Genomic DNA, 141,220 nt, shown 5'->3' with positions numbered 1-141,220 from the left:
CCCATAATGAGCGAGGGAAAAGGGGGTAAAAGTTGAAAATGATCCTTATTGTACAGCTTTCTGTCTCTGAGCCACATGCATACCACCTGGCCCTCATTGCTCCAGGTGCAGACAGAATGTACTGGCTCTGTTTCCTTATTCACTAAATGTGCTTGTTGACTTAGAGAGTTTGGAGAGTGTTGTAGGGGAGTAGAGAGCAGCTCATCTGTCCAGTTAGAAATATTTTGTTCTAAAAATGTTTTGAGAACATTACCATGCAATGTTCTAATAATGTTTTTAGCGGGTAGTTTTATTTTTGTTCACAGAATGTTCTCTTAAAAGATGGCATGACATTCTCTAAAACACTCATAATCATAACAGTTTTAGAACACATCCCCTTGTAAAGTTCTTGTAAAGTTTTGTTTCCCAAAATGTCCCAAAAATCCCATGCCTTCGACTGCCACCTGATCCTCTCCCTTACTGGGGGGAAGCCCGGCCACCAGGTGCTCGCATACCGGGCGACGTGACGGTTCTCGATTTAATTTTTCTCATAAGGGTTTTTGAACTACTCTTAGTCTGACCTGTCGCCTAGGACCTGTTTGCCTTGGGAGACCCTACCAGGGGCATATATCCCTGGACAAAATAGCTCCTAGGGTCGTTCGGGTACTCAAACCCCTCCACTACATTAAGGTGGCAGTTCAAGGAGAGGATCCTCAAAGTTAGTTTTGATAATAAGTCACATTACAAGATATCCTCATAACATTTTACAAACGTTAATTTGATAATGTTCCTCCTCTGTTATTATGGAACATTGTGCTGATATTTCAGCCCGTTCTCATCCCAAGGCGTCATACACAATGCTCATATATATATACATAATTAAATCACAAAATCACTAGCTCTTTGGCATGAGGATCAGTACTGACAACATACTATCCTAAGGGCTGTAATTAATATATATATGGGGCAGAAGGCGCCTCCTAGTGGTCCAACCCTAACCCTACCCCAGACCTAAACCTACCCATACTGTGCGTGTTATATTGTACATTCCCAAAACATCCTCAAAATATTACAGTTATAATGTTTTATCTTAGTTTACATTAAAGGAACATTATTTGAAATGAGAAAACATCCTTAAAACATTATTTGAACATTACATTCAAATGTTGTCTTTAAAACATTAACCAAACTTTTAGGGAATGTTATCCAGAGTTCTGAGAACGTTCCCTGCAAGCGAAGTGGCGTGACTCAGTGACATAATGCACCGTGGCTGCACCTCTCAGTGTTCCACCGAGCTAAATAAATAAAGGCTAAAGCTCAAACATTATACGTGCTTCACAGATTCCCTCTGGATGATTTGTAAATGAAACCAGTTTATGTGTCATCAAATAAAATCAGATACAGATTTACACATTAAACATATTACATATCCTGTATATGTGTGCATACACACACACATAAGCTACAAAATTATAATGCTATAAACGATATGTCTTTGTACATCATTTTGTATTATTTTTATTTAATATAAAATATTATTCTTATATCAAATAATATATTATATTATATTATTTGAAATGTGATTTTTGTTTATTATTTTTTGTATTTATTTTATTTGTATTTGTTTTATAATATAGCAAACTATAATAATTATGTGTGTGTGCGAATGTATGGTGTGTATGTTTACAAAAAAATATTGGTTTACATTTTTTGAATGTTATCTGAAACAGGACACCTAGTAGCCACCAAATTGCAGTGCACAATGACTGATAAAGGAGTGGGATTCTTGATATCCATTCCTCTTTTGTGTGATACCTGATGAATCAGGAGAAAGAGCCTGAGAATGGCTGACTGGACATCTGTGAAGTTAACAACATTATGTCCCACATCCCCATCCCTTAATCTATGTAAAGATGCTATCTTCAGCATTAATAGACAACTGATTATACAGGTTTGTGACCAATATAATAGGTATTGGGTCGTACTACTACTCAAGAAGAAAATGATGAGACTGAGATACTTCTTAATCAAGAAAATTAGTGAGAACTGCTGTGATGTCTATTTTGATCTGATCCTTTCCTGGTGAAGTTGACATCATAGCGCCACCATGTGGTTTGGTTTCATCAGGATATGGCCTAAATAATTAATAAAATGTTGGTAAATTAAGAGCTAATATTTACAAGGAATGTAAGAGGTCCCATTTACTGGAAGATGGAAAACAAATAAAAAGACAAAGTTACACATATTCAGATTTTAGTAAAAATATTTATTACCCTAAACATTAACTTTACATGCATAGTGAGACATGAAGTATCTTAATACATCAAAATAAATAAATAAATGAAAAAAGCTACAAAATAAAATAATACTAAAACATTAATTGTATGCCATTTGAGGCTCAGTTTTTACACATTAAGAGTGTTCATTTAATTCACATGCTGAAATCAAATTTGTCCGGTGAACCCAGTGGCAGCATTTAATAATAAATGATGGGCTACTATAAATACTGCAAAAGTAAGTGCAAAAATTGAGTAAACGAAGATTTTCATTTTCAAAAGGAAATCCTAAAGACTGGATGTTAAATCACTAGCTGTTTGGCATTAGGATCAGTACTGACAACATACTATCCTAAGGGCTGTAATATGCTGCAGTGACAGATGTTTTGCCAATCGTGTCTTTCTGTATCGAGTTAGTTCTGGATTTAGATGAGGATAAAAATAAATGTAGAAAGCATTCTAAGAACTGGACTCACCAGTAAGGGGCAGTAAGACTCCAAGATGACACTGCCATTGAACGGTTTTGTGACAAGAGTTTGCTAAATTTCACTACCATTATTTGTTTTTGTACAGTACAGAGAATCCTATTGCAGTAGTCTTGATGTTTAAAAAAATGTGTTTATTAGCAATAGCGTGTAGTGTGTACTGGTAAATAGAACGTCTAAAAAAAATTTTTTTAAACAAATATTATGTTCTGTCTCGAAATATATTACTTTAAGTCAGTTATTATTTCCAAACCTTTAAAAACAGATGCAAAACACCCCATGCATGGAAGACATGGCAACGTGGTCTTCTGTCTCTTAGACAATACGCAACTTTCATGCATTATTAAAATACAGTATTAATAATAAATATTATTTGGTGAACATCATTTGCAATATTCAGCCAGTATATACAAAAAGAAAATGCTTCTTGGCAAAGTAATACTGCCTTCGTAATTCAAAATCTCAGTGCAAAAGGATAAAATGATAAAATACAGCTTAATGTGAGTACAAAATATATTCACCTGTAAGAAGTATGACATTCACAGTAAAAAAAAAAAAAAGATTTACCACACAAAGGTCAGGTGAATAACACGTTCTTGAAAAAGATCATACAAACAAGCAGTTCTCCGATAACAAAACCAAACATGTTGACAGTGAAGAGGGAAAAAAAACTATATGCAAATAATATAAATTCAGACATCAACAATGCATAAAAACCTGCCAAGAAATCATGTAAATGTCAATTTTGAATATGCCATTAGCAAATATGCATCAATGTTTTGGTTGTGGCACTTGCCCAAAATAGTCTGCTTTCAAAAATACTGTAATGGCCTAACTTTAACTAGGTCAAAGAGCCTTAGATTGGATAAAATCATTTCATTAACAAAAAACAAATAAATAATTAAATACAACAACATACCAGCAGAATAAATAAATTATCATGCAAATAATAGAGAATCATTCATAATCAGATTTTCTATCTCTAAGAGAATATTCCCTAGTAACTCACAGACAAATCACCAGGAGAAAATGAATAAAACCAACTTGATTCCTAATTGGCAGCTAATATGAAGACACGTGACTGCTATATTTGCAAAAACAAACAGTATATGTCACAAAAACAATGTGTGCTCCTTTGAATTCAGATTGTGATTATGAACATTAGATACACAATAAATCTTTGGTCCAGTTGCTTATTATTACTGTAGCTGTCAAACATGCTGATAAAATTCTGATGTTCATTTCATAAATCAAACATTTTAAGCAAACTTTCAGTTTCGTGAACTGCATATGGTTTTCTTAATTGTGTCAACAGGGATTTATAAGTCATGCTGAAATGACAATGTAATCATAATTACATTCAGGTCATCAGGTTTTAATTTGTTGTACGGACATCACGCTGCAATTTTACAGTTAGGCCGATTTTTGTTGTGAATTTGAGTGAACCTAAAGCTCCTTGGAAGATGAAGGCCACGTATTCCTGACACAAAGATGGAGATGTATCTTCAAGGTATTAGTAGAAATCTGCATATATCTGTGCAGTCCAAACCCAATCACATCCTGCATACCACAAGGAATGACGCATACTTGGGTGACGTGAACAAAGTCAGTCATTCTCGGGGGACATGAGTTGAACTGGAATGCATGCTGACATGTCAAAGGAAGAGGACACTTAACAAAAAAAAGGACGCACACTTAAATCACTGCAAACACACACCAACAGCAGGAGCTTTAGAAGTACAAGTAGTAGGTCCAGTAGAGGAGGTTGATGAAGATGAAGGAGAGGGGGAAGGACAGCCGTGAGTAGTTGTCGATGTAATGCGGGTTCTCCACTTTGCAGCAGTTCAGACAGCGTATGATGCGGCGTGTCGTCGACATGCACTTGGTGCAGCGGTTCTCTGGCTGCGAGTTGATCTCCTCCTTACTCTCACTGGGGGTGGGGTTGCTGGTGCTGCCCATCCGGGACAGCATCTCCTCTCGTTTACGGGCCCGCAAAGCGCGGCTGCCGATGGAATTGACGATGCCGTTCATCTCGTCCTCGCGCTCCTGCATTTCCTGGCCATACTGGTGCAACAGTGAGACATAAATGTGTTAGATTTATTGTCCTGACTATAGCAAGGTGAAGATGATCTTATTCATGGCCATTATGGTATCGTTACTTGTATGGTATCCTACCATATATGCATTGGCAGCATTCGGCTGGTGTAACGTGCAGAAATGGGCAACTGCATATTCAATCAGTGCGCCAAAGATGAAGCTGAAGCAGATGCCCAGATACACATCGATGGCTTTAATGAAGCAGTTGGCATTGGGTAGAGAGGTACGGGCGCCCATCATTAAGGTGGTCATTGTCAAGACTGTGGTCACTCCTATGAGTTAATGCCAAAAGGTTCTGAGTTATAAAACATTAGGGAATCCTATAAACTGTCAAAGTCATTTGGTAAAATCCTGTGTAAAGGTGAAAGAAAGAGGTTTGTAGCTCCTCGCATTGCTAAATCTTTAGTTGCCTTGACAAGAACGTTAAAATTCAATAGATTTTCTGTTACTCATCAAATGAATTTAAGTTACCTTCTTAAGTTTTTTAGTTGTTAGTTGAGTTTACTTAAATTACTTAGGTTGACTTTTTTTTAGATTAGATTAAAGGGATAGTTCACCCAAAAATGAAAATTCTGTCAGTATTTACTCACCCTCATGTTGTTCCAGCCATGTAAGACGTTCATTTTCGGAACACAAATTAAGATATTTTTGATGAAATCTGAGAGCTGGATCACTCCTGCATACTAGTCCATAGGCTTTTTGAGGAATTGAAACTTGCCGGCCTCGAAAAGTTGTTAAAATATTGTTAAAATAGTCCAAGTGACTACAGTTTATCAAACGACGAGAAAACTTTTTGTGCGCAAAAAACAAAAATAACGACTTTATTTCAACTATTCATTTACTTCTCTCTCTGCCTCGAGTCAGGTTACTAGTTTAATAACGTAAGCTTCTGTTATTGTACGTCACACGCATCACACACATGACCAGCGTCGGCCAATAGTAAGCCTACGTGTGACGTAGCTCTACGTTATCACTGTATGTTAACTGACTAGAGGCTCATAGAGAAGTGAATAGTTGAAATAAAGTCATTATTTTTGTTTGTTTTTGCGCACAAAAAGTATTTTCGTCGCTTGATAAAGTTAAGATTGAGCCACTGAAGTAACTTGGACTATTTTAACGATGTCTTTAATAACTTTATGAGGCCGGCAAGTTTCAATTCCTCAAGAAGCCTATGGACTAGCATGCAGGAGTGATCCAGCTCTCAGATTTCATAAAAAATATCTTAATTTGTGTTCCGAAGATGAACGGAGGTCTACAGGGTTGGAACAACATGAGGGTGAGTAAATACTGACAGAATTTTCATTTTTGGGTGAACTAACCCTTTAAGAACACTTTTTTTACAGTGTATAATGCAATAATGTCTCCTTACTAGGGTTCCCTGAGAGTGGAACAGGGCACTGCATCATGGCTTGACACTATGGGAACGCTTCACATGAGCCAATGTCTGAAGCATCTGAAAAAAAGTCCTTTTTGGGCACAATAAAGCACTGGCTGTAAAACCATGAATTTCTCTCTGGGACGGGTACTTTCTCTATGGCCCCTTTCAACCAGGAGAGATTGTAAATCCTGATTGAAAAATACTTTTTCCTGATTCTTGACATAGGCCTACCACTGTTGCTGCTACACCATTGAACTGTAACCCACTGTAAGCTTTTCTTACGGTATTCAGTACCCACTGAGAGACATTTGGCAGTAGCTGCCACACTGTCAGAAAGTCTGACAGAGTGATCATTTTTTTCGATGGAAATGGCCTGTCTGGTGCCTTCAAAATCAAAACTGGCAGGGACCAACCGAGCAGGCTTAATGGAAAGATGGCTTATTACTAAAGATGGAGCGAATGGCCCGTTGGGATCCTCCACCACCCCCAAAACACTGTTAATGGTGGGGCTATGCCTGCAGAGGTTCCCAAAGGAAGGTCAGGCACACAATATTTCGGTGTCCACTGACCTCCTTAGGAGGGGTTCCCCTCAGGTGCCAGGGCTCACAACAGTCAGGAGTCTGTCATGAAAGAGATGACAGACCTAAGTTCCTGTCTCTCCCTGATAGATGTGTCTAAGTGCAATTCCCGGTTGCTCTGCATTTGTTGGGGCGGTGGGGGGTGTCATTTTGCTCATGCCTCCTTTCGCTGGACAGTTTCTTGGCCTCCTGGTACCTGTCGATGATGTCATTAACCACATTGCTGAACAGGCCAGAATGTGAAATTGGGGCATCCAAAAGGAAAGCTTTTTCTTTCTTTTATCCCTGTGAGCAGCAGGGAGGTTGCCATAGGTCAGATGTTAACCTTTTCACATGCAAGTATAAAATGTTCTAGCTGACCCCCCAGCGTGAGTTTTTTAGGGCGTATCACCTTATTATTTCTATGACGCTTGCCATGTGACACACCGCAGCCACAATTGTGCTGTATGACAGATGTATAGCTTTCATTTAGTTTTTCATTTCTCATTCAAAATATTCACAAACTTTAAACTATATCATGAACAATCTGATATTCCTATTCTCAAATATGTGTAAGTTAAAGTGTTTTGTTGTTTAAAAGCCTATAATGATCATGAAAGTTGATTAGTTCAAGTTACTGAATACTGAAGAGGTATTGATATATCTTGATCTTATGTTAATTTGGAAATGATTGCTTTCCGTTCTTACCTATGCAGATGCGAGCAGGTACAGAAGACTGACTGATCCAAAATGAGACCCAGGACAGGACCACCAAAGCACTGGAAGGAACATACGTCTCCAGAATGAAATATAAGATGCTCCGCTTGAGTTTGAAGTGGAAGATCAACTTTGGGTAGTTACCTGTTACATTATTAGTAAATAAAAGAGAAAGTAAAAACATCAATACAGCATGTAAACTTTTCAAAATATCAGTGTGTGTGTGTGTGTACATACCAGTCTCGTAAACGGCTTCAGATTCAGAGGTGTAGTGGTCCTCAAGGGTGTACTGAGCCAGATGTAAATGATCAAGGCCGCTAACTGACTGGTTTCCCCGTGTCCAATAGAAAACAACATCTTTCACGTTATATCCCCCTGAGGAGAATATATAAATCGAAGAGCCAATTATCACCACACAATAAATAATTCCAAAGCTGAGAGCTACTATATTTACATCAAACACGTATAGAGCAGTAAGAAAGCATTTGATTATCTCTGATTTGAAGTGTGTTAGTATTTTAGCACTCCCGGTTCCCTCGCTCTAAACTCTATGGGATTTTTGAATGGGTTTTTGCTAAATCGTCTGAAAAAAGGACTGTGGTGAACAAAGCCTCTAAATATTTGAGGTATGACATAGAGCACATAGTTATAACCAGCTTGTGATTTTTTTTAATCTTTATCTGCTTATGTTTTTAAAAACTTTATATTGGCTTCAAAATGAATACATTTTGGATTAACTTGAAAAGATTATCTTGATAGACAAAACGTCTAAGGGTCACATCTCTTTGTTAAACACAGATCTTATTTTTTGCGATTTTCCAAAAGTCTATGGGGAAAATGCATAGATTTTTGATCGAGGGAACCCATGCGCCGCTAGCTTCCGAGTTGTCCTACAAAGTGACGTCATCACTTCGGCACTCTATAGTGTAAATCATGTCTTAAACATCTACAAATTAAACAGCTCTGTTCATTGTTGCAATACATAATCTACACCTCAAGATGGCACTGTGTCATGCAAAGTTTAGTGTGCAAGAGGGTTTAAAAAATAACTTTGTATTTTATCTAAAGAAAAAAAAAAACATTGTGAAATAAGTTGCCCTGATTCCATATATTAAAAAAATAAATAAAAATTAGGCATAGAGTAGGCTAGCTGTCACATTGTGTTGCTAATTTCAAGTCACCATGAAATCTAAATGGACCGTTCTTTTATTGTATAATATTGCAGTATTTATTATAAATTATTTATCTGTGCATTTCTTTAATTCCTTGGCTGCCCTCATAATCTTTTATCAAAATAACTTTCCCCTCCCTCCTGGAGCTACATCTTATCTCTGCTCTGATGATGTGTTTACTGTTGCGAGGCGAGGGCAGGACGACCTGTCACTCACATCACAGCAATAGCAAACCACAACGATTCAATCATCCAGTCAATTCCAGATGGACAAAATCAAGTCAAGCCCGACATTATTTCTCGTTCAAGAAGCCATTTCACTCTGACACACATCACAACAGGGAAGAAAAGACTAATGAAACTTTGGTTTGGTAATAGTCTGTGGCCCATTTATCTCCTGTTACATATTGTGTGAGTAACCATTCTGGACCTAAATGTTTGGTTAAATCAATTCAGAATATGTCTATTTTTGTCTCAGTATGGAGCATTAAAAAAACCTCATGCCAAATCAGCAGTCTTGGGTGAGTGAGCATATGGAAGATCGTGTATGCAGATTAATTTTTTACAACTTAAGGAACATTTATGGTGTGTATACCTGGAGCATCTATCATTAGTGACATTAATATTTCACAAGAGTTTCACAAATTTAAAAAGGCTTGAAACATGCATGTGTCTTAAAGGGTTAGATACTCTTATGCATGCCACACAGCATAAATCACAAGCACTCTGCAGAGCAGATTAAAGAAGAGACTAGAGGCACTCTAAAAGATCAACTCATAAAATTCACTAATTAGGTCTCATTCACCAACAAATGTGTTATTTTAAATTTTATATAACCATTTTCAAAAATAATAGAAAGAAATGTTTCTTGATCACCAAATCAGAAATTATTTCTGAAGGATCATGTGGAGCTAAAGACTGGGGTAATGATGCTGACAATTCAGCTTTGCTATCGCAAGAATAAATGAGGCTTCAAAATATATTAAAATAATTAATTACAAATGTAATAGTGATTGTAAAAAAAGACTTGCTGACATAATAAACATTACTCGCATATAAAATGTGTAAAGATTCTAAATATACAGTAGTGTAGAAATAAAAATGTAATATAACCCAACCCTATAATGAGTCTTTCTTATTTCGGAATAAAAATGATGCGTTCATTAAAGTATGGTGCATTTATCTGGTTACATTTATATGAACCTTTTACATTGTAAACACCTACACAATTACTAGTGAACCAAACCCACTGAGTTATTTCTACAATATTTGGCAATGGTTTCAAGAGAAATAGAGAATTATTTGAGGCCTACAGCTTTCAAGTTGAAGCATGCACGTCTGCCTGTCCATGGGGTATTTGGTTAGGTCCATACTGCAGGCCACTGTGGTGGTAATTCTAGAGAAACAGGGAGGTAAAAAAAAGAGAGTAACATACATGTTGTTACTTATATAACACTGGGAATCAGCTCACTGTCCGTGGACGCTACTTTCAAGCTTAATTTTTGATGCCAGCTGCCCATCTGTGCAAAGGCTCCCTGGCACCACGTCTATTTTCACCCTGTTTTCCACTATTGTGAACTCTTTCACTAACCCATATTTATCCCGACCTCTTTCTAGTTGTCTTCTGATGCCCCATTCCCTCTATCAACCCTCCAGTCAGTCCATCAACAGTAAGCCCATTCCTCAACACTCATAAGACCCCAGTATAGCATCTGAATGAAGACCAGATACAGTGAATGACACCTCACTACCTCAGGGCGTACAGCACAGTTCCGTTGGGAAATATCCGGATCAGTCTGTTTTCGACAGTGATGTCATGCAGGAAGGATTTCTTGGAATCCACAATGAATGTGTCAGGGACCCACAGGAGCTCCACAAGTCTCCCATCCAGACTCAAGCTCTTATTGCCATCAAAACACAAGCGTTCATCTGTCCAGCGCTGACGAAGAAAGATGGTGGCTGTGTAATCCTGGAGGGGTTGAACAGATTCTTAATTCAGCGATGATGTGCACCACAAGCTTAGGTTTACATCATACACTCAGCTCTTATACAACTCTGTCCAAAGATCAAAGGGGCCAATGATGTGACTTTTTTTTTTTTTGATCTATTGAGATTTAAAAAGAAAAACCACATTAAAATGCAGTTCATACAGATAGTGAATTGAACACATCTCAAAGTCAACTATTCAAAATGTATATTATATTATATTATAATGATGAAAAGGGAAAGTTGGTTCTTGCGAATAAAGAAAAGAAAATCAACATTCATGACAACACTGAAAACAATTTTTGTGAAGATGTGTTCTTTTTAAAGCATAATGGAAATATGGGTTACACTATGTTAATGTGAAGCAGTTACATTGTCCTGATACTCAAATAAGTACTGAATAATATTAATTAACTACATGTAGCCTACTTACTAAAAAGTTAGGGTTTGGTTTAGGGTTAGTTACTTGTAATTATGCATAATTTGTTAATACTATAGTAAGTACATGTTATGTCACCTTAAAATCGAGTATAACAATATTGTGTTTACGTGTATCAGTTTCAATATTTTATTTACAGTGTTAAAACATATATACATGAATGAATAATTCAAAATAAGATACATATTCAAAAATATATTTCATGCTGAGTTTTATTAAGTTTCTTTTTTATGATAAATGCATTTTAAAAATATGAACGGAACATGATTAATAAAATGACATTTCTAAGAACTTGACACTTGCATTATGAACTAGTTTTTCTACTTTTCATCACCTCACATGTATTTGTTATTGAACATATATGCTTTTATATTAGTTATGCTTTGAGGAAAACATTTACAGACACACGTTTATAATATCAGTTTACAATATAATGTTATAATACGAGTTCTTTCATGACAACTCTCAGAATGCTTGATATGGTAATGGATATATATGACAAAGTTAATATGTGTGGTCTAAGTGCAACTAGCAACCGAACCGCTAGATGCCGCAAAAAAAATCACATACTGCACCTTTAAAGACCTATAGCTTGTGCATCAGGAGTTCATGACAATACTTATTGTCTTAGTAATTTAGGAATATATTTGTATGTTTGTGGTTTATAAGATTATCCTACCATGTTGATTTCTGATATAGTGTCTATGCTGGCGATATCCAGACTCATGCCTACAGTAACAGGGCCATCTGAAGAAGAAGAAAAAAGACACACACACACTGCATTTAGTACAGAGTCACTGCTAACAGAGGAAGACAGAAGAAAAAGGGCTCTTAATTTACATGCGTTACAGGAGTGGACTGCATCAACTCAAGCCTGGAGCGTTTTCCACCGAATTTAATTTAGTTTTAATTGCAGTTGTTGATGGTGATAGGACTTTAGAGAAGATAAAATCCACTTATGCAATATAATAGTTTGTGTAAGTGTAAATGTAAAAGCTTTGTACGTCGTACTGTCAAAGAATGGCCTAAGGTATTTGTTGTATCCCTTCATCAGTTTCTGAATGGTGGGAGGCAAAATCTCCTCCGAGCTGGCGACAGAGCAATCCATGATCCTGTAAAAGCAGCAGAACACAAAACACACATTAGGCACTGCGTTACCCCACAAGTCAATGCAGAAAAACAGAAAAGCAATGTTGCTTCCACCGAGCCAAGGCATGTTGTGATCATGTGGACTTCAATTGCCAATAACTTATGACCTAGATTTCAGATTATGTGTATTTTTAGGTTTCATCTGTTCTCTCATTAAAGCACTGCTGCCGACTGTGGCGCGTGCCATTTCAACATCCTCAGTGATGGTAGAAGCGACTGTGTTCTCTCCCACAGAGCGAAGTCTCAGTTTCAACAGCGATAAGGACCCGTGAGCTTCAGATATTATTCAGCTTCAGGGTAACAACCCCACAGAGCACAGTAGCAAATGTAGGAAATACTTCAAGACATGTCTGAAAAAAATCCTGCTTGGTTGGCACTACACAATATACTCATAAATATTCTACAATGGAGAGAAACAACAAGTAGCCTACAGTGGGCCAAGCACAGCATGGGGACAGACATACACATGGATTTTGACATGCTTCTCAATGCGGCAAATCTCAAGCGCCTCTTCTGCTCTCTCAGACATCGCCCTAGCCAATATTTTTCCTCTTTACGTATAGATACATACAGTGAGGTCCAACGGTCTCAGAACCCGTTACCAAATCTAGTTTATACCAGAAAATGAACAAAGTTTAGTGATCTTAAAATAATTAGAACACAAAATAATGACGTAAAATGAAATTTGAGAAATTGATCGTGTGACTCTTTGTAACATTTTCAAATCATACTGGATCACACATAATCATCAGTCAAGTGCAGCTGTCATTTCAGTAAAAGATGGACAAATAAAATACTGAGACATTCTGAAATTCGTGTTCATTTTGCACCCACACTGTAAAAAAGTATTGTTGGTTTAACTTAAAAAAAATTAGTAACCTGGTTGCCTTAAAATTTTAAGTTCATTGAAATGGAAACATTTAGTTAATACAATAAGTAGATTGATTTAATCACCAGAAACTCAAAATATTATGTTATCTGAACTACATAAATTATCTAAGTTGATTTGACAAAAGAAAAAATGTTGTGATTACAAATCATGATTTTTTTTTCACAGTGTATACATTACTGTTTAAAAGTTTGGTGTAAGTATTTCTATTCAGCAACACTGGATTAAAAATTATCAAAGTTGACAACAAATATATTTATAATAAATATTTCTATTTAAAATAAAGGCTGTTCTTGTGAACTTTCCATTCAACAAACAAACAAATAAACAAGATAGAAAAATGTATCATGTTTCCACAAAAATAATAAGCAGCACAACTGTTTTCAACATTGACAAGAAAGGATTATTGAGCAAATCAGCATATTAGATATTATATTAAAATGGGGGAAAATATTCAGTAACACTTTACAATAGGGGTGCACACTAATACACATTAATTTATGTTTAACTAATGCACAGATAGTCATGAGTTAATATATGACTAATGAGTCACATTAGTGCACCCGTGTTGTAAAGTGTTACCAATATTCTATTGTATTGTAATGGTATTTCACAATTTCACAGTTTACTGTATTTTTGATCAAATAAAGGTAGCCTTGGTGATCATAAATGTCTTTTAAAGATTAAATTATCTTACTGACTTTTAATTGGTATAATTTGTCACACAAATGAGGAAAACTTTTGGACCTCAATTCAATTTAAACATTGTCTAATTAATAAAAAAAAAAATCAGGAACAACTAAATAAGCAACAATCATCTGAAACTATCATTCACTTGTATTCATGTCAGTATGAGGCATTTTTGTCCAGTTTTGATTGTCACCCATAATTTGTACAGAATTATGCATGCTAAAGTGCGTACTCTTAGCTGAAGAAGAAAGACAGAGCTCGCCTGGGAAAGATCAAAAGAGAGGAATTGAGACATATGGTGAGAGAGAGAGTGTGTGAGAGAGTTTGGAAGACAGACGGAGAGCTTTAGGTCACTGATTTGATGTCTCTATTATTACTCTCCTTAAACTGTTAACAAGAAATTAAATAAAACAAAAATAAAAATGGAAGCGAACCAGGCAGGTCATCGCATTTATATTAGCCCCTATATAAACACATGGAAGAACTGTTCAAAGCATTCTTCACCTCTCAGACACATCTCATTACATTCTGCTAGCTATTTTCACTGGTAAGTGTTTCAGAACATTTGTTTTTAAGTAGCTCCACTATGCGAAGTCTGTCTCTACATGCCACCCATTGTGTTGAAGTGTGCTATTTCACCTTATCCATAATAAGCAGAGACAAGTAAAAGTTAGCCATTTGTAGTTTGTTTTTTTCCCCCTGAAAACGTGTCTATGTGGTTTTAGCAAAACATTGCTCTGTTTATTTGAGCATCCCTACACTGTGACTCGACAGCCAGTGACGTGACTTTGCTGATGGGGTATTCAAACAGTCTGACCTATGAAAAGGGTTCAATATTTTTGGTAATTATGTTTGGTGACACCAGTGGCACAGAAATTACACACTTCAGCTTTAATCGACTATCCTAGTCAAAAAATCAGGATGGCGTCGTTACCTTCAGAGGCTCAATAATCCTATAACTAAAGAACAATTTAGTATTCTGTCATGCCAGGAAAACAAGTAGGTCAAATAAGAAATAGCCATATAATCAAAGCAATGCCATTTGTGTTGTTTTATCTTATCATGCATACAAACGAAACAAACATTTTCTAATTGGAATTGAATAAAACTAAAAAGAGTGAGCATGTGCCAAACTTATGCCAATTTATGATTATACGTTTTTAGTGTTAAATGGCAACCGTCTGCTTGCTGCCCCCTTCAGGCTGAAGTCCAGTCATGTGTGAAGGGATGCTGGTTTAGTGGTCTGTGAATGCTGGGTAGGCAGTTATTATCTGCTAATTGTGATAGTTGAAAAGCATCATTCCCTTACAGGCTAACACCATATATTCTTTTGTTACATGCTTTGACATGCTCGTGTTGAGCTCACTCAAAACTATAACTGTCAGAGTGTGACAACTGCTCTTGAATGCTCTGAAAAGCTTGAATGAGTACGGGGAGTGGCTTCCAATCCAAATCTCACTCACCAATGTGCATTGGCTTGTTTTGTTACCACTCAAAGGTGATTCTCCCCTGAGGCGAGATCGCATTGCATCACATAACGTCGAAAATGACTCACTGATACGGAACTATATGTTAAAATTACATGATGATAATAAAACCACACTTAACTTTTCTTCTTAATGACCCCAACACCAAAGACAAAAGCAGATTAGTCTGCCTAAGATTTATTTCCATTTTTTCATGTAAATTTCGGAACCAAAACTAAATCCAGCCCACGTCTCTGGTGTTTAGTCTGATTGACGTGTTGTGTATGGAGGAAGAGTTCTACGTCCGCAGGACTGTCTCCCCTACTGTTTCTGCTTTGGTCCACAGAGACACTTTCTCAAGCTTGTATCAACTCCATCTCCCCGTCTACACACATCAGTGGTTATTTGAGATATGAGCCCCAATTCTTTCTTTGGGAGACCTTGTCCATCATTGAAATAAAACTTAACTTTTCATTAAAACTGATAGGAAAAATATTAGATCAGCAATAAACCGATTAAAAAAAAAAAGAAAAAAAAAGTAAGCCTGCAATGTGCCAGGCATTTGTTTATTGATACTAATGAGTTGAGAGTGATGATGATGACCTAATTATTTTCATAAATCTGTGCCCTCTTGAAACCACCATTGTGATCCCCTCCAGTGGTTTGGATTTGGTCCGGTGTGTCAAAGAAATGATTCTTTACTGTACTGAGGGGTTCATACATTAAATATTGCTTTTAAAATAGAGCGCTGTGTCTCTCATCAACAAAACAGTCATAAAGTATATTTATGTTTCAGATCTCTGGCAACTCACCTATAAAATAAAACTTTAATCATGGGGAGTTTTCATTAAAAAGACTTTTAAAATGGTCAAATTATAAATATTTTTTCTCTGAGGTCCACTTATAATGTTAGTAATGTTTTGATACCAAAAACTTATTTGAGTTTTTCATGCCCATTTCAATAAAACAGGCCATATCCTAAGCTCTAACTCTCTAACAATGTTTCCATGTGTGCTTACTTTAAGCGACTTTGGGTTTGTTCTTCATAGCCATTTACAAATTTGCACAGCAGTGGCAATTGCATGATATGGGTTTATTTCCAAAATAAACAAGGGTGCTCAAGAGAAAAAGAGAGAGACATATTGATTGGATTTGGTTGACCATTTATACTGTTGAAGACTGCAGCTTTAAGGTCAGTTCAAGTTTTGAGTTCTGAAAGTTACAGTATGATTTCACAGTACCTCGAGCTCTTTTACCTCAAGAGATCAAGTAACATATTTATGACGTATGACCCCTTTAAACACTATTGGTTCTGAATTGACCTCATTTAGACCAGCAGTATAAGATTTCAACAAACAAAAAACGTTAAGGCCATTTGCGAGACTAAGCCTTCAATAGAACATCCTATCTTCATGTGCTAAGCACTAAGAACCCAAAGAGGAGGTATTGCTCTTGTTTTTGTGGTTTAGTCTGTTATGTGATAGAAGCTGAATTCCAAGCCAAAGTATATGTACACCCACTAAATTCTCCCATCTTGCCAGGAAGAGAGACTGGAGATTGGAGAGGAAAGGAGGACAGGAAGGGGGTGGGTAAAAGCAGATGGTGAGGTGAATTGATGTTGGCACGCTTCTTCAACATCCCCCTTTGATCTTTTGTGGAGTCGTCCTGACCAGCAAGGTCCTATACATCTTCCCATCAAATTTCAAAGGTCATGCCAGAATACCAGCATCGATGATGAGATGCATATCTCATTAAATGGAATCTGCCTGAACTTTCATTGAACATGGCTGAGTGACGGCAGTTCCAGTAAATCAATGTCTTGTTTCTACACTGTCACTAATCGTGTTAGCATTGCAGCTACTTCACTGCTGCATTGAAAGATAAGCTCAAACAGGCTAAACAGAGAGGAGACAAGATACGAGGGCTGGTATTTCCATCTGTAACCCGTACATTGACTCCGACGGTCTCATTCAGGCTTACCCAAAAGTCTACATGGATTAGCTATAATTCCATCCTTCCTTTAGCTACACCTTTCACCAAGCCCACATAATCTGGTGTGAATGGATACTTAAGGCATATAGTCTTTTATTTGCTGCCAAAAGAGTGAAACCTAAATTATACCGGCTTGTCATCACCCGTGAGAACTTGTTGACAAAAATGGGTTTTCCGCCTCGGCTTTCCTGGGAGCGTCGAGAAATGCCATGTTTATCAACTTTACAAAGTTACTACTGAAGTTAATGCACATCCTATTCTCTAGTTTTTGAGAAACAAATAAATTAAGGGGGAACAACACAAAAGCAATAAACACTGTACACCCCAGTCATATTCAGCTTGCCACATCACAATAATGAGAAAAGCGAGTTTGAAAAAAGCCACCAGGAGTTTCTTACCTGCTGATGAAAAGGAGGAGGAGCAAAGACCCCACAAAGCTACACAAATGCATGGCTGCTTGAGAGTTACGCGTCCAACTGAGAAATGAGAGATAACAAAATGGAGAGATTATCTAGAGATTCAACAGATTTGTACACAGAGATTAAGCATTACTGACAAATTTTGCAGTTAGCATAAGTGCTCAACATTTTAGCTTGATGAGCCAGGCAAGACTTCTCAATCCTACTTAAGTGTGTTTAGAGACTGTTAACAAAATATACCCCTTACTCAAGTTTTGACTTAAGCTATAAGGCAATACCATTAAAAAAGGTTTCAAAATGCTATCAACAATATACATCACAGCATACTTTGAGAAAAAAAAAGACCAGCTAACCAATTGAGATATACAGTGGGGAGAACAAGTATTTGAAACACCGTCGATTTAGCATGTTTTCCCACTTACAAAGCATGTAGAAGTCTGTAAATTTTATCATAGGTACTCTTTAACTGCGAGTGACAGAATCTAAATCAAAATCTAGAAAATCACGTTGCATGATTTTTAATTAATTTGCATTTTATTGCATGACATAAGTATTTGATACATCAGAAAAGCAGAGCTTAATATTTAGTACAGAATCCTTTGTTTGCAATTACAGAGATCATCCATTTCCTATATTTCCTGATCTGGAGAGGGTCTGTATGGAGGAGTGCGCCAAAATCCCTGCTGCAGTGTCTGCAAACCTGGGGCCTCATTTATAAACCTTGCGTACGCACAAAAGAAGGCGTACGCCGCTCTCTACGCAATAGTTGGTATTTATAAAAAGCAAACTTGACGGTAAAATGTGCGGTCCTTCATGCAAAGCTCTGACCCAGGCGTACGCACAAAAACAGGTGAAATGAGAAATGGCGACACCGTCGGCAGTTGGACAAAACACGTGAAAGTGTGTGAAACTGTAGACGGTTGTGTAAAATAAATGGCAATACTGCCTCTTATAAATAACATGAAGACTTCACAAAGCAAGTCTTACAATTAACAGCCTACACGAACACCCGTTTGATCGATCTGTAACAGAAATGCAAATTAACACATATTTCCAAAAAGAAAGTGAAATATGTTCTGCAATAATATTGACATATACAATTCATCCTCATTAATAAGATGGTAAACAGAATGAAATAATGTACACAATATTCTCGCCAATAGGCCTATGTCCGTCTAACGGAGCAGATATAGCAATTAGATAGTCAGTCAGATAGATAGATAATTAGGGATATATATAGATAGATCGATAAATAGATAGATGTATTATTTGTCCACTGGGGAAAGTTGTTTCCATCGTAAAAATATCTTCATCAGCTATGGAATCATGGTGTTCATGCATATGCCTTTAGTTTGTTTTATTTTTGATAAAATAGGCTAACGTATGACGTATGTCTCAACCATTCAGAAAGCTGCAAGAAATTACATTTGCGCTGAACTATTTCCCATTTAGATTATAACCAACATCCGTAGCTTGTCAGCAAAAGTGTGTGAAACTCTATGTAGTATGAACTCCAGGCAGCTAGGTGGCAATGTGAAGCACTGCCACACTTCAACACCAAGTCTGCGCGCCTGCGTACAACCTTCACTGTCTAGCAGACTTTTGCGTTTTTACCCTTTAGATGGGAACACAATGGTGGAGTGTTTTTAAGATTTCCACTCTGGAGGGTGGTTTTTAAGCCCCAAAAACACTGTCGCCGTGTAAACGAAAGGCACATCCAATAAAATATTTTTACGTTTTCACCTGTGAGCATTCTCGTGTAAACAGGGCCTGAGTGTGTGGACAGGTGTACAGGTCCAAACAGGCGCAGTTAATAATGAGTGGAGAACAGGAGGACTGCTTAAAGAGAAACTGACAGGTCTGTGAGAGCCGTAATTCTTACTGGTTGGTAGGTGATCAAATATTTAGGTCGAATTAAAATTACAAATCCTACAATGTGATTTTCTGTATTTTTGTTTTAGATTCCGTCACTCACAGTTGAAGAGTAGCCTGATAAAAATGACAGACTTCTACATGCTTTTATAGGGGGGAAACCTGCAAAATCAGAAGTGTGTCAAATACTTGTTCTGCCCACTGTATATGGAAAAATGTTGTGAAAATAGCTAATTTAAACCATTTCCTATACTTGATGCCAATAATACAGTCCCGACTTTGTGTGATCAAACATCAAAATATTTCATTCAAATTCATAAACGTAGCCTACATCATAATATGACCCACTGCGCACTTACATTTAAAGCCGGGCAATCAAATGCATTTCCCAAACGCCTGATTATGATTTGTGAAACTTTCATACAGTTTGTCCTGTGAAATCCTTAACCTCAGATCTGTCTCTTTAAATTTGACCCTTGAAAAGATGCATTCTGATGCATATAATCCCAGAACACATAATGAAATAATCTCTCACAAATGTCTTTGAGAACAGATTTACTGATGGTGACATTAAAGTAGATAGATAAGGTTCTTATTTTCAGGGAATTATGTAAAACCACTTAAGCTATATGACCACCAACTACTACGTAAAGACAACAAGATACAACAGTATAAGCAGTATTTAGGTTTTAAAATGATTCTCAATTCCCTCATTCTTGATACTTTCCAGTTGGCTCTGAGCCGTTCTGCCTTGTAAATACAATAGTTAATCTAGCACTGTATTTAATAGATACTTTTTATCTTCTCAATGTCTATTTTAAGCCTTGATGGCAAAAAATTGTCTGTGATCCTTTGCTCAGTCTTCCAGCACCATTGCAATCTGTGTGCAGCTGCGACGATAAGTTTGAGACAACAGACGTCTGCCCTGCAGCATTTGTCCATACACATACAATGTGCAGGAAGATGTAAAAATGCTTCAATTTGAATTGCACGGATAGTGCTTCAAAGTACTTAAAGCGGGCATTGTGTCATGTTGACATGGTTGTCATGTTGACGTGGCCAAACAAACACAAAACTGTCATATTGTTAACATGAAAAAGGAAAATCTGTTCTTGACCTAGATTAATATATTCTTTTTTTACACAGATCAACACAAGCAAATAAAACACAAAAACTGAAATGTAATACTCTTCTATTCTGCCTGTCAGTGCTTTTGAATCCTGATTGCTCCACATACTGCAACTCATCAGAACATTTGATTTCATTATTTATAATTTTAACACCCTGTCTCTTTTCTATTCATCTGCTCTTCATGATGATTTGTGATAGAGGTGGGTAGCAGAATAAGTACCACTGTACAAACGTACCAAAATAGGTTTTCTGTAACAAATTTTGAAAGGTAAAAAAAACTGGGTTCCACACAACTGAAATACACTAATTTTATGCACAGATGAAAGAAAATCATACAGGGTTGGAACATCATGAGGGTGAATAAATAATGATAGAATTATTTTTAAGTGAACTAGCCCTTTCATTTTTGTAAGCACAAGTCATCAAAAGTTGACATATCCTTACAAGAAGAAAATGTTGATGTCTCCAGGCTTATTTGTACCCGCATACATGAAACATGCAGCATTCCCCCAGCTCCCCACTGCAAAAGCTGTTCTGTCTAATTCCTATACCGTCGTGGTTTGTGACTCAGTGTCTGCTTGAAGGATCCTGGTCTTAAGACTGAGATGTAACTCATTTAGAGTGACAGATGACATCTTCAATGAGGTCTGGACCGTGATAGGGAAGACTCTGCGGGAAGGTTACACTGGACTTGTTTAATCATCTTACCAGGAAACCCAAAAAGCCTGAAGCTGGGAATGCTTTGGTGGTTATGGGTATAGACCATTTTGCAAGATGGAAACAACACTGGTCCAGAAGCACTTCCTGTTTCAGTTTTTTAACACTACATAAAAGCTGGGATAAAATACAACCAACAGAAAATATAAAACTGAATCAAAAAGTTAAACAAACATCTTTAAGATGCTTTCTTTACATGTAAAATAAAGAAAACAGTTACAAACTGAAACAGGAAGCGTTTCTGGACCAACGTTGTTTACATCTTGCAAAATGGTCTATTGGATCGCCATTGCTACAGATATACTGGTCAGTCCTTTTGACTTTCTCATGTAATACCATTAAAAAAAAAAATTCTCGTGCTCACCCAGCCCGGTCTCATCCCAAGGCGTCATATACTGACGCTTTTGACATTTCCTCAACGAACATGCCAACCTTTAGCGTCAATATGAGACACAGATATATATGGGCCAGAAGGCCAATATATATACCCCACACCTAAACCTACCCATAACCGAAGCGTGTTATATTGATGCTAAAGAGTGCCATGTGCGTTGGATGTAGACGAAATGTCAAAAGCGTCACTATATGACCCTTGGGATGAGAATGCGTAGGCTCAGCAAGAAGACTGCATTTTTTGATCCAAAAAATACTGTAAAACATGTAAAATGTATTCCTGTGATGGTTCAGTATCATTACCCCAGACTTCAGTGTCATGTGATCCTAATGCTGATTTGGTGCGAAACATTTCCTAATATTATCAATGTTGAAAATGGTTGTGCTGCTTAATAATTTTATGGAAACTGTGGTCATTTTTGTAGGATTATTTGATGAATAGAATGTTTTCTAAAAAAAAAAATTATTTGAAATAAAAATATTTCGACATAAAAAAATAAATCATTTTTGATCAATTTAATGTGTCCTTGCTGAATAAAAGTATCTTTTTTTATCATTATTAAAAAAAATCATACTGGTCCCAAACCTTTCAACGCTGGAATAATTAATGTGTCCTTGCTGAATAAAAGTATCTTTTTTTTATTATTAAAAAAATCATACTGATCCCAAACCTTTCAACGCTGGAATAATTAAAAGACTTAACAGCTGTCTGACATTGCTAAGCTACATCCATCTAAAAAGCAAAGAGCCTCAGCTATTTTTCTTTATTGCACACCTTCTTGCTATATTGACTTCAAACACCAGATATCTCAGCGAGAATCTAGGTCAGTGAATGACTGAGTTCTATCTTTTGCAACGGCAGGGTCCAATTACTGTTCTTTGACAAACTGAAAAATATCTTCAGAGAACCTTCTGAATTAATCATGAAAGCAAAACATGAGCATTACGTGAAGCATTTTATTTTTTAAAGCCTTTCTTGGCCATTTAATTTACTAAAAATACATATTTCTTTTTTGCTGTTCATTTGTGTGCATGATGTAGCAGGGAAAACATCTCATCTTTCCACTTAGAATATTGTAAATAATAAAATATGAATGTGGAAGAGAGAGAGTTTGTGCACACTGCACAGGGTAAATGTGATCATCCTGCCTTTAATAGAGATTATCTGGCCATCTCATGGCACCCAAAATAAACCGCTTTCAACACAACTGATCATTTACCAGCTAAAAGAGCTCATGAGAAATGCTGATTTGAAAACCAATGGAGAGCTTAGCCTTAAGCCATCAGCTAATCACAAGATAGAAATCTGGACAGTTTCTCATAGGTTTTCAGGCCACAGTCTATTGTAATGTGTGACAAAAGACACCAATAAGCTATTATGTCACTTGAGGACGTAAGAATAATCTCAATTCAAGGGCCTTAACTTAGTAAACATCATAAAAGTAATCCCAAAATTAAAAGTAGTAAAACATCATAAAAGTAATCCTTGTGACTCTAGTGGTTTAACCTCAATTTATCTTGTGCAAAACATAAATTACCATTTTGTTTACAAAATATTACGCTCCAACGAACATTTACACAACAAAGTCTGCTCTTGCATCAACACAGCACTCTTGCGTCGTCTTGCTGTAATGAATGTAAATTAGAGATTAATATTTTGTAAATAAAGTGGCATATATTATGTTGTTGTTGGGGTTTTTTGCACAAATAGGCTACTCTTAATAAAACTAAGGTTAAACAACTGGCGTCACATGAATTATTTTACTGATGTCTTTACTACCTTTCTGGGCCTTGAAATTGGTAGTTATGTATAGGCTGTCAATGGAGGGACAGAAAGTTCTCAGATTTAATTAAAAAGATCTTCAGTTGTTTTCCGAAGATCAATAAATGTCTTTTTGGGTGAACTAACCCTTTAACTCTATGCCATCTTTAACCCGTTCAGATACAATATCCATCCCAACGCACATCACTTTGACGCTAAGTCAATTTACGAGTGCCATTTCACATGATTTTTACTAAAATACATTAAACTAAGGAAATGAAGCATGGTGGTCTAAACAGGGCATAAAAATGTGACATATTTAATAAATTATGAACCATGATGATATTTTACTTTAATATTCATTGTATTGTTGAACAGTATGTCTAAATGCAAGCAAAAGACAAGATATAGGCTAGATCTAATTTCACTTATAAAACTCTGACACATTAAAGGCAATCTTCACCAAAACAGAGTAAGATTATCTTCAGACCATCCAGTCAAATGTTATTTTTCTATTCAACACTGTTTGCATGCACTGACATTTCACTTTTTGTACCAATAAATTGTATCATAGGCTACTCCAAATATCATATCCACTATAGTAAATTTTACAAAAAAAAATGATATTAAATTAAAACATAAATTTGAGAAAGATGCTATTTCCTTAGGCTGAAACGTGTAATGTGTAACATTACCATGAACTTTTAGTGATAACCACTTGTGCCTGCATTTAGAGTAGAAATAAATCGTGGTCATTTTTTTTTTTTTTTTTTTTTTTTTTTTTTTTTGTGTCGCTACAACTTCCTTAAGGTTTAAATTTGACGATCTGTCACAGTGGGAAGTCGTTATAAATAAAAACACAATAGGCTATGCACATTCGACATGTGGGACTATTCCCCATTAATTATTTAAACGCATTTTATATTTTACAGTAACACAAATAGTCCTCTATTAGAAAAGCGGTTTTAAAACTGTTTACTGTCTTCTAATCTTACACTATTAATCCACAAGCAAATGATTTAAACAACAAACATGATTGCGACTTTTTTTAAGAGTAGCTAAAGTATAGCCAACACATCCATCACACAGTCCCGACTTTATGTTATCAAACATCGAAATACTTCATTCAAATTCATAAACGTAGCCTAGCCTACATCATAACTCACTGCGTACTTACATTTAAAGCCGGGCAGTCATTTGTATTTCCCAAACGCTTATCGAATCACTCGTCCACATATGTTGTATCGGTTGTAAGTCCGAGCCATTTAGTTCTCTGAAAGGAAAGACGTGACTTTAAGCGGGTTTCAAGGCGCTGGAATCCGTCAGTGATGCTCAACTACTTCACAGCAGTCAGTCTAAACTACTGGTTGCATAGACACATTCTGCGCTGAGTGCAGTGTGTGTGTGCACATAGAAGAAGAGCCTATCAGTGACAGACTGACGATTCAGTGGTGATTGGAGGGAACAGGAAATGACATCTCACATGTTTGGAATTACATTGAATGAAAGTGGCATGCAATTATCACACAGGCACACTCTCATCATATTCTACTAATCTCTAGGCTATTTTAGCCTGTGCCATGCAGACAAACCCTGTCTGTCATTGCTTTCTTTATATGTCATGTCACTTTGACCAGGTTATTCCTTTCAAGGCATGAAATTCTATTTCCACATGTTCGTCCACTTCTGGCAAGTAAGAAATGTTTGACATTGCATCATACAGATTATGCCGTAGCACTCCATACAATAAATGCGGCATCAACTGCAGAAACGCATTCGCTTCTTCTAGCGGGGTGTTGTTAAGACTGGATTCTGCAATTTCGGGGAAAGCTCCAGTTCCAGCACCCACGGAACTGGCAGGTCTTTGTAATAAACCCGCTTACTGCTGTTCTCCAACCTTCAACTGCCAACAGGCACGGATCTGATTGCAAGAGATTTCCTTTTGAAACTGATGGATGTCTTCACGGCATATTTCAGAGTTGGAAATGTATACAGATCATTGTACTTTTGGCTGCAGGCTGTTGAAGTTAGTTAACTATAAAAATAAAATCTCAGAACTTATTTGTTGAAAACAGTGATGACTCTGATCTATCTTCATCAAGCACGTGCAAGTGCGCTAAAGCTAATTGACTGCATGCGCATCAGCATGTTGCCTGTCAGATCAAACATTTCACCAGATACATTCAAATAGGATCCTCCCACATTGCTGCAGAATAAAAATTGTGTCAGGGTAAAAATTGCATGCCAAACACTGTTCCTGTCCAAAAAGTTCTCTGCTCACTCATGCAACTACAAGCATTGAAGGCTTCCCGCAACACTCCCACTCAAGACATTTAAATATGTCCTTTAGTGTAGCAGAGACTTGTGAACCCATGAAGGATTTAAGTCAATTTTTCAAAACAAAGCGTGACTTGAGACAAAATGTATGCTACATTAAACTAGACGAGACATTAAAGGGTTAATTCACCCAAAAATGAAAATTCTGTCAGTAATTACTCACCTTTATGTTGTTCCAATCCTGTAAGACTTTCGTTCATCTTCGGAACACGAATTAAGATATTTTTTATAAAATCTGAGAGCTGGATCACTCCTCCATAGGCTTCTTAAGGGATTGAAACTGGCCGGCCCAAAAGTTATGAAAGACATCGTTAAAACAGTCAGAGTTACTACAGTGGCTGAATCTTAAGTTTAGCAAGCGACGAGAATACTTTTTGTGCGCAAAAAAAAAAAAAAAAAAAAAATAACGACTTTATTCAACTATTCATTTTCTTCTCTGTGGACTGTGAGATTTCACGTAGTGAAACTGCACACAAAAAGTATTCTCGTCGCTTGATGAACTTAAGGTTGAGCCACTGTAGTCACTCTGACTATTTTAACGATGTCTTTCATAATTTACTAAAAGGTTTTTAACCCTTTTGTTTTTAAATATAATTTGCTATGTAGTGATCTTTAATTTGGAGTAAACAGATGGAGTGAATTTGTCCTTTGTTTACAGGTATAGGCCCCAGGAACAAGTTAAATCCAGGCACATGATAATTGTAAACTGATATTTCCTACTGACACACTACAGCAAATTTAGCAGTGATTTTGCATTAACTATATATTTTTAAGGGTTTCTTGAAATAACCTACAGCAAATCCATTATAATCTGCCACGGATTTGAACATGTCCAAATAATTTTTCCAACATTACCACATATTTGTTTCTTGGTTGGACGTGCTGTTTACAAGAAAACAATGAAAAGGCTTTAAAAAAAAAAAAAAAACTCATATACAGCACTTTCCAGAGAAAAGCAAGCTGTCAAGTGGATGCTTACAGCCAAATTCAAACCTATAAATATGACTAAGACATGTACTGAATGTTTTATTTAAATGCCTCATGCATTGCTGCCTGATGTCAGGCTACACACTGTGCCTTTTTTAAGTGTAAATTGGTTGCAAGTTGTCCACTGGGACAGTTCCTCATTTTGTTTGATAAATCTTTAATTGTAGGATGTCATGCCTTATGTTAAGTTGAAGCTGGGCCTATAATTATAACTAATTATAGTAAGCATGAATAATTGATTTCACATTTTTTTTACAATTATACAAAACATGTAATTATACACAACTGTTGTTGCAGTGATTTCACTTGAATTGCACACACTTTTTTTAAATAATTCAGCTGAATAAAAAGTTAAAGGGTATGACGTACCCATTTTAAATTGTCAAAATTATTCAGATTGTTTGCCTTGTGCAAGAGCTGATGTGATGGGACAATAATTGAAAAAAACGATGAGCCAAAGTAAAAGAAGTGGGGAAAGGGGGGAAATTCGATTACTGTAATAGCAAAAGGAAACTGAGGCAACAACTGTATGAATTATTAACTGTCCCTGGTTGAGACCCGTCAAGAAGAAAGTGAAAGAGATGAGGGAGAGAAATGGTGTTTAAGCTCATCTCAGGCTTGCTAACATTGCTCTGTCGACACATGCAACACACTCTATTGCCAACATCTTGGCAAGACCAGTCTCTAACATAGTAAGCTCATAGGCAGCTTAAAGGTAATCTGTCAGGCACTTAAAAATCTAATGCCACCCACTCTCGTCCCAGCAGCTTCATGGAACGATGCACTTGATGGCATCATTCTCTTGACAAAATGTCTGCGGCATCCCTGTTGCTGTTTGTCTGCTTGAACCACACAGGGCAGTTCCCTTCATTGTGGGGGACAGGAGTTCTTGTGTATGTTGAAGTTGTAGAGCCTGATGCCCGTGGATGATCGGATAGACTGCGGAGCACGAGAGCACCATATGGTAAAGCCTCAAGCCCAGTTCTGACATGTATAGGACTCTGGATTACATAAGGATGTGACAAAGCGAGTGCCCTCAGTTGGGCCTCAGGAATATGAATCAGGAGAGGGCATGAGGTTTCAGGAGAATCTGGTGCAAGCATGCTGTTGACTGGCAGCCGTGCCCACTGCCACCACAGCGCCCGATGACAGCATGCAATATGCACAAGCCCTGTCTCATTCTCTGGCCAGTTCCCTGGGGGGATGAGCTTATGAAACGATTTATATACAACGCTACACTGGTTCCACAAATACTTCACAACAACAAACTTACTTTAAAGGGAAATTGATGTGATAGGTTGTCAGGATCAATGCTTGGAAACATTTCTCCTCATTCTGTCATTAAATGGGTAAGAACAATGTCTCAAAAAGCAGGAGGGGAGGGGGATGTGTATAGCTCCAGCATAAAACCAGCCCACAGTAACAGACACGAAAGCTCGATGACAGGTGACATCAATTACTAACTAAAAAGCAGATAACGGGATGCCCTCCGACTGCCTCTTACAACAACATGGTTTTGGAATGATCCAATAACGTCAATAAAAATCAACCATTTCCTCTTCTATATTTCCCTTTCTTCAGTCTTTAACAGATCAACCTAATCTATACACCATTCAATTTCACACTAAAGTGGTCATTGCACTGGGGCCAAGCAATAGCAAGCTGAAATACTCTAGAATATTCAAAAATACTTGCAACACAATAGCAATGTTAAAAACAAAAGAAAAATCACAGGCCATAGGCTCTGTAAAGAGCAAACAAAACATAATCAGGGGATTTGACTTCACTTTTTAAGTTAACTCTCTGTCTGTCAAGATTTTTGATCAGGTTTAAGAAACATCCTAAACAAATGCTGCACACTGGGAAAAACAACATCATTGGTAAAGCAAGTTCTATATAATTTAATACAATATTTAATTTGAGTCATATTTTGATTGAAATTTATTTTATTTGAAGGCATGGCTACTTTTGTATAACTGTCAATAGAGAAGACAGTGGTAAAAGTATCTATACCAGCATGCATGGGCTAACTGGCCTTTACTAACCAGCCAAAACTTGACCCCTTATGGTTTTCTGATATATCTTTGGAATAATACCTTAAGAGAATGAACACTTTCAGGCCCGATTTCTCATAGGCAGATTTACCTTTAGCTTGGCCCATTAACTTTTTAAGTCCTGGGTTGAGTTTAGCCTGTTCCAAGCCTTTAAATTAGCTAAAGAAAAGTCATCACATTCAGTTCAGTGGTTTCCACAGAGCTAACAGGCCCTAATTTATTCTAAACTGTTTAGTCAGCATTCTCTCCCTTACACTTCCTCTGTGATAACCTGAGTTTAATGCTAAAGGGCAATGATTGCTTTCACAACCTCTCATGGTGTAGTGGTGCATTTCTTGATGATGATTTCACAGCACAGTGCATTTTCTTCTGAGAGAGATGAAGTTTACAGCAGCCACAGGGTGAGATGTATCCAGTCTCACATCTACTATATCATCACTTTTCACACTTCTTATTGCAGCAGACATCCCGATGGACCCAAGAGCAGAGGTTTGTAAGAGCTGAAGTGTGTAATTTTTTCGACGTTAAAATATTTTCTTCTATCTCGGCTTAATAGGCAGAGGCAGCTATAAGTAAGCCATTTGTAGGTTGTTATGTCCGAAAAGTCTGTGTAAATAATGTGTCTCTGTGGCTTTATGTAATGGCATTCCACTGGAGGCAAGGAGTAGAGAACCCAAGAGAAGAACCCACGGGCCTGTACCATGATGGCAGTTGAACAAACTCAGGGTTACAGGATTAGTTTGACAAAACCATTTGATTTTGCATTTGATTTACTAAAAAAAAATAAGTGAATAATTTGCCACCCGATTTCTGAACACCACTGAACTATATACTGTTGTAATCAAAAGTATTTAACCCCCATTGCAAATCAGGTTTATTGGCAACATTTACAAACTTTCAGCCATTTCCAATGAACAAATAAAAAAAAAGTAATTGAAATAGCTCAACACAACAAATATTTCAAGTGGTTTCCCCAAATTCAACTGTAAACTAAACTTTTAATGACTTCTGTAGTCTCAAAATTATTGACCTCCCAGACCGGATGTAACTAATCAAAGGCTTCATAAGTTTCACCAGGTGTGCTTGAGCTAGAACACATGCTATATAATATCTGAACTGTCCTGGGGTGCGTTTCCCAAAAGCATCATTAGCCAACTGTGTTTGCAAGTTCATTATCAGCATAGTTCAATGAGTCAGTTTTTTCCGAAAACCATGTTCTAACGAACATTCGCAAACAGCACCGCAAAGTTGTGTGTTGGAACACAGCTCTCGACCTGTAGAAGCATAGCTTGTAGTTTTCTTGACATGTTGTCACGGTACAAACAGGAAGGGAGAACTCAAGTGCAAAACAAGGAGGATTTATTAACAAAAACAAAACAAACACAAATCAAAAACCCACAAGGGGGGAAAACACAATAAATGAACATGAAACCAACATAGACTCTGACCATAAGAACATCAACAAGGAACTGGGATGACGTATGACAACGAACCGACAAAGACTGCATAGAAGAGGAGACTTAAAAAGGGAACAAATCAAGAGGGGACAGGTGGAACAACTCAAACACTAATCAGGTAACGAGGGGGAGGGATCAACAATCACAACAGCACATGGCACAACATGACAAACACCCATGTGCAACACAAGACAGGACAGGCATGTGACATAACCCCCTCCCTACGGAGCGGCTACCAGACGCTCCATCAGGCTAGGGCGGGGCAGGAAGGAAACATCAGGGCGGAATGGAAGGGACTGATCGGAGGGACTAAAGGGATAGACCAGGGAGGGACGGGAGGGATAGACCAGGGAGGGACGGGAGGGACATCGGGCGGCCAGGGCGAAACAGAGAGTCTATAGGGCGGTGAGGGAGAAACACAGAGTCCATCGGGTGGCCAGGGCGGTGAAGACCCCTCGGGCGGCCAGGGCGGTGAAGACCCCTCGGGCGGCCAGGGCGGAGCAGATCTTTCAGGCGGCCAGGGCGGAGAAGATCCCTTGGGCGGCCAGGGCGGAGAAGATCTTTCGGGCGGCCAGGGCGGTGAAGACCCCTCGGGCGGCCAGGGCGGTGAAGACCCCTCGGGCGGCCAGGGTGGTGAAGACCCCTCGGGCGGCCAGGGCGGAGAAGACCCCTCGGGCGGCCAGGGCGGAGAAGATCCCTCGGGCGGCCAGGGCGGAGAAGATCCCTCGGGCGGCCAGGGCAGAGAAGATCTTTCGGGTGGCCAGGGCGGTGAAAACCCCTCGGGTGGCCAGGGCGGTGAAGACCCCTCGGGTGGCCAGGGCGGTGAAGGCCCCTCGGGCGGCCAGGGCGGAGCAGATCTCTCGGGTGGCCAGGGTGGTGAAGACCCCTCGGGCGGCCAGGGCGGTGAAGACCCCTCGGGCGGCCAGGGCGGAGCAGATCTCTCGGGCGGCCAGGGTGGTGAAGACCCCTCGGGCGGCCAGGGCGGTGAAGACCCCTCGGGCGGCCAGGGCGGAGCAGATCTTTCGGGCGGCCCGGGCCGTGCAGACCCCTCGGGCGGCCAGGGCGGTGAAGCCCTCTCAGGAACAGACACCGGCTCGAGAACAGACACCGGCTCGGGAACAGACACCGGCTCGGGAACAGACACCGGCTCGGGAACAGACACCGGCTCGGGAACAGACACTAGAACGGAAACAGTCACAAAGACAGACACAAACACAGACACAAACACTTGGTCCGGAACCGACATGAGCTCCGGCTCAGGAACCGGCACCGGCTCAGGGACAGGCATCGGCTCAGGGACAGGCACCGGCTCAGGGACCGGCTCAGGGACAGGCACCGGCTCAAGCACCGGCTCAGGGACAGGCACCGGCTCAGGGACAGGCACCGGCTCAGGGACCGGCATCGACTCAGGGACGGGCTCAGGGACGGGCTCCGGCTCAGGGACAAGCACCGGCTCAGGGACAGGCACCGGCTCAGGGACAGGCACCGGCTCAGGGACAGGCACCGGCTCAGGGACAGGCACTCGCTCAGGGACAGGCACCGGCTCAGGCATAGGTCTCTCCAACGTCTCAATCAGATGCTCCAGATAGTCCCAGCTCAGGGATACAGACGGGACCTGATCAGTCTTTCGTCGGGCAGACGGGACGTGAACAGTCTCTCGCTGGACAGACGGGACGTGAACAGTCTCTCTCTGGACAGACGGGACGTGAACAGTCTCTCTCTGGGCAGACGGGACGTGGACAGTCTCTCGCTGGACAGACGGGACGTGAACAGTCTCTCTCTGGGCAGACGGGACGTGAACAGTCTCTCTCTGGGCAGACGGGACGTGAACAGTCTCTCGCTGGGCAGACGGGACGTGAACAGTCTCTCGCTGGGCAGACGGGACGTGAACAGTCTCTCGCTGGGCAGACTGGACGCGGGCAGTCTCTCGCTGGGCAGGCGGGCATTTCCTCCTTCTCCGTCCATGACGGCGAGAAGCTGGTCCAAAACTGCCCTCCACCGGTCCAGGATCGAAGGGGGGCCAGGATGGAGGGTGATGTTGACCCTCCTCTCGACCACCTCCTCCTCCTTTACAACCTCCCCGGGTCCCATGAAAAATTACCTGGCGGGTCCCCCGAAAATCTCTCCTGTGACCTCCTCGGGTCTCAGAAACCCTGGCCAAGTGCTCCGACTCCTCCCTTTGATGAGCCATCAAAGCGAGAGCCTGGAAAATGTTCATTCTTCCAGACTCCTTACAGGGCAGAGTCCTTCCGTCACAGCTGGAAGGAGAAAATTGGGTAGATCCAAATTTGGAAATGATGTAATCCGGGCAATCCAAGTCATCGTCGTCCATATAAGTGTCCTCCATATTCCTCCAGCCAAAACCCTCCATGCTGCTGAGTTCTCAAAGGGTCGGTTCGTTCTGTCACGGTACAAACAGGAAGGGAGAACTCAAGTGCAAAACAAGGAGGATTTATTAACAAAAACAAAACAAACACAAATCAAAAACCCACAAGGGGGGAAAACACAATAAATGAACATGAAACCAACATAGACTCTGACCATAAGAACATCAACAAGGAACTGGGATGACGTATGACAACGAACCGACAAAGACTGCATAGAAGAGGAGACTTAAAAAGGGAACAAATCAAGAGGGGACAGGTGGAACAACTCAAACACTAATCAGGTAACGAGGGGGAGGGATCAACAATCACAACAGCACATGGCACAACATGACAAACACCCATGTGCAACACAAGACAGGACAGGCATGTGACACATGTAGACTTAGTAATAGTACAACCTGTGTTTTTTATTTAGAATACATACAAATTTAATTTACGTCGTTTAGTTTGTCGGGAGATTTAATGCACAGTTTTTGAAGAGTGTGAATGTGCGAACGTGCTCTACTATGTAAGAACGAGCCTTTGATTGAATCTGGGGGGGGGGAGCAAAATAAATGAGAAAAATGAGAAATTGTCCTCAGATGCCTTGTTTGTGATTTATATCAAAATATCTAGCGTTAATTTGATCTCAAACAGTTTCATTAAAAGTAGTGTAAGACTGGAAAAACTGTAACTCTTAAATCAGTAACTCTTAAAAATCACACAAGAATTTATATGGTTTTAATGTGAATTATTAAGGATTGTTTAGTATCATTTTAAAGGTCTCAGGGTGACTGGTACAAATGTCTCATTCCCAAAGAAGTAAAACAAAATGTAATAAGGTTCGTAAGAATATAGAAATATCTTGCACACAGAAGGGTGTGTCTTTGAGTTAACACCTTCTTATCCTTTGTCTGAATACAAATTACAACTAAGCAAATGGTTCTGACTATAAAGAAATGCAACTGAGAGCTCAAGGCTGTTGTATGTATTCAGATGAGCTCATGAGTGGAGAGTAACGTGACTCTCAGCTCACGTAGCCACATGTTGGGTAAAATGATGTTCTTCTTTGTTCTAGAACAGTTGATGGTTTGCATTGATCATCTTTCAATTGATTATGGAATTGTAATAATACATTTACCTGACATAATAAATTGTTATATTTGATTATTCCAACAGACTTTGACTTTATTTTCATTACAGCTGAAATAGTCAAACATTAACGTCTATTTAATGATGCACAGATATCATTGATAAACCTTTTTCATTTTATTGGAGTCAGATGAAACGAGTTAATACATACAAAAAAATGTTTTGCATTTAATTAAAAATCACTTTGCCATGGGAAAGACGGAACACGCGCGGGACCTTCGCCTCTAATCGAACGCCGCCTTTGGATCGATTTAGTAGGTCTTACAATAGTTACTACTCCAACACCTACATGACGTCATAAACTGTGGTTGTGACAGTATGGTTTCGGGAAACAGTTGCGACTAGCAAGTTGATTTCTTCAACGATGGATTGCTATGGTACTGAAGCAGAGAGTTTCGTCGCTGTACAGGAGACGCACCCCAGGTTTGTTGAGAGACAAATTTGACTGCATGTTAGAAATATGGCTAAGTCAAAAGAATGGTCCAAAAGGTTAAGAGAAGGTATCTTCAACCACAAACAAGTGACAGGATACAAAAAGATAGACTACTGACCCAAAAGTACAAGAAAAGTCTGCTCCAATTTGCCCAAATCATATAAATGTTTTGGGATTCTGTTCTGTGGAGCGTTAAAAAAGTAACTTTTCATCCCTATGGATTAGAGACAGTCTGAAGGAAGGAGAATCAAGCATTTGCTGAAAAGAACACTGCCTACAGTTATGCGTGGTGGGGGCTCAGTGACGCTTTGCATCCTCTGGCATTAACAACCTGCAGCGTGTGGAAGGCAAGATGGATTCATTGAAGTATCAAGAAATTCAGGAGAAAACGTCAGTGAGGAAGCTGAAGCATGGGCCTTCCAACAGGACAATGATCCCAAGCACACCTCAAATTCCACCAAAGCTTGGTTGCAGAAGAAGTCCTAGAAGATTCTACAGTGATCATCACAGTCACCACAGCATCACAGCACGCAAACCCAACAATATTACTGAACTAGAGGCCATTGCTCATGGGCTAAGATTTCACGGAAAGGCTGCCAGAAGCTATCTCGTTTTTTTCATCTTGTTAACCCTGTTGGTGTTTGTTGGGGCATTGCCTTTAATAAAATAATCTTCTCAACAATTACATGTCTAATAAGACCATCAGTGCAATAGCGTGCACTGGCATCCATCCAAGCCTCTTGATTTAATTTCAAACAGATTTATGCATATGCACAGAATTTTTATGGGAGGGAGGCTCACTGAACTGGTATAACATCTCTGTTATATCAGCTTGGCAAATCATAAATTCAGACATTCACTAATGCTTTTAGCAGTATTTATGAGTAAATTAGTGTAATTGGATTAGTTTGTTATCGTTTAGAAAAAACAGACACTTCGAATTGTTCGAGTCAATTTAGCTTTGATAGATGAATATAATTTTTATGGACATGTAATGAATGAGCAGGAGGTTTGTTCTAGATTTATGGCTGACATGCTCACAATTAAATGTACGCATTAAGCCTTGTGCAGTTACACTGTTCAAGATTGTCTGTGGAAATGCAGAAGACGTACCACATTACAGTATAGTGTTCAATAGCCATGTTTCCCTCTGACCCTCTAGTAAAACTAAAACTACTGTTGACCAGATTTTTAAATGTATTAAAGCGGTGCGTAAATATGAACCACACCACACTCGAAAAGCATTAGTGAAATGTCATAGATGTAATATTACCGTCTCAACACCAGAGGTCATAATCACTGAACTATTGAGATTTGGAGTAATGACTGGTTTAATAATCTCAACCTGTTCCCAATTACGTGTTATTTGTAAATGCTTCATGTAGTTTGCTTTCTACGGTAGAACATTTTCTGTTAGTTCTCGTCATTTTCATTAAATCCTCAGGCTATTTTTTCCTCTTACAATCTCAGTGGAGAACTTCAGACCTTTTCTCCTGATAAAGACTAATGGGTTTAGACAGGGTCAATGATAGGCTTCTACTCCCACCTCATAAGCTGATTCCTCATGCTGTCTGTTCCTACCATCTAAGGGTTTTCATCTCAAACCATGGGCCACATTGCAGTGAAGAGGATGTCTCATTAGTTTGGATAATCCACATACATTAAATGACTGGGTCTGTGCCAGTTCAGAACTGTGTTGATGACATGCTGTAATCTGAATAAATCTGTATTGTAATTTTGCCAAAAGCTTTAAAAATGTGTCATGAAAATGTTTTTCTCAACCTTCATGAAACCATTCTATTTGTGTAGTAACAATTCTGCAGATGCGGGGCCGCTGTGTTTCACATTATAGCCTACACACTCAATCGCACTATCAAAAAAGACAGCAACCGCTTATTAGTTCTGAAGTTAAAGTGAACCATGTGGGACAGGTTTGGTCATTTGCACCATGTGACCATGCAGCATGTTGGCTTATGAACGAGTTGAGCGTATATAAAGCGGCACCAGAGAGGCGTGAGAGGCCATTCCATCCCTGAGGGCTCAGCGTTTTGACTCGAAGCCATGAATCTCTCTCTGTCGCCTCCGCCTCCCACTCCTGTTCTACATTTTCATTTTCACTTTCACACAAACACACAAAATAAACAGACAGGGCATACTAAAAATCTGAGTATACTCACACTATATCAGCTCATTTACATCCTGATTTCCTGCATGACAAGATGTGCCACCGTAATTTTTAATCAAAATAGGCTTGTTTGAGATGAGCAAAATCTGTGCAGAACCGATCACCGGAGATCGGCACGAGATGTATGCCGGTTAGAAATGTGTCCGGGTGCGGTGTGTCACATAGTAAGGTTGCTTCTGAAATGGAAGGCTGTGTCCTAAGGCTACATTGGATTTCTCGGCGCTGTTAAAGCCCATCTCAATATTGATTTCGGACAGTCCAATTGTAGGCTATCCTTCGCATCCTTAAATAACCCACAATCCTTCCTTTACACGGAAAAGAACCGATGGAAACGAGTCGGCACTGAGCTTGTCTGAGTTCATTTTATGAATGTAAATTAATCTCTTAAAGGGACTATGTGTAGGAATTGCTGCCATCTAGCAGTGAAAATGTATTTTGCATTCAAACAAATTGTGCTATCCAGCGACTCGCTTTTTCAAATGCTTTTTCAAATGCTTTTTCAAATGTATCAAAAAGCTGTGACAGGATTAGCACTTCGTCGAGTGTTCCTTCGGGTGAACAGGTTTGTTATTTCAAACAAACAGCAACTTGACACAACAATGTTACAGTATGAAGTAGCCTACTGACTGTGAAAAACATGAACTATTGTAATAAGTAGTTAAGCCTTTTTTATTCGTTATATTTTATGAAGTAGTCTACATGAATTAGTTATCATCATCAGCTTTTAACTATGTTTATCTGTCTAAAGTACACAACCAAACAATGAAAAAAAATCTTGTAATCAAGACTTAAAACTCAAGATCTTAAGAATTAAGATCTTGTAACATTGACTTACCTGTCAAGAAGAAAGTAGGCCTTCAGCGTCTCTTTTGAAATCTTTCTCCTGCATTAGCTCATCTAAAGCTATTCTGACACTAACTTTTTTTTTTTTTGTAATCTCCGGTCACGTTTCCTTTTACGATCTATTTTTGGACTTTTCTGACGACGAGGATTTGTAATAGCTTTTAAACTTGCAGGGCAGTGAGCCTCCACTTCAGCTGCTTTCAGTCACGTCATGCTGGCTCTGAACGAAAACGCGTTGTGGAAACGCGTTGTTTATGTCGGTCTCTCTGCTAGTTGAAATAGTTTTTTCAAGATGGCGGATCTACATGGAAGCCTCCGTGGACTTGGGACCTACTGTCCCTATATAAAGATAATAAATTATTTGTTTATGAGGATAAGTCACATCATTTGCAGAGGTATTTGTACACCATTGAGGACATATTTATGAATACAAATATTGATTTTAAATAAAAAGTTACTTAAAAAGTTACACATAGTCCCTAACACTCTTTTTTTTTTTTTTTTTTTTTTGACAGCGCTGGTTGTCAATTTCATGAGACTGCAGCAATAGCAAACCACAACAATCCAACAATAAAAAATAATTCCAGGTGGAAAAAATCAAGCCACGCCCTACATTTGTTGTTCTAAAAGCTGTTTCACTCGGATAAACGTCATATTGGGGCGAAAAGACATCTCTTCCAACAAAACATCTCTTCCCACAATTATGTCACAATCATGTTCATTTAGACCGCATCTACGTTTGTCTTTGATTCTAATCTGTGAATTATTTATCACAGAAGCCTACTTTGAAATTGTCAGATGTAAAATGCTGTTGCAGTCTCTCTTTTTTTAGAATGTGCCGGATATACACTCGAGGATCGCCTTTCAGCCAAAATAAATAAAGAAATGAAAATGGTAACTGCAACTGAATCTCATTATGGGCATGGTGAGTTATTGAGCAAGCCTATTTGAGCAGCAGGGGGTGAAATGCTTTGATTTCATGGTTCAGTGACTCATGATGCATCCATTATAGGCTACGGCAGGAGTCAGTGTGTGGTTATTAAAATTGAAAATGTTGTGCTTTGTGTGTAAACGTGTAATGGCTTATTGTGGCATAATACATGTCTGACGTGTAATTTTTTGTTCAATTTCGTGAAAACAGGGCGATGCCCGGTGCAACTATGACGTGCTGCAGAAAGCGGAAACTAATGCAGATTGCAGGCACTGTGTGTGATGTAACAGTGCACTCTAGTGGACTTAGAAGGACATTCACACAACCTTTAATTAAATTTCTAACACATTACCTACCCATTATTAATGTTACTATTAAAATGTGTTATTAATGTTACCACTGTTGAATAAAAAGGAATGATTCAGCTGGGTGTTGTTGAGATGTCCCACGAAAAACTACTATGCTTTATGTACTCAAAGCCTTCAACAAAAAAAAAATCAACAATCATTATTAGTTGACTTAATAAAAAGAATATAAAAATAATAATCATCATCGAAAAGTATAGTAACCGTAAATATTAAGCAATAATTTGATTAAACTTTTTTATAAAGCACATTGAAGCAAACATTTAATGACATATATTAGCCAAACCAAAATTAAACAGTTATAATGAATGTTGCCTTAAAAAAATGTGACATAAAAGCAAAAAATAGAATTAAATGAATACAAAAAAAACAAAACAATTCTAGTGACACTTTGACCCGTCCCTTCATTTACTGTATTTAGTTTTTACTAATGTTAAATTTGTAGGTGATTTACACAGACTTGATGCTGCTATCTTCTAGCTCTTGGTGTCATGTGCTTTATAGAGCACGTTTATGAAGTCAATCTGATTTTAATCAAATGTTTTCAATTTTTTTGAGGGAGGGTTGTTCATGCTCATAATAGTAATGGGGAAAAAATCATAACCTCTTTGGTCTCAGGAAATCCAATCAGATTTACTGCAAAAACATATAATACTACATTAAATCATATAAAACATTCTAAATGAACCATGGCTTTCCACAACAGCTTCTATATTAGAAGAGACATGCATCATTTTAAATAAAAACTGAATGGTAGAATTTGCAATTATGTAAGGACGAGCAGGAAGATGAACAGACATATGAAGTTATCTTTCCATCCCAGACTAATTTACTTGGCCAGCACACTTTGATGGATTAGCTTTGATCCCACTGGTGTTTGTTGTTCTCTCACCCTTTGGTCTGCCATTTGTACTGACTTTCAGATACCACAAACAAATTGCCAAATCACCGATGCCAGGTCAGGAGACATACTGAAATGTCATCCTTGCCTTTAGATGTACGCGCCTTACGTCTATTTTTAAATGCTTATTTACTTATGAATTGTTTTTGAAGCCAAGATCTTTTGACTTCTTCAATGATGATGGTGTTGATATGCACCATCCCCACCACAGGCTCACGTCGACATTCATTCACAGATCTCTGCATGCCGATGCTGATTCACGTCCCAGCTAACCTCATTACAAGTCCTGCTTGTTTCTCCACAGGATTCTCATCCCATTTATTTGTACATTTTTAAAGTCCACAATTTGGAGCTAATTATCTCACAGTGGAATGGCAAGATTGTGGATGAGAAGATTTTTAAATCCTAGAAAAAGCCAACAGAGGATTGAATAGATTAAATAAAAACACCAGCTATGTAAATTATAATTCCCTTTGAAGCAGAGAATGGATTAATTAACAAGTAAATCGTCTAAAAAAAAACAGTAACAATGCTGGTGTCAAGATGCATTCATTTCTTATCACATCATCATCATATCACACATCATCTTGTCACGTCATCCATTCAGGTCACATTTCAACACGTACTGTCATTATTGGACTAATTGGCCTATTCTCACCATGTGTCTCTTTTTTTTTTAAGTTATGATGAGGGGGTAATTGAATTGACAGCAAACAATGTCATCCGTGACTTCCTCAGAAAAGTTCAATGACAAGTTAAAAAGGGAAATTTACATGAGTTAGGCCTAGGCCTACTCCTCATTTATCTGCCTATTAGAATAATTTTTAACTGATTCTTCTACGATTCAACGTGTTCACAACAACGAACGTCAAAATGATCCTCATTGCATGGATCTGTGAAAACGATGTAGCCATGCATGCTAGGCTAGCTGTTATAATTGGCGAGGATTTCTTATTAAAGAAAAAGTATGTGCCTATAAGGTTCTTGGCTTGCACACTGAAGTCTGAAATTCTCGTCCGAAATTTTCGCACGTTAAAAATAAATACGACCTCGCGTAATGTCAATCACGCTTGTAGCCTCTCCGAAACTTCCGGAATTGGATCGGGTTCGATTTTCTGCGTTTTTCGTATCCGTATAGTTTGAATTGTGTTGAATGGTGTTTTGACAATTCAGACCTGAATCACTAATTCGAAAGAATGTATACAAAAATTTCGGAGTCTGCAAGGCCTTTACACAAAGACAATAATGGTATTGTATAATGGTATTATAATGGGACATGATAAACTAAAATGTATTGTTTGTTCAGAAGTGGGTGTAGTAAAGGAGATACCCATGTGCAAAAAAAATAATGACCATGATATTTTTTGTTAACTTCTCAGCTTAAGTGAATAATTATTTAACCTTTACATTATTGTTGAACCAATGGTGTTACGTAATATATAAACTACACAATAGCAAGAGCTGAACTGTTGCTTCATTTATTCAATTTCCACCAGCATGGACCTGTTTATTACTGATAGTTTTGTGTGTTATCAAGTTAAGCCGACTAAGACTAAAGTTTCAGGTCGATTTATGCCCAATTTACCCCTACTGACATTCAGAGAAAAAACTTGCTAGGGACAGGACTGGGCTTGCTAGATCTATTTTTTTGGCAAATACAAAGGCCTTTTCACACCATAAGTGAAATGAATACGCTGAAGGACATGCAAAGTCACACCTGAACAGCAGAGGGTGCAGTTCAAAATATTATTGCAAATATTACTGGATCATCAGAGAGCTTTCCACATTAGTCACCACAAAATCAAAATGGACAATTCTCATATTTATGGGATATTGCAGCATTTGTTATAAATTAAATATCTGTGCAAATATTGTTTTTTTAAATTCATGTGGCCTCATAATCTTTAAAATAAATAAATAAATAACTCAGTCCATGCTATGGGAATGTTTAGCGTGAATCTTGATTGGCTACTGCAGTCAGGTAACGTCAAAGCCACGCCGGCTGATTATAAAAGGGCGCCTAGAGAAGACGTCATCAGCTTCTTTATCTTCAAGAAGCCATGTGTTTGTGTGGGTGTGAATATCTCTCTGTGTCAGGAATTAGAAAATAATTAAACTATGACAATTTTAGGGATGTGTTGCACCATGTGTGAGATTTATTACACCAAATGACACGCATGCGATCGGAGCACGCTCAGTCAGCCCTCGAGGGGCTGGCTGTCCTCTCTTTGATCGCTTCACAGTGAGGAAGCTTCGATCCCACCTGGCTCTCTTATTAGGGGGATGGGTGCCAGGCGTCTACATCCTGCTGCTCAGGTCCCGATGTTGGCAAGATTGTGGAGTTCGCAGTTGGAGTTGGCTGAGGACCTTGAGATGGGTTTATCCCTTTCTCAAGCCTCGCTCGCGAGCTCTGATGCTCTTAGGCCAGACCAGGAAGCTCGCTCTTCCGACTCTTCTGGTCCGGCAGAGAGCATGTTATTGGCCTGCTCTAGTTCTGAGGAAATAGGAATCTCTACCGGGTTCCCTCTTTTCAGGACCAGCATCCTCTTGGAAAGCTTCTGTTTTGCCCTCAAAGCCCTGTTAGTTTATATCATGGCTTCTAGGCAAGGCATACATGATGATGCGCCAGGCAGGTGGTGCCGTCCACTGTGAAGGTTTAAGGTTTCCTATCTGGCACCCCATGTGACTGGCAGTACACAAGAGGAGATTGGGCAATACCTCTACTGGAGTCCCATGGAGAAATTGGAGAAAGGGATGGGTCTTTGCTCTGCCATGGGTGCACATCTTTATCTGTTGCTCCCACTGAATGGTGGAGGTTGACTGTCAGTGGGGTTGTTGGTCTGCGATAGAGAGTGGAAGGTGCAGAAGCTGCTTTAGGCACTCCATTCTTAGTACTCTCGTACCAGACTTTGCAAAAGCAAATTCAGTTCAGAGGATGTTTTCTTTGGATAAAGCGGCATTTGAGGGAGCATACTGTAGCTCTTAATGCTAAAAACGTTTGGGTCCCTTTGGTGAGATTGCCACTCACTGCTGCCTCCCTAACTTGCTCTGCCCTGGGACAGTTATACAGTTAAGTATTAAGGGTATTGAGCTGTGGACCTCGGACCTTGGTCATTAGATGCAATATCTGGCAATGTTCTGGCTATGGCTTAGTTCACTGGGGATTTCACAGCACAGTGGGCAGGCATTTGTTCAGTATGGTGCAGTGGGTATTGTTGTTCCCATAGCATCGACTGATGAAGCAATGTAGAGTTCCACTTCAAAAGTGAATGTCTAGGTTTCGTATGTAACCCTGAGAAAGGGACTGTGACGATGTGTCATGTTGCCATACTTCAGGCATGCCTGCACTGCTTCCTTCAGACTTTTGAAGTGTCTTCTCTGCACACAAGTGACTCACATGTGTCATCTGACTATAAAAGGGCACCTAGAGAAGATGCTATCACCTTCAAAAGTCTTCTCTTGGTGCCATTTTATAGTCATACGACGCATACGAGTCACCTGACTGCAGTAGCCAATCAAGACTGGCATGTCACACATGCTCAAGCTGAGCATTCCCATAGCGTCGATTAACAATGCAGCGTCTCGTTCCCCTTCTCAGGTAACTGAGTTTACATACGCAACCTACACGCTCTGATTGGTCTATAGCAATGCTGTACATCAGTCCACTCATCTGTGTCACTGAAACTGGTTCTTCTTTTAAATTTATTGTATAATACCGTACAAACATTTAGTAAAAATTACCACCATTTAATATACTGTTATATTGTGCATTAATATGCAAATTGGACTGGAATATTTTTTTTTTTTTTTGCTCTGAGTGAGCGTTTTATTTAATTTAATTTTTTTTAAAGATCCCATTTTGTTTATATATCAATTTAAATTGAAAACAAATTTCGGTGCATATTTAGCTATATTGGATTACTGTATGTTGCTGTTGGCTTCTATGAAAATGAAAAAAAAAATCAAAACAAAATCAAATCTAAATTCATAAAGCGACCCCTAAATGGGAACCCCTGGGGACAGAACCTTTTAAGGTTCAATAGAAAAGTATTCTAAGATATACTATAAATCGAAGATAACGTCAGACTATGGAGTGCTGCAAGGATCGGTGTTAGGCACTCTGCTATTCTCAATATAGGCTATATGCTGCCACTTCGTAATGCTATAAGAAAACCTGGAATTGGTTATGCTGACGACACTCAATTATATATTTTATCACGACCAGATGAAAACACTAACTTGACTAAATTGACTGAGTGTCTTAAAGATAAAAAATGCTGGAAGACGTGTAATTTCCTGCTTTTAAATTCAGATAAAACTGAGGTATTACTTATTGGTCCAAAAAACTACCCACAAAACCTCTTACAATCCAACTTTAATTTAGGCTAGAAGGATGTCCTGTTACTTTATTCACTACATGATCATATAACACCAATCATCTCTTATACCTATTTTACCTAGGTTACCTATTAAGTTCTGTATCAATTACAAAGTATTACTACAGTCTGACCTATAAAGCCCTAAATGGTTTAGCTCCTTAATGGACCTTTAATTTGAGGCTTCTGGTCATTCCTAGGATATCTAAGTCTACTAAAGGAGGGCGTTCTCACATTTAGCTCCTAAACTCTGGAGCAGCCTTGCTGGTATTGTTCAAGGCTCAGACTCGCTGGCCCAGTTTAAAACTATTAAAGACGCATCTCTCTAGCCAAGCATTCACAAAATGAGATCAGATCGAATGTATTAATATTATAAACAGCAGCTATGCTAATTATTTTCCATCAGACTTCAGGTGCCCCAACACCTGCAATGAGACTAAACGCCTGTGAAGACACGACTCAACGCCGGCGATATGTTATGCCCTAAATTAATACATGATTAACTAACTATACATTTCTGAAATTCACTTTCTGTGAAGTTGCTTTGAGACAATATGATTTGTGAAAGGCACTATACAAATACATTTTAATTGAATTAAACAAACATTTGTAATTTTGCAATTTAGTGATAAAAGAAATATAGTATGGAAAAATACACATTGATACCATTCCACTCTCATCTAATGATAGAGAAAACTGCAGAAAGTAATTAATTTCAAGTAATTCCTAGGTCACCTCATTGCTGTTTGTGTAAATAATCATGTTGGCCTCATGACCAAGCTAAGCCTGTTCTTATCACATTGCTTTGGAGATTTCCTATTAGTAGTGCTCCACCAAAAAGTTCAGCATGCCTGATGAATACTATCCGCAGAATACCTCATGCAGCACAGGTTTCTATAGCAAGCAATCCTGAAATTTACCAATCGGATGCCTTTATAGAAAAATACAGGCTTTGAAAATGAACATAGAAATTAGACAAAGACCTATACAATTCGACATTCAGAGCAAGAAATTATGTTAAACCAAAACTAACAAAAGGTGAACAAAGATTTTTTTTTTTCAAGAGTATGCATGTCAAATCATATATGCACAGTTTCCAACATTCACATTTATGTGATTTTCATGATGTTGTGCCAAATATAACAAGATCACAGGGTCACCACTCAGCTGTGACCGAGCAAAGATTTCATTACACACAATTAAAGCAATTAAAGAATAATTTCATGCTTGTAAAATTAGAATCTGCAGTTATAATGAAAAAAATACACACTTCTCATGTTATTGCACATAAAAAAACTAGGTTGATATCATTATTCTGATGGTTTGCGTTAATTTTTAACACACACATACACACAAAAAAAACAAATGACATGTTAGGTTACCTGAAGAAACTGACATGCATGTCCTGGATGTATATGTCATTTATAACAATGTATATGTTAGGGCATGATGCATTCACATGAGCTATTTTAATGGCTAGGTACACAGAGAGACTCAAAAGAGCTGAAAAAAGTCATCCTTTAAACCCATCTACTTTAATCTTAAGGCTTTTGTAGTTGTCATTGATCGCACAGAATTGTAGGAATTAAATGTGTAAATGTGCTTTTCATCTGCTGTGCTGTTAGATCTAGTGTCTATATCCACCATTAAAATGAATTTGAAAGCATTGAGGTTGTAATTGTTAAAATTATTCAATTTAGTTTAAATCAACTTTTAAATGACCTTCCTCATTTAACCATAAGCTCTGAAAACACTGTCTTTGTTGCAGATTTAGTTCTTAACATCCATAGAACCTTTCCATTCCTCAAAAGGTTCTTTATTGTGGAAAGTTTCTTTAGATATTTAAAATGTTCTTCACACCAAGAAAAAAATGGTTCCTTTAACCGCTGACAGGTTATTTGGTGAAGCAAAAATTGCTCTTCTGTGGCATTGTTGTGAAAAAAAAAAACCTTTTGGACCCTTTTGGAGTGCTTGAAAAATTCATGATGCAAAAAGCCTTGAAAATGTTGTCAAACATGCCAGGCTGAAATTGTTTACCTCATGACTTTTCACTTTATGTGTGAGATCCGGCATGGTGATATTCTTCTTTTGTACTGTGATTGGTGCCTCTCGCTACCTAGGGTGTAACAAACAAACCATGGCCAGAAGAAATTGAATTCAGATGTTTTTTACCAGGGCAATATTTAAAGAGTGCTTCTGAGCTTAAGGGAACCTCATAACTCAGTTCAGATTCTTTGTTATTTCAGGTTCTCTGTGTGATGTAATAAACACACTGGATTTGCTATATACAATTTTGATATAATGTGCCTCTGTGTATCATCAGTAGCGTGATCACTCTGGAAACGTATTGCAGGTTGATTTATTATGTATATGTTCGACAATGCTGACATGTTTTAAAAATAAGAAACGTGTTCAAGACATTCACAAATAAATACATAAGTAAAACATTCATTGGCATGCCACAGACAAACATCATTATCAATATTCATTTTGGACAGAAACCGTGATGAAACACCAAACATTATAGACCAATAAGACATTGAGACTGTTCACTCATACTCAAAACCACTCATATTTCAAATTATACACTATAGGCTTCTAAATAAATACAATTTATAATAAAAATATTTGCTTCCTTAAACCTCTCAAAACAAGACTGCAAAATGCAACAACAGACAAGGATCTAATTTCATGAGATGGGAACATTAATTGCATGGTTTATTACTGTATTGCAAATCAGATACGCTGTCAAACCTGTTCACTAAATTAATTATGATATCAGTTATATTCTGAGTCCCTTCCAGGAGCAGGATTGGACACCCCAATGCCAGGGAGAGCAGCAACCTTTGTATCGGCAGAATGTCAGAGACAATCAAAAACAGCAGAATTTAATTCTGCTGTTCGTCTATTTCTTTTACTTCCAGATTTTTGCCTGAGCTCGTGTCATAAAAGTGCTGAGACCCCTGCATTCTGCGCATGCAGTGCTTTTATTATTATTACTATGTTCCAGTGCCATGTCTTGTCATGTCTTCAGTTTATATTGTTAAACCGATCACTTTGTCTTCTGATTTTTGAACCAAACTCTTTTAAGTCGACTATTAATGATTATTAAATGAGAGTCTGAATATAGTCTAAATTTTAATATAAAATCTACATAAGCAACTCTGAAACTGAAAGTTATTGCAATATTATTGTCTTTCATTACGATTGCCATAAAAGAAAACACGACATCTGCACTGACACTAGTGTGCAATCAGCAATATAGTGAGAGGAGAGAATGCACAGATATGAAAAACTATTAGCCTTTGCTCAGAGGACTTTACAGAAATGTATTGCCTGCCTCCTTCATGTTAGGTAATAATGCGATACTGACAAGAACAGATATGCCAAGACTGCAAATCGCCACAACATAAATAAAAAATACGAACAACAACAAAGAACATATGAAAACACAAACCATACATTCTAACATATGCAGGATTTATGCTTTAGTTAGACAACAGGTTAGACTACTATACATGAATATGGGTATACATTTATTCCGTCGGACTAGTCCTTCTCTACAAAGGACATCCTTGACTATCTGATAAAGGGAGCTGGTTTGAACCTCCATTCCCACTCTGCTCCGGCTCTTCCTCTTCATCCTTACACTTCTTCAAGCTGCACGTGGACATGGGCACACGAACCGCAATGGTGGACATCTCTCCAAGGTGACTGTCACCTGTGGCAGTGATGGGCCCTCTGTCTGATGTCTGGTTCAGATTGGTGGAATCCAGATTGCTGACATTTCCTCTAAACATCTGGATCAGACACTTCCTGAACTGAGAGAAAAAGCATTCCGCGGTTTATATTATTCCGTGGATTGTGACTGTACAGTAATTTTGCTATTAATAATGCTCGTTATGAACTGAAGACACAAAAGAAAAGCTTTAAATAATGTTTTCTGTCTCTGTGACACCATGTAGAGATTTGTTTTCAGCAGTTAGCCCTTTGTACAACATCTGCATTGAAACAAGGAAAAGGTCATTAAGCAAGATGTATTCTATGTAAAACAAGGACATTTTGGCCTTAATTAAAGGAGATAAGGTCATGGGAAGTAAATATATTCATTTCCTCGAGGTTTTGGTTGGACTGGATGAAAATGAGGTACCCTGGGTAATTATAATACCAGCTACTGTCTGTCTCAGATACATTTGTAATGCAGAGAGCCACTACAGTGGGGATACATTTACAGAACAATACAAACAGAACATACTAAGACAAACTGGAAAGTCATAGAACGCTTTACCTGCTTATAACAATACTTTTACAGTGTAGTTGTAATGTAATTTTTCTTTTAAATGTATCTCTTGAAACGGATGTGTGTTTATGTATGTATGTATGTATGTATGTATGTATGTATATATATATATATATATATATACTGTATATAAAACTGCAAGATGTATTATCCCTTTTAAAAATGGGACGTGTGTAAAAGGACAGAACATTCTGTTCTTCTCAGAAATAGATAAGTTTGGTTGCACCAAGAGCAAAACATGTATTTATTTGTTTTTGAAATGTGTTTTTCGTGTGGGTATACATAGATGAGAAATGTTAAAATAAAGGGAACTGAGAAACTGTGTACGTTCAAGGGACCTTAGTCTGAAGAGGGGGTACATTTTGGAGGATGATCTTTTTGTATAAGGTCTGTAAAATGAGAAGATCTTCGCCTTTCTCATATCAGACTCTGTCTGTTTGTGAACTGCCTTTCTTGCAAGAAATAAATACGTTTACTTATGACTTTCGAGATCTTCATTTGTTCTTTAATTGTTATTCAAGATGTAGGTACAAAATTTCCACAACATAGTCTAAAATAATGTTCATTTATAAATAATATTTTGTAAATTTCATTTAAAAGGGGCTATAGCTTTTGTAATAATTTCATGTATTACTCGCTTTTGTATTGTCAATGTGTGAAGAGCGTGAATCAAAACTTAAAAAAAAAAAAAACAATACCTTCACTATACTAGGTTGAAAGCCTGTAGATTGATTTTTATGCAAAGGACTAGGGACATTTCCCCAGGAAAATCAAAAGGATGTGATGTTTACGTGCGTTCCCGAGAGCCTCTCTTCCGTTCTTTGACACATTAAGCGAATGCTTATACAATGTCAGGATAATGTCAAAAAAGCCATTCTGAACTGCGATGTCAAAGTGTCATGCAAAGTAAAGGGATTAATAATTAGGGATTAATTTATAGTCTTACATAGCCAGATTTATATTCTAGTTTCAAATATACTTCAAAATCGAACAACATGTCGACATGATGGTGGTGGAAACATATCTACAAAATAAAATATACTGTATGATCAATAAGTTGACAACATTGTCAAAATATCATCAAAATAAGTTAAGAATAGTTGTACAAGATTAAACTATTTGTTTAAGTCAGTTTAATGTCATTTTAAGTTGAAATGATTTAAACATCCAAGTTAAAAATTGAAGGCAGCAACTTTTTTTACAGTGTACATATTAATCTAAATGACGCTTTCAGCATGTGTCCGTCCGTATGGGCTTTTCACTAACAGTATATCTCTGAAACCGCAACTTCCTTTTACTCCTCCTAAGCAAAGAATGAAAAATAACTATGCTGTGACATGAGTATATATTGGGGCCTTGAATCGCATCCAATCTCCTGTATGTTATGCGCACAAGTGCATGTTTTATGAACAAACACAAACAGCAGTATATTCATAAATTAACATTAAAGGATTAATCAATTCTGAAAAAGTGTTGTTCATTTTCAAAGGCGCCCAATGCACTAATAAACATATATTCTATAAATGTAGCCATATTAGTGTTACCAGAACAATTGAAATGAAAAAAGAAAATTAAATCTAGCAGCAAATGTTCTAGTTCAGATCTCTCAAATAGATGATCCATTTCAGAAAAGACTTTTGCATCCTCATTGAATACGCCATATAACAGCAAACTTTCACAAGGGCCCTTGTGATACAATGCAGCATTACCAATGCTATATAGGTAAAGTAACCGCCACTATTCTTAATCTCAAGTGTTTGTTCTCGTCTCTCTATAATGTAGTCTGTCTCTCTCTCACACATCAGAGAAATTTGCGACCCTGGCTGTGACCCTTGCACTGAATTTATTCTGGGAACAGCTGGGAAGGAACTGGGTTAGTTCTGGAAGATGTGCACAGCTCAAGGGGTCCAGCAGCCTCTGCTCCAAACCACCTGGGACCCACATCCTAGGGGTGGTCATCAGAGTCACATTTTGCAAAAGATCATTGCTTCATTCTTCACATCAAACGACACACTACAGGGATACAGAGGAGAACTGTTTCCTCTACAACCATGTTCAAAAAAGAATGGGATATCAAGGAGCAACAGTGCAGACTATCACTTATTACGCATGACTCCACTGAGAATGCAGAATATCATTCAATTGGAAATAGTCAGAGGTTTAAACCAGCCAACATTAGAGATATGATACATTTTTCATTGGGTATACATGGACCACTCTACCTCTGTGGATTTGAACTTTTAAAAATGTAATTTTTTTTTTTGAAGTAAGAAAAAACTGAATCTCCTCAACCAAAACTGTCAAGAGTAAAGAGCATCAGATGTCTGCCATCTGTCCCTGACATATAATGAAGGGGGGGAAAGTTTAGCAGTTCAGACCTCATGCTCATTCTTTGACTTTTATTGAAAAGAAAACTGAATTCCGACAGGATAGCTAATAAACGTAAACCACAACATTCCCATAGGGCTATTATATGATTCATTGCCTTTGCTTTTCTTCTTTTATTGATCGATGGCATAAAACACCAGAAATCAATTTTTAATATATAAAATATTAAATCCTCTTCGTTTTTTCTCAGCACGACACCCTAAACTCAGAAGTATTATTTTTATAAGACATGTAGGTGCTCAGAAAATCCCAGATAAGGATGATAAATGGCAAAGATGTACCTGCTTATTCATGAAGACATAGATGATGGGATTGTATACAGCTGCAGTCTTTGAGAAGAAGGCCGGTATTGAGCCCAGGCGAGGATCAATATAAATTGTGGGACAGGCTGTGACAATGATTGAAAATGCTGCATAAGGCGTCCATCCAACCATGAACGCAACTATCATTACAATGACCATCCTCGCCACCTCTCGGTCAGGCTTACGCGCATTACCCAGTCTTCCATGAGTGTTCGATACCTATTAGACATAATAAAGTTCTAAGGTTAATTACAGTCCAAGAGTAATTTCAAATCAAATGTCAATTACAATAGACAGCCAAACAGAATCTCAAAAGGCTTTATAGTTTTTTCTGAGTTTTTCTTCAATCATTTACATCTAAATATTTGCTATGAAGCAAGTAATGAAAATCAGGATATGAGTATTTGACCAACCTTTCTGAGCTTCTGCATAAGTTTACCATAGGAGATAATGATCACGCCAAGAGGAAGGATAAAACATGTAATGAAAAAGGTGATGATGTAGGTGTGGTCATAGTAATCAGTTGAGTACCTTAAAAGGAGGAAAACAGAGACTTTAGACCTCCTCATTCTTACCTACTTGACATCTAGCAGGTACTTTGAGCACAAAAATGAATGTGGATAAGAATGCTTAGGTAATCAGTTTTGCACAAATCTTTACTAATAAGAGCACATGCGAATGTTAGACACTTGCATAATATGTTTTGTTGAGTGCTTTGTTTGTCCAAAAAAACATTGCAACAGAACAATTGAGTACTAAGCTCCCACGGCAAGCTCAAGGCAGTGCCAACATTAGGATCACTTGAGAATAAATAGAAACCAGAATTTAAAACGTTAAATTTCCTGCTCTGCTGTCAGAGATCTCAACTGCAGAAACTGCATACTCTAAAGTTGAACACCAATGTGGATGCTATGCCCGACAAAAAAAAAATATTCCTCCATCCTTGGTCTTCTTATGCGTCAGTGCACGTTCCGTATTCAAATGTTTTTGCACTGTTTGTGTTTCAAGGCCAAGGACAAGTCACAGACACAAATGTTTTGTGCCAGTCTCTTGAAAGCAATTTTTCAACTGATGGCTGCATGGCATGAGCCTTGGGGTTATAAGTGGGTTCTTTTCTTTTTTTTTTTTTTTATAATATAACAATATAACACACAGGAAGGGACATTCATTGAAATGGTATTTTGAGCTCACCAGTTGGGTTCACAGGTAGTGCCAATTTTGCTGACTGTATAACTGTTCCAACCCAGAACCGGCGGGATTGTACAGATGAAAGAGAAGGTCCAAACAAAAACAAGACCCATAGCTGCATGCTTGCCTCCCAGACGGACATTTTTCAGAGGACGACAGATCACAAAAAAACGCTCGAATGCCAAGATTGCTAAAGACCACAAAGCCACAATCCCTAGAAAGCAAGAAGGTACACCCATTTACTGTTTACTCTTCAGAAAATCAATTACTTCACACACAAACAATGAATATCATGGGAGATGAATATGATGGAAGTTTACTGTAGGGAGGGGGAAACCCTTCAAGCTCAAATGAGACCGGATTGCCTGATTGCAGGTAACTAGGGAAGCCCATTTCCGTCACAAAAGGTAAATGTTATGACATTAAAAGGCTAAATTATGAGATAAAATGTCATAATTGCACAAGTTGGAATTATAAGATCATAAAAGTCATACTTGTGAGACTTAGTGTGTCATGACTTCTTTTTATGAAAGAAATACATCATGTTTTACTACAACTATTTGCAGTAAGACCACTGTATAACACAAATTTACCATTGTTACAACAGTAACCATATTCTAACAATGGTTTTTGTAGTAAAGCCATTGTAATAGAAATGATAAACAATATGCCAAAAAATTGAATCTATCTATTCAATAAGTAACTAGCCTATTACTTATTCTTTACATATCCTACATTTGCTAGCCCAACAGTGACAAGTTGGCTAATACATCTATTGGGAGAGTTTAGTAGACTAAGCAGTGAATAAGAAATGATGTTAAAATTTAATGAATAAAACTCGAATATGCACTAGCAACAAGTGGAATACATACTACAACAGAATTAAATAGCATAAAAATACAATAAATTGTATTAGTAACACAAAATAATTTATGTTATAAGTTATAATAACTCACCGAAAAAAGTGACAGCGAATCCCTCCAGCACACACGCCCAGACACCCAGGAAGAAGTAGCCTCGTGCGTTAGTTAAAAAACTTATAGTGCCTCCTGTCAGTGAAACTAGAAAATCGGCAACAGATAAATTTACAATGATGTAATTCAACGGTTTCCTTAACTGTTTGTATCTAAATGTCACGAACATAACGGTGAAGTTCTCTGTTATCGACAGTGAAGACACTATGAACATCAGACAGGCGAGGAAAGTGTAATTCCAGGGCGCAATAGACTTGATGGGACCCGTGAACGGATCGTCCGGTGGGGTGATGTCGGTGGACTCGGTGACTAAAGACACAAACGATTCCATGACAGCGTTTAGGGCTGACATGGAAAAAATCGATCAAGAAAAGTTCATAAAATCATCACTTGGGAGCTTCTTGGAAGTCCAAGACAGGTGTTTTATATAACCTACTAACCGACACAGAATGTGCAGAAACACCTGTATAATTGCAAAATGTTTAGTATACAGTTTCTTAATGCTTAATTTCGAAAATACAACAATATTTTAAAATACAGCAATCCACTTGAGGAGACGGCAGTCCTTAAAAAGAAGAGCGCCTTTGTACTGAAGGTTGCAGTGAAACGTCACAGGTCCGCTCGCTTTCCGTCCACAGCTGAGCATAGGCATGTTCGTGCTGTTCTCCTTTATATAGCTATACAGTCCGTCGGCATGGCCATCTCAATCCCTCGAGGTAATGAGAAAAGCCCCTTTCCAAGTTAACTGAGACATTTCAAAGGGGGCGTCACGCGCTTTTCTCTCTTAAAGCTGAACGCTGTCGGCTTTTCATCCAAAGAAAAAGTTTTCCACATGCAGTAGCTAGGCTACTACCTCTTAAATGATAAACATTCACACGAGATGAGGTCCCCAGACATATCGGTCTTTTAGAAAAAGCCAAAAAGCTAGAGGAAAATGCTATTTTTTTCCTACATGGAGCGGGTTTCCATCACATGACCAGCTGTCATTAAAAAGGTGCAAAAATGGAGTATTCACCATGTGCACTTCATAAGAGTGGAAGACACAATCTGTCTGATGGGAATGTCTTGCTCCATCCATTAAAATAGGTGGCAGTATCTGAGTCCAAATCCACTGGCAAATAAAATAAGATAAAAAAAAACACTGGGAACTAAAAACAAAAGCGACAAAAAGTCACAAAGACACAATTCAACTAAACAGATTATGGCAAAATTCAGCACTGATGATTATTCTTAATGCAAAGTTTTCCTTAAAAAAAAGTAATGTCAAGCAAAAGATATATTGTCAAAAAATATTTTGACATAAGATTATTTCATGATCTTCTTCCATAGATAATGTCTGAAATGACTCCTGCCTGACAAGAGGAAAAAACACCAGGAGTGATTCATCCGCTACAAGATTAAACAGCACGATTGCAGCTTTCCAAGGGAGAAATAATTAAGCAAATATAGGACAAGCAAAGAAACTGAGACATTTGTTCAGACATTTAGAAACAACACACCACCATGCACGTACTGCCCCTACACTTGTATGCATCTTATGAGGATCTATCAACACTATATCATAGCATGCAAAACCTAATTGCAATTCTACTGTAATGAAGGGTCAATTGATCTTGAGCAAATTTAATTAACCTGAGTGTGGTTCCGGTGCAAGGGAGCTTTGAGGATGGATCCTTCTCTTTGAGGATAGATTGTGTTTGTTTGTGTGTGTGTGTGTCTGCCACAGTCATCGACTTTTTTGATTTGTGGTACTAATTTCAGTTTGTGCCTAGTCGCTTAGTGACGTTTCTGTTTGAGTCATACGGCTCTCTGGACCTTTCACAGCATAATGGGGCATGTCAAAGAAAAGCCGTCTGATTTTTTTTTTTCTTCCACAGCTGCAGACTCTTTCATGTGCTTGGTAGCAGTGGCATTAAAATGACCGTAGTCCTAATCATTTTCATTTACCCTGGACCTTCTTATCAGGATTCTGGCTCAAGGCTGCAGAGGCTATCCGCCATATAAGCTTGGCCTTATTACCTGCGCTTTTAAATTGTGGCATTACCGTGACCCTTCATGTTCTTGTGGGGGGGTTGGATGTTTTGTTTTTTGCCATTTGTGAATGCAGTCAAAAAAATTGCAAACAAAAAATGCAGCGTAATCCAAACACCTAGTATTGCATAAATCTAATATAACCTTTACAAATCCAAGCAACCTTTATTGAGCATTATTCAGCTCGTATTGGAGCAATGAGTAAGCTGAGTGCAAGAATTTCTGTAAACACAGTGATTGTCAGTCAACCTTTTCCACTACAGAACCATTACACGTACAATCCACAGTTGGTTGGCCTTTCTACCATAAAGATGAAAAAATGTCAGCTCATCTTTTAGGAAGACAACTGATTGAAATCTCATTATCTTGTGAATTCCTGTTGTCTCAATCACCAATCATCAAATCAATTATTTATTTGGCCACCAAAATATGAGCTAATACAGCATGCTATTTTAGAAAACTCCATTTATGATGAGTGGTAAAAGCCTTATAACATTGGATTGATGGGATAGAGCATATTTAGCAGAGGCATAATGTTTAAAATAGTTCCTGGAAAAGCTCAGATGTTGTTATTATCATCATGTGGAAGTATAGGCAGCCATCCTTCCAAGGACCCCATCTGCCCCCCAGAGCCCTAAATTGCCCCTTCCCATCTGCATCTTTCAGCCTCCAGCTTTCTTCCGATGTCTCTCTGTTACAACAACTTCAGAAATGGCTAAGAGATTTCTTACATTTTAGGTGTTGTTTTTCAGCCCGTTCTCCCAAAGCGCCATATAGGACGCTTTTGCAAAAGCGTAAATATCCAACGCACATGGCACCCTTTAACGTGAAATGAGACGCAGATATATTTGGGCAGAAGGCGCCCCCTAGTGGTCTAACCCTTACCCCACACCATACCTAAACTTAACCATTAACCGAAGCGTCTCATTAGACGTTAAAGGGTGCCATGTGCGTTGGATATTTACGCTTTTGCAAAAGCGTCCTATATGGCGCTTTGGGATGAGAACGCGTTGCAAATACACACAGTGTTACATACTCCATCTACAAATATGTGTTATTATTTAGTATTAAGCATGAGGTTAATGACCTCATATTATATGAAAGTATGAATTTAGCTACACCTACAGTATATTGTGTAGGCTACCTAAAATGTATTTTGATAAAAAAGAAAAAAACAACAACAACATGGATACATAAGGAATCAATTACTTCGAATGAATGTTTCAAAATGTAATTTTCAAAATGTACTTCAACATTTCACGTTTAATTCAATGGGGTTACTTGAGGTGAAATTTCTGAGTGAAAATCGTTTCTACACCACATCATTTCCTTTTCCTGCCACAAGATGGCGTCAAGTGTTAACTCTTTGATTTTATCTTGCTGTATTTCGACGGAATAGAACGACATCCAAAACACATGTGCATTTGTAGGCCTATCCAAGAAATCTTGTCTTAAATTAATCTTGACCCAATGTCTCTTTATCACACTTCATAATAATATACACTCCCACTACGTTTCATGTTTTAATTAGGCCTTTTATTATTATGCTTTCTCTGTGTTAAGTCAAACAATGGTTATTGGAATCAGCGAGATAGTTTGCTATTTGTTCAAAAATGTGTATTTGTAATCAACAGATTTCATTAGTTTTCACCTCTTATTCACCAAAACAACAGTGTAAAAATTACATAATCGACCATGACATCATATGTTATTACATTGCTCATTGCACATTAACTCAGCAAAATAGGTTGAGCAAGTTATTCAATATTCAACTCATTTTTAAGTCAGTTTAATGTTAAAGTTGAAATGACTTAAACATCCAAGTTGATTGAACTTAAAATTTTAATCCAGCATCTTTTTTTTTACAGTAAATTGCTGCTCCCGGATTAGCTACATCAATTTCCTTTTAATATGAAATAAACATTAAAGGCTTTTTAAAACATTTGTCATGAATTGCTTTGTTTGAACTCAGAAGCAGGAAATTATGCACCAACAATGGTTCTGTGAGATGTGGTGAGATGAGCCAAATCAGTTTCATGGGATAATCGCATTTGAACAATTTTTTAATACATGACAAATAATAATAAATAGGAAGGAATGCAAAATAATTTTAGAGGGCAGCTGTTGACAGTTAAACAGGGATATTTCTGTTATTGCTTCATATGGCCATTAATTAAAGAGCCACTAAAATCTTCAGTCATTCCCATTTCTGAAAGAGAAAAATAGTACTTTTACTTGCCGTATTCAGATTTCTTTCACTAAATGGAAATAAATCAATTAAACTATTCACCTTTTAATCGCAGATATGCAAGATGACCCAGTAGTGAGTGCAGATAGGAATCATCTATGGAATAGGAAAAAAAATGTGACTTTATTTTTTAGAAAAATTATCATTTTACAAAGAGGAATAACATTTAAGACTGGAAAATAAATAGGAATACTAATATTTCAGATTATTCCTTAAAATCAAGGTTTATTAATAATAAAAATAGTAATAAATGCTTTAAGGACTGACTGTATGAAGATGTTAGGACGCTTGAACTCTTGTTCCACATGTCTTTTTTGCCCATTGCCCTGTGTCTTACATTAAGACTTCTGTGAGCATCTGCAAGAGGAGAACCACAAAATTATAGCAATAAAACCAATATTAAATGTTATTAAAATACTCATTTGAACAAAGCTGTCAAATTGTTTGAATGCAATGCACTTACAAGGTCCTAGTAGGTACCCAGCACTGTGTAGAGTCCAGCCTTTTTTCTCTGGATTCTGTGGGATTAAAAGAGGCGATGAAAAAACAATCATAGTTGAGCAAGAGAAGAGGTAATAGAAGATGTACCGAGAGGGTCACGCCATGGATCCTTGAGAGATGTGCAGTAAATACACACAGTGAGATACAGAGTAGAGCACAATTCGTCTGCATCTGTATAAAAAACAGTGCATGTAACATGTACATCCAAGCATTGTAAAACTGAAAGATGTTATTTAGAATTATGTTATTGTTATTGCCGTTGAATGCAAGACTGCAATTACTTTTCACCCAGGTGGTGGTTTTATAAATGTTTAAATAAAATTAAAGAAATTCTTTGCAACATTTAACTTTACCGTATTCTATGAGGAACATTTAAGACACAATCCTGAAAACAGTACAGTGGTTAAAGCACAACACACAACACAAATAATCCTTACCTTCTAAGAGAGGAGTTGCTGTTTAATATTAATAAAAAAAACTGAATTCCAGTGGGGGGAAATGAGACAGCCTTTAACCTTCAAATAACAGGGTTGCTGCAGGTGTGTGTCTGAATGAGGGGCAGTCTGTCTTTTATACACCCAGCAGCATACAGCATATTAACATAATGAAACTCTATTAGTACGGTGTTCATTTGTCCATTTCTCATAATTACTGGTGCTGTTTACAGAGACGGGAGGAAGGACAGAGAATGATGAGACAGAATTAATCACTGTTAGCAAGGTTATAGTAGGGGGGAGAGAGAAGGAATGATCTATCTATCTATCTCTTATCTAGTGTCTCTGATCATATGAGGTAATATTGAAATCCATTTCCATGATGCTTTCAACAGCACTTTACCCTATAATTACAGCACCTTCTGCCCCGTTCTATCCATTATCAGGGAAGCCCTAAAACATTCCACCTAATTATCCACCACTAATTGTGCTAAAGCTGTATTTGGGGACGGGGAACAGGCCGACGAGGAAGCTTGTTGAAACAGGGAATGAGAGCTGAAATTTCAGTCTCCTGTGGGAGGCATTATAGTGACCTCAGAAGAATTAACCTCGATCTCTGCCCCTGTCTTTCATTTTCATGCACTCATCTGCTGTTAACAGCATGCTCTTATATCTGAGGTCGTTTCTTTTGTCCCCTCTCAGAAATCAATATCTGGAAATCTTAGGCAGCAACTGGAATCACAATGCATATGGGAATAGTTAGATGAAAACAAATGGGTTTTTTTCTAAATGTCAACTCAATTATATTTTCTAAACATTGCAGACTGTGTAAACACGAAAATATCACAAAATGTCATAGAAATCATTTACATGTTTTAAATGAAATGCTGCTAATTCAGAGAGGCAAGTGGGGATATGTGGATGTAAAAGAGTCTGGGCTGATATTTTATTTATGGTGGGTGTTCTGTATACACCTGCTTCCTACTGAAGTAGTCAGTCATGCTTTGCTTACTGGCATGAACTCTCAAGCAATACAGCGAATCAGAATTAAACCTTTTACTTATGCAAAATTATTTTTCACATGATCTCGTGAGAGGCTTCCACGTTTTATTTACCCACCGTGTAATCTTACTGACTTTGCCCAGTTTGTTTAAGGTAAGTTTTATATCTTTATTTCTTTGGTGAAACTATTTATTCTAGAAAGCATTAAAAGACATCAGTCAAATCATTAAAATGTTTTGATGAATTCCAATTAGATGGTGATTATGTAAATGTTGTTTATATGAGATACTATTTTCTATGTGAGGTTTTATTGCATAAATGTTAACAAAAATGGTTTCTGTTGTTTAAACATTATAAATACAAATATATCACTGGCTTTTTGAACCGTCTAACATGGTGTAAAAAACCTGAATTTACCTAACCCCCGAAGGATATATTCTCAAATGTTCATAACAGCAAACAAAGCACTTTTGTCCCATGTGCTAGTGCTTGAATAGTTAATGCATGCCTGTGTAAAATGATATATTTGGTTTCGTTACCAAAGGCAAGGAAATATGAGAGTACAAGACACTTCCTGTACCCTGTTCTGTTTTTGTGGGGGGGGTTTTTTGGGTTTTTTTTTTTTTTTTTTGAGCAGCAAATCCAAACTAATACGAAAACACTGTGTTGATTCTTAAAGAAAAAAAAGTACTGAACTGTGTGAAACCAGCTTGATTCTTAGAGAAAAGTGGAACATGGTGCATAATGTTCTGCATCTCATCCTGACTCTATATATATATTTCAATGGTTCTCAGTATGATTTCAATATTCATTTATTTATTTTTTTATTTTGTGCTTACAGATATGGCATCTGAGTGCTGCCTCAGTCTCACCAAATACTTCCTCTTTCTTTTCAACTTGATATTCTTTGTAAGTTTGCATATTAGTGCTATAAGACTCTAAATGAAATGAAATGAAATAAAGTATATAATATACATAACAAGAATATAAAAATATAACAGCACTTTCCTTGTAGTCATATAGCCTACTGTATAATATATGTCACCTTTTTGGACTTTTGGATAAAACTTTTACATTATATACAATGTACATGTCAGATTGCTGTTGGACTGTGGTTTTCTCATTTAGCTCTTAGGATCCCTCCTCTTATCTCTGGGACTATGGATAACATTTTCAGAGACCAGCATTTTCAGTAAGTTTTATACTTATTTGTGTGTGAAAAGAAGAGACGGTGCTATTTGGATTCTTCGTCTATTACAAAATATTAACGCATTTGTTCCATGATTTGCAGCATCCCATCTTCCCTACCTTTCCATGTCTCTATTCTCCTACTTGCTGATCGCCAGTGGCTCTGCGACCATGGCATTAGGCTTCCTAGGATGTCTGGGTTCTCTGAAGACTGTCAAATGCCTGCTGGCAACTGTGAGTTTTCAGAAAAACAAAACTTGATGGGATTCAAATGCAATTGATGTGACCTATTTGAGTTTTTTTGCCATTTAACATACGCTTGTTAGGAAAACTCCTAAAATGTTAAAGGCGTAGTTCACTTTTAAAAAAACGTTTGCTGATAATTTACTCACCCCCCATGTCATCCAAGATATCCATGTCATTCTTTCTTCAGTGGAAAAGAAATTAAGGTTTTTGATGAAAACATTCCAGGATTTTTCTCCATATAATGGACTTCAATGGGAACAAAACGGTTCAAGGTCCAAAAGACAGTTTCAGTGCAAACTGCAAACTGTTCAAAGGGCTTTACAGTAAACGATTGCAGACGATGAGTTTTATAAGCTCAAATGGTCGCCTTGCTCTGTTTCTGTGATGCGCGTTCGTGACTCACCTGTTCGAACTCGTTTATCAAAATGAACGAATTAACTCGGAAAAAGACTCGAATCTTTTTCCGAGTTAATTCGTTCATTTTGATGAACGAGTTCGAACAGGAGAGTCACGAACGCGCATCACAGAACAGAGCAAGGCCACAATTTGAGCTTATAAAACTTAAACTATGTTTTGTTTTTTGTTTTTTAAATGAGCGATCGTTTCGCTTGATAAGACCCTTATTCATCGTCTGGAATCGTTTAAAGCCCTTTGAACAGTTTGCAGTTTAACCAAAATCGTTTAGTTACCAGTAAAGTGCAGTATATGGAGAAAAATCCTGGAATGTTTTCATCAAAAACCTTAATTTCTTTTCGACAGAAGAAAGAATGACATGGACATCTTGGATGACATGGGGGTGAGTAAATTATCAGCAAAAGTTTTTTTTTTTTAAGTGAACTACTCTTTTAAGTGTCTAGGAGTCACCAACCTCATGAGAATTGTACATGTTCCTGGTACTGGTGTTTGTAATGCATCAGTAAGTTGATCTGCTCCACTGAGTAACAGTATTAAAATAGCCTTCATTTATCTACAGTATTTCATCCTGCTCTCAGTTCTTCTTACGGCTCAGATAATGGGTGGGGTTCTTGTCTACACCCAGAAGACTGAGGTAACTCAAGCATACAGATCTGCAGTCCCACCCAGTTTGGCATTGGGCTTTTTATACAGATCTAGCACATTATTTATAATTAATCCTCTTTGGTGTCAAGTTTTTAATCAGTTTGATTGATTTCTGTTTTTCAAATGTTATATGTCTGAAGCTAATACTTGAGATAAAATCATGACCAAAACATCTTTAACTTGTCCCCCCCCCCCCTCCCCTCATTGTTAATCAGTTTGGCAGTTTACTAAAGGATCGTACTCTTGAATTAATAAAGTCACTTACAAGGAATGACTCCAGAGAGTACAGTCTCGAGGCTTTTAATCAGACTCTACAATACATTCAGAAAGAGGTGAGAAAAACAGTACAGTACACAACAAAAAGAAAACTATACATGAGAAAACAATATGTAAAATTGACCCAATTTTTTTTTTAACAATCAGATTTTTCAAGTACATTTCACACGTGGAATTGAGTAAAATACACTTAAAGGAGTAGTTCACTTTTAAAAAAAACTTTTGCTGATAATTTACTCACCCCCATGTCATCCAAGACGTCCATGTCTTTCTTTCTTCAGTCGAAAAGAAATTAAGGTTTTTGATGAAAAAATTCCAGGCTTTTCCCCATATAATGGACTTCATTGGGAACCAAATGGTTCAAGGTCCAAATGAGAGTTTCAGTGCAGCTTCAAAGGGCTTTAAACGACACCAGACGATGAATAAGGGTCTTATATTAGGAACCTTCGAGTCATGACTCAAAAAAAGATTTGTTCATTTTGATGAACGAGTTCGAACAGGAGAGTCACGAACGCTCATCACAGAACAGAGCAAGGTGAGCATTTGTGCTTATAAAACTTAAACTTTTTTATTTATTTTTTAAATGACCGATTTTTTTCGCTAGATAAGACCTTTATTCATCGTCTGGTGTCGTTTAAAGCCCTTTGAAGCTACACTGAAACTCTCATTTGGACCTTGATAAAATAATCAGCATAATACATGGTGCGTGTGCAAAATGCATGTTACATAACTATCAGTAGAACTTGAAAGCAAACTTTGACAATTACATTGGGAAGTTTGAAATAAAATATCACCTCCATTATTGTCTTTGCAGATTAAATGCTGTGGTTGGGATGGGGAAGGAGACTGGGGGAATTATATACCTTGTTCCTGCGTCTACACAGTCAATGCCACTGTCAATGCGACGGATGAAACCCAAGCTACAACATTATGTCAAAAATGTTCCACAAATGTTACCATTTCAAATCACACATCATGCCGGATTCATAAGAAGGTACGGTTTCAGTTCTGCCCTGAATCATTTTGTAAATTGTGTTCCGACAAAATGATTTGAGTTGTACCTCTTTTCTCTTTCTCAAAGGGTTGCGGTGACGATATTATGAAGTGGCTGGAAGCAAATCTCCTCTTAATTTCGGTGGTTATTTTGGCAATTTCTCTGGTGGAGGTAAGCAAACTGTCACGAAACACATTCAAACCAATTCAGATAATTCAAATAAGTACAAGCTTTCACTGTCTAAACTTAAGAGTTAATGACAATAAATTAAGTGCATATGGAAGGAATTGATGGTGTTGCTGAATGTTTTAATTACCACCTCTGGCCATTTGTCTCATAGTGTCTACAGTGGATTTGTCTCGTATTTTACTGTTGTCTTAATCGCACACACCGTTGCTGCCCTAGAAAGTCACATGGCAGCCATGTTCAGCTGTCCAGGTCTCTCTTTGTGACTAGTGTGGTGTGGTTGAGTGCTTCATTTTTGCGTGGAGGAATCGGCACTTGTATCACCCATAAAGGCTGGAATACACTACACCAGATGTTAAAACACCTAGTTTAAAACACAAGGCATCATACACATGCCACCTTTGTAAATGGTTACAGAGAAAAACTGGACTTCATACACTAAACAACTTTCAAATCAGATTACCAGACACTACCAAACAAGTCATTCTGAATACAATTCCAGCCTTAATGGGTTTATTTTGCAATAACGAAATACTGAGATAAAATTATAACACTTATTACACAGCTCCTCTCAAATTTAAAATGCATGGACATGAATAACATGAAATATACCTTAATATGAGTTACCCAGATGAACGGACTTTGTTGCTATGGACGATGGTGTATTAAAAAATGTCTTCCCACTGAATGCTGCGATTGATCAGAATCGGGCATTCTAGAGTGCTGTGTAATACGTTTTGTTATAATGCATGATAATTGGTGTGGAAATGACATAGCAACCAATTAAAAGAATTGTTTCTCTGATTAGATACATGGTGGTCTTACTTTTAGCTGTATTTCATTTTCGTACGTTTTTCTTAATGTGTGACTTTGTTTTGTGAGTTCAGAGTAAGAGAATATGATTGTGCAAAGGTCTCAGTGGTTACTTTTAATTGTATCTTCCCTCGCAGAGATTTCACTGTGGAGTACTGGCAAGGTATAGCTATGTTGTTATCATAGTAGCCTAGTGTGTGGTTTGAACTGAAGATTCGTCTATCCTTGATCCCAGACTCAACTTGAACTTGGGATATTTGACCGAAATTGTTAATTGAGGGCATTGTCATTGTTAGATATATATAGGCTTAAATGATTAATGGTTAACTGAATGGTTGAACCATGAATGGTTAATTTATGACAAATATCTTTTTCTTTTTTGCAGATATGTGGTATGATCCTTTCGATGTGTCTGTATAAGCAGGGTCCTGTGGATTACAACATCATTTTTAAATGAGACGACCATGATCAGTGAGGGGGAAAACGTCAAGTAGCCTATTCATTTTCTCTCATTCATAAATTTGATGTTTTGTTGATGTCTTTTTAAATGAGATTGTTCATTTTCTGTGGTATTTTGTCGTTTTATACAGATTTTTTTTTAATCCTGTAAGACAGACAATTGTTGATTTTCCTTGTTATTCAGATGTGTGTAATATTATTGTTTTGTTATTCAGATGTGTGTAAAATTATTTTAGTAATTGTAAAAGTCAAATTTGAACCTGTTCTTATAATTTTTAAATGACATAAACTTTCGTTTGATTCTCAGAATTTGTGCATCTGACTATGACTTTTCTCACTTGTTCAGTTTAGCCATTGGGTAAGAAAGGACTGGGAACATTAGGGTGTGACAGTGTTATATTTCACTATTGTTGTGCACACAAAGCAAATGACCTCAATACTGTGGCAAAATACTGTTCTCATAATCATGTCTTTCATATCTAAAATATTAAAACAAATCGTCCTTAATTATGCTGTTTTTTATGTAAGATGACAGCCAGTATATAAGCAATTATTTAAAAAATCATTAAAATAGCCTATATTTAGATTTAAGTATATCCAAATAGGATAATTGTAATAAAACTGCTGTTGCTAAAAGAAATTAAACATTAACTTATGTTATAAAGTTAATTTTCATTTATTGTCATAACAACTTAATTTATGTGTTTATTTAAACTGAGGATCTAAATGGTACATAGGACATGTTATACCCCACAAGTTATTAGGGCAGGGAGGAGCACCCTTGTTATCAGGTGTCACATATATATATATATACGTGCTGTATTCATCTCCTTGATTAATTCTTCGGCAACACTTCAGACTAAGAAGGTAAGAAAGATATTTTATCAGATTACTTTTAGTCTTAATGCATGAATACATGAATTGATTTTACATTTATTTATTTATGTTTTCATATTTAATAACTCATTATCATTCATTTATGTCAGTTTAATAAAGAAAGATGGGATCCCACACATTGGTTCTGATCATGATTTTAGGTGCCCTCTGTGGTGAGTGAATTTTCAGAATTTTCAGTTTTCAGATCGTTGTTCTCCGGATTTCTCACAGTAAACAGGTTGTGCTTTTTATAATATTAGGTAATATTTAAATATATATATGTACATATTCTAATTTAAATCTATGTAATTTGATGGAAAATGATAGAACTTCATTTACTTCTTACATTCTCACACACACACACACACACACACACACATGTATATATATATATATATATATATATATATATATATATATATATATATATATTTATATATATATATATATATATGATTTCCATAAAGTGGAACACTAAGCTCTTAATTGTCTTAACCAAATATTGGTCAGGAAATAAGCACAGTCTAAGCAAATGCATAACTTAAAAAGCCATTGGGGTCTTAAAAGATCAAAGATAGAATTAGTTCACGTTTCAAAAAACTGTTGCTGATAATTTACTCACCCCATGTCATCCAAGATGTCCATGTCTTTCTTCAGTCGAAAGTTAAGGTTTTTGATGAAAACATTCCAGCATTTTTCTCCATATAATGGACTTCAGTGGGAATCAAACAGTTCAAGGTCCAAAAGACAGTTTCAGTGCAAACTGCAAACTGTTCAAAGGGCTTTAAATGATTCCAGACAATGAATAAGGGTTTAATCAAGCGAAACGATCAGTCATTTAAAAAAAAAATAACACAGTTTAAGTTTTATAAGCTCAAACGCTCGCCTTGCTCTGTTCTGTGATGCACGTTTATGATTCAAAATTAACAAATCTTTTTCCGAGTCAATTCATTTGTTTCGTTCGTTGAATGAACCAAATGACTCGGAAAAAGATTTGTTCATTTTGATGAACGAGTTCGAACAGGAGAGTCACAAACGTGCGTCACAGAACAGAGCAAGGCGAGCATTTTTATAAAACTTAAACTTTGTTATTTATTAAATGAGCAATCGTTTCACTTGATAAGACCCTTATTCATCGTCTGGAATCGTTTAAAGCCCTTTGAACAGTTTGCAGTAGTTTGTAATGAAAGTGTCTTTTGGACCTTGAACCGTTTGATTACCAGTAAAGTGCATTATATGGAGAAAAATGCTGGAATGCTTTCTCTTCGACTGAAGAAAGAATGACATGGACATCTTGGATGACATGGGGGTGAGTAAATTATCAGCAATTTTTTTTCAAAAGTGAACTACTCCTTTAAGTTTTCAGCAGAATATGGGAATTGAGTGCAGAGTGATGAATCACAATGAAACACGAGTGGCATGGTGATGCTCCAGAACGGTGTCTTTGGAAATCTGGTGAGAAATATATAATAAATGCATCTCTACCACAGTGAAGCATGGAGGGAGGGGTGTCATTTAAGCTGCAATTGGTGAGCTACTTAACAAAATACATTTAATGCTTCGGAGTTCAGGAGAATATTGCAGAATGGCTTGCTTCCCATATAAGTAAAAAAGTTGTTTTATAAGGGGAAATAGGGATCAGATGTTATTTTAAGACAATGCTCCTGCCACACTGCAAACACAACTGGGAACTTTAGCACAAGTCCATCAGGCTCATGTTTTGGCCTGTTCAGAGTCCAGATTTGGAACTGGGAGACATTTTTCAACAACTAAACTGTTTGAAGCCATTAACAGAGAGTGGAACAACACTGACTCGTCTTCCAGTAAAAAGCTGTCTGCAAGTTAGGGAAGGCTATTCTCAGTTACTTCATCTAAAGTATTTGTACAATTCTTGCTCATTTCCTGACCAGTGATTTGTGATAAAATTGGTTAAGACCATTGAACGACCACTAAATATTTTTGGAACCTGTTTTTTGTTTTTTCTGCCAGAAGATTGCTATAATGAATTCAGCACACAACAGAAGCTTTTCTTAAACATTTTCCCATTTCAAAATTGTGATTCTATAGTTGCACAGGCACTGAGGTGCAACTTCTGCAACGGGATCAACAAAGAAAATCCCAAATGTGATAAGAAGGTGGTGAAAGAATGCAGCAGTGGTCTCGATTCCTGCATTAAGATCAAATTCCACGACCCAGCCTGTGAGTTGACCATATTCATTTTCTCACCTGCTAAAACATATATAGTGCCATATAGTCGCTAGTGCAGATTACTGTTTATTTTTAAACCTGAGACAAGGAACTGATGAACTGAGTTTTACTTTTCAACCCAATCCCTTTGTGAAAGCTATTGTGTATTTCTTTTTGTAGACGGTGAGGTGCGCAGATGTGGAAAAGCTGAGGAGTGTTTCAAAGATCTGCCACCTCAGGTGGAGACAAGCTGCTGCACAACTGACCTCTGCAACTGATCTGATCTATCAGCATATATATTTTACAATTTGATCTGTGATTATCTAATGCTACTTAAAATGCTCAAAACATAAAGCTACCATAGTAATGAATGCTCTTTAATATAATATATATGTCATTAGATATAGTATAAAGAAATAAATCCTGACCAGCGGGGGGGAAAAAAAGATGACTCTTTGTGTTTTATGAAACATTTAATCTTGTTGTGTACTGTCATAGATTTGAAAAGAACAAGTTGATCAGAACAGCTCATTCAGCATTCACACAAAATGATATGGATACACAAAAAATGACTTCTCACCCAGCCCAAACAACACAAAACTGCAGACACAGAAACACCATGCAAAGCCAAAAGCAATTTCTTAACACATTTTTTTGTCCTAGCACTGCAAAAAAAAAAAAAAAAAAAGTTTATTGTGCTCAGTTTATTTTTCTTATGTTTTTTAATTAAAATATCTAAACATTCTTAAATCAAGATGCCTTTACTTAAGCAAAATGACTATAAAGTCCTGTTTTTTTGTTGTTGTTTTTTAAACAAGACCAACTACCATGGGTCAGAAAAATAAAATGAATTCAAAGGAAAACAAGATTATTTTCTGACCCCACTGGGAAATAATTTTGCTTTGTTTAAGTAAAAACTATTAAGTATTTTTTATTTTTTTTTCTTCAGGGAACAATACTTATCAAGTCATTTTACTTCTCCAAATATATCTTGATTTAAGATACCTGTACTGGAAAAAACAACTCAAAAATACTGAATAAGAAAATATTTTTTATTTAATTTAATAAGAAAATACTTTTAAGTTATTGCAAAATTACAAATTCAATCACATTAAATAAAAACTCACGCTTATACACAAAAAAATGATGTGTTGCATTTACTTAAGATATATATGCACCATTTTTGCATCATACTTTTTAAGTAATGCCGACTTTTTTTTACTTAAAATTAACAAGAAAACCTTTGTTGTATGTACTTAAATATTCGAGTTCACGCATCACGTTACATATAGCCTGACTTCGTCATATTCATATTCAAGAGAGAATATGAGTCTGAAACTCCTCCATTGGGCTTTGATTATGAGGCGTGTCGTAACCGAACCAGGAAAAAAAAAAAACCCTTTGCACTCAATTGGATAGTCGGTAGACCTACAACCAATCAGAGCAACGCAGTAAGTCAACTCCTTTTCATAGCGCAGTTTTCAAATACAGAACGTAGCCTTTTACAGTCTAAGAGCCTAACTTTATTTATTTTAGAAGTTAAATAACGAGTGTTGCTTCTTTTACTTACTTCTCCATGAGTGCCACCAAAGGAGAAACCACAACGACCACAGGCTTTTCATTACGTCCCATCTTCATAACGACCGTCAGAGCCAGCTGATAAGTTACACTTTTCCCGAATCATGTAGGAAGGACGCCAAAAATATCTTTCCGATCGACAAATGCATTGATTGCAGTTCTCTGTTTGTCTATTAAAATGAATGCGCTGTCGATTTATTTTACAAAAGACGCAACAGTGGAATCTATACATCTCAATTCTCCAGCTGCAGTCATCTTTGACAAGCGCTCTTTGATAATGTGATGATTACGTCCCTGCAGATCATCTGTCCATCATCGTATAAAGCCCGCCCTGGCAATTTGATTGGCCCGATCATTTTTTGCCTGATCATAATTACTCCTCAATGGATCGAGTCCAGACCGAACTTCACGACCAAAAAATGTGGGCGGAGTTCGGGCTGGCATCCAGGCTACGTTACATATATTTTTAAGTAAAGAATGTTACGTGAACTCAAACACAAAGTGCATTCTATCAAATTATTAATTTAAATGTTAGTACATAACAGCTAAAGACACCTAAGTGGGACTAAAAATACAATCATATTAATTACAGTATCGGGCTCAGTAAGCCATAATGAAGCATTTCAGAAAAAAAAAAAGACATAATTTATAAACAATTGCATCAATGCTGCTAAATATGCTTGTGTTCTCCAAGAAGCTTTTTTTTAACCATTACAGAGATAGTGGCCTATTGAATAGAGACAAAACACACTGCTTGTAATAATAACCAGGACAGATATAAACAGCAGTCCATGGACAGACATTTTCTTTTCTGCTACTCCTCGGACCACACACTGCTGTTGTGAACATCCCTGAAAACTTTGTGCAAAACAAACATATGACTGCTCATTCAATTTAGGCAGAACCCAGAAGAGCAAGACATGTACGAAGAAAACCTCCACTGCAATCCGCACCATCACCGTCAGCAGGTACACCACCACACTGCTTTTGCTCTTGTGGAGGTCGATCACCATCCTACCACCAACAGTCATGGTGGGATCACCTTCAACATCTTCCTGCTCGCTTTGAGATGCCATTTCTCTCCCTTTCTTCTTCTGGAATGAATATCGAAGATGGGAGGAAAAAAGCTCCATGAGAAGGACCGAGAGCACAAGAAGGATGAAGAGGAAATGCCATGCCATCACTATAGAACTGTCGAAATGCATATTAAAGCAAGCTCTAATGCAGAACTGTGAGGAGCTGTTACAGTAGAAATCATCATTTAGGCTTCTCCATGGTCCCTGAGCCAGAAAGATGGTCACCAGGCGGATGCAGAGCAGGCCGAACCACATGGTCCGACCTTTATAGGAGGTGGTGGAGTCCACTGCAGTGCGGAGGATTGGGATGAGCCCGGTAACTATCGCTGCCATTGCTCTCTAGGGTGAATGATTCTTCTTAATGCAAAGAATGTATCTGCACACAAAATAGGAAAACTTTCAATTAGTGTCATATAACAAATACTCTTATGTGATATAACATTAACATGATTTCAAAACAGCAGTGTGGCATTTTTTTTAAAGAACTTAAAACAAACATACCTTTTTTTTAGAGTTTGTCCAAAGCTGAAGTTGTCATTTTGAGCTTCGCTGAATATATAGCCTTCTAAACTGTATGTGTCATCAAAAACATGTTTCTCACACATTTATCCACAGTTAACTTGTTTCTTCCCTTAAGGTTAGGGCCTAAGATCTGAAATGCAAGTTTTTGTCTAGAACTATCATTTTAATGCAATTTAAATGTTAAATGTTTAATATAAATTTTGAATACAAGGACATTCACCAATGGTCTAAATAATACTAAATTAATTACTTTTTCCCCCACAATTTATTTAAACAGTGCAATTAAAGTCATCTAAACTATGGAACTTGTTGGCTACTTTTTTCATTATCCATGCCAACGCATCCAATTAAATAATCATAAAAAGTATTTATAATAAATAAATTAGAAAAAACAAATTGGTAACACTTTAGAATACTGTATCTTACTTACTGCAGAATTAATAAGGAATTATTGATTGGTAATAGGTTAATTAAGATAGGTAATTCTTCATTAACTACTTCTTTACTACTGGTAACTACTAAGGAAGATGTGTTAACTAATCAGTAGGCCTATGTAATATAATTTCATGATTGTGTTAAGTATCAGTTAGTTAATCAATAACTAATGAATTCTGTCATACCTCCTGAAGAACTGCTACTAATTAAGGTTCAAGAAAAATAATTAAGAAGTAACAACTGAACAGTCATACAAAACTAACCTCAGATTATTTGTATATTTTATATAAAGTACTGTGTGTTCTGTTTTCTGAGTAAATTCATGTATTTGAGGCAACGACTGAGGGAAACTGAAAATATAGGGAACTTATTAGTAATTAATAAATAAGTATCAAATAATTCTGCAGGAATTATGGTTTTGAAATTTTAGTTCAAAAGCCTGGTTATAGTGTTTAAGCAATTGAGAAAAACTGTAATAAAGAATTATCAAATAATTATCCAGGAATTAGGCTACTTATATTCTGAAACAGTCTTCTAAAGTGAAAATATAAGGAACTTATTAGTAATTAATAAATAACTTTTAAATAGTTCTTCAGGAATTACTTACAACCTGGAACAGTATTCTAAATTGACAATAGAGGGAACCCATTAGTAATGCATAAATAATTATCAAATAATTATCTAAGAATTAGGCTACTTATAACCTGAAACAGTCTTCTAAAGTAAAAATATAAGGAACTTATTAGTAATTAATAAATAATTATTAGATAGTCCTTCAGGAATTACTTAGAACCTGAAACCGTATTCTAAAGTGACAATATGGGGGACCCATTAGTAATTTAATAAAGAATTACCACATACTTCTGACTCAAATTAAACTTAAAATATATATATATATATATATATATATATATATATATATTAACGTAATCATCTAAACCTTTGTAAAATACACAACAATTACTTGTTTACATGATATCTTCCTTTATTTCAGATGAGAACATTTTTAATACAGCAAAATTTTTATTTCGTTTTAACATGTATAATACTGTTTACATTTAAACTCATTCAACAAACATTTTAGAATAAAAAAAACTTGACTCCATAACCTGCGCATAACAGTGCACAGCTCTGAGAACAGATTTTAACATCTGATGTAAATAGATTTAGCTAGCTATATAGTAACTGACATTGTGTCCTTGTATGTTGCCTTAAAACAAAACGATTTACAGCACAGTAATGATTTTATGGATTAAATAAAACGTACACAAATCTGTATTTCGCTAAAGAAATGCACCAAATCAGCGGCGCTGAGAACTCTCCAAAGGAGGATGCAAATGCCCGCGCTCTTGTGTCACCAAATCACTGTCAAGTCACCTTTATTTATATAGCTCTTTTTACAATACAAATTGTTTCAAAGCAGCTTCACATAGATAACAGGAAAACAATGTTGTATTGTTAAATTTAAAAATAAATGTTAAATGTCCCCAACTAAGCAAGCCAAAAGCCAATGGCGACAAAGAGAGGTGAAAAAGGCAACCGTGGCAAGGAACCAAAACTCCACAGGTGACAGAATGGAGAAAAAAAACTTGGGAGAACCCAGGCTCAGAGTATGTGGCTACCGCAATATAGGACATTGGGGGTACAATGAGGTTATTATAGTTTTGCATTTTTCATTAGTTTCTATTTTTATTTTATTTTGAATTTTTAATTTCAAATTCAGTTTAGTTTTAATTAGTTTTAAAACTGGGTTTACTAGTTTAAGCCTGGCTTACACTACAGGAGTTTTAAAATCCTAATAGATTTTGAAATCTGGTTGCAGCTAAAGAGAATCTTTGCAGATTTTCTTCCCTCAAATCTTAAACATGCTCACACTACAAGACTTGAAAATCGCAGGCAGTGCATCACACACTACACAATGTTATTAAGATTATTGTGCTAGAGGAAGTGGCTCACGTGATCTCACGCAGCAGATTGGAAGCAGAAAAGAGGATGTAAACAATAAAGCATCAGTAACAATGTAACTGGACTGAGCGACAGCCCGTCTAGAACACGCAGAGACAAGCAATGCCGAGTGGTAAAATATCAGCAGAAAGCCTAAAGTGAGATTCGAGGATCGAAACTGACTGCTTTATTGCAATGGCATAAAAAGCATATTGTCAGGTTTATGTTCTGTCATTATATTATGTGGATTGTGGACCCTTATTTTGACATTGTATCTTCGGTTTACTCCACTTCGTTTCTATGCGCTATTTATTTAGGTTTTTATTACTGTCACGATCCACACACGGGACACAGGGGTAAATCCAAAAGCAGTATTTATTTAGAGGATAATCCAAACTCGTAGTCACACATGCAGGGTCAAACCAAGAGAAGCCATCAAAACAAATAAACAAACAGGAACTAGGAACTAGAACCACAAAATACAAGGACTCCGTGAAACACACTGAACAAGACTGGGTATATATACGAAGAGTTCAGATGCAAAAGCCTCTAAATGCCATTTGAAATTTTCTTCTTTAATGATGATTTTTATCAATCTTGTATATTTAAGTTCAGTAATTTCACTTAAATAACAATTAATAGGTAATTATCATTGCCATTTAAGTGAAATCACTGAACTTAAATATACAAACTTAATAAAAATGATCATTCTAGAAGAAAATTTTAAATGGCATTTAGAGGCTTTTGCATCTGAACTCTTCATACACATCTCTAACAAGACTAACACAGAACAGCTGGGAACAATGATTACGGGGAACAGCTGAGTGCAATGATCAGTAAGTAACAGAACAGGATGATGGGAAATGCAGTTCCAAAAGTGAATGACACAGAGGGGAAGGAGGACATCTAGTGGACAAACAAGGGAACACATCCAGACACTGTGACAATTACTGAACATATACTCGTCTTCGTGCCTGCTGTGCTGACCACAGCACAACACTTATTTATTTAGCAATAAATAAATAAATTAAGATAATACTGCATATCGCGCTGTTGTCACTCAAAATTATACCAGTAGAAATTCCTTCACCACGACAGCCTTGTTTCTTATTGACTAGACAGTCCTGACGTTCATCACAATCTTGCTCATGCCGATAAATATCAAACATGTTTGATATGATCGGAGGGAGCCCGATTTGTGTGAGAGCAGATCGGGAGGTGCAATATTCGATCCGTGAACGCCTCACATTACCAGATAATCTGCGCCGCACATCGGAACCGATCGAGGTAATCAACAAGATTTTTTCTCCGATTCTCGTGAGGGGAAATTCGGGCATAAATCGGCATAAAACTCCTGTAGTGTGAGCCTGCTTCTATTTTTTGAAAATGCTTAGTTTTAGTTTAGTTTTTATTAGTTTTAGAGTTAGTTTTAGTCTTTTTTGTAGTTTGGGTTATCTGTCAGGGGCAAGGTTGAAAAAGGTCAGAAAAAGAATTGTGCAATTACAACTCAACAAAAACATCATACAATTTTAGAAATATCTATTCAACATTAAAACCAGTACATAAAATGTAGCCTACAATGTGACATTCCTTTACTGTACCAACAATCTACATATCTTATATATAAAAATCCCAGAGCTTTACAATTTCCACACCCTATAGGGGAGAGCGGGCCACAACGTAACGCTTTTTGACTTTCTCAGTTTGTGTAATTCTACTAAGGGTTTAGAGTATCTATTTTTTTGCCACTTTCATTTTCCACATGTCTAGTACAATTATGTGGTTTTGTTTTATGAATACAGTGTATACTTTTTTCTTGATTTACCCTGAAAGAATGGAAGTGAAATGTGATAACATGCCCCATAGGTTGTAAAATGTTATCTGATCTAATAAAAAATATATACAAGGCAAACCAATTTTTTTTTTAATAAAATACAATTATTAACTTTTTTTCATATAAAATAATGGGAATTTTAAATAATTAAAAATAATCTATTTTTTGATTTTGACAACAATCACACCAGAAAACAGCTAGCCTATACAGCATAGTTCAAAACAAAATATACTGAATAATTTCTGAACATTGACTCTCAGTCATTATGTACATTCTACATTTTCTCAGTAGAATTGGATTTCTGCCCAGCTGCACTACTTCCTGAACTTCAGCCAGCTCCTTGTTTCCTGTCTGCCATTATTGGGCAAACTTGATTAATTCAGGTGTGCCTGATTATTGTTGCCATCACTACTGAGGTCAGGCACACCTGAATTAATCAATTTGTCCAATAATGGCAGACAGGAAACAAGAAGCTGGCTGAAGTTCAGGAAGTAGTGCAGCTGGGCATAAAGCCAATTCATACAAGTATAGAATATAATAGCATATTTCTTATAGCTGCACGTTGTAACGCAGTGTTACAACAAGTCCCAGCTGCACAACTGGGGTTTAAACCCTGCTAATGTCTGGTGAACGTGATTTCACCAAGTACCACATGTTCCTGGATCAACACCTTTTTTCGGAATTTGAATGGCAACTACTAAATACACCAAGTTTCGTCATGCCAGCGTGTGTGGAAGTATTTAAAACAAACGTGTTTCAACTAGCCCCGTGTTACTTTGTGCCCCGAGCTCCCTACTAAATGTACCCTATACAACACTAATCTGGACTGAAGCAGCAAACATTCATTGTAAGAGTAAAATAATGACATAATATTATTTAATATTTGAATCACAGCTTATAGAGTTTTTGACAACCCAGCAGCATTTTACCTCAAAACTGCGACTAAGTCAGTTAACTTTCTAACGAAGGCTCAATCACTTCTCGGGTCGACATTAACACACTGACAGAATTGTATTAAGAATTTAGAATATCTGTACACCACCTTTTAATGTGTGATTGTGTAAAGATGTTCATCATGAGATACCAACCTTTTGCGATCTTGCTTTCAACATTGAACCCTCGTTTTCATGGAGACGCGGTGTGCACTGCACGGGGCTGTGTGTGTGCGTGTGCGCGCGTGCATGTGAGAGAGGCGGAGGGACAGCAAATGAAATGCAGCTGAACGAATAAACTGCGTGTTTTAAATAGCGTTAAAAGTAAAGACATTTACAAAGACGAAAACATTTGCTCTATAATTTTATTTTATTTTAGTTAGTTTTGCAAACACACGTTACAGTTTTAGTTAGTTATAGTTTTTTTTGTAATGGCGTTTTTATTTTTATTTCAGTTAACGACAATGTTTTTTCCCATCTAGTTTTCGTTTTTTCGTTAGTTTTCGTTAACGATTATAATCTTACAGATAAAGATGAACAAGAGGCGATAGTGTTGTTTTACTGTATATCATAAGAGCATTATTATAGCATGTCCAAGAAGAATCATTGTCATATTTAGCACAACATACACTGGCTTATTGCTTAAAAAAACAATACAGGCTGTTCAAACTTAATCAAAATGAAATAATATATAAACTTTAATGGTCAGTTTATAGAGAAAAATTTATTGATGTAAAGTCACTGGTCTTGTGATTAAAATCAGCATTCAAATATTACACTGATTTCAAGTGTATAAACATGACATCAGATTAAATCTGTGATTATGATACTGAAGGGCAACATGAACTGACACTTTGATTCAGACATACCTTAAAAATAAAAATAAATCCTTTCAGCAATCTTGGCACAAATCTAAAGATAAATAAATACATTTTCCTACAATATCAAGGCAAATTAAACACACTATTTTTTTTACTATTAATGCACCAATGCATTTAATCCTATTTAAAAATGAAATTCTATTAGTGATTAGGCTTTTTGCAAGATTCTCTTTGCCGTGTTATTATAGAACCAACACATTGTTCAGGTGTTCAAAGCAGCCGACACAGTCAGCAATAAGTTCAGATCCCCTCTTCCTTATCCATATATACATGGTCTGGCATTGTCTGAAATGCAGACACCGGCACGGTCACTGGAACTGTCAGGGATATAGCGGTGGCCTCGGATTCCGACGGTGATGCACCACTTGATGGAGATGGCAGGGGCTGGTTGTGAGCTAGGTCTGTCTGAGGCAGGGAAGATGACGAGTCTGTGTCACGGTGGGTACGTAAGTGTTTGCGTAGGTAGGCGGCAAAAAGAAAAGCCTTTCCGCAAACAGCGCAACAATGTGGCCGACTGGTTGAGTGGATGCGCTGGTGTTTGCGAAGCCCGGCTTTGTTCAGAAAACCCTTACCGCACTGGTCACAAACGTGGGGTCGTGGCTTGGGGTGCAGTTTCTCGTGTGCCTGCATATCAGCCAGCTGAGCAAACTCTGCCTGGCAGGTCACACAAACGTAAGGTCCATTAGGTAAAGCCGAAACTGTAGAATCAGATGGTTGAGAGATAGTGTGAAGGCTGGTGTGAGCCTGCACCTCCTCCCACGTCCCGAATATCATATCGCAGTGAGAGCAGGAGAACTGAGGAAGGGTGGTGGGAAACATTTGAGCTGATTCAGGAGTGGCCTGGACCTGTAATGGCCTCTCGGATAAGTGTGTCCTCTCATGCTTGCGCAAACTTGACGACACAACAAATGACTTGAAGCACAGCTGGCATTTGTAAGGGCGCTCCCCTGAATGCACCCTTCTGTGTTTGTTCAGACTGGAGCGCTCCGTAAATGACTTGCCACACTCAGTGCAAGAGAAAGGGCGCAGCCCAGAGTGCACAAGCATGTGGCGCCGAAGGTCCCAAGAAGCGACAAAAGCTTTATCGCAACGTTGGCATTTGTAGGGCCGCTGACCGGAGTGCACACGCTGATGCACTGCAAGGTCTGCCGGCTGCCGAAACTTCTTAGTGCACTTATCACAAGGGTAAGGCTTGAATCCTTGATGCGCCCTTTGGTGTCGGCGAAAACTAGAGGGATCTGAGAACATCTTGCCGCACTGTGGACACAAGAAGGGTTTTTCGCCAGAGTGGGTACGAAGGTGGGACTGGTACGAAGACAGCTGAGTAAAACCTTTGCTGCATTGCTCACACTGGTACGGCTTGCTCTTGGAGTGGATTCGCAAGTGGCACGCCAAAGAGGACGACCGGGAGAAGGCTTTGCCACAGTCAGAGCACAGATAAGGCTTCTCACCCGTGTGCGAGCGCTGATGGTTTTTCAAGTCCTTCAGCTCGGTGTACGATTTACCACACTCGCTGCAAATATACGGCCGGTGGCCTTGATGATTACGCCGATGCTTGCGGTACACTGAAGGGTCGGCAAAACTCTTCCCACACTCGGAACAAAAGTAAGGCTTCTCCCCGGTGTGTGATCGTTGATGCACTTTGAGTTTCGATAATGTGGGATAACTCTTAGAGCAATGAGGGCAGGAGTGGGGCCTCTCGCCGCTGTGTTGCGTCATATGGATACGCAGGCAAATGGCCTGCATAAATGCCTTGCCACAGTCAAAACAAACAAATGGTTTCTCCCCTGTGTGTGAACGGCTGTGGTTTCGTAACTCTGAGTGAGTCTTATAAGCCTTATGGCACTGTGGGCACGGGAATGGACGCTGAACAGAGTGGGAGCGCTGATGCTTGGAAAGCTGTGCTCGGCTGGAGAACGTCTTAGTGCACTTACCACAGGTGTACTGCTGCTGTTTGTCTTTACCGTGTACTGACAGCTTGTGGCTCTGTAGAGCTGAAGGGCTGGTAAAGACCTCCTGACAGGTCGAGCATTTAAAAGTGTGCAGAGTTTTTGACGGTCTCCCTTTGCCTCTTCTTCTTGTAGGCTGTTCTGATATGTTGTCTGGTTCTTTGTTTGCATCGGTCTCAGAAGGAGGTGGTGTATACTGCTCTGTAGTTGGAGGGCTACCTGGTTGGGGTGAAGCCATCCTGACGATGCTGGGGAGAACAACAAAATACACAAATTAGTGCCTTAAATTTATATTTTAATTGAGAATTTAAATGCGCATTTGACAAATTATTGTATTTATTGTAAGATATTCTTTTTTGTTACATTTTCCCATGTTTTGTATTATTTTCTTTTAAATGAACAATACTTCTGTAATAACAAACAATATGCAAAAATAAATCAACTAAAATTAACGATTATGCTACTCTTAATCCATTACATAATTTTACCATGGTAGCTTTCCAAATACCATCATAGGCCAACTGCAATTTTGTTTTACATTATCCCCTGCGAGTCTTCTTAAATGTTTCATGACAATGGTGGCGAATGACAAGTTAACATATTTATTGTAAAACTAGCCTTTTGGCAGAAACTAGTTACCACGATAAATATGTTATAAAGGATGGGGAGGGCAGCACAAAATGGCCGGCATTAGGACCTCAGGGACATATAGGAAAGACGCTCGTTCTCAAAGGAAGTTGGCATCTGGGCTGCCAATGTACAAAACTGAATTGTTTCGATGTTAACCAAAATTAAACATAAACAACCAAATTGAAGCATTGCAAATGTAATTCAGTTGCAACTCAAAGAGCTTATGCTATGACTTTAACGCAAACAACTACTATTTCAGCAAGCACTATAACACAAAATGGCTGGCTTTAGGACCGCTGAAAATGGGAAGCAATTCGCAGTCGGATGCTTCTGTCACTTCATCATAATCGAAGCATTTTTAACAGTACGTGTCCGCTTATATATCGTCAGTATTTCTAAAAGAAAATATGGCTTGCGTTACGTACCTTTTGTGCTACCAGGAGAAACAGTTGTATTTTTGACGATGAATTGCAAGTCGTTCAATCTCAGGAGAAGGTCGGCGGCTTTAGGACCACGACGAAATTATCCTGCGAACGCGGAGATGTTAGCATTCATGACTTCCTCACTCTCCACCTGGGGAATGTCTACAACATTAACTGATTTTTTTAAAATTAATTAAAACGGATTCATCATTCTGCTCTTTTGGTATTCTTGCTGAAGAGATACTGCTGACTACATTGCATGGTAAGTGGGATAGAATGGGGTGGAGAGAAACCTGTGGGAGGGGAAATTATGCATTGCTCACTTCAATGTGGATGTTCATTTGTTTTGTGCATAAAGTTACATAACAAAAACGTGAATGGGCTAAAAAAAAAAGATGTGGTTATAATAACTTGTAACTGGTTATGATTGTTCAAAATGCAATAAAGAGTTGCCAAGAAATACAGTGGAATTGAACATTTTAATGCAAGCTGTCGTTAACATTAATGGTTAGCATTAAAGAATGTACAAACAATGCCCACGTTAATGGTTGAACGGATTTGAATAAAGTAGCGGAGGAGTTAGACATAATATAATAAGCAACGTTTTACTATTTGAAAACGTATGTTAAAAGAAAACAGCTCTTGAGAGGAAAACGTACGGACTTTTTTCACTGATGCACATTTCCTGTTCCCTAGCAACAAAAGCAGGAAGTGAGTCGAGAGTGGGATGGGGAAAAGACAATTGTTAGAAAAGGGGGGGACGAACACGCCCGTCCTGAAACTAAAATAAAGTGGACGGAGTGCCAACATTACATGCACCAACACCACATAGGGAGACCTCAACATTCAGTATGTATACTCCTAACGTTATTTTTTTGCTGTATCTGTTGGCTACATTTAGCCGCAGTTTCTAGCCGCCAATTGCTAACAAGCTCGCAGTGGTGTGGGATGCTACTGCCTCTCCCAAAATATGTATTTTATTCCGCTTATCTCGGTGTTTTGTCTCCTATATTAAATTAGACAACTACTAGAGGACTATTACAACGATCGATTAATACACTGTCGAGGTTATGCTTGTATAGCTAGCTGTTAAGCTAGTATACTGGAGAAGTGTTTAGTGTGTCAATAGAGCTCCATTGTGTGAGGCAGACTGTCATAACTAACTGCTGGAGCCCGTCAGTTGATCCTTCATGCTGTCGGATCCCAACAGATATACCGCGTTATTTTTGTGGAATGATGTTTTTTTTTTTAATTAGACTTAATATTAGATTAAAAACTAGAACTCAGACCAACTAACATTAACGGATTAATGATGGATGGTAAATTGGCTTTATTGGATATAGAACCCCCTCCATGTACTTTGAATTTATATAACAACTCAGTTTGGTTTAATTGTTGCTTGTAAAAAAAATCAAAAGTTCTGATCAAAAAATTCTGTTTTATTTATTTGCGAAAATTACATTTGGTTATTTTTTTTCTGGATTCTGTGGTTTCATTATGTAATACACATTTATTATCAACAATTGTGATAATCAAATTCTATTAATTTCTTTTGACTTTGTTTAGATGAAGTTGCACACATCATTCACCCTTTACATTTAAACAGCTGTCTCTTCGTGGTTTATTTACAAACACTAGGGCTCAAGCCAAGGACTTCTACTCTTGTCCTGGAGGATCATTGTCTTGCAGAGTTTAGCTCTAACCCTAATTAAGCGTGTCAAGCTAATCAAGGCTTTCAGGATTGTTAGAAAGCTACAGGAAGGTGAGTTTGTTAGGGGTTGGACCTTAACTCTGTATGACTGTGGACTATGACCCTCCAGAACCGAAGTTTATGAGCCCTGCACTAATCATAGTCATTACATGGTTCGACTTTTTAATAATTCTACAGGCCTACTTGTTGTTATATTAATTAAGTTGATAATTATTTCAATTTGCCAAAATGCTTCACATTACACAGTAAAATACAGTAGTCAACATTTGAAGTGGATCAAAACCTTTCATCAAGGTTATACATATCAAGTATAACCATTTCATCAAGATTATACACAATTTTGAACTACCCATTCTTGTCTTAGGACAACTTTGTTGACCTTTTTTGATGTTGACTACTATATATTTAATGACTGGATTTTTTTCGTCACATAAATCATAGGGTCCTATTTACTCGCCCTCGCATGACATTTCAAACTTGTAGGAAAGATTTTCTCCTGACAACATAAAAATAGAAAGATATCTGGCAGAATGACGGCTTCAGTCAACATTTACTTTAATTGCATGTTTAGTCCATACAAATCAAGTGAATGTCAACTGAGACTGTTTTTGAAACATATGTAAATAATGATATCATTTGTTTTATGTTTGCATGAATTTTCCCGATGAATCAGTGCAGTGTTTTATTTTACAGTAATGTTAAAATGCTTAATTTTCTTTAATTAGCCTTCTTGTCATTATTGATTTTTTTTTTTTTTTTTTTGCAATACTGCCTTGTGTGAACTTAATAGTAAATAATGTATGGGTTTTCCTGTTACAGATTTCATCCACTGCTTGCACTTGCACCATCCTCCCAATGACATTTTTTTTTCAATGGAATGGAACAGAATGTATTCTCAGCTATTTTTCTGAATGTTGCCTTGACGTTCAGGCCTCACCGAACAAGCCATTTTGATAAAAGTTAGGACAGGTGTGTCCCTCACACTCATTCAAGCTGGCTCTTATTGACATTTCTTATCATTATACTATAACATTATGGCTATGCAAGAGCCAGGCATGCCCAGTCATTTGGAGCATATAGACACTTTTCATCAGTCAGAAGAGGAACGCAAGTTCAAGTGTGGGGAATGTGGACGAGGCTACAGGCATGCTGGCAGCTTGGCTAACCACAGAAAAACACACAAGATTGGCTCTTTTCAGTGTCATATATGCTCAAGGAAGCTCTCCAATGCACTGGCTCTCAAAAGCCACCTGCGCATCCACACATCTAGAAAGAAATATTCTTGCACAGAATGTGGAAAGGCTTTTCGTCTGGCATCTCAGCTGGTCACCCATCAAAAGGTCCATCGCAATAAAGGGTCTCATGTTATGATGAACAATGTTGCAAAAAGTCATATTGAAAGCGGTTATAAAGATGATGATTTGCTACACCTAGATGATGTGGATTTTGACATGCCAGATTTGCAGCCAGACATGAAGCTGAATATTGCTCCAATGAGCAGCCTTTGTAATGATGCAGAGTCCGAACACATTTCAAACTCAACCCCAGAAAGTGACACAGCAGCTGAAGATGATGCTGGAGACAGGCCGTTTAAATGTGACTCATGTGACAAGACCTACAGACATCATGGCAGCCTCATAAATCATAAGAAAACGCACCTAATGGGAATATTTGAGTGTCCAATCTGTTTTAAACAGTTCAACAATCTTGCTGCCCTTAATAGTCACCAGCGAATCCATAGTAAAACCAGAGGTCGTCTCAGTGCACAGAACTCTAAAGCTGCCCTCACAGACTGCAAGAAAGAACTTGCCCCGCAAGTTATGCCACAGAATGGTGATGCTAATATACATTTTTGTCACCTTTGTCAGGTTACGTTTGCTAATGATGATGAGTTTCAAAATCATATTCTTTTGCACAACTCCTCTTCTGTGTCATTTGAGCTCCCTACCAATTTGTCAGAGGAGCACAATTTCTCGTACAATGACAGTGTTACTCATTCCCCGGAGTCTAATCCTTATCCCCCCTCTAGTGACACTCCACCATTGCCTCAGTTACTCAATAAAGTTGTTGATTATGACCAATCAGATGGGCCAATGGAAAATGGTGATGTGTATCTACCTAACTCTTTGGATGACAATTCATTGATCGTACATGCTCAGGGACAGCCTATGGCCCTACCACCAGAGGACCTCAACCGTGATCATTCAAAACAATGTCCTGATAACATCAAAGTAGAAGAAGATGACTGTTCTGGTCGCCGCTTCAGGTGCCACATTTGTGGCAAAAGTTACAGGCATGCAGGCAGCCTTATAAATCACAAACGATCCCATCAAACCGGGATCTTTCAGTGTTCCATTTGCCGCAAGAGCTACCCACATTTGGCGGCTCTGCGAAGCCACCTTCGGATTCATAAGGGAAGACCCGCATCTTTGCCTGCTAGTTCTGAGGGTGACTGGCTTTCCTCAGAACCCTTAACACATGAGAACCAACAGGGCTGCTTTTCATCGCATGAGGGAGATGTAAGTGAAATATTAGGGCTTCCTCATGACCTGGTAGACTCTGCACAGGGTAAATCAGACGAGGAGTATGTGGACGAGACAAATGCTACTGAATTTCATGAGCAGTTTGACAATTCCTTCCCAGATGAGCAACTACCTCAGGACGAACACCTCATGGAGAGGCACATGTGTGCAGACTGTGGTAAGACATTTACTGATATTGCAGGTATCAAGTCACACACGTGTCCCCACCTGATTCAGCAGTATCAGACCATGACGAACAACTCATCTGGTCACATGGACTTTCAAAACACAAAGCATCAGAATTTTTTAGGAGAGTCAGGTGAGGATATTTGTTTTGAGGAACACAATGGCAGTACAGCTGAGGCCTATTTTAGACAGCAGACCTTTCATGACAACATTCATGGACAAATGAGTGACAGTGAAGATCAAGCTGAGTGTGAAGAGGACGATGGAGAGATGTATCAGTGCTCAGTTTGTGGGAATCACTATAGTAGCATGCGTGCACTGCGAAGCCATCTCCGAGGTCACACTCAAACCCATGCTGCACCTTCAGCATCTGGCCCGTCATCTGTGTCTTCTCTAGAGGTCAAGAGAGATGAACAGACTGAAAATCAGCAGAGTGAATGCAGTCTGATTATCTGTAGCACTTGTGGAAAGAGCTTTACAAAGAAACAGGACCTACAAGCCCACCAGCTCTTGCATATCAATATTGAAGGTAATACGCCAGATCAATTTGTAACAGACAACCAGAATGAGCTCAAACCAAAAGTGGAAATGGAAGGTATTATTTGTGGAAAATGTGGCATAAGCTGCAGCGATCTTTATCACCTCAATAACCACAATTGCACGGGACAACGAGATGGACAAGTGGGGGAGAAATGTGTGGAGAAACCGCTTCTTAGAAATACATTTCAACAAGAAATTGTACAGGATAGTCCACATGAAGGAGAACGACAGTACAAGTGTGACCAATGTGGCCGTTCATACAGACACGCTGGATCTTTGCTCAATCATAAAAAGTCTCACAAAACTGGAGTGTTTCGCTGCTTTGTTTGCCAAAAGCGTTTTTATAATTTGTTGGCCCTCAAGAATCACCAGAGGACACACTTCGATGTTAAAAAGTAAGTATTTAAAATTTCAGAATTTGATTGCTTTGTAAAAAGTTATTGTGTAACATCATACTTCATCCGTATTGTTTTATAGCTAGGTTCTGTTTTATCTGATTTTTTTTTTTTTTGTTCCCTTTCTCTACCAGGCATAGTTGCACAGAATGTGGGAAAGCATTCAAAATCTATAAACAACTATTGAACCACCAGAGGGTACATCAAGAAAACAAGGCTAAGATTGAAGAGCTCAACAAACAAATACAGACACTCATGCAGATGAGTGGAAATGCCTCAGGGAGTGGAATGCAGGCACTTCATTTTGGCAGAAAGAGAATAAGCAGACGCCATAAGCAACGGCAGACCTCTAACAGTGATAAGTCTAGCCAAGAAAAGGGCCCGATAGGAGATCCTAAGGACCCTCGGCCTTTTGTCTGTGATCAATGTGGGCGAAGCTATCGGCATGCAGGAAGCTTGGTTAACCACAAAAACTCTCACAAGACAGGTGAATATTACTGTGCTTTGTGCAACAACACTTACTCCAACCAGCTAGCAATGAAGAACCATTTACGAATACACTTTGCTGTCAAAAGATACCGCTGCCAAGAATGTGGAAAGGCCTTTAGAGGAAACAAACAGTTACTCAACCACACTTGTTCGACCATTAAAAGGAATTCAGCAGCAAGAAGAAAGGTCAGGGGCCACAAACAAGAAAATAATTTAAAATGCAAGAATTGCCGTCTTGTATTTCCAGATAATGAACTACTTAAAGGACACACCTGTCAAAAAGAGACTGTCTCTGATTCTGTCCCCCCAGGAAATGTAGACCATATGGCCCTAGGAAAAGAGGAACGACCATTCAAGTGTAACATTTGCAGTCGAAGTTACCGTCATGCCGGTAGCTTGTTGAACCATAAGAACACTCACAAAACAGGGCATTTTACCTGCTCCTTCTGTGCCAAGCCCTTTTCCAATCCCATGGCTTTACGAAACCACACACGCATTCACACGCAGAAGAAAAAGTATGTCTGTCCTACTTGTGGTAAAGCTTTTCGTCTCTCCAGTATCCTGTACAACCATCAAAAAATCCATGCACGGGGAGCGACTCATTACAGCTGCCAAACGTGTGGTAAAAGGTTCCAGGGAAAGTCTGGGCTAAAGAGACATCGCTGTTACCGAAATGGAAATCCGAACTCCACTGTAAATCAGGATGGTGTGGACAAATGCTATACGTGAGTGAGATTTTTTTTTTCTTATCCTTTTCAATCCTTCATAATTTCTTTGTATCTTATGCCAGTATTTTCTGTTGTTACAGATGTGATCAATGCGGACGCTCTTATAGACACGCCGGTTCCCTTCTCAACCACAAGAAGACTCATTCTGCTGACCTCCTGCACTGCACTCTCTGCCTCAAAACATTCACAGATCCTCTGGATTTAAAGAGCCACTCTCAAATGGCACGCCACTGCTGCCCAGATTGCGGGAAAACCTTCTGTGAGTTTTCACACATGCAGAGCCACATGGAGGTGCATACTAAGGGACTCCCCTATTACTGCAACATATGTCAACAGAACTTCCCAAACCTGGCTAGTTTTCAGCAGCACCAGGAGCTCCATGGCAGCTTACAAGGGCAGTCGCACCATGAGCAAGGTATGCAGCATGATTTAGACTGGGACTCTACACTGGACCAGCAGATAGGAATTCAAAGCCTTCCTAAGATCGATTCTGCTTTCAGCCGAGTACATGGATTTCCTGAGCCACAAGACCAGCAGGAAAGTAGTGAGGAATACGGTAGGGAGGAGAAGAGTCATGTGTGCGAGCACTGTGGGCGCACTTATCGCCACGCTGGTTCACTGCTCAACCACAAGAACAGCCACAAGACCGGCTCCTTCTTCTGCTCGGTCTGTCAGAAGGAGTTCACCAATCTCATGGCACTGAAGAATCACCGGCGCATTCACACAGAACCCAAACGCTATCAGTGCCTGGAGTGTGGCAAAGCCTTCCGGGTCTCCACCCAGCTTATCTGCCACAGGCGCATCCACACCAAAGAGAAGCCCTTCTCTTGCCTCCTATGCGACAAACGTTTCTCTAGCAAGTCTAACCTCCGGCACCATCAGAAGATGCATCAGAATACCCAACAGACCTACGAGTCCTCCTTCAATATGGATGATAATACATTAATAGGACTGGGTGTGGACCCTTTCCTCTGAGGCCTCACTTCAGTCTTGTCACCCCAAGGGAAGATTTCAAAACAATATTCTATTACAAGAGGAAGACTCTCTCCACTCAAGGCCTAATGCCAATAATCGTACAACATCAGGTTTTTTGCAGTGCTTGTCCAGATGGTGTCGCACCCAGATGCTAATCTCGGCGAGGCTTGCCTCCTTTACTATTGTGTTTTTAAATATAGTTCTTCAAAGGACACTTAAAGCTGGCATTGATAAGATACTACCTCTGGTAGGAACAGTAATACCGTAGACATTTTAGAATAAGTGGCAGTGCCTGTCAGAGACCATTTTAGATTTTTTTTTTTTCTTCATTTGTTTTGTGTTCCCACACAGTGCACAAATTGTATGGTACTATGATCGATCTCAGACTGAGAGCTTGGATGAGTATTTCTGTCCAAACTCTTACCCAGTGCTGCCTTCAAGAGTCCGACCGATTAGTTGGTGTAATCGGAAGGGGAACAGAGAATGGTGTTCTGTTTTTTGTTTTATAAAAAAGGTTATTATGGGGGTAAAAGGATATGTGCTATCCTTTTCATTATGTTTGTATTAAGTGCTTCCGTTTTCAAGTTATTGTACTGCTCATGGTAGATTTGCTGTCATCACTTCTTCTCATTAAGACCACTGTACACATGATGTTCCTGCAGTTTCATAATGGATGACACTGATAAAGCTGTTAAACAGCAACCTACCCTAAGGCCTGTCCTGTAGAAAATCTCAAAGATATTTATTTATTTAAAAATAACCATTTATACCTTAAGCATATTTCTTGTCTTTATTACTGTTAAATGTGGTACACATTATGCATGGTATTAAATGTGTGATTAAAGCTAGATTGGTTGAGTAGGTAGGTATTTTAGATAATGGTTGTAAACACTTAAGAAATACCTCTTTAAAATCATTCACAGCAGTGTATTTGAAAGAACAACAGAAATATTTCAGTTTTCTTAGCGTATACTTTTATACTAAATGTTTTATGAAGTGGAAGTATATTCTTCCCAAGATCATATTGGAGCACAAAAAAATTTTTTTAAATCAACCTAAAAATCCATGATCGGTCGGGCTCAATTAGGGTAGAAATTCAAAGACTAAACGTTTTGCGGCAGTTTTTTTTTTTTTTTTTTTTTAAATGCTCAGGTCTTGCAACTTTACTAGACGCAATGTAAGAAAACACATTTAGCTTGATGCTTCTGGCATCAAGGCTTCTATGTCTGTCTTTAATGTCAGATTGAATTTCAATGTGCCATTTCATATCACCACCCTACTTGGATTAGACTTATTTGTTAAATGGTTTCCTTTTAAGCCTATAGATCAGTGCTTACTGATTATTTAAGAGTAGGAGTTGCAAACCTTTATGTATTAATGGCTTCATTAGAACTTAAACTGACAATTGAGACTTCATGTAATCAGATGCATATATCTTAAATATAAATTATTTATTTTTGTTCACATGATCAATGTTTCTTTCTCAAGTAGGGACCTTAATAAGCAGATGATGTTTATTTGTAGGTGTTGATAACCTCACTTTCTTGAACTGAATAAAAACAGTATAACAATGTGTTTTGGCTTCTTTTTCTGCCTTCCCTTATATTTATTTTTAACACTTGAATCCCTTGCAGTTGCAGAGCATGACATGATTATTTTAGAAAATGCAAATGAGAAATAAGTTCACTTTCCTTTTGTATTTTCTCTTAAAGTTTGAGTACTGAAATTAGATGATTTCAAGAACCCATTAGGAAAAATAAATTATCAACACATTAATAAAATACATTAGTTATCTTTATTGCATTAAAATGCAGTTTCCTCTGCAGTCTGTTGGAGTAATCTTGAATGAGTAAAGGTGTATACACAACCAACTTTCCTCAAGACCGTGTCAGCGTCGTGCATGCTTCACAGGTTTATGTTTAGCAAGAATCTGCACTAGTTTCTTGCCCCCGGTTTCACAGAAAAGATTTAAGATTAGTCCCAGACTAAATGCATTCTTGAGCTGTTTTAACTGAAAGCAACTTGCACCAACATATCTTAACCTATGTCAGTGCTATTGTTTTGTCTCAAGATGCACATCAGTAATGTTTTTTTTTTTTTTTTTTTTTTATTCCAAGGCATGTACATAAAAGCTACTCATATCCTAATTAAACTTAGGGCTAATCCTGGCTTAATCTAAACCCGGTCTGTGAACCAGGCCTTGGTGTTCTAGATTTCTGACAAATATGGCAGTGATTTGCAATGAGGTACATAGTCTTCTTGGGCATTGGGGTGTAAAATGTGCTTAGTTTTCCTGGAAACAATGTAACAATGCAAAGAAAACAGATCATTTCTTTAAGAAAAATATTCATGTTCGTATCAGGTTTGATGTGATTCACCCCTTAAACTCTTGCTAAATGTGCTTGAAGTCATTCAAACAAGTAACTTTCTAGCATCAGCTGTGTATACATTTCTTAATGCCCATTACCTATTCATAAAAAAATAATAATTTGATTTTATCCTTTAGTAATGTTTTACTAAGATGAATTGATTAGGCACAAGAGATAGTTAAAATGCATTAAAGAGATAGTTCACTTTGAAATAATTTTTTGATATGTTTTAGCTTACCTCAAGGGCATCCAAGATGTAGGTGTCTTTGTTTCCACAGTGTTTTCAATTTTGACATTTTTCGGTCAAACCGGTGTTGTCTGTCAGTCACAATGCAGTTTTAGGGGGTCCACCTCAAAGAGCACCGAAGTCAAAATTAAACATGATTTAATGACTCGTGAATGTAAGTAGCTACACATTGATGGCCTAAGACACGAAACAAGCGGTTTGTGTGAGAAAACGAACAGTATTTATATAGTTTTTTTTTACCTCTTGTTAACAGCCGTCGAACTGATCTGAATCAGAAGTCCAACTGAACCGAACTTAAGACGTTACGCCGGAAGTGATCTCTCGCGCGAGAGATCACAACAGGTGTTCTAACTTCTGTCGATTTTTGCTGCCTTGTCGAATGCTACCGTAGCGCGAATAGATCACAGAATGCCGATTAAAGTCGTATGAAATACAATTATAATACAATTCCAAGTTATGAGTAGCTACTGTATGCTGTAGACACGGCCGCATTAACCATAGGGCTAGGCGGGGCTTAAGCCCCGGGGCCCAAGCAAGGAGGGGGCCCGTGATTGGCTGTGGAGCAGATACTGAAAGCCATCTGATTACCAAAGCCTTACCACGCAATAACGTCCCCCACAAATTATCCCTGTTATTTAGTTGCACTTTGCCTTATTCCATGCATTATCATGGACTCATTATCATAAATAGAGACGTTCGCAAAGACCCGCCTTTTTTAGTATGTGACGGGCCACGAGCCAGGCGGGTCTCACGAGTCACGCATATCATGTTCTCATGCGCTCACGCAGTGAAAAATACATCGCGGGGCAAAGACTAACGTTACACCGAGTGATTACGAGAGAGAGAGTTCAAAGCAGCTTACTGATGATATGAAACAAAGTCTCAACTTTCAAATATTGTCATTTAAGTAATTTAAACAATACCGTTTTCAAGTTCATATCCACCGACGTTACTGACAGCTTTGTTGTCGGACAAAGTTGCTTATTCGGCGTTATGATTGGCCAGGCCACCTGTCAATCAAACCCCCGTGGGCAGCAGGGCAAAATTGAAACGTCAGGTTTTAATTTGATATGACAAATACATTTATTCTATATTTAACTTGTGAACGATCGACCTGCTGCTGCAAGTAGGCCTATAGATGATGGCTGCCTGCGCCTTAGAATACATCAATCAATAAATCGCCTTTACTCTTCACTTCATTCTAGTCTATTCTTAAAACACAGCGTCATCATCGACCCCACAAACTTTCGGTAAGTTTGAATATTAACTTGATGGATGTATAATTTTGCTTTTTGTGTTTGATTAAACTCTATATTCGCCTAAAGGACTGGCGATAATACCGGGTTGCATATCCGGTAGAAATATTTAAATTTTGCTGCGCATCGATGTAAGTTTATCATTTAAACGCGTTTTTGTGGTTTGGATACCATTTATTTCAAACTGCTCAGGCACAGTGAGCAGCGGGTGAGAATTCATTTTGTAAATGCTGGTTTTGAGACCATGGTGAACTTGAGACGGTTTTGACAGTGACAGACGCTGAAAGTGACAGACGCTGCTAATGCTGTCGCCATGTGTGTCAATAATGTTAATCAAACATCAGAAAGAAAGTAATTTAACGTTACTGCATTTGACTGAATTACTTTTGCAAAATTAACAAGAATGAATGTTGAATTTATAGTGAAAACCATGTAGGCTATTGTATATTTGATTACTTTATATAATATAATATTATTCAGTGCTTAAAGTCATTTTATTGTGCCTTTGTTCTATTTTAATTTGTGACTCTTGTCATCAGTAAGCTTGAGATTATTTTCTTAAGCTACTATTATTTTTTGGTGATATTGAAATTGGTCACAATAATTATGAAATTTTAGTCACAATACATTTTGATATGATAAAAAAAATTGTGTTAAAAGTAACATAACTTAACTGTGAAGTATATCATAGATGGATAAAATGACTCGTATAATAACATTTAACTCATGTAGTTGGTGACCTAACGTGGTGGGGGGGCCCTGCAGTAACTCATAGCCCCGGGGCCCAGTGAGCTCTTAATACGGCCCTGGCTGTAGACAACTGTTTTTATTTTTAAAACGGTGTGAAAAGTAAAAATTATCATAAAATATTCATCTTTGACTTGTCAAAGTACACCTTTCCTCATAGTAATTGAAACTTTCAGTTATTGTTTGTCAGCTGGCTGACCGTACAAATATTGCACATGCGCATAACCGGTAAATAGCAAATCTTGATGGGTAGCATGAATCGTCAGAACACCGGCGTAACGTCTGGACTGGAGACGGTTCAGAATCAGTTCGGTTCAGTTGGCCATCTAATTCAGATCAGTTCGACGGCTGTTAACAAGAGGTAAAAAGTTAAAACTATATAAATACTGTTTTCTCACACAAACTGTTTCGTGTCTAAGGTCGAGTCATTAAATCATGTTTAATTTTGACTTCTCTGTGCATGATCTTTGAGGTGGACCCCCTAAAACTGCATTTATAGGACTGACAGACAACAACGGTTTGACCAAAAAATGTCAAAATTGAAAATGCTGTGGAAACAAAAACACCTACATCTTGGATGCCCTTGAGGTAAGCTAAAACATATCAAAAAATAATTTCAAAAGTGAACTATCCCTTTAAGATACAATTATGTAAATATTGCTCTAAACTATCTAATCTCTTATGCGCATGAAGACAGGAAAATGTTATCTGACACCTGCGGCTCTTAGAAAATCTATTGTCAGCTGGCGACTCTTCTCTTTCAGGTAATCGGCTGCTGTGTTTATGCAGGTCTTCAGTATCTCCACATCTCCAGAATGTTCATCAATGCTATTGACAGGTTGCTGTGCTGAGTCAGTCGGTGTCAACATTGTTATAAGGGCTACATCTATACAGTGCGTAGTATTCCAACACTATAAAAATAGATAAACGATTATTACAAATACATTCAAATGGCTATGTGCCATAGGCATAATTGTGTAAAAAGGTTCATCTATGACTAATTCTACTATATTAAACAGGTTAAGGTTATTTTTGTTTATCATGTTCACAAACCTAACTAATGGATATTCAAGTGGAAATACATTTAAAATGCGCCATAAGTTGCGCCCTCAAACTAAATTCTGCAAAAACAGTGTAGCATTTTAAGGGTTCCAACAATGGAATATAAAATATGCTATCATGCTGTCCACAAGACGTCACTTAGCACCTAAGGTTTGCAAACCCATTATGCACAGTGAACGACAATGTCTCAGTGCAGCTTTTGTGCATAGCCATTCGCTATGCATGACATAGCCTACTAATGTAATAAATTAGACAAATCAGATGCTACTCAGAACACTCTGTGGTTGAGGTACCAGCTAGTGTTCCACCAACTGGAGCGTTAATTCACTGGAGTAACAGTCCATTTTCATATGCTGTCAGCTTGAGTTCCTTGAGCTGCAAACATTTAGAAAATTAATTTCCTTGATCCATTTCAAAACATACTAAAATGCATTGCATTTTTCACTCTTACCTCTTGAAGAACCTATACTGGATAGAGAGGTCCTGTTGTCTCTTCAATCGGCTCTGAATTGTGGACAGAAAAAGTTGGGTAAGTTCTGAATCCTGCTCTGAAAGAGTGTTTTTGTTGTTAAAAAAAGGCTATAATGTTAACATCTCACCACGTAAGGTCCTCCTTGACCTGCAATGATGTACTAGAACTCCTATGATCAAGGCTCCGAAAACAATTACGGCTGCCAGGACAGACAAACTGGTAATTGCTGCCACCCTCCAGGAATCTGAAGGCTCAATGGGTGGGCCTTAAAAACACAGAACAATGTTACTGGAAGTCCTCCAGCTCTTCAGATCATACAGGAAACATCTGGCCACTCCTTCTCTGTATGTTAGCTCTGACCTACTGCAAAAGTAAACCATGTATAGGCCTATACAATGCATTCTCATTCTCATGAGGATGGACTGTTTTACTGATTTGAATCTTTGAGTCTTGTTCAGAAAAATGAATTCCTCTTTATTCAAGTTATCTCTTTCATGAGTTATTTTAAGTAGCCAAATTAACCATGGGGAGATTAGACCATATCTACCAACTTGAACCAGCTTACTAACTTTGAATTAGCCTGTTTTCAAACCCTAATTCCGTTTCGTAACCTTTGGTCATATTAGGAATTAGAGAAACCATAATGCAATTATGAGTTAATTTTCGTCATTATACTCAAAACCATTTAAAATTTGATACATTACTCACATGTGTCACATGATGGAGTTTTCGGGTACTGTTTGCATTCAGAACAAGGTACACACTCTGCGACATCTCTATTCCAGAATTCAGATTTCTCACAGTGGGATGAACCTGACAAAACTGAACAAAGAAGGGCACACAAAAAGGTGTCAGGTAGCGGTATAGCCTACCACATCATGACATTACAGTGAAACAGTCATAAACAACTTCTCTGCACATGTTTCCAGATAACTTGGGGTTTGTTCGGGCCGGGTTTTAAACATGGTTACAATATGATGTTTGTTTACAACTGAATAAGATCCAAGAGCTTTCTTTGCTCTGCCTCTTTTTCATATGAAATGAGATGGGAAATTCCGTTGAAGTGATGTGGTGTTGCTCTCGCGGGGAAACGATATTACTCATGCTCTGTGTGCGTAAGCAAGTCTAAGCTAGCGGCCAGACTATGATGTGGCCCCTGAGTGCATGCAAAGTGTCCCACTGCGAGAACTGAGGACATGGAAAAGTGACTTTAAGAGAATTAATGGGTTGGTGTGTCGTCAGTGAGAGTTGAAATTGTCTTGCGCACATGCTTGCAATCAGGGGAGGTACATAAGGGAAAATGCGGTAAAGGCAGGTACCACAGAAAGCCTTTCACGAAAAACTCACAGCTGCGGTCTAGATGACAAACATGCAAGCTAATGTCTATGTGACGTGACTGAAGATACATGCCGTCAAATGTAAATGATTGGCATAGCAGCCAAATTAAAATGAGTGAAACTGCATAGCCTAGGCTTCTGAATGTCAAATCTTTTCTTGAGGTGTCGTGGGACACAACAGAACAACGTGCACTGCTCACATATTGATTTATAATCTGACATTGACTGGACACTTTTAAGGATGCATGACTCATCATGTGTTTTAAGTACACTGTATGCATACGTCATAAACTCAAGCACATAGCCTAAATTGATTTGCATCTAGTTAGAAAAACAAACGTAAAGCGTAACTGTACAGGGTATAATGAATGACACTTCAGTGCATTCTTATCTGATGGTTGAGGTTGACAATGTGGACTGCTCATTTAAACATAGACTGTGGAGATAGAGGCATACTGAAATCATGGTCCTGCTATCACAACTGCACACTTGAGAAATAGAACAATATGTTCAAAGCCTTGCATGTTTAGCAAGCTTAATGATCAAGCCTTTGTAATACAAGGACCCCCATCGTCAAAGTTAATATTTGTTTATATATATATATATATATATATATATATATATATATATATATATATATATATATATATATATATAATATAGGCTGTACTCACTCTTTAATCCATTTATTTTAAATAAAACATTAATTATTTGTGAGGATGAAATAAAAATTTGTCAGTTTGTTTTCAAAGTTTATACTGATTGTGGGCTGAGCAATGAGAAAAAAATCCTGAGAAAAAAATCCTGAATGTATTCATATAATTCATATTTTATTTGTTGAATAATTATGATATCTTGAGGGCACCTTAAAAGTTTACTGGGGGCCCCTATTGGGACTCAGCCCCCCTGCAGAGAACTGCTACAGTATATTGATGATCCAAGCATGTTTTGATGTGCATTATTAAATCCATAAGACTTTAAATCTAATTTTCTCGTTATAATATAACTGTGACATGACATGAAACGGTTTACTGACTGCATTCAATTAAGCCACTGAAAATAACAAGGGCATGTGGGCACCAATGCATTGCCTAATACTTTCCCAAAGCAGAGTAACAGACAAAGCACTTTTTTTTCTTTCCTGCAAGTGTTTTTACAATTAAAACCGTTCTAGCAGTAACATACACATGCTAAGGTAACAAAGACACTACAAGCCTCATGTTCCTCATGGAAAGCTGAAGCAAGCCTTGTGTTGCACTGTTCTCAGCTGGGCACAATACAACCCATGGAGTGGGTGGGAGTGAAATAAGAGCATTGGAATGCGGAACCGGTGGGAACTGCAACTGGTAAAGGAAGCTATTACGAATGAGGCAGCTCATCGTCATTAACTCCACTGACTCCACGTCTTCCCATGTTCGTATAGCAAGAGGACAAATGAGACAAATGTTTGGAACTTTCTTCGGCCACCACAGAAAATCCATAAGATACGTCATAGATATGCTAGGATATGTTGTAACATGAAGATATTAATCAAGTAAATGTGAATAGTCTTACTTTTATCCGCGTTCATTCCATTAATAAGCGTGGCGACAAATAGAGTAATCCAATAGATGCAACGCAGCGCACCGGAATCCATTGAGCTTTATACAATGAAATCTCGCAGCGATTTCAAAAGATTAAAAACCACAAATGAGTTTCTAGCATAGCAAGAGCAGCGCGTGTGAATGAACCACCCCAAACTTTCAGTCTTGTTTTAATAGCGCCCACACCCACGCGTTGGGTTCAACTCCTCTATGAGTCATTTCCTATGTACTGTAACGTTACTGATTCGTGGCTGTGTCTCCAGAAGCCCGGGCTGCCAATGAAGACCGCGTTTATCCGTGTGAAATCACGGCTGAGAGCAGAGAACTTTTACTAAGAATTTAAAGAACAATTATTGGGAAAATCTTTGATTTGTTCACGACTTTCGATTTGTTGTCAATTCACAGCCTACTTTATGGAGCACGCGAATGATTCAGCTCGAGTTGCGACCTAGAGACGGTCCCTGTCATCTTTGAGCACGGAAAGGCACCAAGCCTAGTGATTCAAAAGCTGCAAGCATTAATAACTTGACCACCAGTCCGTGCATCAGATTCCCAAAACGAATGACAGAGTCGATTCTTTTTAGTGAATCGAACACATTTAGCGCAACAGTCCTTTCCCTATAAAATAAATCGGTTCACTTAAGATCAAAATTCGCAGTTGTTACTGAATTAATCAGAATAAATAAAATGTTCACTTTTGTAACACTGCTTTGCATTGGATGTAACGTTAATCAGAATTCAATCAGAATGTTCAGAGAACATTCAAAAGTAACATTCTCACAATGTTTGCAAAATTATTCAATTGAACGTAGGTTTAATTTTAGTACAACCATTTTTTAAACGATTTAAATGTTCAGAGAACATTCAGAAATAACGTTTTTACGATTTGCAAAACGTTGTTTGCTGGATAGGCAGTTGCTATTGAACAACAAACACGGCCACTGAATCATTCATGAATCTATTCACAGCACGACGAATATGAAACATGGTAGAGACGCACGACAACACAACATGTTCTCTGCTAAGTTTCGTTTTTACTTTCAAGATAGACTACATTTACGTGAAAGACTAACCAATTCTCCATTATAATATTGGTGATCTGACGTAAATATTTGATGTCAGAATTACCAGGAAAAACAATTTCAAGTAACAAGAGTTTTAAACGAAGACAATATGTGAAAAATAAAAGTACTTTCTAAGTAAAAGCACAAACGAGAGACCCCAGTCTCCCCGTCCAAAGTATGTTTGAGCACATTAAAGTCACCCCACCCAACTACGTAATTCACTGTCTCTGGTCCAAGGGAGCAAACAACAGTTCGGTGTTTGGCAGGCAGACTCACACAACGCAGACTGAGAGGAAAGCAGCAAGACAGTTATTATTAATACGATCAGAACAGCAAGACCATGGGCGTGGAGAATAACATAAGGTCAATTGCGCAATATAATGGAAAATATTTACATTCATATTCCGGGCAAGAATTTGCAGTAAAAAAAGAAAAAAACACACATAGGGTAGTTTTTTTTCTCTCTCTCTCTCTCATGTGATCCTCTTCTGATGCCTAACCATATGCAACTATGCATTTCTAAACCATCTGAAGTTACTAAATCAACATGCATTATGGAAATAGGATTGTATTGGCAGAAAACCAATATGGACCGTAATATTTCAGGGTATGTCCATGGAAAGTCCAGTTTCATATTTTTCACATCACTGTTAAAATGAAAACTCAGCTTCATCTACCCAATCAATCTTCATTGCAAAATCAAAACAAAAATCTTAACAATAGCTTAAACTGCCAAAGAAAAACAATGCTTAAACACATTGAATAATGACTCTATATTATAATATGTGTATAAATTGACATCAAGTTCACAAATACTTGTATCCAGTTTTTATTTTTAAAGGAAATTGTGCAACAGTTATTGACATGTAGGTGATATATTATCTGTCGAGTGTTTGGGTATTAACCTGTCTAAAGCTGAATCATTTGAGACAAATTTTCTTTTGCATGAATATTTCTTGGTCTCTCTGTTTTGTGTTTTTGAAGTCACTGCACCACAATCTTGTGTTTCTAATTATGCAACTCTCCTCAGTCCACCCAGTACCCATCACATCTGTTCATTACTAACTTTAAGGGGTTCAATAACATTGAGTGTCACCATAGAAACTGACTGACTGACTGACTACATTACTGGATAGAGTTACTGTATGACTCAAACGGATAAGGCCATAATTGTCAAAACAAAACTGTTCATGTGAACTTTAAAAGTCTGTCATATTCTGTGGGATTATGACATTTATGATATTTAGAAATTTGAGCAGATACAGTCTTTTTTTTTTCATGGTGATTCAAAAATGCAAGTATAAAACAAAAAAATGAAGAGAAAAAAACCTCAATGAATTCCTCTGCAATGAAGAAGCACTGCTTGTGTGCTATAGACCATGACTCTACTTCAACTGTTTCCATTCTGTCACTGTCTGTTCGGTCACTAGCACCACCTATCACAGATGGGCAAAAGTGGCCCTTTAGAGCATTTTAAAATACCACAGCATGGTAATCCCGTGCTTCAAGACCACTTTCATCCCTTCTTTTCTCATCTATTGTTTTCAGTCCATCAAGAAGTCCACTTTAAATTAGGTGATGTAGATGCGGTGGAAGTCATTTGCTCCGAATGCAGCATTGCATTTGGGGCACTTCCTCTGGCGAGTGTCATAGCGAGTCTTCAAGCATTCATAGCAGAAGACGTGGAAACACTTGGTGAGGACAGTCTCCTTATCTCGTGTATTACAACAGGGACAACGCAATTTAGCCTAGAATGGAGACAACAGAAAGGTCAGGCACAAATAATACACTTATAAAGCTACTCTACCAGTCAAAATTTCAAATGATTTCATAGACACACATTCTGCTTATTTAAATTCTCCATAAAACTAAAAAATGTTTCACATTTTTTATTTTAAAGTATGAGTTGGACAAAATAGTCCAGGAAAACAAGTGGCCAGCAGACATGGGAATTCCTTTAAAAAAAACACCATCCCAGTTGGATTTTTCATGATGAAAGACTAGTTGAAAGAATGGCCACAGTGTGTAATCTACGCAAAGCAGGCCTACTTTGAAGAAGCGAAAATTATATGATAGTTTTTTGCTATGACAAATTTCTATTTTCAGTATTTTGATGACTTCACTATTATTCTTTAAAAAAATAAAACAATTTACAAAATACAATTAAAATAAATATTATAATATTATATATTTTATGATATATTTATACATACACACATACATATTTACATACACACACACTCAATTAAATATTTTAATCGTTTGACAGCACTAATATATATATATATATATATATATATATATATATCTATATATCTATATCTATCTATCTATCTATCTATCTATCTATCTATCTATCTATCTATCTATCTATCTATATATATATATATATATATATATATATATATGAAGAGTTCAGATGCAAAAGCCTCTAAATGCCATTTGAAATTTTCTTCTTTAATGATGATTTTGATCAAACTTGTATATTTAAGTTCAGTAATTTCACTTAAATGGCAATGATAATTACCTATTAATTGTTATTTAAGTGAAATTACTGAACTTAAATATACAAGTTTGAAAAAAATCATCATTAAAGAAGAAAATTTCAAATGGCATTTAGAGGCTTTTGCATCTGAACTCTTCATATATAAAAATCACTAGCATAATGATGGGGTGACCAGGCATTAAGAAAAATAATGCAAATTAAAAATATATATATATATGATCTTTTAATTTATATATTAAATTAATAAATATTATATTCACTACTGTTCAATGTTTGGGATTGGTATGATATTTTTTTGTTTGTTTTGGAAAGTCTCACTTTCCCAAGGATGCATTTATTTGCTCAAAATAATAGTAAAAACAGTAATATTGTGAAATATCACAATTTTGAATAACTGTTTTCATTCATTAAAAAAAAAAGAAATGTATTCCTGTGAATTTACAGCAGCCATTACACATTTAGTGTGACATGATCCTTTTTCTTCATGACCAATTTTTTTTAACAATGTTGAAAACAGTATTCAGCAATATTACAAATGTCTTTGCTGTCACTTTTGATCAATTTAATGCATCCTTGCTGAATAAAAGAGAATCCCACTGACCGCAGTAAAATAACAAGTTGAGGGCACTAGTTTATGTTTGACTGGTTGTCTTCATAAAAAGAATCTTTGAAAAGCCAATCCTCACCTTATACTGATTAATTTCTTCTTGCAGAATCTCATCAGCATCTGTGTACACTTCAACTTTCTTCTGTTTCTCCAGCTTACGCCGCAGCCTGGACAAGTCCTCCTGAAAAAACAAACAGCATAGTAGAAGAGTTACACACACTGTTCCCACTCATTTGTATCCCTGAAACATATCTACAACACACGTGCCCCTGTACCTGTGCTCTCTTGAGGTTGGCACTCTCCCTTTCACGGGCAGAGCGGTTGTCTAATACGGAGGCTTGGATTTCCCTCAACTTGGTCTGAGTGTGTTCCAGCTGCACTTTAAGGTCCTCGGCCAACTGGGCCGCCTCCACCGCCTGAGCCATTGTGCAGAAAAAGCAGCATTAAACACACATCTGGAAATACATGCTAATGGTTGGCTAAGCTGAGTCATGGTTGTCAAGGACATCAGAACAGAGGTGGGTGTCTGTGATCTTTCCGGTTTTACCTTGCGCTTGTTGAGCTCCAGTGCTTGAGTGCGCAGCGCCAACTCTTTCTCCAGAGCAGCCAGTGTGCTCTGCAGGACACCTTCCTTCTCTTCTAGTTTCTGCACTACCAGCAGCTGAGCGTCCACCTGGGAAGGGCAGTAAAAAGAGTAGATGACACAACTACATTGTGATTGCAAAAACAGAAGTTATTAAACAAATTACGTGCAGATTTGCAACCTCAAAAATGGAAAGGCCCATCAATTTTAGCTTTCATTCTAGGAGGGATGGGCCGACTAGTTGTCTATAAACCAACTAGTCAATTAGTTTATCTAGATTTTTCCTTAATTTTTTTACTGGCAGTACTTCAAACAGGATAACACTAAGGATATTTTTGAAGGAAAGATTTGTGTATTTTTGAGCAAAAAGGAACATTGAGATAAAAAATATTGCAAATTAAAAAAAAGTTGAGGCATCTGTCGTGCTCTCTACAGCTATTCATAAGAACGGCAAACAGCTAGTAGTAGACTAGTTTTTCATAAAACCCACCAACTAGTAGATTATAAAAACATGTTTGTTTAAATTCTTTCCTGGATGCATGGGGTTTAAATGAAGAAATTATTTTTTTCTTGCACACCTGGGTTTTGAATGTGAGCACTTGGTCCGCCAGCTCCTCTTTTTCCTCCCGCAGAAGCTTGTAAATCTGGTTGGATTTAATTCTCTCACTCATTAGTTTAAAGTTGGCATCATCTTTCTCTCGGAGCTGCTGCATGAGCCTGCTGTTCTGCTCCTGCATGTCTTCAAAAGCCTGACCCGTCACATCCATCTCACTCAGCAGAGCCTCTTCCTCCTGAAAGGTCCACACGGGGACTGTCAGAGCACTAACTTCAAAAGCTAAAGAGCTTGTTGAAATGGAAAGATTATAACACAATTGTTTACAATAACTAGGTTTACCAACTAGACACACCACCTGTTTAGTAGCAGCCAGTTTCTTCTGCAAGTGTTCGATGGTCTCCTCGGCCACACGGATCTTGCGGAGGGCATCTTCATCTGCCAGTTTCTTGCTTTCTTTTCTTTCCCTCTCCTCGAGTTCCCGCACTCGCTGCCTCAACTCCTCCACCTGCCAGACAATGTTGATTTTAGCATTAAGAGAAGGACCACCCCAAGTGGTCACAGAACTCACAGAAGGCTTCACATACCTCTGCTTTGGACTTCTTTTCTGCAGCCATGAGTTGCACTTTATCTCGCTGCTCCTTTGGGGCTGATTTGTACATGTCTAGCAGTAGTTTCATTTCCTTCTGAGACTCCTGAGCTTTTCTGTTGGTGTGACGCACATGATATGCGGGTAAGGTGACAGATCTGAAGTTTATTACATGCTATATAATAGCATTTACAAGACAATATTAAATTATTAGACAATAATAAGAAAAGTGTCGTCATTTTAAATGCATGTTTTATTATTAATTATTTATAATAAAAAAGAGCATGTGTGTGTGTGACTTGCATTGATTTTATGTTATGTAATGCAATGAATTTTTAGGTAAGACCAAATACTTTTGGAGGCCACTGTATATTAATTATGATTGTCCATTTATATCCAGCATAATTGATAAAATTGTAGAAAATATTAAATCAAGCAGTATTGAGAATCATAATTAAGGCTGAAAGATGTACTTGAGCTCTCCTCTCAGCATCTTCAGCGCATCAGAGTCCTTCCTCTTCAGCTCGTCACTGCGCTGTCTCTCCCGCTCTCTTTCTCGCTCCCTCTCTCTCTCCGCCTCCCTCTCTCTCTCCCGTGCACGTTGCCTTTCCAGCTCTCTCCTTCTCTCTTCTTCCTCCTCCTGGTCCTCATCTTCCTCTTTCTTTACCTCCAGTCCTCCATCACCCACGCTTTCTTCCAACATCAGCGCACTTGCATCTCCACTCTGGCACTTCAACTGAAAAACAACAATTATGACATTTTACAGAGAACATTTTTTATTTAGTAAAAATTAAATTACTTAGTGGAAAGTAACAGCTCACATTGCACTGAATGGTATATTAGTAAACTAATGCTTTATTGTTGGGAGTTCAACGCTGCCTCAGTAATTTATAATACAAAAATAAAACATAATAATAATAAATACACACACACTTGGTGGTTCTCTTGTTTGTTTTTACATGTATTCATAAATTATTTTTGATATCACAAAAAACAACAACTATTGACTTCACAACTATGCAATATTCTTACAAAATCTGTGATAATATATTTGAATAAAGGGTGAAGATTGGGCTTTGATAAATATGGTAATTTGATAATTTGGGCTTTATTTTAAACAATCTACTAAATTAACAAAAAAAGACAGTAAAGTTAACAGTCAGTAATAAAATAAGAACAAATTACAAACAATGGCACAAATAAGTACAATCGAAAAAATAAATAAACACTATTTAAAGTTTTTCATGCAAATCTAGTATTTAGTAGTAGTATTTGGGTAAGAAATACTACAGCAAAACTAGTGGTGGTTGAGGAGATTGCCCTCTCTATGTAAAGCGCTTTGAGTGCCGAGAAAAGCGCTATATAAATGTAATGAATTATTATTATTATTATAGAAATGAAAGCAATCAAATGTATAAATTAAATAACACTGAATAGTCTTCATTGTAAAAATAAATACAGAGTAATGCTTACAATTAGTTATAAAAAAAGTTGCAAAGAGTGACTTTCTCATTGTCTATTGTTCTACAGTACTGTGTACAGTATATACATAAAATATTTATAATAATATTTATATAATAATATTAAAATTTGTAATTGAATGTTTCCAACTGAATATTCTGTGATTGTGGGAAAGCTGTCAACGAAGACCAGCATGAGAAATACCTTGTTTATTTCCATCTGTGTCTCACGTAGTTTCCTCTTATATCTCTGCACATCTCCTTTCAGCTGATGATTATGGTTCTGCAAACTGCTGATTAAGTGTCTCATTTCTCTGTTTATTGGGCCTGAAAGAAAAGAAAAAGAAAAAGAAGAGAGATGTTAATGCTGATAGTCATTCGAATACAATTACAGACGTCTCGGTTTATGATGCTTAGATAAAAAATGAACATCAGCCAAAACTGAACAATCAGAGAAGTGATGACAGGATACACAACCCCCACAGACTTCCTCTTGAAGTCATGGTTACTGTAAAACAAATGGGCTTTGGGAAATTCACCACTAAGGAATCCCACCTCACCCGCATGGCATGACAACCGAAAATAATAAAATCATATTACTAGTATGAGTAGTGATGCACCGATGTAAAAATTGCGGCCGATAGCAATAACCGACATTAATATTGCTGTTATGCTGATACCGATATTTGCCGATGTTAATTTTATTTTTCTGCAATATATATTGCGATATAAAAACAATTTCACCAGACGACTTGAATAGCTCTTTTTTGAAAGAATCATTCTAATATGACTGGGGTGGTTTTGTCATGGAGTAAATCCGCAGAGAAACTAATATTGATAGAATGTTAACTAATGTAGTTAACTGGACTTTAATAAATGGAACCTTATTGTAAAGTGTTTCCGATTTGTCTCGTGAGTTCAGTGTTGGGCAGATCAGTTGTTTTAACCATTCATAAAGAATCGGTTCAAAGGAGTCATTAGTTCGCAAATCGGACATGTCATTAATGGACCACGGCACACGTTGTGTGATTATCCAGGCAGTTTAGGATATCGCACAAGATTTGTCTCAACACAGAAAACATTTCATCACTAGATAGATTTTTTTTGTTTACTGATGTTTAAATTGAAAGTATACGCTCGTGCAAAAAAAAAACATCCCCGCCCCCATACTCACATCTACACACACGTCAAATACATAGGAATGATTATCAGCCAGTTCACATCAGCTCTATTTTGACATCGGAACGATACCGATGTGTATAAAATTGACTGTACCGGCCGATATATCGTGCACCACTATGTATGAGTGACGTTACCTGCTTGCTCATTGGCAGCAAGATTCTGTTCAAACTCTATCCGTAGCATTTCATACTCCTTGCGCACCTGGGCCAGCGTGTCCTCAAGCTGGATGACCTCAGTGCGTAACTTCTTCTGAAGAGACAACTCGTCACTCTACAAGCAGAGAGAATGACATTCAAACAATCATAAAAAAACATGCTCAGATATGACTACCGGCAATCGTTTCTGTCCAATCATCCCTCTCACCTCCATGTGCTCTATCTGCCGCAGGTGTGCGTTTTTGGCTGTGAGCAGCAGAGCTCTGGCTTCATCCAGCTGGGTCTTCACACTCAGAGACTCATTGTACAGCAGAGAGAACTGTGATTGGAGGCACTTGTACTCTGGCGTCTCCTTCAACACTTCCTCTGGTATATTCCTCAAATCCATCTGCAAAGAGATGTGGAGGTCAGTAATACCAGTCAGTAAAAAATACATTTATTTTTTGACCTCTCATTGAACTCTCATTGAACCTTTAGTTTCTCGCTCTCCCGGACAGCTTCTTGTAATTCTTGCTGAAGTTTCTCAAGCTCTGCCATGCGGCTGTTAGCAAGTTCCTGGTTTTGCTCTAACTCGGCATTCAGAGATTCAAACTAGTAGTGGAGAAATACTCGTCAGACAAATCACAGATTGGAATTAGGTCTACATCATTCTAATTGATACATTTTGTAGTGATATATTCACACAAGTGTTTGTTATGCTTAACTAAAACTAAAATAAATAATTTTAGACAACTGAAATAAAGTGGAAATAAATTAAAATAAAATGTCAATTTTACTGAAATAAAAAACATTGAATAGAAATATAAAACAATAAAAATGACAAAGTTATAAAAACTTTAAAATTATAAGAAAAAAGCCACATTTCTAAATGGATTTACATTATATGCTTTATTAATACAGTAGTTTATAAGTAACACTGTTACCTTCTGTATACTGAGTGTGATTTGACCACCTGGTAACCCACCAGAACTGCCAGTGGCATGGTAACCGGAATTAAGCTAATTTGGGGGGGGGCACAAAACATGTAGTCAAGAAATTAATAAATGGCAATCGTATTGCTAGTCACACTAAACTGTGTTTTCTGTAAATGACGCAACAAGAAAAGTAGTCTTCCTTTCTCACAGGAAGTACTGCTAGAGGAGCACACAGCAAATAATATATTAATTACTATGAAGGATCAACAATGGCAAATAAATATATAGCAAAACCTGAAAACTTAGTTTCAAGTTAAATAAACTGCTTAGCATTAAACAGGGTAAAACCGTGATTTTCTGAGATGAAGGGAAAGCTGACCTGCTCCAGAGCTTCTGCTAGGTGTTTATTCAGCTTCTGCTCTCTCTTGCGGAGTTTTTCAATGTCCCACTGCAGGTCCTCCACAGCCGTTTCCATTTCAGACACTTTAGTCTCAGAACTCGTAACTTTGTCAACCAGTTCATTATACTGTGGAAGCAAAGACTGGTTTTAAGGACAGCTAAGGGTGCAAGACACATATCACATACAATACTGTTAAAAGGTTTGGGGCTGGTAAGATTTTAGTATTACAGTAAGAACAGAAATATTATTACTTTCATTTTCAGCACACATTACTGTATTTTCATCAACCATTCTTAGGGTCAAATGATCTTTCAGAAACCTGATTGGTGCTGATTTGGTTGTTTTGCGTAATATTTTTGTGGAAACCAAGATATTTTTTTCATGATTCTTTGATGAATGTTTTATATATATATATATATATATATATATATATATATATATATATATATATATATAATATGCTAAATGTAAGCTTCCTTGCTGAAATAATAGTTTTAATTCATTTAAAAAAAAATAAAAAATCTTACAGACCCCAGACCTTTCAATGGTAGTGTATAACTTAGTAAAAAACTAGGCTAACATATACCTCTAATGACATTTTGTGGTGTTTCCCTTGAAGGGAGGAAGCAAGGTCTTGCAGTCGAATATTTTCCTCTAGAAGTGTGTGGTTTGTGGCAATTATCTCTCGCTGACTGTCATCTTCACAAACTGATTAGAACGTAAAATGCAAGAGTGATAGTTAGGTGTTTGTTCAAAGAGTGATCAAACTAAGTTCTTTTGAATACTTTTTTTTTGTAAATAATAATTTTGTGCTTTAAAAATCACAGCAAATTAATTTAATTTTACCAGCTGACTCCACTCTAGTACACAGCTCATCAATGCTGCTATGCAGGCGGTCAAAGATGCAGACCATGCAGGCCACAGCACCCTTGCTGAACTGCATCCTGTCCTGTAGCTGCAGTGTCAGCTCCTCCTCACTGCAGTTATCCAGAGTTGCCAGAAAAGCCTTTGCGCTCACACTGAGAGAAGGTGGAGGTGGAGGGGCTACAAAACAGATCAAATACAATATGAATGTAAATAGTAAATCTGCAATATGTGACTAATAGACACTAGATACATTATTGTTTCATGTTTTGTTTATGGTCTGACTCTGAGTACCTTGAGTATTTATTTTGAAACATCAGGCTTTTATGGCTTATAAAGTTTTATATTATTAGAATATGAAGCTCACACTCGAAGAAAAAGAAAATAGCATCTAAATTTACCAAGTGGCTAAAACTGAGCGAAAAATATGCAAATTGGTGCATTTGCTGTTATTTTATATGGTCAAAAAAAAAAATGAAATGACCGATTGAAATGTAAATCAATAGCCGCATTTACATTACATGGTTCAAGCGACCTACAAATGTGTAAAGGTCCGTGCACACCAAGATAACTATAAAGATAACAATAAAGATATAGTTCTAAAAATCGTTCTCTATATTAAAGAACAGGAGAGTTTACAATAACGGCACAGAGAAACTATATCGTTGGAACCACTTTCAGGACGATTTTTTTTTTCAGCTGATGAATGTTAAAAACATTGACAGCCAATCAGAATCCATCCTGGTGTAACAAGCTCAAGCTTTTAAAGTGGTAGACAAGCACACGCTTAGAATAAACAGAATGACATTGTCAGCTCGTGTGGACGATAATATAGTGATCGTTTTTGGTTTGAACGAGGCCTTTGAATGGGCAAAAAAAGCACATGGATTCTGATATTCTCAGATTGGTTTTAGGCCTCATTCATATGTAGAAATAAATCTGATATGAATTGCCTTATAAACGTCTGCCATATAAGCTGCCAGATCAGATATTACGATCAATGCGAGTCGTACATCATTGAAAAAGCACCAGTGGCAAATGACACCAACTCAGGTGGACACCAAACTAATGTTGTAGAAAAGACCACATAAACCAATCAAGACCACCGTGTGTCGAGAGTCGAGACCAGAGTGAGACAGTGTAAATTCATAAAAAAATCATAAAATCATAAAGGTCCACATTTACTGCTTGACAAATGTATTATAGTTATGCAATACATACAGTAAGAAGTTTGCATCTGAACTGGTACAATTACAACTGCATAGATAATGATGAGATTAATGTTTTAAAAATAAGCTTTTGAATAAAAACATGATGGAAAAATAAAATTATACTTTTAAATATGAAACTGCCAGTAGGTGGCAGCAAATTACATAATGAGTCACGGAATCATTATTCAAGCGATTTTTTCGAAGCAGCCGTTTCATTCAGTAAAGAAACACAGATGTATGTTGCTTGAAAATGCAACAGCTCTACTATGGATTTGTTAGCAATCATGCTCATTTGTGAAAATAACTCACTGGCTCTTGTGATATTGGTGACATATTTTACATAATCCCTCATTGATTTCTGAACAGGCACAACAGTAACCAAATAAATCAAAATAGACATTTTTAAGAAATATAAAGTTACTGGCTGCATTTCAAGCAGGAAGTTTTACATCCAATCGCATTAATGATGTTAACAAATAAATCATACAATGCACCGGTAATTTAGTGATATCCCCATAGTTGTGGGTCTGATCAGTCTTGAGATAAAATCTCAAGTCCTCTTAGTCTGAGACCAAGTACAAATGTGGTCAAGACCGAGAACTTCAAAACAAATAGTCTCGAGACCAAGACCGGACTCGAGTACTACAACACCAGTATAAACTATGAATAAACGCTTTATTTTAAATATTGTGCAAATGGCATCGGAGTCTAACTTAGTATATTTACCGGGAATTGCATCCTTCACTGGTACATCAGTCAGTTTCTCCTCAGAGTCAGGCTGCTGTTGCTTCTCTTGCTCCTGTGTCTGTTCCTTTTCTTGCACTGGTAGTGGTGGTTCTTCCACCCCCTCAGGAGGCAGCCGAGGGAGACCATCATCCACTTCCATTGGAGCCGGCAAAGGAGCAGAAGGTTCAGGAGCAGGTGATGGGGCTACAGCAGGAACTGGGGCGTCTGTCGGAACAGGAGGGGAGGTAGGGGTCTGGACAGGAGCTGGGGCATCCTTAGGTTCTACATGCTGCAGCAATTCATGGATATTTTCCTCAAGCTGTGAAAACAGAGTTCAAATAAGTCCTTACAATACTACTATTATCTGTTATAATATTATGTCAAATAAGTAGTGTATAATTTGATTCCTTCATGTTTTGCTACTTATTTTTTATGTGCTAAAGCAGTATTGTTATTGTCATTGTATAGCATTGGAAGAAAAGAAGAGTGGTGAACCTGAGTCCAGCAGCGGTTGACGATAAGCAGGGTGGTGTCATCAGTGGCCTGCCTCTTCTCCAGTTTCTCAATCTTCTCCCTCAACTCATCCTCCAAAGCCTGCCTCTGTTCAAGGCGTTCGCAGAGCTTCTTGTTCTTGAACTGAATGACCTTCATGTCCATCTCCTCCTGCACAAAAATATTTGGGGGTTATGACAGAATGTTTAAAACTCTACAAATCAAAAGTATTGGGTCAGACTTTTATTCAGGAAGGATGCATTGATCAAAAGTGACAGTCAAGACAATTGCAATTTTACAAAAGATTCAAATATTTATATTTCAAATAAATGCTGTTCCTTCTACTCATCAAAGAACCCTGAAAAAAAAACAGTATCATGGTTTCGATAAAAATATTATGTTATAACACTTGCATACTTGTGCTTGAGAATGACATGAGGGCGAGTAAATTAAGAAACAATTTGAATTGGGGAATAGTCATTTGACATGCTTTGCGATTAGAACTGTGATTGATATCATTGATCATCTGAAGTATATGTGTTGGAGCGCCACTCCTCAAAGTGAAAGCACAAACATCATTTAATCATCAGTTTTTGTAGTATGATGACTTTTAGATAGTTTATTCTTATAATTTAAGTGGGATGGAGAGACTATTAGCTTCAGAATCATGAATATTTTTATTCTGTTGTCACCATAATTGCCTGGTCCAAAAGTCTAATCCTAGTCAAATCTTGATTAAATACCAAATTCAGTAAAAAAAAAAAAAAAAAAGGTTTTGGAACTTTTTTTTTACCATATGTTTTAGAAGTAATAATAATAATGATAATGATGATAAAAACTCTTTATTTTCACTTAAAGTATCACAATAATATCGTGTCATGAGTTCAGTGTTGTGAGTTGCATCAAATTGTCACATCAAATGAGTGTATTGTTACAGCCAAAATTGATTGTTTTTAATATGTCTATGTTAAAAAAACACAAAATATTGTATATTGCAAGACTGCTCCCAAAAAGCTACAATGCATTTTGTTTTGGTACATGAAACATACCGTAGAAGAAACTCCTCCAATGCGGATGGGCTCAATGAGTGTGGTGGTAGTCTTCTCCTCTTTCTTCATCTTTTTTTCAGGTGCGCCAGGAGGACTATCCCCTCCTGAGGGTCGCTTCCCACCCCCTGTGCCAGACATGCTTCCCTACAAAATTCAGTGTTAGATAAACTATTATTATATTATTCAGAACTACAGCAGATGCAAATTTAAGAGCCAATCTCAGTTATCATTCGCTTTCATTGTATGGGGAAAAACAAAGATGCGATTACAAGTGAATGATGGCTGTCACTCCTAAAATAATCTGCATAACGTCTCCTTTTGTGTTCTAAAGAAAAACAGAAAGTCATACGTATTTGAACATAATGGTGAGGAAGAGATTGATATTTTGTTTTTAATTTTTAATTTTAATTTTGAGTGAAATATCACTTTAACTAAATTGCATTATACAATGCAATTATGCATTGTATAGTTCCATGACAGCTATATTAGTAATGACAATATCAAACAAATACCACTGTTAAAGCATTGATTTAGCATAGGTCTTTTCTATCTGGCCTAAAAATAAAATATATTATTTAACGATAACAATAAGAAGATTGAAGCTGAAACACTAGTGATGTAATTAACTGTTTTGAGATTTTCTATTATATGCTGGTTAACACGGCAAACGTCTTCGCTCTAATTAATATTTTTGGATTATTTCATAATGAAACAAACTATAAAGAAGATATTATAATCTTATTACGCAGGGCACATATTTATGCAGTAAAACATTTTTCCTCAATTAATTTAAAGCAACAGACAGTGGCGCTTTGAGCTTCGATGCTAGCTAAAGCCTAGCAAGCGAGACACAACGGTCAAAAACATGGGTCTTTTTTACATTATAAATAGCATTATGTTATAACTATATGTCGCACGTCATAATACAACGTTTTAGGTACTCCGCGGTTAAAAATGTGTATTAAAATAGATTTGTGTTAGTGACTTTTTTGCAACCAGAAACAAACCTCCGCTCCGACCGGAAAACAGGAAGAACTGTAACGTTAGATATGTGAACTCTGACACCACAGGACAAAATTAGGTCTATCAAAATAAAAGTTAGCTGGACTAGACAGACCCTAACATATGTGTAAAACACTTTTAGTAGCACTCATACCTTTTTTGACATTTGTTGTGATCACAGACGTATTTGCTCGAAATGAGCTATTTGAACAACGTATGGTTGTGGTCTCTTTCGTGCAAGTCTGATACATTACGTCACTTCCTCTACATCGCAGGGTGAAAATAAAAGTTCTTAAATGTTGCTCTTAATATTTTTTTCATTGATTTGTTTAAAACACGTGTAATTAAAACAATATTTACATTTGTTTCCTATTTCTGATCGTCTCAATGTCATATTAAAAATAATAACGTCTCTCCTCATGTGAAGTTTTCGTGGCTTTTAAGTTGGATACTGGTCAGTGGTTGGTGGTTAGTGGGTTTTTTACAGAAGAAAAAATGTAGTTGCTAGGATACAATGTAACGCATACACATGTGGTTTAGAATAGCCGTTTTCAGAGGCTGTCCGAGGGGAGAAATGAAGCCTTTTGAGAACATTAAGGTAAAAGCTATAATTTTCATGGAATCTAGAGATCAGGAATAACTTGTGATTTCCCCCAAATATTTAAACGTGTAACGTTACATTTGTAATCATTTCTAGGAGCCCCAGCCTCCAAGTGCACGGGTGTTGTTATGGTAATGTTTGTTCCCACAATGCATTATGGATTCTCAAACATCCTCAATAATTATTGTTGTTGACTGCATTTCTAGGGCCGATCTGAAACATAGTGATATGGAAGAGCTTGAGAAGACCAATTCCATACCTGAGATTAAAAGGTTTACATTTATATTACAAATAAATATAACTTAACACAGGTATATTATAATAATTTGTATAGACCTTATTCATAGCAGCGCTATGCCAAGTATGAAAGCGAGGCTGTGAGGGATAAACTACTCGGTTACTTACTATTGTAACCTCAGTTCCCTGATAGAGCAAACGAGTATTGCATAGCTATATTGCATAGCTATATATTTATATAAAACCCATTTGCAGCTAGCTAGCACACTGAGTGGCTGGTATGCTCATAGGATGTGAGCTAGCCCAACGTCAGAACCCACCGAGGGGGCGTGGCCTAGCCTATATAGACCCCCAAATTCGCCCATTATGGCAGGTTTATGTGACTGAAGCAACTACTTCACCAATTATTATAGTGCGGCCGCCGGCCAGCTACGCAATACTCGCTCCCTCTCTCAGGGAACTGAGGTTACGATAGTAACCGAGTAGTTCCCTTTCAAACGGTCACTTCGTATTGCATAGCTCCATGTGATTATGCACACTTAATTTTTGTTGCAAGACCAGACCACATCGGGTCTTAATCATACCGAAAGTATCTTTGCCTGCAGGGAAGGCACTTCCATATTTAAAAAATTCATAAATGTGGAAGGCGGGGACCAACCGGCCACATCACAAATATCTTGAATGGGGAAACCAGATGGTCAAGCCCATGACGAGGCCATGCCTCTGGTCGAATGGGCCTTGACACCTATAAGGCAAACCTGACCCACTGAGGTATAGGCTATAGAAATGGCATCCACTATCCATTCTAGACAGTCTTTGCTTAGTGACTGGATCACCCTTAGATCGAACATCAAAGCAGACAAACAGCTGTTTTGACTGTCTAAAAGACGTAGAACGCTTCAGATAGATTCTCAGTGCCCTGACAGGGCCGTGAAGATTAACCTCCCCATCCTCGGCAGAAGGGGGGGAAAGCCAATAGCCTAATAACTTGTGCTATAAACAGCATTGAGAGCACCTTGGGTACGTAACCATGCCTGGATTTGAGAATGACTCTGGAGTCGGCCTTGACTGGCGGTGGCTATCAGCCGCAGGGCGGGGCTGTAAACAGCGAATAAACAGTAGAAAGCTCAGGGACATGTGTACTGTTGCTGAGTAAAAATCTGCTATAATGGCGAATTCAGGGGTCTTTATAGACTAGGTCACGGACCCTCGGTGGGCTCTGACGTTGGGCCAACTTTTTGGTCGACACCAGAGTCGCCCGCGCCATTGGATGTGCAGTTGTTTAGCACAGCCTATGAGCATGCCAGACACAGTGTGGTAGCTGTGCAGTTTCAAATGCATTTTACATGTAGGCTTCAGTAAATTGAGGAAAAGGAGTTTCCCCACTGCACATAGCTACGCAATACGAAGTGACCGTTCGAAAGGGAACTTACCGTGTTTTCAATTTGGCATACTAATGTTTTACGCTGAATAAAGCTCTTAGATCGCTTATAATTTTCTTGTTTGGAGTTTTTTGCCTTCTGAAATTTCTTGTTAAAATATTTTACTGGGTTTCGTCAGCAGAACAATCCAAAAACACAAAATTATAGTAGGCGGCCTACAACAGGGCTACAACCCACTGACAAGATGCATGTCAATCCCTCAGTCACAGCCTCGCTTTCATTCCCATTAAACATCAAAGTGAATAACGTCTAGAGCATTATTTGATTTTAAACAGTTAGTCATGTTATACTATTACATAAATTAGTGTGACATTATAAAATATAATAGTTAAAAATATCAAGATTAACTTCAAGGTGATACCTTCATGTAGGCTAAACTATCTTTATGTCCATCGCTGAACAGTGGCTTTACCTCTTTTATCTTGTTAGGCAACCTGCTAATTTTCCTGCCATTTTGTAAATAACCAAGCTACAATTAATATGTTTAAATGCCTGAGATAGACCAATACATTTTTATGGAAAATCTACCCTCAATTACAGAAGGTGTTAACAAGAATGATGCTAATTATAATTGATAACATTGCTTAATCTTACGTGAATGCAATGTTTGCTTCCCCTCTAGGATTTTGTCCCATGTGTTATTGGTCTCTGTGCCTCAGCCAAAACAGGGAGTACTTCTTGAGTTGTATACAAATCTAGTGCTGTTCTGCAGAGAGAGAAATTTCAACAGGGAACAAACTTCTGTTCTCATCTCCATTATAAAAAACGTTCATCAGTTCAACACAGGTGATGCAGCCATAGTAATCATGTTATTGTAGAATTAACAATATCTTTATCATTTTGTACAAGATAATATTCTCATACTTTATTAAAACAGTATTGTAAAACATTTTCAGAAACACCCCTGGATAACACAGATCACTGTTTGTCCTACTGCAGTGAACTTCTGCTTTGCCATTCAGTCAGGGTATGTAAATACAATATAGCATTCAAAGGTTTGGGGTCAGTAAGATTTAATTTTTTGGTAGAAGTCAATCTAAGAATTTAATTCGGTCAACTTTTATTCAGTCATCAAATGACCAAAAGTGACAGTAAAAACATTTATGTTACAAAAAATGTATCAATGTATTTCCACAAAAATATTAAGCACAACGATTGATAATCATTGTGATCATTGATAATAAAAAAGATGTCTGCAAATCAGAATATCAGAAGGAATTCTGAAGGATCATGTGACTAGAGGTGGACATTAACAAAGTATATTTACTTTGGTACTGTACTTATTCCAACATAAAAAATATAATAAAACAATGCATTGACATTTACTTTCTGATAGCTACTGAAGTACTTTTAAAAATGAGTACTCTGTACTTTTACTTGTAACAAAGTAAGATTTGAGCAGTAGAATTTGAATTTTCACTCAAGTAAGGAAGTATACTTTGTCCACCTCTGCATGTGACACTGAAGACTTGCGTAATGATGCTGAAAATGCAGCTTTGCCATCATAGGAAAAATTGCATTTAAAATGTAAACAGTGAAAACTGTTATTTAATTTTGTACTGTATTTTAATCAAATAACTTTAGCCCTGGTGAACATAACCACACATTTTGAACAGTAGTGTAATCATATATCGGCTGTGAAATAATGTTGGGAAGATAACAAACTTTTTTGTGCTCAAACCTCTTTTGTTCTTTCCCTTTTTAAACACAGAGGCCTCCTTTCAGTATCGACCTTTTCAGCTCGGAGCAAATGACACAAATTTTAAACTATTTCATCAACACATATATGAGACATTATTTTTTATACAAATACATTTTTACTCCAGAGGTGAGTTTATGGATTTGTCAGGCCAGATACTCTATAGTAGTACTAAATTCTAAATTCTGTTGACAAAGCAATTAACTTTATGACCTTTTCCTCTTGCACGGCAAGGTACAGTTGGATATATCCGTGTCATATATTGAAATACCTGAGGAGGACGCCAATATAGAGGAAACTGCCCAATTTGGTAATAAACACACACATCTCTCTCTCTCTCTCTCTCTCTCTCTCTCGTATATATACATACAACTGATATTTGAAAGTATATCTGTCATTTGTTGTTTAAAGAAAGTACTCCAGATGGAGAAAAAGAAACTGAGAGGGAGACAGAAATGGATGGAGAAGTTCAACAAAATGATGCACTACCAGAAATGAAGACCACAGAGACAGACAGTCCCAACCAAGGTAGTTACATATTCTAGTATATTTTAATTCAACTGGTTTAATTTAATTTCTTAAGTACATAATGCAACTCAAAAAACAAACCACCACGCATAAATAAGGCATATGCTCTAAATATATATTTCTGTTACAAATCAGTGTATAAGTTTATCCATTTCTCCTCCCACTTGACAAATGATTAGATAACACTTTGCAATAATGTTCCATTTGTTAACATTAGTTAAGTATATTAATTAAGGTGAACAGCGAAAAACCCTTATAAAGCTTTTCTAAATCTCAATGTTCATTTCGTCATAAGGTAATATTTTAGTTATTATTTGTTTATATAAAATAGTTTTTTTTTAAAGGCAACATTTAAATGTTTCAGTGGAATTATACCTTTGTGCCCTTTGTACACCTAATTATTTTTTTGGGAAAAAAAAAGTTTAAATAGGGATTACATATTTATACCAGACTGCATGCTCTAATATGTAATACTGCATACCAAAAATAAAATAAAAATATGTTTATGTGTGATTTTTTTTTCCACAAGGGTCTTCAAAGTCTGAACTTAGGTCCATAGTTCAAAAAGAAGTGAGGGATGAAGTGATGCGCTTGACTGATCAGCTACAAAAACGTCTGCAGGACAGTGCTGATCAACTTAATGATATCATTAGTAAACTGGAGGCCAAGATTCAAGTTAAGTAGTAAGAAAATATGTTTCACTGTTTATGTAAACTATGTTTAGTTTAGTTTTGAAACCACTCATTTCAAAAGTAAAAACATATAAAATACAGTAATTATATAATTCATATATGTATACTTGTTTAGATTTAATACAGTACCTTGATGATGAATGAATAACGTCTAGTCAACTGTAATAAAAAGAAAGTGGTAAAACATATGTAGAGGTTAAAAAGTAATAAAACCTGTACAAACAATTTTGTAAGGATTTTAAAACAACTCTCAGTAGTAATGTGATGTTTCAAGTATGTTATCCTTTGTATGGAAAGTCTTAAAATCCTGTTAAATGTTCCCTGTTCATCTATGGTTTAGGCCTCAACAACCTGGAATTGTTGTCAAAGCATAACAGTATTAATAAATTCAAATACAATCTGCTTTGTGTCAATAACAGAAAAAGGCTAAAGAGCTTGACTAGGAAACAAGCTTTGTCCAATCTTATCAATTGTAAATCCTAGTCACAAAAAACAAAAAAAAACGTATCTCTTCATATCAAGCTGGTCCATATAAAACCATACATTTAAAAAATAAAAATCCACAGCGAGGGGTTAAAATGAGGTTAAAATTCTGTTAAAATCAAAAAGCACCATCCCTCTTTGAAGACAAAGGAAAATCATCTATAAGAATCAAACAGCTGTGTTTTGTGTTCCTTTTTGACAGGCAGGCTAAAACCACAAAAAAACAACAACAATCAAACTGTAAATGGACAGATGAGGGAACATACGGGAAAAACATGACCTTTAGTTTTCAAAGTCTTCAACACCGAGTACAATGATTTTAGCAGTGTTCTGGAACAGAGCAGCTCGATTCTGTTGCTCCCCTTTCTTGACCCAGTGTCCATATATACGGAAAGCGCAGCCGTCAATGAGCTTGCGCACACCGCGGATGGAATAAGGGTCTCTTGCTAGGAGTTCTTTTGTTAATGGTCTGGCTCGGTAGTAGCGGCAGTGCATTCGTATACAAGCTAACACCGTCAAGATCAGGGCCTGAAGATGCAAAGAACAGGTTTGAATCACAATTGGAATTATACTTGTATATTATAATTACACCATTGTCCAATCCAAGTCTCTTTTTTCCCCCTTTGTAATTTAGAAAAACCTGAAATGACAAGTGGAAATGATTTTTACATAGTAATATGACAGACTGAATGCTCTTATTTTAATTCCTTACAACCAAAAAAAAAAAAAAAAAAGATAAACATACACTACAGTTGGAAAGTTTGGGGTCAGTAATTTTGTTTGAAAGAATTGAATATTTTAACTCAACAAGGATTGATCAAAAGTGACAGTAAAGACATTTATGTTCTAAATGCTTTCTATTTCAAATAAATATTGTTCTTTTGAACTATTCAAAGAATCCCCCCATAAATGATAATGCTTAAAATAAAATTTCAAAATAAAATTTCAACACTGATAATGATAAAAACGTTTCTTGAGCAGCAAGCCAACATATTAGAATGATTTCTGAAGGATCATGTGACACTAAAGACAGAAGTAATGCTGCAAATTCAGCTTTGCCATCACAGGAATACATTTTTAAATGCATGTGTATATATATATATATATATATATATATATATATATATATATTTCACAATATTACTGTTTTCACTGAGTTTACAATTTTCACTGTATTTTTTGCAATCTTGGTGAGCATAACAGACTTTTGAAATGGTAGTGTACATAAATGAAAAAAATAAAGGAAAAAAAAAAAAAAAATCTCACCTTAAATGTTTTCCGGGGGCTAAAGATCCGCACATCCTCCTTTTGGTACTGACGGAAAAAAGGATGAGCTAAAGCTTGCTCGGCCGTGAGGCGAAGTGTGGGTTCCAGCACTAAAAGCCTTGAGATCTAAAGGAATTTCAACTTTTTAAGCAAAGAGTGTAATGCAGACATGGGCACATTTCTCAATATTAGCAGTTAGCCTGTATGCTCCAGGCTAAAGGCCAGTTCACACCAAGAACAATAACTATAAATATAACTATATTAGCATCCACACCAGCAGTGAGTGCACTCTGAGTTTTGTTGACTGCTACTTTAAATGCTTGAGCTCTTTAAAGCAAGATGGATTCTGATTGACTGTCAAAATTATTCCAACAAAATCATGGTGTTATTGTTATAGTTGTGGTGTGGACTCTGCTATTCTTTTATATTTAGAATAAATTGTTGAACTATATCTTTATAGTCACTGTCCTTGGTGCGAACGGGCCTTAAGACAATGCTAAGCATCTCACCAAGTCTTTGACGGTGTCAGACCGGTCATCCCACTCTGGAGAACTAAACTGGTACCGGCCTTCCATAATCATTCTCAGCATCAGCAGCTGTTTGCGATGCCAAAATGGTGGAGACCCAGCAAGAAGGGTGAACAGGATCACACCACAAGCCCACCTGCGGGAAAACATGGAACAGACGATGAACCACCCAAAATGCTTTTTTGACCCCCCCCAAAAAAAGATTTAATCGCAGAATATGAGTGTTATTTACTCACAGGTCAACTTCCTTCCCATATCCTTCATGCGTCTCATCCATGGAGCACTTCAGAATCTCTGGTGCCAGATATCCTGGTGTTCCACACAACTCTAACAAGGGAAATTGACAAAGACCAGTGTTTAAACAATGTATGTGGTTCAGTTAAATGCACTTTGATTTGTCACCGTGAAAGGACAGTGTTGATTTTCTCACCTCTTAGTTTTTCATTAGGCCCCAGCTGGACGGAAAAGCCAAAGTCCGAAAGTTTGATGTGTCCCTGGTCGTCTAGCAGCACGTTTTCAGGTTTGAGGTCACGATGTACAATATTTCGAGAATGTAGATACTGGACAGCCTCCAGAAGAGCACGCATCATACTCCTAAAAGCAAGAACATTTGCAACCAAAATATGGTACGAGAAGAAAAAATATGCAACCATAGAAACTTTAAACAAGTTTCAAAAAACAAAACAAAAAATCACCTGGTTTCCTTTTCACTGAGAGTGACTTTTTCAGTCAAGTAATCAAATAGTTCTCCTCTCCTCATGCTGTAAGAAAAGTTGTGTGTGAATTTTGTATGGATTTTTCATTGTAAATAATAATATAATATACTTACAGGTCAAATACCAAAAATATGAAGGTTGTTGACTCGTAAGAATCAATAAGTGTGACTGAAAAAGCAGAAATAAGGTCAGTTATTACTCAGAAAAGGCTGAACACATCATTTCAAACATTGTCAGTAGCATTCAGACAGACTCACTGATGGATGGGTGGCCCTTCACCACAGTAAGTACATGGATCTCCTTCAGCGTGGAGCTCTTCACCTCCTCTAACTGCTGTTCGTTCATTTTCTCTGCAGTGATCTCAATGATCTTCACTGCAAACTCCTGCCCTGTGTGTTTGTGGACACATCTGCGCACCACACTGCTCACACCTCTGCACACGGGACAGTTTAGTTACGCACAAGACATCATAATAAATTACATTAAAACACTTGCTGAATAGTAAAAATACTCACCTGCCAATCACCTCTTTGGGATCATACTTCTGATAAAACTCTTTCGCCCCAATCCAGTCAGGTAGCTCATCTCCAAGAATGATATCGCGAGTCATACTGATAACCTAAAACAGACATGTTTATTAACCTTGAGTGAAGAAAAGATATGAATGTTTGTTTTTTTGTGTACTAGAAATCAGTCAGTCATGCATGGTCCATCACGTAAATCCTATGATACACGACGTCCACTACAATGTACATTTATTTAAAAGTCATTTTTGACAATTCAGGGTGTGATATTATGATATTATACATCCAAGCCACCACAATTGTTTACCTGAAGCCTTTCCCATCATTCTATAATATCAGTGTCCAATTTTAAATGTCAACAAAAGTGGTGAAGCACATTTTTCATTTGCTGATTTTCTCAACATTAAAGCCTTTATGTGATCTTTGGATATTTCTAGGGGGGTTCCATTAAGCTACTGTGGCTATTAAAATCATTATTTAAAAATAATCATAATAATAAAGTATTGTTAGTAGTATAAGTATTGGAATTTAAAAAAAAAATGTCCAGTGTTTATAAGTATAAATAATGTATACATATATTTTTAAAATAAAAATGTTTAAACAATATTGTGTACGTAATTGTAAGACTTACTCTCCAGTGCTTTGAGAAGCTGCTTTTAAAGGCGCTTTATAGAATTAAGTTTATTATTATTATTATATTTTGTGGAAACAAAGAAAATGGTCATGCAGGAAACAGCACGTACACAAGAAAGACACGTGCATTTGTGGTACGGGGTTGTAAAGCCCCCTACCACAAAGTTGTAAATGTGTGGAATTCATACTGATAATAAAATCTGCAATCTTTTCTATTCAGGATCGATAATAATTAATTATGTAGCATGTAAGCTTGCATGTTCTTAATAAATGTTACAAGTTAATTATAATAAAGGACATTCTTTCTTACTAGTTGCCACTGGTCAATATACAGGTGTGCAATACAACCTTAAATGTACGGTGTCGGCTCCAGCGGACAAATGTGTACCCCATCAAAATACATAGTTTAAAAATATATTCTGATTAGCAGTACTCATATGATATTCTTGTTTTGAAGCAAAATACAATCACTTCCTTAGTGATTTAGTACTTCATGCATCAAAAAGTACATCTTAAAAATCACTTTTTCAAAAATGAATGCATCAAAATGCAAGTAATAAATCAGCGTAATACCCACATACATGTGAAATGACAGCTAACTTTAGCAATAATTGAGCAAACAAACAGTCTAACGTTAACTTCTGAGAACCGTTGCGATCATTGACCTCGTATGCTGTCTTGTCCCAACCCAGAAAAACATAACGTACCCACAATCACTTCCACAAAATAAGCCGAAGTGCACAGTCATCTGACGGTTCTGTATTTTCAACTGTCCGGCTGAAGACGTGTATTTGAAGCGGTTGAATATACAGCCATATCACTGTGACAGTTGAGAACTTTTATAGCGCTCTTTCTGGGCAATGTCAACAACTGTCAACACCCACTTCTCTGCCTTGTAAATGACAGCAGCAGTACACTCGGTATTTATCACTGCCCCCTACAGGATGGAGCGGGTAACACTGACTTTTTACTATATATAAAAAAAAAAATCCAACATAACATGGTAACAAAAAAATAATTAAAAACTGTTTAAAATAATAATAATGTTTTACATACGAAATTGAATAGCACTTTAAAAAAAATATGTGTAAAAAATCACACTCCAGTCAAATCACGTGGCTTAATAAAGACTTTTTTATGTTAAATTGAGTGGGTCACCTTATGGGGGCCGACATGTTGTGATCACATGACTAGCTAAATACTGCTTTCTTTTTCTTGGTAATCACTATAAAACACTTTAATGGTAAAGCAAGCATTTCCATGGGAACTCGAAGATTTAAAACTGACAAAATAATAATACTAATAGGCTAATAAATGATATAAACAGCAGCAAGGCAAGCACGGTTGGACTGATTGGGTCCTTGTTTCTGGGTGTGCTTTTCCTTATCTCATCGGTTGATCTGTCATCATTTCCATGGACAAAACATTCACTTCAATGGGATTGAAATAGCCTTCAATATTGCATCTTTAAAGAGTTCTCTTACAAGAAGTTCTCTCGTAATAAGTAAATTATCCTTAAGTTTGGATTATTCTGGCCTTCATCTCCCCGCCTTCCGTCGCAGTACCTGCTACGCTTTCCGGTGTTTATATCCTTTTACTCTGCCGAGTGCACAGGCCATTGGTTGGAACATGGCTTCTCTCACCGGTGGACAACTATGGCTTTGCGTTATCTGAGCACTCCGTGTTCCTCGACACACCCATCTCCACAGGCCTCTTTGGATCATCCGTCAAAGATTGCTCGGATAGATTCGCTGAGGTTCAGAAGACGTCACAGGCTATGAAGCACTTCTTGCCAAAGCACTCTAGCTCCGCGGCAGGTCGCCCAAAACAGCTGTCTGCTCAAAGCTCCCAGCCACAGCTCGCGACTACCGCCGCTTCAAAGCGCCATCAAGCCAGGGACCAAAGACCACGCTCTTGCTCTGCCGGCCGCTGTCCTCCTCCGCGTGGGCCCTGGCAAAAGATTGAGATAAAGCCCAAGGCCTCAAAGTCTTCCTAGCCCTCTTAGGAAAACAACAGTGTTTAAGTCAGACAATGTTTGGCCCCGCTGTCCACTCTATGCCTTTTCACCCCTAGACTGTGGGGTTACGGAAGTTCTCTCCTTCCTTCAAGAGCAAATGGATAAGAGCAGAACCCCATTTACGCTCAAGGTTAATGTGGCGGCCATAGCAGCGTTTACTAAACCAGTGTCTGGCCAGTCACTGGGGAAGAACGATCTGGTCATCCGCTTCCTTAAGGGAGCTAAGAGGCTGAATCCTCTTAGACCCCCTTCAGTCCCCATGTGGGACCTTTCAACGGTTTTGGAAGCCGTGAAAGGTGCCCCGTTCGAGCCAATCCATTTATTAGACAAGAAACATTTGTCATTCAATAGCTACAGTGTTTCTTATGGCTCTTGCTTCAGTGAAGCGCATAGTGGATTTACAAGCACTCTCAGTAATCGTGACGTGTATGGAATTTGGGCCAAATGACTTGAAAGTCATAAACAAACCAAGACACGGGTACGTGCCATTATAACCTACTGTGAAAAAAATAATTACTTACATGCTTACATTAAAATGAATCACTAGCATGCTGCATAATTTAAACAGAAGCAAATACGCATTGTGTCTAAATGCAGAATTTGGAGGCGGCGCTGTACAGTCAAATAAGTAAAGAAAGAAACGTAAATACCAAAACCACAAGGTACTGCTGTGTTCAAGTTTGAACCCTACACTTTACACATTCCCTTCTGATACTCATGAAAGAAAGCTTAAATATCAACCAACACCTTTGCACTGCAAAGGCGGCACCGATGCTGCATCACGGCTGTGTAATCCCTATACAGCTGCCTTGTTAAAGCAACATGGGGAGAAAGGACTAACTAAAGTATTGATCAACACCAGTCATAATTTAATCCTCCAAAACATACTTTTATGATGAAAGTAACCATAGAGATAATTATACCGGAAGTCACCGTTTTGTCTCTATTTCTAATACGGAAGTGGGCGTGAATAACAGCCACATTGATTGATTCAGCAGCATCGTATCACTGTAGACGTCCCATATTAATCACTGCAACCTATTCATTTCGGACTTAAATATATGCAGATCAGCTTTATTTCATCTTTATCTCCGCGAGATACAAGTAAGTGCGTTTGTTTCTGGGTACCGCCGATATCCGGGCTCGTGCACATAGTGTTTGTTGTGGTAGAATCGCAGCGATCAAATGTGCTGCGGCAAGGATGCAAGATGTTTTGACCACAGCAGACATTGAATAGCGTGATTGTCCCTCTAACAACATGGAGGAACAAAATTCAGTAAAAGAGTGGCGTCCTGCCCTATCCATCTCAGCGCGTGAAGCATGCAATGTATTTATTCGGAAAGGGTTTTGTCGCGCGCGCTGGCCTCCAGTCGCTAATGCATAACAGTCCTAGTGTTTGCCATATTATGCATGCAGATGTGTCGTACAGCTGCATCCCTTAGGTAAACCAACACACGTTCAAATTAAATGAGTGTAGTGTGTTTACGAAATATTTCTGATCTATATATCTAATTGATAATATTTTTTTTATTCATATTTTTGAGGATCTTTATAAATTTCCAGCTGTTAAGAGCCCTTGGAAATATGAGCCAAACATCAGAGCCTTCAGCCGATGCTGCTGTGACTGAAGGTTTGGATTTTTTTTCATTAGTTTGCAATGGAAACCAAAATACCATAATTTTTATTATTGCTATTAAACCATTATAAATTAATAATACATCATTCGTATATAAGAAGCGTTTAAAGGGATAGTACACATACTGCATTAACGATAACTAACAGTGAAAAATGCTTCTAAATCTTGGTTTGTTGATTTTAACATTTACCAATACAATTATTAAAATCAAAAGTTGTATCTGGTAGTATTATTTAAAGGACTTGAGTTTACATGAAATAACAATAAGCAGTTGTATTTTTTTTATCACCTACCACCAACAAAGATTAATAAATATTAACAATATTTACAATTACAAATCTATTACTCGTTGTTAGTTATTGCATTAACTGATGTTAACTGATGGGACCTTATTGTAATAGTGTTTCAAATCCGTAGGCTTACTTTCTCCTGTGTTGTTATGGAGAATGACAATCTCTTTCATTGAATGGAAAAATATAAAATGAAAGTGAAAAATATGTAAAAGGCTGTCCGCCTCTAACATTCAATTTAGCATAAAATAGATTAATCTTTATTTTTGAGTGTACTGTCCCTTTAATTTTTTTAAGGCAGCAGTTGCAAGTATCACATTTCCACTATTTTGTTACCCAAACAACAATTGTAGTAACTTTGGTATTTTGGCATTTGCTGTGGTAAATGATGTAGGTTAACTTGAACGCTTATTTATTTACCCGCCATTCTTGTATCCAGCTCCAGTTTCTCAATCTGAAACCAAGCAATCAACAGCAGGGAAGAAACAGAACAAAAAGAAAGTAGAAGAAGTGGTGGAAGAAGAAGAAGAGGAGTATGTTGTAGAGAAGGTTTTGGATCGGCGCGTGGTGAAGGGAAGAGTGGAGTATCTCCTCAAGTGGAAAGGCTTTTCTGAGTAAGTTGCAGTTTGATTTTTACTGAAGGTTGTTTCTGCCACAGAATAAAAAATACATTAGGTAATTCCAAGACCTTTTTTTTTCAAGCTTCCATAGATTTCAGCTTGGTTTTGGGTGTAAATCCTAGTGCTTATTTACTTTTTTGCTCAGTGAGGACAACACTTGGGAACCTGAGGACAACCTGGACTGTCCTGACCTCATAGCAGAATTCCTTCAGTCGCAGAAATCGGCTGAATCTGGAGGCAAGAGGCGGGCCGAATCTGACGGAGATGGAAAGGAAACCAAAAAGCGCAAGGATGAGGTAAGAGCCATGAAGATCTGAGCATCTGAGATGTCTACATCATTCCATGTCTATAAGCTGGTCAGGAAGTGTCTTTAAATCATTAGAAAACCAAAAGAGATTGAATGGGCTCAACAGTGTCTTACATGCCATCTCTCTTAATTTAGCCTGAGAAACTCAGAGGTTTTGCACGTGGTTTGGATCCTGAGAGGATTATTGGTGCTACAGACTCAAGTGGAGAACTCATGTTCCTCATGAAATGGTTTGTATGGAAATTGTTACCCGTAAGGTACAAACAAGCATTGGATTAGAGGGACAGTTCCTGAGCAGCATTAGGAGAGATCGGGGGCAATTGTAACACACTAAATTTCTTCAATCACACCTATTTAGCATATGGGGGATTGTATCACTTTGTTAGATTTTTTTGCACTCGCCATCTTAAGTTTTGATGGTTTCATATTGTAACATATCTATTTTATCTTGAGGTTGTTGGTCAAAAGTTAACATGAATGACATATGGTAGCTACCATGCAACATTTTATCACAGATGTGAGGTCGGGGTAATTGTAACACTAGACTGCAAAATTGAATCTTTAAAATATGTAATCAATTTTATTTTAAGCATACTATCATTTCAAAAGCTCGGGTCAGTACGATTTCTTTTTAAAGATAGGCTAAAACACTTGTATTCAGTAAGTGTTTTAAATTGATCACAAATGACCGTAAAGACATTCATAATGTTACAAAAGATTTCTATTTCAAATAAATGCAATTTTTTAAACTTTATATTCATTCTATTCCAACATTGATAATAATAAGAAATTATTCTTGAGTTTCTTGATCACTAAATTAGCATATTAGAATGATTTCTGAAGGATCATGTGACACTATCTCTCTCTCTCTATACATATACATATATGTGTAATAATTTTTCACTGTATTTTTGATCAAGTAAATGCACCCTTGGCGTGCCTAAAAGACTTCTTTCAAAAACATAAAAAATACTTGCCGACCCCAAATTTTTGGACGGTAGTGTTGCATCTAGTTGAAGGTCGACTTATTAGCCAGGCAGCATATATTTAATACAAAAATAAAAGTTATTTATTTTATAATTATGTTGTGTAGGTACCATTTAGACTTGTTTTAAACACATTATTCCTTGCGAATTAAACCATTGACACTTTCATGGTGTTTTTAATTAACATTTTTTAATTCAATACAAATTTACTTAAGTTAAATGTATTCATCTTTTAGCAAAGTTAATTTTGTGTTTACTCTGGTTCTTAGTGTCTTATGTTACATTTTGTTGGAATATCAGGAAACATTGATAAATATGCAATATCAAGGAAATCGTAAAGGAGCAAATACTTTTCCTGGACACTTATCTGAAAAAAGTGAATACAGCATTGAGGTTATTTTTGCATTCCTTGGGAATCAAAGCCATGAACTTACCGAGCTTTGCTAGTGCTGTGCTCAAAACTTCAGGATTGTGGTTATATGGCTTATTTGTGTTACAGTTTCCCCCAAGCATCGTTAAAGGGGTAGTTCACCCAAAAATTAACATACTGTCATCACATACTCGCCATCATGTCATTCCAAACCAGTGACTTTTTTTTCTTCTGAGAAACACCAAAGCATAACATTGGTTTTCAAAATAACATTATATATATATATATAAATAATATATATACAATATAAAACAAGAATATATATATTGTGTGTTCTGCCAAAAAAAGAAAGTCATACCGGTATGACATGAGAATGTGTAAATGATAACAGAATTTTCATTTTTTGAGTGAACTGTCCACTCCATTCACTTTCATTCAAATGCATGTGAATGCGAAATGCAAGTTTCATCTTCCTCTGCATACTAAAGGTTTAATTATGTTAGTCACAAAATTGACCTCTAGGCTCAAATACTAAGAGCAGAGTTTTGTGGAAAGTGAAGTGGATGGGATATTTCCATGGTTTCATTTGTTAATTATTATTTATTAAAAACAGATCCTATCTTGTTTCCAAACTTCATTGCAAATCTATTTTGCATGCTCTAAATTCATACCTTTACAGTCACCTCCATAACGGGGACAATTGTAATGTTATTGATTTCTGGTATGAAATTTGATATTATGTAGCCTTTTACAATATATTTAGGCACAAATGGACTTCATATACCAAAAGATAGCTGGTATATTTTGAGTTGCCTGTGAGTTGAAGGAAAATGTAAAAATTACAATTGCCCTCGGTTTCCTCAACTTAGAAATCCATCTCGGATGAAAAATAGCCGAGCTGTTGGTTGTTAATGTCTTCTGTGTTTTTGTATACTACAGGAAAAACTCTGATGAAGCTGATCTTGTACCAGCCAAGGAGGCGAATGTAAAGTGTCCACAAGTGGTCATCTCCTTTTACGAGGAACGCCTCACCTGGCATTCATACCCCACTGAAGAGGAAGAGAAGAAGGATGACAAAAATTAGACGACAACGGAAAAAAAAATTGATGTAAGGACAGTCGATATCAGTCGTGGCCATTGATCTGTTTTTTTGTTGTTGTTCTTTTTTTTTTTTTAAAGATGGCAAAGGAAAATTGTCAGAAACAAACTTGTACAAAGCAACATTATAAACTGTAATCTACATAGGTTTCAGCGTATTTTAGTTTTGGCACCATTGCCGTAGATGAAGCGAATAGAACACTAGAAAGGTGACTTTGCACCTTTAATGTACTCTTTAAAAACATTCAAATCATATTCAGATTTAAATTTATACAACATATTGAAAAGCATCACAGTCTGATATTCATACATGTGATTTAAAAACAAATAAAAAATATTTACATGTTAGAAATTCCCCCTACCCTGTGTAGATTACAATGTTTTAGTCTGTCATATACTGGGTCGGTTTCATTTGATGCTGTAGCTGTCTCTAAAACGTCCTGATGTATTTCATGATCCTTAATTTATGTTTATATAACTAATGTTAAAATATTACTGCCTTAACAGATTATTAAGAAAACGTCACTTTTATACATCTGTCAATGCAGGTGGTCATTGAATGCATGACTGTATCTGGGCCCATGGAGAAAGGTTTAGGATATAAGCCTTATTAAACATTCGGAATTGGCTTTGATATATTTGGTTTTATAAAGTCATGCCAGCAGCTGTTACTCTTCAGTGTTTATTTGCCCATGAACTATTACGTGTCTGGTCTTACCATAGGTGCTATTTGTGAGTCAGCCCCATTGGATATTAACAGTCTTTCTTAGACAGTTGTGTTTGTAAATATACCATTTCCTTGCACATCAGTATCACTGTGTACAGTCAGCTGAAGGTTTGTTTTTACTTTGGTACTCTTTTGTCTTATTACTGTTACACAACAAAGTAAAAGAACTGTAACCTCCTGAACACATTTCAAGTATGTTTTTATGTTTTGAGCTTTAACGATTGTATGCTAGTTTGGTTTAACCATGTTATTAGAGCATATTATCAGAGCATTTGCCATTGAATTACCATTTTCAAAAATAAAAATCTTTGTTGTAATTCTGTCAAAACTGTTTATACTTTCACTTATTTATGCTTATACTCTCAATAAGATATTTAGTTTATATAATGTTTTCTACATATACAGGGATTCCCTTTTTTTGTCGCCCAAACCCCTTTGACAAAATATTTTCTTAAGTACCCACTGAAGATAAAATTGTAATAATTTACCAAATTATTAATGGATAAGACCCATATTCATCGTCTGGTGTCGTTTAAAGCCCTTTGAAGCTGCACTGAAACTCTCATTTGGACCTTGAACCATTTGGTTCCCAATGAAGTCCATTATATGGAGAAAATTCCTGGAACGTTTTCATCAAAATCTTAATTTCTTTTCGACTGAAGAAAGAAAGACGTGGACATCTTGGATGACATGGGGGTGAGTACATTATCAGAAGTTTTTTTAAAAGTGAACCACTCCTTTAAAGCTGTGATTGATGTTTGCAGCGCTAAATTATATCTGGGAGGGTTAAAATGATGGTTATTTTCATCAGCTACCACTCGTTAGATCATTATAATCAGACAGAGAGATATAGTAGTGCATTAAATGTATATATGATTGAATTAAAACATTTATTTGATTGAATTACTCTTTCGAGAGAGAGGGAAAGATAGAGACTGTTAAGAAGAACACTTGTTGCACTATCATCACTATCACAACATTTGAGCTGCTACTTCACAAAATTTAAACAAATAGCACCAAATTTTATGGCATTACCAAATCCAGAAAAACTCAGACCATTTTGATCACAACATCAGCAAAATATGTAGCAGCCTGCCACAAAACAAGTCAGGCAGCAGATAAAACTAAATTCAGAAATATTCTTACATCTTACACCCATGGACTGTAAAAAGATTTTTAGTTTTTTTTGTTTTATCATTTCTTGTTTATAAAGAAATCCTAATTGTCTTATTTGCTGATGTAATGGTCGAAGCTTTGTTTCCATTTGCTCAAACAGCAAAAGAAAAACTCCACAAGTGTTTTCACAACTTTCAAAGAGGATTGATAACGGCAGTCAGAAAGAGAAAGATGTCAATTTTACCATCACTCCCAAAGCCACTGTATAAAAAAACACCCTCAGCAGAGTTATTTTATTTATTTTTAACTATTTTTTTTTTGTAATTTGATGCAAAGCTAATATAACACAAAGTAAACTGTTATAAGTGTACATACATTGAAAAAATAATTAAAATTTAAAAACAGGATTTACGATTTTGCAGGATTTACGATGCTGATGAACGTTAAAACACATCATCAATCTGTGAAAAGGGTCAGAGAGAGAGAATTACCTGTCTGTGCAGCGTCTCTTTAGTAGCAATGGAGCTGCGAGTTTAATTACTTCAAAAACAGCTTTCTATGTTTCTACCTCCTTGCTGACTAATGTACTAATTGAGTTGAGAAATTAATTTATTAATAAAAGTCACGGGGCAGCACTGACAAGAAGCTTCTGTGTGTGTAGCTCCATCTCCAATCTCTGGAGTGTGTGTGTGTGTGTGTACTTCAATGCAAGCAGCGCATTCATATAGAACAGTGATTAAATTGACTTGCAATTACTGTTTTTTAACAGCTCTGGGAATTACCTGTGCCTATCAGAATTGAGTATTCAGACAGATCATGGTGTATACTTATATTTAATTATGAACCAAAAATTTTGAATACTGTAAATATTGTAATTAGTTAACACTTTATTTGGATGATCCCTTTAACACATTCATGACTATAAGTAACTTTGCAACTAAGTGTCAACTAACTCTCATTAGAGTATTAGTAGACTTTCTGCTTAATATCGGCAAACTCTTTGTGATGGTCCTCTAACAGACATTCTACTGACTATAAGTAACTTTGCAACTACATGTCAACTTATTCTATCCCTAACCCTACCAGTCTGCCAATTCTCTACTAACACTCTAGTGAGAGTTAGTAAAGTTGTAGGTGCATCGTTACTTATAGTCAACTGAATGTGTTAAAGGGATCATCCAAATAAAGTGAAACCAAAAATTAAAATTGACTTTAGAAGCGATATAAGGAATATTTTATATTTTAAGAACCATTTCATTTTATTGTTTGACATTCATTTAGAATCACAAATTCTCTGCCTTTTTCAAATAGCAAAACCAAGGAAATGAAACAAAGGTTTATTATAATTAATAAAATAACAATTCCAGATTGCCAGCAAATCTCATCTCAACATAAATCATATAGGAATACTCAACAGGCAAATTCAAAGAAGGTGCAAAAAGGCCTGGCTGAACCAAGCAATTAGGACGAGAGACATACAGAACACAAAAATATTTACAAGACGAACAAAAACAGCAGTGCTTAATGGCAAGTAGTTATGACATTGTAACAGGGATTCTCAAGTCTGTGCTTCTCAAACCTGTCCTCGGGACCCCCACCACTGCACATTTTGGATTTCTCTCTCATCTAACACACCTGCCAGCTCATTAGTAGACATAAATTGGGTTTGTCTGAAGAGAGAGACATCCAAAATGTGCAGTGTTTGGGGTCCACAAGGGTAGGTTTGAGAACACACTGATCTAATTGAACGAATCTCTTATCTTTTTTCATTATCTCTACCCGAACTATGCTAAGTATTTGTGACCGGTAACATAAAGATTGTCTCTTTTCCATTTCTGAGACAAAAAAACAACAACGTTTTCTTGCATATTTATTCATGTGGCGCCAAAACGGACACTGACCGTGTCTCATGGTGCTTTATGAACAGTGTAGATGGAAACGACAGACTGACAGAATTGGACGAAGTTGAACATTATGTAAATTAGACATTCACATCAGCATTGCTGTTTTTTTTTTTTCTCTACCCATTCATTGATATGTCAGTGTATAAGGTCAGCTGTGTCCTCAGGCTGAAGTAAAGCATGATCTAATTGGTTATTGGCACAAGCTTAACCTCATTTTTTGCCAAGAGATCATTCATGGCTTCACTCAATCACTTTTAGTAAAAGTAGTGTATTCGGTAAAAAAAACAAAACAAAAAAAAAAACAGCTTCACATCACATCAAAGCTAAGATGCTGACCCAGCTAATTAGAATTTGTAGTTTAAACTTAAGAATGACCTGTGCGGTGCCCGCTACTGTTTGTGTATTGGTGCGCATTCTGTTCCTTTTTAGGTGACAGTACAACTGAAACAAAAGCACCTTGTTACGTTCCTCCACTACAACAGAAAAAAAGTCACTGGTGTAAGTTGCAATAGCAAAAAGCATTTTGACCTGCGACAAAGGATAAACATGACCTCTAGAAGCAAATGAATCCGTTTCCTTCAATTAATCCTGTAGTGTATACCAAGACACACCAGACCTAATCACATGATTCAAACAGTACTGATGTCCATGTCTGATGGCTTATTAAAAGGTTTATGCACATGGGAGAGAGTAACATTAAAAGCTGATAGGAGGGCCTGAGAGACCCTTTCCCCAGCAGAAGAGGAAAAGCTTATAGGCAAACTACAGTGTTGATTTACAGTGCTGAAAAGGGTACAGAAGCGGATTTATTAGTAATGCAGTGTGTATCCATCCTCTATCAGTACCTCCAATGCTTTTCCTAAAGCCAAAGCTAAATTCATACTCACTCTTTAGCACTACTTGTTTTGCTGTCCAAGTTCTTTGGCAAATGGCATTCAGCCTCCAGATAAATTTCAGGTGACTTTGTTGTCCAGACTTATTTTGCTCTTTTTCCAAGTGAAAATGGGAATTTAGATCCATGAACAAGAGAACTGCGCAACACAACCTTTGGTTAGTATTGGCATGCCTCAAGTTTCTTTTGGCTTCACTTCTAGCATTCAGTAGACTCTTTTTCAACCATCCTGCAGCATCAAGGGGTTCTTCCTCACCCACCATGACCAATGAAATCCCAGGGTACGCACAAATACAGCATGGGCTAATGCTGAAAATGTAACAATTTTTGCATCCTTACAGTCAAAATCATCTTAATATGGTGCATTTTTGTCATCGACTACATTTGTGGGAGCATTACCGAATAGTTCTCTCAATTAAGAACATCTTGTCGGTGTCCTCCATGACCTCACGTTCCTTGACAGTTCCTTCAGTTGGCATCTGAAAGTATCCCTTCGCTCATTTCTTTTAGGTAAATCAACGAGAAATCAGTACCACAAAAAGCACGTCTGCTTCAATGCCGCTTTCAGGAGAAAACTTCTGAACCGAAAAGGAACAAAGAAAACCCAATGCAGGAAGAGTAATCAATGATGCAATTTTCCTTCACCTCCCTACAATCGTTTCAAAGAAAAAGGCTTTGCCTTCCGAAATACTTTGTATGGTAGTGCCTTTGCGAAAAATAAAAGGGCAGCAGTTCGAGCTCCTCACTTCTTTTTGTCCTTCTGCTTCTTGTCAGGCTTGTTGCTTTGCTCTGTGGTCATGTTACGAGGCATGAGGACAACGCCGTCAGGGCCGTACTGCAGACAGTACTCGCTGGCTGAGTAGGGCCTGCCTTCCTCGTCCCGCAGCTGTGCAAACAGTTCCCGAGATAGGCTCTGAACCTTCTGCTTCGTCTGTCTGATGCACTTATCGTACTCCATCTTCTCCTTCAGCAGCTGAGCCTTTTCACGTTGCAGGTCTTGGACACCCTGCTCGAGGTTAAGGATGGTATCTAGCTTGCGTTTGCGGCAGTTCTGCGCTGCCATTTTGTTCTTTCCGCGACGGCGGATGTCGCGAATGAGAGCGAGCTGGTCCTCATTGAGGTGGTGCTTGGCCAGAAGCTCGTTGAACTCCTCAACGGGGAGGTTGATGATCTTTTCATTGGAGAATGGGATGTCCATGGCCCTTGCCCTACGTTCATCACGGCTTGACTGCCTGTCAGCAAAGTCTTGTGGTGGCTGGAGTTTTGTCTGCTGCATTTGCTTGTCTCTGCCTTTCTTGCTGCAGGATGCCGACAGCTGAGAGCGCTCAGAATAGGATGATGCCAGTGGTAGATTGTAGGTGTGGTTGTGATTGACATTTTCCAACTGCGGTATGCCATGGAACTTAGATGGATCTTGGTAGCTCATGCGGCATAGCTTGCTATACTCCGGTTGGTAGCCTCCGACAGCTCCTTCCTCTGTTTCTGCTGCAGCTGCCTCCGAATCGGTGCTGTAGCCCACGGCTCCTTCCTCTGAGAATGTAGCAGAGGTGGATGATGATGACGCGGCTGACGAGCAGGATGTCTCCGAGTTGCTAGGAGAGGCCGGGCTGTGGCTGGAGTCCAGTGAAAGACCCGAGTCTGAATCAAGCTCATCCTCGAGCTGAGAAGCCTGGGCTTGGCTGAAGCCCTCTTCCATCGCAAGGTCTAGCAGGCTGATTTCATCCAGCATAGACTCCTCCAGCAGGCTGGAAAATGGATCTGGCAGTACTGGAGTGGTGGTTAGGTTGGTTGTACTATTTAGTGGTGGTGGAAGAAAGAGTCCGGTCAAGTTAGTAGCTCCAAATGTTGAATTGATGTTGGAGGAGTTGCTGGTAGAGACCCTGACTAAGGTAGGCCGCTGTCCAGCAGTGGAATCCAACTCAGGGTTGAAGAGTGTGGGAAAGTCCTGGCTGCAGCTGGGCAGCGAAGCCTGGTGGAGACTAACATCCTGGTTAATGAGAGTGGACCGTGGGAGTCCAAAACCTCCTATTGTGACTGATTCTGTGGTGCTGGCATTGTTGTTATTGGGGTCATTATTCATGCTGACATTTACTGCAGTATTGTTTACCTCCATGTCCTGAAAAAGAGGTTATACATGTTAAATAGGGTTCTATTAGTATTGTTGTTCTATCTTTTAATTTACTAAAGAGTACACTAAAATGCCAGATTAAAAAAAATACCTGAAAATACAGGCAATAAGTGGTTTGGCATCATATTTTATTATTCATTCTTAGGAAAAAATATATTTACACTTTCAATGCTTATTAACATGTATATAGCGCTTTTTCTCGGCACTCAAAGCGCTTTACATAGAAGGGGTAATCTCCTCAACCACCACCATCAGCTTACTGGTGGAGAGGAGTGATGAAGTCAATTGGTATATATATGGGGATTATTAGGAGGCCATGATGTACAGGCCACTGGGAAAATTTGGCCAGCATGCCAGGGTTACACCCCTACTCTTGCAAAAGACATCCTGGGATTTTTTGTGACCACAGAGAGTCAGGGCCTCGGTTTAACGTCAGTCATCCGAAGGACGATGCTCTTTGACAGTATAGTGTCCCCATTACAATACTGGGGCGTTAGGACCTACACAGACCACAGGGTGAGCACCCTCTGCTGGCCTCACTAACACCTCTTCCAGCAGCAACCTGGTAATATTTATTTTACTTTACCATATAGACTCATTATAAATATTGTCCCTGACACATAAATTAAGACTTCATATTTCGACTTGAATGTAATAAATGTACAAACCTGCAGTTCCATAATGGACATTATGTCCTGCCACTGCTGCTCCAGGTCAAGTGGTGTATCAGACTGCGGCAGAGGGCTTTGTAGGGTGATCCCTTGTGATGTTGAAGGAGCTTCCTCAGTTGAAGGTCTAAGCTGGGAGGTGGATCCTGTGGCCTGGAACTAAAAAAATAGAAGACAGTGTAAAATGACAGTCAACAAAAAGTCATGTTTTAATATACACATTAATATGAATTTTCATTACCTCTGGCTCTTCTCCAAATGGAAAGGTGGCCTCCAGAAGCCTCAGACATTCCTGCAGGGATAATGAAGTCTGAGCACCGAGACTGGTAAGCTAGGAAATACGACAAGACAAATCCATGTAATTACAAGGTTGACAAGAATTCACTTGCATCTACAACTGAGCTACCAGCCTTTTTGAATAATCTACAAGCATTAATATTTAAAACCTTGCTGTGCTCCTTACACCTTCCTGTAAGTAATCCTAGCATATCACGGCACATACCTCTTCAGGTATGCTTTCTCCTGTCTCTCCATCAACATGAGCTTGGCTCTGCACTGCTTGGAGATTTAGTCCATTTCTCCAGCTTTCCTCTCTTCCACCTGCCTCCTCGTTCTCTTCATTAGGTTTATCAGCCTCACTCTCCTTTTGCCGATTGCTATAGTTAAATACTTCTCGGCCAGCACCAAGGTCAATATCCTGCCTCCAAAGGATGTCTATGAGGTCAATGTCCTAGAAATATATTTATTAAAGGGCAGGGTCATTAAAGGGCTAAGATTACAGAAAATCATCTGATAATTATATTTAATGAGATACATGATGCAGATAACATCAGCTGAGCTATAAATTTGTCAAACTGTTCCAAGCATATATTCATAAATATATAACAAAGGAACAATTCTCTTTCAAAAAATTAAATGCTACATATCCTGTAAGATACTGACAACCACAAGAGTCGATGACCTTTATTTAAATGGTGAGTCTACTGAAATCACTACCTCCAATCTCTATTTTTAATTCAGCACACTGTTTGTTCAACATGTAAAAAGCAGTGACATCACCGCTATAAAATAGTGTTAACATTACTAATAGCTTAGAAACAGGCCTACACAAACAGTTTTAAGAGATAGAAACCCCAATCGATGAGACCACACCCTGTCCAGCCACAATTGTAAGGCTCATAACGTAGGAGTAAGAATACTACTAGCTCACACATAACATGCTTAATACCACCCACTACACAATAAACTTAATCTAAAAGGCTAAAGATAAAAGCATAACATTGTGTTTTTCTTTTTTTGAAGAAATCAAATACAAACTGATGTCAATCTAATTACAGTATGCTAAGCTAAAAACACAACTACTGTACCTCTTTAGAGAGGTCGTCACTGGTCTCTCTCTCCCCTTGCTCCTGACTGTCCTCAGGGGCCACGGCTCCCAGGCTGTCCTCTCCGCTGAGGCTGTAAGTGGTCTCAGAAGCACTGCCAGCCCCTCTCATGGCCGAGGCTTCGGAGTTGTTCACATCCTCCAGGCTGCCCCCATTGTCCAGGGCAATGCTGGATCCTGACTGACTGGTTGCTGAAACCACAGTCTCAGGATCACGATGCACCAGCCAGGCACTCAGCTCAGTGCTGGGCACACGCAGATGATCCAGGGAGCGCACCTGGTTCAGCAGCCGACGAGTTGCAAAAAAATGGTCCAGGTCCACACTTTTAGGATGGATGCCATAGCCGTCCAGGGTGTTACGGAGATTGTGAAACTGCGTCTGCGTGTAGGCCGAGCTGGGGCCCAGGATGATCTCACGGAGTGGGGGGAGCTGATTGTTAAAATAAGAGTCCAAGTCCACACGTACCCCAATTAGACTCAGGAGGATAGTGAACTGAATAAGACCCTCTGTGAAGTACTTTTTCAAGTAAAGCATTTCTTTGCAAAGGAACAAAAAAAGAAAAAACTCAAAAAGAAACTAAAAAGCAAAAACAAAAAAACACACAAACAAATTAGGTTATGGTCAGCCTAGAATGACAGAAAATCCTCTTTTTTTTGGTCCTTGATGTACGTTTCTTTGCCCAAATGATATCCAGCTTATATATCTATAAGCATACACTTTCGAAAGTTTGACCAGCCTGCATAGAAAGAGAAGGAACAAATACAAAATTAAAAAAACAAAAACAAATTATTAGCAAAATATGCTTTTCAATATTGCATTTACAGCTAAATCAAAGTTCAAATAACATGTTAAATCACAATGAAATGCTTGCATCACAGGCATGATATCATGCTAGGCATGATATACAAATCAACTTTTACTCCAATGTAACTGTTAAAACACATCAGGTTTGACAAAAGCTCATCAAATACCACAACGAACTGCTTGAAACACAACGTAATTGCAATTTTGACAGTGACGGTTAACTGCCTTACAATTAAATTTACTATAAAACATAAATGCATTAATGACCTCCCACCTCAAAATCACACCCACTACAGCAATCCATCCATCCATCCATCCCTGTAACCCTCAAATAACAACTGCGTAAAGAGATCGCGCATGATCGTCACCAATCTGAGCGTCGGCCAAATGTTATTCACTGCCTACTTTCAACTAACGTTAACCATTCTAAGTCCTCATCTAAAAATACTGTAGTTGTCCAAGCACTATGGAGTATTGACCTCTTACACTTCCGCTATCAGAGCCCAGCAGCCCGTTAGCAACAAGTGGCGCAACAGCCTCTGATTGGCTTAGATGCCTGTCACTCATTTTCTCTCCAGGCAACAGCCAATAAGGAGGCGGGCCCTGCCGGGGTTCTACGGGGGACATAGAATTACTAATAACAACTTTTATTAAATACCCAGTTCTGTTTAATGGTTAAACGTAAGCGCTAAAAATAGTTACTTCAGCTCAAGCAAAGCTGTCTTGTGCATTTGCAGCAGCCACACTGACACACACTCTCACATTGATTCGCAATTTCGAAAGCTATAGCTAACTTAGCCCGCTAGCATAGCATCAAAATAGTCCTTTTTCATACTTACTCAAGAAGAGTTTACTGACAAATGACTCAAAATGTATCCACGTGCATACACAGCCCACTGTCATCAAACACTTCTAACTAACTACGGACTTATTCCCTCAAATATCTATATGCCTGTCACTCCCCTCTCGCTTTGAATGGCCCACCATGACTTGCAGAATTTCCTCTTGCCGACAACTTGGCTGAAACTGAGGCGCTGAAACATGCTGCCACTGCGCACGCGTAGAATATTCTAGTGCACATACTGGATGATATCATTTATCAAAATTCCCCGAATTCCCAAAACCTATAATAAGACGATATATGTATATATTTTTTATTTATTTATTGTTTTGATGAACCGTGGGAATACAAATTTTGTAATAATTTGCGATATTCTAAAGTGGTAGCCTACCCTACCCAAAATCATAAAATTATTGAAAATCACTAAAACACTGCAAATGTAAATGCCACAATAATTATTATTATACAGCCATTGTATAAATATTCTATTATAATCTTTTCGTCAACATTTCAACATTAAAACTATTATGAAGCACAAAAATCAGCAACCAGATACAAAGTAACTTATAAAGAAAATGACGGTAATAAACATTGTAATCAATAAACTGTATTAAATGAAATTAAAAGACACTTTAAACACAACTTGACTCAATAAAATAATTTACTATAAAAAAAATATATTTACTTTTAACCACTGGATGGCGTTCATTGAACGTGTCAGACGGGCCTGAACTTGTTTGAAAGGCCATAGGTCAGACCCAATAACTTCCTCCATATCCTTACATTTTCTTTTTTGCTTGAAGAATTTTAAAATACAGTTATTTTGTTCTTCAATAGATATCTACATAAAACATGCTTCTATGTGTCAAATGCTTGTGTCAGTTTACCCTTAAACGGCCTCTTGTTTCTCTCTCTGTCTCTGAGATATATATATATATATATATATATATATATATGCAAAACAACTTGTTTTTCTCAAAAGCTCATTAGCTTTTTGGGTACATTAGTTTTAATTTTACACTGTGGTTTCTTGAAAGGGCACACTGAATGCTCAAATTTTGAAGTTTGACCATAGTTGATTGCCTTATAACAAAAACAGAACTAGTCAGGAGTTGCAGAAGAAAGCATTACAATTGATTAGGCCGACTAAAGAAGAAAAACATCTTGGAAATGTGACTTGGAGACTGTAAAAGACGTCAAACTCTCGGTTACTGGATCAGAAAGACAATATTTCAAAGAATATATTTGTTCTAGGAAGCTACTGATACTTGGAAATTAGTCTGTGAGACTGCATTGATCTAAATAGTGTTACTGTTTCACCTTATCAATCAATCTATGAACATTGATTTCAGGCTATACTCTCTGAGACTTTGTAAACTCATTTTAAGGCATGTGAATGTAGGTTACTAATAATTACAAAATACAGAAAACTCTAATTGAACATGGGATCCCGTTAAAGCATCAATACTCTAGTCATGTTCAGAAACAAGTTTGTACAGTATAAGGCTTTTGTGAAGGAATCCCAAGGTTATAGGATGAGCTATTGTGAGAACACTATGGTGGGAACAGAGCAATCTTAGTAATCTTAGTAATTTTAATGTTATTGATGATGTGATTTTATTTCAAGGGATAGTTCACTTTGAAATTAATTTTTTATATGTTTTAGCTTACCTCAAGGGCATCCAAGATGTAGATGTCTTTGTTTCCACAGTATTTTCAATTTTGATATTTTTAGGTCTAACCGTTCTTGTCTGTCAGTCATATAATGCTGGTGTATGGGGTCCACCTCAAAGAGCATGCACAGAGAAGTCCATATTAAACATGATTTCATTTCATTTCATCTTCATTTCATCTTCATCTTCATTTCAAGACAGGAAAAGAATTGTTTCTCAGCTAATATTTCCTCTTATTGATTATGCTGATATTGTTTACCAAAACACCTATGATAGTTATCTTAAGCCTCTTAATGTTGTGTTTAATTCTTTGTGTAGATTTGTGTTAAGATGTCCATATCGTACTCATCATTGCCATTATGTATGATTTGCTTAATTGGTTGCATCCTAAATCCAGAAGACAATTTCATTGGTTTTTGTTTATTTTTAAATGTGTTTACTTCGCTTGTCCTTCTTACTTGAATGAACTGCTAATTCCATATAGAACTCCTTATTCTCTTAGACATTCGCAACATCCTTTTTTCTTTGTTCCAAAAACTGTTAGCGTAGCTGGACGTAGGTCATTTCTGTATAAAGCCCCTTCTGACTGGAATAATCTTCCTGTTTCTTTGAGATCTATTACTTCTT

General features: G+C 37.5%; 14 protein-coding genes across 32 annotated transcripts; 5 read left to right on the top strand and 9 right to left on the bottom strand.

Annotated features, from left to right (window-relative positions):
• Positions 1–2,224: 2,224 nt before the first annotated feature.
• On the bottom strand, positions 2,225–25,007 carry gabrz (gamma-aminobutyric acid type A receptor subunit zeta). Of its 2 annotated transcripts, none has more exons than XM_039664940.2 (10): positions 24,743–25,007; positions 17,670–17,747; positions 12,097–12,197; positions 11,765–11,832; positions 10,412–10,629; positions 9,974–10,056; positions 7,727–7,864; positions 7,481–7,633; positions 4,916–5,109; positions 2,225–4,804 (listed from the first exon to the last, which is right to left on the bottom strand). In XM_039664940.2, exons 2-10 carry the CDS (start codon positions 17,720–17,722, stop codon positions 4,472–4,474), a joined length of 1,341 nt encoding a protein of 446 aa, XP_039520874.2. In that variant the 5' UTR covers positions 17,723–17,747; positions 24,743–25,007; the 3' UTR covers positions 2,225–4,471. The 2 variants fall into 2 exon arrangements, with proteins under 2 accessions (XP_039520874.2, XP_039520876.2); XM_039664942.2 differs by lacking the exon at positions 24,743–25,007 and adding an exon at positions 19,922–19,936.
• Positions 25,008–46,499: 21,492 nt separating this feature from the next.
• Positions 46,500–54,187, bottom strand: valopb (vertebrate ancient long opsin b). Its single transcript, XM_039664939.2, has 5 exons — positions 53,087–54,187; positions 52,134–52,344; positions 51,356–51,473; positions 50,922–51,161; positions 46,500–47,773 (listed from the first exon to the last, which is right to left on the bottom strand). Exons 1-5 carry the CDS (start codon positions 53,454–53,456, stop codon positions 47,513–47,515), a joined length of 1,200 nt encoding a protein of 399 aa, XP_039520873.1. The 5' UTR covers positions 53,457–54,187; the 3' UTR covers positions 46,500–47,512.
• Positions 54,188–56,645: 2,458 nt separating this feature from the next.
• On the bottom strand, positions 56,646–58,449 carry gall (galanin-like). Its single transcript, XM_039665446.2, has 6 exons — positions 58,322–58,449; positions 57,972–58,055; positions 57,847–57,901; positions 57,651–57,740; positions 57,426–57,479; positions 56,646–57,344 (listed from the first exon to the last, which is right to left on the bottom strand). Exons 2-6 carry the CDS (start codon positions 58,053–58,055, stop codon positions 57,286–57,288), a joined length of 342 nt encoding a protein of 113 aa, XP_039521380.1. The 5' UTR covers positions 58,322–58,449; the 3' UTR covers positions 56,646–57,285.
• Positions 58,450–59,326: 877 nt separating this feature from the next.
• Positions 59,327–64,850, top strand: cd37 (CD37 molecule). Its single transcript, XM_039664938.2, has 9 exons — positions 59,327–59,473; positions 60,162–60,229; positions 60,449–60,512; positions 60,612–60,742; positions 61,728–61,802; positions 62,029–62,145; positions 62,904–63,083; positions 63,171–63,254; positions 64,468–64,850. Exons 2-9 carry the CDS (start codon positions 60,164–60,166, stop codon positions 64,537–64,539), a joined length of 789 nt encoding a protein of 262 aa, XP_039520872.2. The 5' UTR covers positions 59,327–59,473; positions 60,162–60,163; the 3' UTR covers positions 64,540–64,850.
• A 537-nt stretch (positions 64,851–65,387) lies between these two features.
• On the top strand, positions 65,388–68,042 carry LOC148971519 (lymphocyte antigen 6D-like). Of its 2 annotated transcripts, XM_089122207.1 has the most exons (4): positions 65,388–65,408; positions 65,528–65,590; positions 67,485–67,616; positions 67,785–68,042. In XM_089122207.1, the coding sequence occupies exons 2-4, from the start codon at positions 65,542–65,544 to the stop codon at positions 67,880–67,882; spliced, it is 279 nt and encodes a 92-aa protein (XP_088978333.1). In that variant the 5' UTR covers positions 65,388–65,408; positions 65,528–65,541; the 3' UTR covers positions 67,883–68,042. The 2 variants fall into 2 exon arrangements, with proteins under 2 accessions (XP_088978333.1, XP_088978334.1); XM_089122208.1 differs by lacking the exon at positions 65,388–65,408 and having other exon boundaries at positions 65,415–65,590.
• Positions 68,043–68,642: 600 nt separating this feature from the next.
• On the bottom strand, positions 68,643–76,483 carry gjz1 (gap junction protein zeta 1). Its single transcript, XM_039664936.2, has 2 exons — positions 76,082–76,483; positions 68,643–70,634 (listed from the first exon to the last, which is right to left on the bottom strand). Exon 2 carries the CDS (start codon positions 70,589–70,591, stop codon positions 69,887–69,889), a length of 705 nt encoding a protein of 234 aa, XP_039520870.1. The 5' UTR covers positions 70,592–70,634; positions 76,082–76,483; the 3' UTR covers positions 68,643–69,886.
• A 147-nt stretch (positions 76,484–76,630) lies between these two features.
• znf668 (zinc finger protein 668) lies at positions 76,631–79,951 on the bottom strand. Of its 2 annotated transcripts, none has more exons than XM_039664935.2 (2): positions 79,811–79,951; positions 76,631–79,003 (listed from the first exon to the last, which is right to left on the bottom strand). In XM_039664935.2, exon 2 carries the CDS (start codon positions 78,991–78,993, stop codon positions 77,047–77,049), a length of 1,947 nt encoding a protein of 648 aa, XP_039520869.1. In that variant the 5' UTR covers positions 78,994–79,003; positions 79,811–79,951; the 3' UTR covers positions 76,631–77,046. The 2 variants fall into 2 exon arrangements, with proteins under 2 accessions (XP_039520869.1, XP_088978330.1); XM_089122204.1 differs by lacking the exon at positions 79,811–79,951 and adding an exon at positions 79,244–79,471.
• On the top strand, positions 79,932–88,928 carry znf646 (zinc finger protein 646). Of its 3 annotated transcripts, XM_039664933.2 has the most exons (5): positions 80,504–80,656; positions 81,446–81,569; positions 82,338–85,161; positions 85,296–86,375; positions 86,459–88,928. In XM_039664933.2, the coding sequence occupies exons 3-5, from the start codon at positions 82,553–82,555 to the stop codon at positions 87,351–87,353; spliced, it is 4,584 nt and encodes a 1,527-aa protein (XP_039520867.2). In that variant the 5' UTR covers positions 80,504–80,656; positions 81,446–81,569; positions 82,338–82,552; the 3' UTR covers positions 87,354–88,928. The 3 variants fall into 3 exon arrangements, with proteins under 3 accessions (XP_039520868.2, XP_039520867.2, XP_039520866.2); XM_039664934.2 differs by lacking the exons at positions 80,504–80,656; positions 81,446–81,569 and adding an exon at positions 79,932–80,069; XM_039664932.2 differs by lacking the exon at positions 81,446–81,569.
• A 3,088-nt stretch (positions 88,929–92,016) lies between these two features.
• LOC120474566 (uncharacterized) lies at positions 92,017–96,608 on the bottom strand. Its single transcript, XM_089122206.1, has 5 exons — positions 96,398–96,608; positions 94,215–94,328; positions 93,634–93,771; positions 93,486–93,538; positions 92,017–93,409 (listed from the first exon to the last, which is right to left on the bottom strand). The coding sequence occupies exons 1-4, from the start codon at positions 96,477–96,479 to the stop codon at positions 93,498–93,500; spliced, it is 375 nt and encodes a 124-aa protein (XP_088978332.1). The 5' UTR covers positions 96,480–96,608; the 3' UTR covers positions 92,017–93,409; positions 93,486–93,497.
• Positions 96,609–98,303: 1,695 nt separating this feature from the next.
• On the bottom strand, positions 98,304–112,022 carry rnf40 (ring finger protein 40). Of its 5 annotated transcripts, none has more exons than XM_089122201.1 (20): positions 111,938–112,022; positions 110,782–110,925; positions 109,736–109,903; positions 109,241–109,559; positions 107,286–107,483; positions 107,026–107,147; positions 106,419–106,565; positions 106,049–106,123; positions 105,597–105,716; positions 105,334–105,513; positions 105,105–105,240; positions 103,994–104,115; positions 102,802–103,064; positions 102,327–102,444; positions 102,095–102,247; positions 101,765–101,977; positions 101,151–101,276; positions 100,879–101,019; positions 100,683–100,784; positions 98,304–99,238 (listed from the first exon to the last, which is right to left on the bottom strand). In XM_089122201.1, the coding sequence occupies exons 1-20, from the start codon at positions 111,947–111,949 to the stop codon at positions 99,062–99,064; spliced, it is 3,036 nt and encodes a 1,011-aa protein (XP_088978327.1). In that variant the 5' UTR covers positions 111,950–112,022; the 3' UTR covers positions 98,304–99,061. The 5 variants fall into 5 exon arrangements, with proteins under 5 accessions (XP_088978327.1, XP_088978328.1, XP_088978329.1 ...); XM_089122202.1 differs by having other exon boundaries at positions 102,098–102,247; positions 111,938–112,019; XM_089122203.1 differs by lacking the exon at positions 111,938–112,022 and adding an exon at positions 111,789–111,861.
• Positions 112,023–112,214: 192 nt separating this feature from the next.
• Positions 112,215–117,384, top strand: cfap119 (cilia and flagella associated protein 119). Of its 3 annotated transcripts, none has more exons than XM_089122196.1 (9): positions 112,215–112,381; positions 112,481–112,515; positions 112,591–112,656; positions 114,686–114,849; positions 114,960–115,030; positions 115,775–115,891; positions 116,003–116,072; positions 116,174–116,290; positions 116,820–117,384. In XM_089122196.1, the coding sequence occupies exons 1-9, from the start codon at positions 112,313–112,315 to the stop codon at positions 116,972–116,974; spliced, it is 864 nt and encodes a 287-aa protein (XP_088978322.1). In that variant the 5' UTR covers positions 112,215–112,312; the 3' UTR covers positions 116,975–117,384. The 3 variants fall into 3 exon arrangements, with proteins under 3 accessions (XP_088978322.1, XP_088978323.1, XP_039520863.2); XM_039664929.2 differs by having other exon boundaries at positions 112,220–112,381; positions 115,997–116,072; XM_089122197.1 differs by lacking the exon at positions 112,591–112,656 and having other exon boundaries at positions 112,216–112,381; positions 115,997–116,072.
• phkg2 (phosphorylase kinase, gamma 2 (testis)) lies at positions 116,280–122,034 on the bottom strand. Its single transcript, XM_039664927.2, has 10 exons — positions 121,839–122,034; positions 120,490–120,593; positions 120,232–120,407; positions 120,088–120,142; positions 119,954–120,019; positions 119,689–119,852; positions 119,495–119,585; positions 119,241–119,394; positions 118,732–118,857; positions 116,280–117,993 (listed from the first exon to the last, which is right to left on the bottom strand). The coding sequence occupies exons 2-10, from the start codon at positions 120,582–120,584 to the stop codon at positions 117,748–117,750; spliced, it is 1,173 nt and encodes a 390-aa protein (XP_039520861.1). The 5' UTR covers positions 120,585–120,593; positions 121,839–122,034; the 3' UTR covers positions 116,280–117,747.
• A 2,060-nt stretch (positions 122,035–124,094) lies between these two features.
• cbx1b (chromobox 1b) lies at positions 124,095–129,510 on the top strand. Of its 5 annotated transcripts, none has more exons than XM_039664923.2 (6): positions 124,095–124,252; positions 124,693–124,778; positions 125,514–125,688; positions 125,840–125,990; positions 126,137–126,231; positions 128,297–129,510. In XM_039664923.2, the coding sequence occupies exons 2-6, from the start codon at positions 124,733–124,735 to the stop codon at positions 128,439–128,441; spliced, it is 612 nt and encodes a 203-aa protein (XP_039520857.1). In that variant the 5' UTR covers positions 124,095–124,252; positions 124,693–124,732; the 3' UTR covers positions 128,442–129,510. The 5 variants fall into 5 exon arrangements, with proteins under 5 accessions (XP_039520857.1, XP_039520860.1, XP_039520858.1 ...); XM_039664924.2 differs by having other exon boundaries at positions 124,104–124,252; positions 124,712–124,778; XM_039664922.2 differs by having other exon boundaries at positions 124,139–124,590.
• A 2,109-nt stretch (positions 129,511–131,619) lies between these two features.
• On the bottom strand, positions 131,620–139,110 carry nfe2l1b (nfe2 like bZIP transcription factor 1b). Of its 4 annotated transcripts, none has more exons than XM_039664919.2 (6): positions 138,919–139,110; positions 137,258–138,011; positions 136,393–136,620; positions 136,132–136,182; positions 135,891–136,049; positions 131,620–135,210 (listed from the first exon to the last, which is right to left on the bottom strand). In XM_039664919.2, the coding sequence occupies exons 2-6, from the start codon at positions 137,807–137,809 to the stop codon at positions 133,837–133,839; spliced, it is 2,364 nt and encodes a 787-aa protein (XP_039520853.1). In that variant the 5' UTR covers positions 137,810–138,011; positions 138,919–139,110; the 3' UTR covers positions 131,620–133,836. The 4 variants fall into 4 exon arrangements, with proteins under 4 accessions (XP_039520853.1, XP_039520851.1, XP_039520852.1 ...); XM_039664917.2 differs by having other exon boundaries at positions 136,132–136,221; positions 138,919–139,109; XM_039664918.2 differs by lacking the exon at positions 138,919–139,110 and adding an exon at positions 138,354–138,559 and having other exon boundaries at positions 136,132–136,221.
• Between the last annotated feature and the right edge of the window lie 2,110 nt (positions 139,111–141,220).

The sequence above is a fragment of the Pimephales promelas genome, chromosome 17, assembly GCF_988280905.1.
Source record: "Pimephales promelas chromosome 17, fPimPro1.hap1.1, whole genome shotgun sequence".
Taxonomy (NCBI): domain Eukaryota; kingdom Metazoa; phylum Chordata; class Actinopteri; order Cypriniformes; family Leuciscidae; genus Pimephales; species Pimephales promelas.
This window is presented reverse-complemented; position numbering and strand designations above follow the sequence as displayed.

Coding starts and splice junctions, on each gene's coding strand:
- gabrz (XM_039664940.2), bottom strand. CDS start 17,722: ATGCATTTGTGTAGCTTTGTGGGGTCTTTGCTCCTCCTCCTTTTCATC. Junction 10,057..10,411: donor ACTGTGCTGTACGCCCTGAG/GTAGTGAGGTGT, acceptor CTGTTTCTCTAG/AATTACCACCACAGTGGCCT. Junction 7,865..9,973: donor CATGCTTCAACTTGAAAGCT/GTAGGCCTCAAA, acceptor TATTCTCCTCAG/GGGGATATAACGTGAAAGAT.
- valopb (XM_039664939.2), bottom strand. CDS start 53,456: ATGTCAGCCCTAAACGCTGTCATGGAATCGTTTGTGTCTTTAGTCACC. Junction 52,345..53,086: donor ATTCGCTGTCACTTTTTTCG/GTGAGTTATTAT, acceptor CTTGCTTTCTAG/GGATTGTGGCTTTGTGGTCT. Junction 51,474..52,133: donor ACTACCTGTGAACCCAACTG/GTGAGCTCAAAA, acceptor CCTCCTTTTAAG/GTACTCAACTGATTACTATG.
- gall (XM_039665446.2), bottom strand. CDS start 58,055: ATGCAGACGAATTGTGCTCTACTCTGTATCTCACTGTGTGTATTTACT. Junction 57,480..57,650: donor CGTCCTAACATCTTCATACA/GTCAGTCCTTAA, acceptor CCTATTCCATAG/ATGATTCCTATCTGCACTCA. Junction 57,345..57,425: donor TGCATATCTGCGATTAAAAG/GTGAATAGTTTA, acceptor TTTCTCTTTCAG/AAATGGGAATGACTGAAGAT.
- cd37 (XM_039664938.2), top strand. CDS start 60,164: ATGGCATCTGAGTGCTGCCTCAGTCTCACCAAATACTTCCTCTTTCTT. Junction 60,743..61,727: donor TCAAATGCCTGCTGGCAACT/GTGAGTTTTCAG, acceptor ATTTATCTACAG/TATTTCATCCTGCTCTCAGT. Junction 63,255..64,467: donor TGGCAATTTCTCTGGTGGAG/GTAAGCAAACTG, acceptor TCTTTTTTGCAG/ATATGTGGTATGATCCTTTC.
- LOC148971519 (XM_089122207.1), top strand. CDS start 65,542: ATGGGATCCCACACATTGGTTCTGATCATGATTTTAGGTGCCCTCTGT. Junction 65,591..67,484: donor GATTTTAGGTGCCCTCTGTG/GTGAGTGAATTT, acceptor GTGATTCTATAG/TTGCACAGGCACTGAGGTGC. Junction 67,617..67,784: donor CAAATTCCACGACCCAGCCT/GTGAGTTGACCA, acceptor TTCTTTTTGTAG/ACGGTGAGGTGCGCAGATGT.
- gjz1 (XM_039664936.2), bottom strand. CDS start 70,591: ATGGCAGCGATAGTTACCGGGCTCATCCCAATCCTCCGCACTGCAGTG.
- znf668 (XM_089122204.1), bottom strand. CDS start 79,326: ATGAAACATTTAAGAAGACTCGCAGGGGATAATGTAAAACAAAATTGC. Junction 79,004..79,243: donor GTATTTGGAAAGCTACCATG/GTAAAATTATGT, acceptor TGTTCTCCCCAG/CATCGTCAGGATGGCTTCAC.
- znf646 (XM_039664934.2), top strand. CDS start 82,553: ATGGCTATGCAAGAGCCAGGCATGCCCAGTCATTTGGAGCATATAGAC. Junction 85,162..85,295: donor ACACACTTCGATGTTAAAAA/GTAAGTATTTAA, acceptor TTTCTCTACCAG/GCATAGTTGCACAGAATGTG. Junction 86,376..86,458: donor GGTGTGGACAAATGCTATAC/GTGAGTGAGATT, acceptor CTGTTGTTACAG/ATGTGATCAATGCGGACGCT.
- LOC120474566 (XM_089122206.1), bottom strand. CDS start 96,479: ATGGATTCCGGTGCGCTGCGTTGCATCTATTGGATTACTCTATTTGTC. Junction 93,772..94,214: donor AACTCCATCATGTGACACAT/GTGAGTAATGTA, acceptor TGTGTTTTTAAG/GCCCACCCATTGAGCCTTCA. Junction 93,539..93,633: donor GTCAAGGAGGACCTTACGTG/GTGAGATGTTAA, acceptor TCCACAATTCAG/AGCCGATTGAAGAGACAACA.
- rnf40 (XM_089122199.1), bottom strand. CDS start 111,128: ATGACTTTCTGTTTTTCTTTAGAACACAAAAGGAGACGTTATGCAGAT. Junction 106,124..106,418: donor TAGCAGAAGCTCTGGAGCAG/GTCAGCTTTCCC, acceptor CCCCCAAATTAG/CTTAATTCCGGTTACCATGC. Junction 104,116..105,104: donor TGCTGCCAATGAGCAAGCAG/GTAACGTCACTC, acceptor CTTTTCTTTCAG/GCCCAATAAACAGAGAAATG.
- cfap119 (XM_039664929.2), top strand. CDS start 112,313: ATGTGGTTTAGAATAGCCGTTTTCAGAGGCTGTCCGAGGGGAGAAATG. Junction 112,516..112,590: donor AGTGCACGGGTGTTGTTATG/GTAATGTTTGTT, acceptor CTGCATTTCTAG/GGCCGATCTGAAACATAGTG. Junction 114,850..114,959: donor CGTTCATCAGTTCAACACAG/GTGATGCAGCCA, acceptor AAACATTTTCAG/AAACACCCCTGGATAACACA.
- phkg2 (XM_039664927.2), bottom strand. CDS start 120,584: ATGACTCGCGATATCATTCTTGGAGATGAGCTACCTGACTGGATTGGG. Junction 119,395..119,494: donor TATGGGAAGGAAGTTGACCT/GTGAGTAAATAA, acceptor GTTTTCCCGCAG/GTGGGCTTGTGGTGTGATCC. Junction 118,858..119,240: donor CTGACACCGTCAAAGACTTG/GTGAGATGCTTA, acceptor AAATTCCTTTAG/ATCTCAAGGCTTTTAGTGCT.
- cbx1b (XM_039664922.2), top strand. CDS start 124,559: ATGCAGATGTGTCGTACAGCTGCATCCCTTAG. Junction 125,689..125,839: donor AAGTGGAAAGGCTTTTCTGA/GTAAGTTGCAGT, acceptor TTTTTTGCTCAG/TGAGGACAACACTTGGGAAC. Junction 125,991..126,136: donor CCAAAAAGCGCAAGGATGAG/GTAAGAGCCATG, acceptor CTCTTAATTTAG/CCTGAGAAACTCAGAGGTTT.
- nfe2l1b (XM_039664917.2), bottom strand. CDS start 137,809: ATGCTTTACTTGAAAAAGTACTTCACAGAGGGTCTTATTCAGTTCACT. Junction 136,621..137,257: donor GTGACGACCTCTCTAAAGAG/GTACAGTAGTTG, acceptor ATATATTTCTAG/GACATTGACCTCATAGACAT. Junction 136,050..136,131: donor CATTTGGAGAAGAGCCAGAG/GTAATGAAAATT, acceptor CTATTTTTTTAG/TTCCAGGCCACAGGATCCAC.